At 39.7% G+C, this 144,179-nt stretch overlaps 1 protein-coding gene and 1 long non-coding RNA gene across 4 annotated transcripts; one reads left to right on the top strand and one right to left on the bottom strand.

The window, feature by feature from the left end:
- The first annotated feature begins 919 nt into the window (after nt 1–919).
- Nucleotides 920–119,920, top strand: gabrb4 (gamma-aminobutyric acid type A receptor subunit beta4). 2 transcript variants are annotated; one of them, XM_067422781.1, is made up of 10 exons: nt 922–2,271; nt 4,368–4,462; nt 47,671–47,738; nt 73,664–73,884; nt 96,218–96,300; nt 103,326–103,463; nt 107,177–107,329; nt 109,988–110,244; nt 112,242–112,331; nt 112,613–119,920. In XM_067422781.1, exons 1-10 carry the CDS (start codon nt 2,192–2,194, stop codon nt 112,964–112,966), a joined length of 1,539 nt encoding a protein of 512 aa, XP_067278882.1. In that variant the 5' UTR covers nt 922–2,191; the 3' UTR covers nt 112,967–119,920. The 2 variants fall into 2 exon arrangements, with proteins under 2 accessions (XP_067278883.1, XP_067278882.1); XM_067422782.1 differs by lacking the exon at nt 112,242–112,331 and having other exon boundaries at nt 920–2,271.
- A 19,327-nt stretch (nt 119,921–139,247) lies between these two features.
- Nucleotides 139,248–143,174, bottom strand: LOC137046292 (uncharacterized). Of its 2 annotated transcripts, none has more exons than XR_010898926.1 (4): nt 142,201–143,174; nt 141,447–141,767; nt 141,211–141,287; nt 139,248–141,062 (listed from the first exon to the last, which is right to left on the bottom strand). It is a non-coding gene; the product is annotated as an uncharacterized lncRNA (long non-coding RNA). The 2 variants fall into 2 exon arrangements; XR_010898925.1 differs by having other exon boundaries at nt 139,249–140,926.
- Nucleotides 143,175–144,179: the final 1,005 nt, after the last annotated feature.

Below are 144,179 nucleotides of genomic sequence, written 5' to 3' on the forward strand. Positions count from 1 at the left end.
GTAATAATGTAAAAAAAAAAAAAAACCTGCTGTATGTACTGTACAATTGTTACCAAGGGCTTTGTCCATGGTCCTGATGCCTGAACATGATACTCTCCATGGTCCTGAATTTACTCTTCAGCCATAGCCCTCAGCAAAGGTACACCTGGTGGACCTTTTTTTTTTTTCGAGAAGAAAATCATGAGCTCTCCAGCTGTACATATTTAGTTAGTAGATCTGTAGTAGTTTGGTTTCTGTGACACATGATGAGCACTAGTAAGGTTTAATATTAGCCAATATACCAATACAAGTGACTGCCTTGTCCACTGCCAAGCACACATCTGAATCCCCTACACGTTGCACCCAGTAAACATATGATGTAAAGTCAGGGGGTGTTGCTGATATGGCTTGTAATGCCTCATTAAGCTAATCTTGTAAAGCGCAGCTGAACTGCTGCAGATAGTGCTGATGGCCGTCCATCTCAGCCCTTCACATCAATGTTCCTCGCATTTCAGTGGGGTCCCTCAAAAGAGCCAAATTGGGGTTGAGGATGCCCACATCACCACTGGGGCCCTCCTGTCCAGGAGATGCAACAGAGAAGCTCCTTTAAACGTGTCACCGAAACACCACTGCTCTGCATCACTGCTAGCATGGTTGCCTAGCAACTAGACAGCAGATGCCTGCATCCCTCATCTACTGAGTAAAAATACATGGGGGGGAAAAATCACACCTCTTATCTGTTTGTGCAAATATGCACAATGATTTTTATAATTTCATTTGATCCTTAATCTAGATAAAATGTCGCAACCTGTCAGCGTGCGCAAAGAGTGGCACTGATTTCCAAATCGTATTCGCCCGTCATTATTTAGCCGTTTGTGAGTTTGTGAGTTTTTTTTTTTTTTTTTTTTTTTTTTTTGAGGGTGCGTTGAGCTGAAGAATGTGGAAAAGTGGGGAAAATGCATGAAAATGCGCCGGGATACTCTCGCAGCATTTTAATAGGTTGCAGCGCGCGAGCCGACAAGTACAGACATCATTCCTCCGCGAGACAAGCGCGTGGACAGACTGCCTTTCCTCTTTAGTTCGCTTTCGCTTTTATTTTTTCAACAAACACCGGCATTTTATCCCGCACATTCAAGAAGGACCATGTCGTTTACTCTTCTTTTGAAATCCAAGCGTGTGCGGCGGAGATTTCTGTTCCAGTCTTGATCATTTTTTGCGGTTCCTGGAGGTGTTATTGCAATTGAAGTGTGTCATCATTTGCTCTGAACAAGAGCAGGAACATGCTTGGGGATTCAATCGAGAGATAAGGGGGCTTTTCCAGTAGGCTAGACAAAGCTTGGACATTTGCAAGCGTTATATTGTGGTACATACGGTTTTGTTTTTTCTTTCTTTCGTTTTTTTTCTGCTTCTGCTTCATTTAAGGTTCTACTATGGACTACAAGCTCTGACGTCTGCATCAGTTATTCTCTGCTGCATTTCTTTAAATGTGCATCTTTTCTCCCCAGTGACTTTGAGAGGAATATCTCGACCATCAGCAGTAGGGAATGCAGATTTCATTTTTTTTTTTTTCGCCTCCAACCTTTATAGCTGAGGGGGGAAATAAATAAAAATATCACTTACTGTGGAGCACCCCCCTCTTTGAAGGAGCATCTCTGGAGCCATGGCTTGCCCACAGCTTTGGACCTGGAAATTGCGACGACAGGTGTAGAAGAAGATTGATTCCCTTCCATTTTTTATTTTTTTATTTTCATCATCATATATTTATTTTTTTCTCCATGGTTTGGTTGAAGAAGACTTTCCAGCACTTTCCCAGAAGTCCAGTCGAAGCTGAGAGAGATGTCTGATCTTCTGGTTTTGATCGAGGGGGTCTCTGACCTGCACGGATTTCCATAGCTGAAGAAAAACAGCTTGGACCCATTAAAGATTTATTTTATTTTATTTTATTTATTTTTTATTTATTTATTTGTTTTATTTTTTATTTTATTTCGCGGGGTCATTACAAATGTGTGCATTGGTGCTTTGATCTCACTCATTCATTTGGCCTTTTTCCCCCTCCCATCTCCTTCTGTTGGATTCTTTTGGATTATTATTTTTTCGGGGGGTTGTTTGTTTGCTTTAGTTTTGTTTTGCTTTTTTGTTTGTTTGCTTTTTTCACATCAGTTTGGAGCACAGGCGGTTGGATTACTGAAACTGAATAAACGGATTTGTGGAAATGTTGGGTCCTCAAGAAGACAAAATATGTGGAATTGTTTCTGCTCTGGCGGCTTTGTCCTTTGTCTGCTTTGCACAAAGGTAAGACAATTATAAATATCTGAAATTATAATGTGGAATGAATGAACCCACTTATTGGTCAAATCCCAACAGACACTTAGATTCACTGATAGGCATATAGCATACATAATGGTTCATTTCAAAGGCATTTATTTCATTTTTTTCCCTGAATAAACAGTCGAATTGTGCGTGTGTGTGTGTGTGTGTGTGTGTGTGTGTGTGTGTGTGTGCACTGCTGTCTAAGAGAGAGAGAGAGAGAGAGAGAGAGAGAGAGAGAGAGAGAGAGAGAGAGAGAGAGAGAGAGAGAGAGAGAGAGAGAGAGAGAGAGAGAGAGAGAGAGAGAGAAATCATATGTGTGAGAAACATGCTCGTATCAATTCTGTAGCGCATAGGCCTATGATTGAAAACGAACTATTTTTCTTTAGGAATCTGTCATTTCTTTTGTTTATTTCGATTACAAATTCCACATTAAAAAAATAAATAAATAAAATACATATAAACTTATTATTTTCATCATCATCATCATCATCATCATCTATCTAGTTAAATAGTACATTAATGAATAAATAATTTAATATATTTAAAACTTACATGTTACATAAATAATCTTATTCTACATCTTGGCCCTGCAATTTAACAGTGACTGACATCTCAGTATTCTGGCTTCAATTGAAATCAGGTCATGACAGAGCTGTTTTGAATCGCAAAAAATGTTTAAAAAAAAGCAAAATGTTGTAGCAACCCTCACGGTTTCCCCCCTTTGTATTACAACACCTGTGAACAACGTATTTTTGATGCAATGGTCCACTGAGTGAAATACACATTTACAAATGATCAGTGCTGATCCACCCCCACCCATACCACCATGTCGCTGGCGTTAGAAGAGATCCATCATCTCTTAGCCAATAAGAATAAAAACGACGACGCCTATCAGTCAATAATGGTTAATGGCATGTGTTCACTGGTGATCATTGAGATGCGACGTGGCTTTGAAGCCTCTGAGGCCGAGCATCCTGCATCCATACATCTTTTCTCCATCTCATACTGTGTATCTGGAACACCTGTAAGACAAACGACGAGCCTTATTATATGTCCAATATTGCTGTCTTTACTCATCGCACACGTGATTATTATGATTTTCACTAAATCTCATTGAAATGAACAGTTGCGGCCTTTACATTTTGACGTTTTACTATTTTCATTTCAAGTGTAGTGTTCATGGAGGAGGTATGACATTTTCAAATGCATTAGTTTGAAACCACATAGGCTTTCATGTGCAAATTATCCGTTGTCAAAACACCGATATGCCTCAAAAAAGGAGGTATTGAACCTTTATAGACATTATTTTCAACCTGGGACACCAAATACTTTCAATTTATAATTTGCATGAATAGTTAATTAAATATGTAAATTATTTTTTCCTTCTATTTTAAAGGCAACACTACATTACTTTTGGTAAGCTGTGTAACATGCTATTCTGCATTGAAAACTATTTTTTATGATTAATTATTTAGCATACAGCCTTATACTATTTGAGACTAATTGCTCGAAATGTCTTTCACTTCACACAACTCTTCAATGAAGTATAAAGTCCAAATTGTTAAAAGGTAAACCTAAAATGTACAACATGTTATGCGTCAACTATTTGTTAGGACCCTCAGAGGTCCTAGGATCCCAATTGAAAACCCTTGATGTGTGAACCAGATAAACCCAATCATAACAGTCATCAAAGTTACCTGTTGAACTGACCACCCCTATATAACAATATGATGTTTGAAGGATTTTGTTCGTTTCAGCAAACAGACTTTTTTTTTTTTTAAATACTGTTTAAGATCCAATGGCTCTTTCAGTAACGCTTTACACTCTGGAAAACAATGAATTATTCAATCAAATAGATTTATGTTAATGATTATGTGGTGGTTATATTGATCTAAAAATAAGCCTCTTCGGAGTGGCAGTTAGGCCAAACACTGAAGTAAAAAAAAAAAATCTACAAAGCATCTTTCTGAATGAATACAAAAGGCATTGCTATAAAATAAACACATTTGCTATAAGCTGTATATTTGTTTTTTTCGCTGAATTTTGACAAAAAGCGCTCTCATTTCTCTCTCCTGCAGCACCTCCACCGGAAATACCGGAATATCTGTGGCCAAGACGACAGTGGACAAATTGCTGAAGGGGTATGACATCCGTCTCCGGCCAGACTTCGGAGGTACACATGATCCTTTCTTAGAAACGTATTCTTATACGCTCGCCAGTCAGTCACTATAGAGAAGTCACTCTGGAGTCTAGTGATAAACATCACCATGGGCAAATGCAGTACTGTATCTAGTCATGCTATATTTTCCGCATTGCACATCTGATCATAAATCTCCTGTGTAGGAAGGTTTTCAAAACTTGGTACTGGTTTGTTACTCGCGATCTCGTGTAAAAACTGAATATAAAGTGAGTGTATGAATGCAGATATTTTCAAAAAATTGCTGAAACGTATCTTGGATTAATAGCATCAATTTCAAGGTTAGGCAGAGAAAAACAAGGAGCTATTTGGGATGGAAAGGCACTTTGTACTATTTTTTTCCTGGACCCCTCCTTTCCTATAAAAAGTTGTGTGGGTACAGTTTTCACAAAGGCTGAGCACACAGTTTTAGGTTGCCGCTCATGGTCCATATTTCTGCACACGTCCACATTGTTGAAGGACAACGAGATGCTTTTGGACCACAAAGTCACTGAAAATTTTACTAGAAGTTGGCAAGCATTCTGTTTGTCCCCTGATATTGCAAAGAGATAAATTTGCTAGGGAATGTACTCTTTTCTTATTCTCTCCTTTTCTTTTCTTTTCTTTTCTTTTCTTTTCTTTTCTTTTCTTTTCTTTTCTTTTCTGTTGGTCGGTCGGTCGATCGGTCGATCGGTCGGTCGGTCGGTCGGTCGGTCTGTCTGTCTGTCTGTCTGTCTGTCTTTCTGTCTGTCTGTCTGTCTGTCTATCTATCTATCTATCTATCTATCTATCTTTTCATATCCGATAGATTCCCTCAGCATGAATTCATGTTTTATTTTGATTTGCTGGAAGAGATGACAAGTCCGATATAGTATTCAATGCTGCATTGTCTGATTTGCTGTATTTCAGTACACATTGACCAATTGGACATCATTAACATGTTCTCTATTCTCTTCAAGACCTTTTTTTTTCCCACCACACAAAGAATGTTTTAATCATGTCATCAGCAGTGATGGCCCCTCCACCAAGCACTGATAGCGCTGCACGTTTGTATTGGAGCAGCGTCCGCTCTGATGCAGGCCAGGGAACTGTAGTCTATCACATCCTGATAATTCTATCATCAGTCAGAGCCCAAGTCTCCTGACACAACTGCTGACCAGCTTCAGCTTTGGAGCGTCGTGCATTTTAATTGGACCCAGACCGCAGCTATGCTAGTCAGAGAGAGAGAGAGAGGGAGGGTGAAGAGGGCAGAGAGATGGAGAGAAAGAAAGAGGCCAGTTAGGTTGTCGGGAAACAAGGCTGCCCTAAAAGAGCTTCATCTCTCTGTCCGGCTAGAGGGATAGCCGCGGGGTTTGGTCGTGGTGTATTTGTGTGTGTGCGCACCCCTGAAGTCACACCACAACACACATGAAGGCAAAGCCTGCTTACACATACAAGCATACATGGATTCACACACAAACAGTTTTGCAACAGTTGCGTTGTATTGTACCAAAACAAAAAAAGCCATTTACAAAATATCACCAAGGGAGTTTAATGAACCTCTGAATGTGCTGAAATTGCATTGCACATCTTTTAAATGCATTGTCAATCTTTTGAGTGCAAATGTTTTGCTCTTCCAATTTGCTGACAAAATCAACATCACAAATGCCAAATTTAAAATGCTATTTAGCAGGCTTTATATATATATATTTAGTGATTATAATAGTATAAAAAATAGTATAAAAGTACTGATTATTAAATAGAAAACAAAGTGGTTATACAGTTTGGATATCTACTTATATCACATCTATGTGCCTCAAACAAAACTGGCTATTATTAAAGTGTATATATTTTGCTAATTTAAGTTCATAATTTGATTGTATTATTTTTCAGGGGGTCTGCTAGAATACATTTACTTGATATAGTAAGTTACAACAAATTGCAGTTTTTCCTCTTTGTCACTTTGGTGCATTTCTCATATCACAATTGAAATTGTCAAACACATCATAGTCACTTGTGCACATCATAAAAACAATTTCTCATTGTTTTGAACAAATTGCCAGTGCTTTGATATATTCAAGCAATTGATTATTCACTATTGTCTGCTGTTTCCTACAATGTCGATTTCTTATGTTGTTCATAACTCTTTCCCCAATAGCATTTTTGAAAAAAGCTCCTAAACCAGAGCCAGCATTTTGGATCAATAATAATAATAAAAATTCCTGATTATTTTGATTATTTTGTTGCATGGATATCAGAACATGCAGTATATCAAAATAAAGAATGGAGCCTCTACTTAAAAATTAAAACACTTCTAGCTTAAATAAATACTTTGTCACTTTGTCTCGTTTTAGGAAATCACATTTTTATGTGACTTCTTCTGGATCAGATTCAGAATGATCATCTTAAGCACAAATGGAGTACATCGAGTCTATCAAAACCCGCTAAGGTTGCACAGTCGAATGCTATCTCACAACCAATTTGTCTGTATTTACAACCTCACTTGTATGAATTCGTACGATTTGTCTAAATCAAAGTGACAGGTAGGTTAGGGGCAGAGTTAGGTTAGATTAGGTCAGGTTAGGTCATTCGTATAGAATCACACAAACTTATGATTAAGTTTGATCGCCAAATACTTATGATTTAGCCATATCATAAATTACGTACGAATTGCCATTAGATTGGGTTGCACGGTCCTTTATCTCGTCCTGTGTCGACATTTAATTGAATTTGTTTAGATTTTGATGCCATTTAATGTTGATGATTGTGTTATTTTACATATGCATTTACTTTAATTTTATTCCTAATATTATCAATCTTACTAGTAGAGAAGTTTATAAAGTCATTACTGCTGTGCTGTTTCCAAACATCAAAAGTTGAATCTTTTTTTGGTTAATTTAGCCACTGTATCAAATAAATACCTAGGGTTGCGTTTGTTTTCTTCTAAGAGAGTCGAGAAATAAGCAGATCTAGCATTTCTGTATGCAATCAAGCTCTCTTTCCACAAATTGCGAGAAACCTCCAATTTTGTTTTCTTCCAGCCGTGCTCCATTTTTCTGGATTGCTGTTTTATAAATTAAAATAAGCTGATAACATCACCGTTTTCTCCAGAACGACTGTACAGCCGAATCAAATTTTGTTGCAATATTTAATTTATATTTAATGCAATAGTTTAACACTGTGAAGCTGCAAAAATTGTCATTGTAAAAGTGCTATATAAATAAAGTTGACTTGACTTGGCTTGACTTGCATATGATTTCATTCTTGGTCGGTATTTTGATTTCAGAACATGCGTAATAGCACTCTCTACAATATAACACTGATAACATAAAACGCTGTAAATTGCCGTCAATGGTGGGGAAAGAGTTAATATATTATACTAGTTATTTAAAAGCATCTAGGCATTAGTTCATTGTGCAAGTCATTAAATGCAAAAAATGCTGAAGTAGTTGTCATAATCTGTCGAACATATTTTCTATACATTTATATTCACATGTTTTAAGTGTCCTGAAATTATGAATTGCACAGATAAATCTTGTATTTAACTAATGAAGGGGGGTGTAAAGCATTAGATCAACCAGTTTTCCAAAAAAGCTCAGAGGTGCATCTCATGACCTTTCGGTAGACAGAGAACAACTTCTGATAATAGAAAAACAAGGAAATTAACAGGATCAACAGCCAGGAAAAAGAAGAGTAGTACAAGGATGCTTGGAGGAAGGGTAGAGAGCAAAACAGTGGAGGAGTTAGAAGAGGCCAATGACATACAGTACTGTAGGCACATTCCGATAAAATAAAGGCACAGGCTGGTCAAAGGCGCAGCCAAATGTTGGGAGAACAACCATGTCCTCTGTCATTCAAACATTCGTAGACAGAACACCAACAATACTGTAATGTGTCATGTTACAGTAGCCCACTCACATTTTACAGTTGACAGTAAATATACTTTATACAGATATATGCATACAGATACATACACTTCTTGACTTTTCTGTGTCACAATGACATTGTACTGTAATTTGTTGTCAGACCAACACCAAAAGTGAAACTAGTCTCTTGCTTTCAGTATCCCCCATAAAGAAATGTGCAAATTTGTATTGTTGAAATGAATCTTTGCCATACAGAAAAAGTTCAGCCTTGTGCATTTTCTGTCAGTCGCCAAAGCCATCACCGTAGTTTACATCAGAAAATACTGTCAGAGTATACACTGTTGGATAAAGGATAAGCATTTTGACTTGTTTGTGAACAATTTCACAGACTTATTCTGATGGCACTGATATGTTCATTGACATAAAAACTGAACTATGGAACTATGGATTCGAGCAAGTAACAGGCTTTTGCAGGTAATCTCTTTGGAGAAATGCACTGGTTTACAAATGCTAAGGTTTATTTGAGAAATGAACCAAACCAACTGAGAAAAACTGTGTTTTCTGTGTATATTCCCAGGCTATACATTGTATAGTCTATACATATTATAGTCTGTATAAGTGTAGTCTGAGACTCATTTGGAAAGGTTATCTCCCTTTGGTGTGGACTTTATCACTGGATTTTAATAAAGTTAAAATCAAAATGCATAACAGGTGTCTTTAAAAAAAAATTAAGTAAAGCCAAAACATTCCATTATATTTAAAACACAATTATTAATACCTCAGACTGACATGTATATGTTAGCTCAAGACATCCTATTGTAGCCATTCTCAGCATGTTAGTGTTCATTGTTTCAGCGGCACTAGATGATGAGTCATTTTATTCAGCCTTGCTTTACACTCGAATTTGTTGCCCTTCATGTTAGCATTAAAGTTACTGGCTTTGGCTTTGGCTCCAGATCTTAACAAGTACAGCCCTATGGATGTGGTGTGTGGTCTGAGAAAGAAACTTGTCTGAGCAGAACTCAAATCGGACTCAGTTTAGGATAAAAAAAAAAAAAAAAAACTACTGCTTTGCTGTCTACTGCCTTGTTTCCTTAGGCAATATCCTGACTAAAATGATACTGATTGATTTGAAACTCTTCATAGTTACCTGCTATATATATATATATATATATATATATATATATTTAAATCCAGAGAAATTAGACATTTTAATCAGGACCATGTCCATGGTCACCTATCAATTACATCATACCCACGTTACCCTCGATTTTCGGTTTTATTTTGTAGAAACCATGGAAACACCACAGACGCTGTGAGATATTATGTTTTTTATTAGGCAGTGGAGCAACACTTTGGATACTTTTATTGACAGAAAACAAATAATTTTTATGTAGCTCAACACACTTATTCTTATCTCGTCTTCATAAATTATCAAGCTAGACCTTTGTTTTGAATAAGCAACCTCTAGCGTTGAAAAATGACCTATTGTGGCTTTAAATGGACAGTGGTGGGTGAAGTTAGTGTAAATAGCCTCTGCCAGGAAGATGGGCTATTTATTTATTTAACAGCAAACCTTAGTATATCTCCTTGCGTGATTCATTTAAATACTCTCCTCCCATAAATTTTGCATCTGAAAGGGACACCCCTACAAGTGCATATGCCAGCCACAAAAATAACCCTGTCCATGCCTTTTCAGCGCTAATTTTTCACTGCGTCTTTAGTAAATCCTGACAGCCATTTTGAACGGCAAAAGAGGGTTTGTGCTGGCGTGAGCTGTTAGTAAATCTAGTCTAGAAACATACAATTGTTTCAACCCAGAACAATATTTAATGTATTTCCAAATATTTATTTATTTTGGAAGCGGCCACATAAAAAGTGAGATAATGTACAACCAGTTGGTCGCGAATTAAACTCCTTTTAACAAACTTGCTGCAAATCCTGATTACCCTGCCTTTGTTTTAATTTGCAATTGTGACCAGCTGGCTGTACATGATCTCTTATGTATAACCTGCTAAAGAGTGTAAATGTCCCAGTGGAAATCGAAAATGATCATTTTGCTCCAATCAAATCAAACAGAATTCCCCATTGTCTAGAAGAGGAAGACACAGGATTAATTACAGCCTGTACTGGCCTTATTTATAACCTCAATAATCAGGGCAGCCTCTGAAGGTCTCTGAAGACCTTGAATTTACGAGACTGCTGTTTCTCATTTCAAGTCATCCTCTCTAACAAAAGATACCTTCATGTTCCCAGGTCTGGTTGAGTCCGGATATGTTACCGGGGAATGTTTATGTGCTGCCCATAAAAAACATGCTAAAAGTTTAATCAACAGAATGGAACATGAATACAGTTGCCTAGCTACGCAACATGTCACACCCGAGGCCATAAATCAACTACTTTTTTTTTCTCTCTCTTGCAACAGAAAGTCTTCTTTTTTATTAAGGATAATTATTATTATTAATATTCACACTATGGAAATAAAATGACTCAAAAGCTTTATAGTGACCATGTTAAAAATGTTAAGAATATTAAAATGAAAATAGCTATTTGGAAACTGTAGCTTGCCAACTCATTGTTTACATAATTTAATAGCTACATTGAGGGCAATATCTCTAGTATTTAAATGAACGAACAATCTCAAATAGGTTCACTGCATTCAACTTAAACAGAATAAAATACACCATAAAACATCAAGCATCAGCTTTAAACTAAACATTTCACTATCAAACATCTCAAATGCGCCGAATGAACTATCCAAATAAACCAATTCACTAAAATGTGATCTGCTATATGAGAGAGTTTATGGTAAACCATGCAATGTGAAATAAAACCATGTATTGTTTGTGTTGACCTGCGATTCTAAAAAGAGGTAATAAGTAAGACTTTGTATGTTAACATATTTGTATGTTAAAAATGTAACATTACATTCACATACCAGGGTCACACTTCTCTCTCAACCTTTCATATGTGTGAGCACAAACATAATATTTACCTGTGTGTGTGTGTGTGTGTGTGTGTGTGTGTGTGTGTGTGTGTGTGTGTGTGTGTGTGTGTGTGTGTGTGTGTGTGTGTGTGTGTGTGTGTGTGTGTGTGTGTGTGTGTGTGTGTGTGTGTGTGTGTGTGTGTTTACATTACATAAGTTCATGCTTTTCCGGCACCCCTCCAGACATACATCCACCCACACACACAGGGCATTCTGACAGAACAGGCTCCTTGCTATCTGTCTGTTTCAGAGGATGTCTTGACTGAAATTCCTATCACTATCTGCCTGTATGGAAACATTTTTACAATTATTACAAATTACACTTTTTGAAAGTATACTTAAAAGAATAGTTTATTCTTAAATGAAATATAGTTGATGAGCAAACACTTGACTTCCATAGTATTTTTGATCCTATTATGGGGACCGTCAACTGTTACCGACATTCTTTAAAATAACTTATTTTGTGTTCAGCAGAAGAAATAATCTCATACAGGTTTGGAACAAGTTGAGGGTGAACTATCCTTTTAAGTGTGTTAAGAAACATGGTTGTGAATGTGCATTCTGTTTAAGTACAGTATAAATGGCCATTTATTTCAGTAATATTGTATTATCTGTAAGTGTAGTTTTTATTTAAAAACTTGTAAAGGCGTACTGTGTAAATTGCAGCAGCATCTAGTGGTGATGTTGTGAATATGAACAGCCAATCTCTCACCACTCCCTTTCGAAGCACATAGAGAAGCTATGGTGGCCGACACAGGACAAAGATGTCGTCTGAGACAGCAGATAATAGCTAACACTCTGTAAAGCATTTTGCCCATTTAGGGCTACCGTAGAAACATGGCAGCACAAAATGGCGATTTTACTGTAAGGGGACCCGGGTTTATGTAGATAGAAATGGTTCATTCTAGTGTGATAAAAACATAACGGCTCATTATGTAAGGTCTTTATACACCACTGAAAACATAGTTATGCATATTACATTGCATTTCTGTTAATAGATCCTCATAAATACTAAAGACTGGACATTCAATAAAATTAAGCTTTTTTCCCCATAAGGTAATATTTTACCCAAAAAAAGGTAAAATGTATTTTACCCATACATTTTTTTTTTTTTTTCTTCTAACCAAAAGTGAATTTTACAGAATTGTATACTGGCTATTTTAAGACTTTGAAGCTTCAATGATCCTAAAGCACCATAAAGCAGTCCACATGTTTGTGCTACACTAATGTCTTTATCTGATGAGGAGACCAAAACTGAAGTTATGTCATAAATCTTGCCTTCTACCACAGCTCTCAAATTTAATTTACATCGACGTATATTCAAACACGGTTTGTCTTGTGACTGATGGCAATGTGCCAGTGTTAATATGTGGATATATGATATAAAACCCACATCAAATTACTGTTTTCCACACTATGCTAGATTAGCTCTCTCTTAGTCTCCCTTGTACTAAAGCCTCATATGAAAAAGTGGGGTGTCCTGCTCCCTGAAGAATAAGGCCCGTAGCCTAAGAGAGAGACCACTGAAATGAAACTACGAACTAAAGGCCACTAATTACATTATCTTTAAGAAGCTCACCATTTTACCCAAGATGTAAGTGGCCCCCATGGACTGCAGGAAATCTAATAAAAAGCAGTGGCCTGTAAATTGTAGCAGTAAGTGTTTTTCCTGTGCTGGGTTATCGGCATCTTCTTCAACTTTAGTACTGTGGGCATTGTTTTAAAAGCTTTGTTAGATCAACACTTTGTAAATTACAATGGAATCTCAAGGTGTGGTATGTAGGATTGACAGCTAGTGGTTGTAATAGGTACTGCAGTCCAAATTTAAATTATTGGAGATCGTTGTTTCCCTGCCCTTGCCCCCGCCCCCTCAGACTCGACGCTCACGCGGGTCGCCAGCTTCAGGACACGCAAACTGGAGCAAGTGCAATTGACAATGAAAGCAATACTGTAAGCTGATGAGTTGATTATCTGCATCTTAATATGCTCTCGTTCATAGAGATTATTAGATGGATACAGAGGCTTTTTAGGTTGGGTAGAATCTGCGATCCGGACCCACTTGGTTTGTTGGCTTTTATGGCAACAATACGCTGTGTTTTACGCCAACTGGCAACCTGTGATGTTGCAATACTATTGGGTCAATTGGCAACGTGCATTATCAAACAGACAATACAAAAACAGAGATTCTGACACACAGAACGCACATATAAAAGTACAATAACTGGCTGTAGGATTGTTTTTCTAAAAAAAACAAGTAGGTGTATTTGGCATGTTTCCTACATATCTACAAACATATTATGGTATTTGTATGCTTTAGTATAAACTTACATACAGCACCTTTAAAGAAATACCATGAAACTATATGTGATGTGCTATAGGCTACCTACGTAATAAGCATGTAATAGAAAACATTTCTAAAGCTATCACAATGCAGAGCAAATGGCATTTTTCTTACGACTCCAGTTTCTCCTTAACTAATGCTGAATCATAAGACTTTCAAACAAAAATGATAAAAACATTAATTTAGATCCGATTAATGGGGCATCTTCCGTTAATGTGCTCTTTAATGTGTCAAACTCTAGAAGCAAACCTATAGGGTTCCTAACTCAAGTGTGATATGGCACCACATCTCATGAGTACATTTACATCGCAGGGCCGATATATAATCCAAATGGTTGCCAAGTCTTAGATAAATAGCAGTGCAGAGTAGCCAGAGGGCAGACCATCTCGTTAGCAGTGTGATTTACTGTCCCTGGCCCTAGACAACAGTGTATGTGTGTGTGTGTGTGTGTGTGTGTTTGATGATATGTATTCACTCTGATGGAACGTACAAGCTGACACTTCTCCTTCAAGCTTAATGCATTGCTGTGCATTACATGTGACTGTCACGGACAAGGTGCTTTAGATAAATCTTAACTTGGGAGGATGTATATGTCTGTGCGCTGTCTTAACGCTGACCAATACGTTACCGTGATGTGCCATTTTCTGAGGCACTCAGAGACTTGTCTCAAAAAACAATTTAAAGCTGGGCTGCGATATTTGTGGTTGCTAAGAAATGCAATAATTTCTCTAACTTTTCCATTTACTATCACTCACAGCTGTACAAGCTTAACAAAATGGAGGCTGTAGTGGTAGTCAAACAGAGGTTATTCTGAGGGTGGGGCATTAGGAATGTGTTTCAGCATATTCACAAGGCTCCAAAAAAAAAGGGCAGGAAAATGGACAAATGTGCCTGCTGTGTTTGATTTGGGCATGGAAGGCAGGTTCAATGAGTCACTGGGTAGTAGCAGAGCTCCCCCAACCTTAAGAAGGGGAACCGCTCTGAATTGATTTTGCACAAGATGTGCAAAAGAGAAAACCTAGCCAGCAACTCTCTCCCACCCTTCCAGTTTGAGCCCCTCACCCTGGAGACAGCACTTTACAGTAAATCTGGCTGTCATCGCCTCTGAAATGGGTTTTATGGTCTCAGATCCCGCCGTTAACAAAGCTTGAAATGGTGGCGACACATCCCTAAAGCTGCGAACATGTACCCTTTTCCCTTAAGGGTGAGTCTACTAGGCCTTTGGTTTTGCCTTGTCTTGATATTAAACCAGGCTCGAGTTACCACACAAGGCAAGCTAAATTTTAGTTTGCTAAGACAATTAACACTAGTGTTACTGCTCATTATTAGGGTTAGGAATCTGAATAAACCTTAAAGACGCACTGATTATTGTTTTGGTTTTTGGTATTTTGTTTAGGTTATAAATTACTAAATGTTATATTTTCCATCAGACAAAATTAATATATCTCAGTCAAAATACAATATAGTATTCAGAAGGACATGCGATCCTAAAGGGACAGAGTACCCAAAAGTGAAAAATATGTGATCATTTACTCCCCCTCATGGCATTACTTCAATATTGGCTAATTGAATTATGTCTCTTTCTATGCATATTTTTGTAAAACTCCAAAAACATAGCAACAATTACCTGAAGTTTCAAGCTGAAATGAACACCAGAGACAAGAAAGCACCAACATTTTAATTAATTTCCATTCAAACGGTGATTAAAGCAGCAGACTATCAATTAATAGAACACTTTTACATAGTGCATGATTTTAAAAAAGGATGGTCCCCCTTTTATATTAAGTGGCCTGATCTACTATGTACTTACATAAATAAATGAATAAATAAAAGTATAATGTACTTGTGTTCATATTGTATTGCAATACACTTCTGCTGATATTGAGGTGGGATAGGGGTAAATATGGTAAAGTTAGGGATAGGTGTGGTGGTATGGGTAAGTTCAAGAGTAGGGTTAGGTGTAAGGGAACACCACACTTGTCCCTGACTTTACCCTTAAACTTACCCATACCACCACACCTGTCCCTAACTTTACCCTTAACTTACCCATACCACCACACCTGTCCCTAACTTTACACTTAACTTACCCATACCACCACACCTGACCTTAACTTTACACTTAACTTACCCATACCACCACACCTGACCTTAACTTTACCCTTAAACTACCCATACCACCACACCTGTCCCTAACTTTTTCCATTAAACGTACCCATACCACCACACCTGTCCCTAACTTTACTCTTAAACTTACCCATACCACCACACCTGTCCCTAACTTTACCCTTAAACTTACCCATACCACCACACCTGTCCCTAACTTTACTCTTAAACTTACCCACACCACCACACCTGTCCCTAACTTTTTCCATTAAACGTACCCATACCACCACACCTGTCCCTAACTTTACTCTTAAACTTACCCATACCACCACACCTGTCCCTAATTTTACCCTTAAACTTACCCATACCACCACACCTGACCCTAACTTAACCCTTAAACTTACCCATACCACCACACCTGTCCCTAACTTTACCCTTAAACTTACCCATACCACCACACCTGTCCCTAACTTTACCCTTAAACTTACCCATACCACCACACCTGTCCCTAACTTTACTCTTAAACTTACCCACACCACCACACCTGTCCCTAACTTTACTCTTAAACTTATCCACACCACCACACCTGTCCCTAACTTTACTCTTAAACTTACCCATACCACCACACCTGTCCCTAACTTTACTCTTAAACTTACCCATACCACCACACCTGTCCCTAACTTTACTCTTAAACTTATCCACACCACCACACCTGTCCCTAACTTTACCATTAAACTTACCCACACCACCACACCTGTCCCTAACTTTACCCTTAAACTGACCCACACCACCACACCTGTCCCTAACTTTACTCTTAAACTTACCCACACCACCACACCTGTCCCTAACTTTACCCTTCAACTGACCCATACCACCACACCTGACCCAAACTTTACCCTTAAACTTACCCACACCACCACACCTGTCCCTAACTTAACCCTTAAACTTACCCAAGCCACCACACCTGACCCAAACTCTACCTTTAAACTTACCCAAACCACCACACCTGACCCAAACTCTACCTTTAAACTTACCCAAACCACCACACCTGTCTCTAACTTAACCCTTAAACTGACCCATACCACCACACCTGTCTCTAACTTTACCCTTAAACTTACCCAAACCACCACACCTGTGCCTAGAAACACTATCATCTATGTTTTGGGCAGGGTTAGTTCAATGTAAACTACAAAAAATGTGTACATTATTTTCAAACATTATATAGCATTAACTTGGCACAACTCACTGGACATTGTATCTGCATTTCTGACTTCAAGAGATAGCTGAAAACCAATTTCTTCCTTAAAGGTGCCCTATAATGATTTGAAACATTATGTTAAATTGTTCTCTGATATCTACATAGAGGGTATGTGGCTTATTTAAGGGCAAAATTGTCCACATACAGTTTTACAGGTCCATTTACAACCCTATAAATTGTCCCTAGGATGTAATGCTCTGTTTCTGCCTTATTTGGAAGAGTCATGAATATTAATGTTTAGCTCTGCTCTGATTGGCCTATTTCAGCAGCTCACAGCTCACAGCAGTTCAGTGAAGCGGCTCGTGAATCCTGACCGTCCTGACACAACACAGTCAGACTAAATTACACTTTTAAGCAAAACATCTCAAACGGAGATTGATAAAATGCAGCCTACTTGTTTATTTGGTGTTTTCAGATCATCTGCGCGCGAGAAAGAACTCGCGTTCGTGCGGTTGCCAGATTTCCCTGAGCGCGGCGCGACAGAAGTGTTGCACGGACTAGTGGATCTGCTGCACCTGAGAGCATTGTTTATGGGCGGCGTGCATCTAGTCACGCGCGCACGCACCTTTCCGGGAGCCTGTACAGCCCATACAAGGACCTTCCGCTCTATCGTCGTCAAGCCGACCCATACTCGAAAAAAACTCTCAGAAACTTGTGAGAAACCGGAAGGAGTATTTTTGATACAGAAATACTCCATCAAACGTCCAACTTAGTTTTTGAAACTTTGTCTATGTTTAGGATGGGAATCCAAGTCTTTAACAGTGTAAAAAGCTCATTTTTTACCATATGGATCATTCACTTCTGTATTTTTTCCATTGTTATATTGTGAATACAACAGTTAGCAGAAAAGCATTCAATAAAATTAACATATTATAGAATGAGCAGTGTAAAAAAAAACATTGCTAGATGCATGATCATCTGTTTCATATAAAACTGAACATGCTTTTAGTGCCACTCACTGTCACTTTGAATGTGTCATCAAGCATTGACATGTTTTTCCAATTAAGCCTGGGTTGTATTTCTTTCTTATATGGAACAGAAAAGAAGATATTTTGAGACACATTCTTCAAAGCATCTCCTTTTGTGCTCTACAGAAGAAGAAATAAAGTATTGGAATGACATTCAATTTTGATAAATATCTATTTAACATGCAACCAGCTCCATGTAGAATAAACAAGTTTTTATTAGGCTACTGATTTGACTGAAGTCTTCATCTCTTGCGAGTGTATATTTCAAACATATTCTTCAAATAAATTATTTTTAGGAACAGTTTAATGAGGGAAAAATGAGTGCACTGCACATGAATGATACCTCAATCTTTTTGGATATTATACTTATTTCTTCCTGATGGACAGTAAAGGCCTGTGTATGCAACATTGTTTTCAACTAAAAACAGAACACTTTTAATGCGTTTTTGGCTGTTCATTTAAACATCGTGTGTTTGTGTGTGTGTGTGTGTGTGTGTGTGTGTGTGTGTGTGTGTGTGTGTGTGTGTGTGTGTGTGTGTGTGTGTGTGTGTGTGTGTGTGTGTGTGTGTGTGTTTAGTGGTTAAACAGTGTACATTAATGGTGTGCTGGGCTAACCAGAGCTCTTTTTAAAACATGCTGTGTTCTTATATTTTTATAAGTAGCCTATATGCATTCTTTAGGTAGGATAAAAAACAACCCTGTTTTTATTTGTATGTATTTTCTACACTTCAGACAGGTGTTTGTCCAGATTTGTATATAAATGCAAGATGTCACATTAGGGTATTCAATTTGTTTCGTTTTGTGAAAAAAAAAGAAGAAAAAAAAAGAACATTTGTTCATGGACGTGTGTTGCTTGGAGGATTCAAATGATTTGTCATTGCTTGCACATGAGCACCTATGATGAGGAAAACACTCGGACAGTGTGTGAAATAATATTACAATAAGGGAAAAGTGCCCATAGTTACCAAATTTCCATTATTAGTGTTCAAATATAAGCATCTTTGTGACACTTACCACTACATGTTTTTTCAAGTTGGATCTGGAATTTTTGTATGCTGAGATGTCAGTTCGTTTTGATGCACACAGCATGCATCACATTATGAAACTATTCTTTTTGACATCTTGGAGTGAAAACATAGACTGAACTTGAGGCCACAGGTGATCTGCCTCCCTTAGCTTACACACCTCTTCCTCTGATTCGGCCATCATCTTCCGACTAAACATGCAAATTATAAGCTGTGATGCGTAGCCACCTCTTGCGAAGCAGCCTCTCCAATGTTCTGCGAGACTTGCGAACAATTCATATTAACTTATTTTACAATATATAATTAATTATTACCATTGACAGTAGCGGAGAAATGCCTTCGAATTTATCAAAGTACAAAAAGTAAACTTTTTTTCACAAGAAATGTGCTTGAGTAAGAGTAAAAGTACCCATTTTTAAGGCCCCGTCCACACGGAGACCGTCCACCGTTTAGCTGTATATGTATACATTTTGTACCATATCAGCGTTTCGTCCACATGGATCCGGCTTTTTAGAAGCATGAATCCAATATTTTCTGAAACCGGGTCCCAAAGTGGATAAATCTGAAAACGACCATCTTCCGTTTTCGTGTGTACAGCGAATCCGTATATTTTCTGAAACAGTAATGTCATCACACTACGTCCAGCACGGTGAAAGAGTTAAGGGATACAACTACGGGCACTGGGCATGCGCACATCAATATCGCCTCATTTAATTAACGTATCTGCATTATTGTGAGAGTATGTTTTGGGTTGAGGTAGGTGTAGGCATTAATAAAACACATCTGTTAGGTAGCAAATGTATTTATTGTTATTTTATTGTGAGATTTTGCCTCACCTCCGACCACTGCCATACCCCTTCTAGCCACAACACTTCTTCTCCGTTTTTAGTGTATTTCTGTGGCAGAATTACAGCGCCACACACTGGCCTGGCATGCAAACTACATCGTTTTTATTCGGTTTCGGTAATCTTGTGTGGATGCAGATATTTCTTGAAACGATGGAAAAAAAAGATCGGTTTGTGAAAGCGCTGGCTTCGTGTGGACGGGGCCTAAATATACTCTAAAAGTACAATGTAAAAAAGTTCATAAATATAGGAAGGAAGGAGGCAGGAACTGGCTAACAGTTAACAAAGATTTTAATCAAATAAATAAACAAAACAAAAGTAACATGGGCAGCCCCTCACGGAAAACTCTCCACACACACATCATAAAACAAACAAAACCAAAACATAAAGCCCAGGCCTGGTCCTCTCTTGTCCTTCACTGTGTCGCTCATCGAGGGCAGTCGGCAGCGAGTCCCGTGCCCCCTGCTCCTCCCCATTATGGTGGACGGCAGCAGGCTCCGGCCCACGGCCTTCCAGGACAGCCGCCACCCCACCTCGACCCAGGAGCATGGCAGCGAGCTCTCCGTCCCACAGGTCTTCACTTACTCCAACATCACTGTCTTTCCTCATCCGCGCTGGCCGAACTCCTCAGCACCGTGTTCCCCCTCACACACGAGGGCTCTTCGACAGCACTTCCCTCCTTCCTCCCAGTTTTGGCACCAATGTAACAAAGTTCATAAATATGGCAAGGAAGGAGGCGGGAACCGGCGAACATTCAACAACTTATTAACGAACAATGAATAATAAACCGAGGGCAGCCCCTCACAGACGACTGCCCGCACACACGCACATCATAAAACAAACAAAATCATAACATAAAGTCCAGGCCTGGTCCTCTCTCGTCATTCGCTGGTGTCGCTCGTCCTTATATGCCTCTGAGCTCCCTCATGAGAGGACTCGAGACCGATGGGGCTTGCAGGTGACACTCATTTGCACTCACGCCAAGGTCTTGCTCGCTCCCTCCCATGTCTCTCGCTTGTCCACCTCACCACATAAGGGGCGGCAGTGGCTCAGTGGTTCATGTAGGTTGTCTACAAACCAGAAGGTTGGTGGTTCAATCCCCGGTTCCACCTGACCAAGTGTCGAGGTGTCCATGAGCAAGACACCTAACCCCAGCTGCTCCCGACGAGCTGGATGCTGCCTTACATGGCTGACATCGCCGTCGGTGTATGAATGAGTGAATGTGAGGCAAAATGTAAAGCGCTTTGGATGGCCATAGGGTTGGTTAAAAGCGCTATATAAATGCAGTCCATTTACCATTTGCATACATGTTAACAAAAAAATGTACTCAAGTAAATGTAACAAAATAAATGCATACATGTTAACAAAAAAATTTACTTAAGTAAATGGAACAAAGTAAATGTAATTTGTTACTACCCATCTCTGTTCATGGCCCAAAAAGGCAAACTTTTTAAAGCAGCACTAGGTAACTTTTCAACCTTCATAATATATTTTTTAAGACTCTTGTGATGATAAATCGACTTACAATAGGTTGAATGACACGTCTGTCATAGCCTGATGGGGTCTGTATCGTTTTTAATCGTACTTTTAAACTTCGGGTTTCGGGTAGTAACCCAAGAACAAAAAGAACTACAAAATTCGACAGCTTTACGGCATATACGTCACTTCCACCAACACCCACACTTCCTTAAATTCGGACGTGCGAGCCCAACTTTGTTCGTCGGATAATATAGTCATGTCCGAAGCAGCAGAGACAAAAAAGAAAGAAAAGGTTTTGTCGGAGGAAAGCAGTTAGAGGAAACGAAAAATTGATGGGATTAAAGGCAGGACGAGGATCAACATGTGACCAGCGTTTTCTCGTCGGCGTGAGCTGAAGGAGGCGTGCCCGACAGATGCTGTCCTGCTTGTTACTGTGAGCTACCACTCAAACATTGAACTGAAGTATCATAGATTCTGTAAAACGGTAACCAATAGACTACTATAATGACGCTGACTTGTAAACGTGAGAATCGTGATTATTTGGCGTTTGAAAAAAATAAAACCCATGAAATTATATTCATATGACATGCTGAAACATATGCCACTGACTTTAACGTTACCTGGGATGAAGACATTTCACACGCGACGCCAGAAGAACTCCTATTGCAGTGTTCAGGGGAACTGTTAGTGCTGCACCAACCCGCGGGACGCTTTTATGAAGTTATTTGGCCCGCACCGCACCACTGTATATATTTTTACAACCCGCCGCGCACCCGCGACCAATAAATAGACATACGGGGTCCGCGGGTTATGAGACGACCCACGCATCACTAGTTCAGGGCTACCAGGGTTGTCATGTCAACAAATGCACGCGCGATGGCATCCCCTGTTGTAGGATGACAGATCTTACGGAGGACATTATTTTTTCCAAACTGTAGGGGGACCCCGAGAGCAAAAGTAGCCAAGTGCGGCTTTAAAATGGGTTCCAAAGTGCAAGTTTTGAAAATGACTATTATTGTCTCCTTGTAAACTGTGATATTTTTTTTATCGTTTTCACAGATCTGTGTGAATGGTGATCGTTATGACAGAGCCCACTGGATTTTGTCTTCCACAAATACACTCAATAATGTCTTAACCTCATCGTCGGTCCATCAGTCATAAAATTTCATTATTGGCTCGAATAGCAAACAATTTATACTGCAGGCACCGCAACTGACTTTTAGGTTGAAATAAAATGCTGGGTGAGCTCAACCAATCAGTATGGTCAGTGCCCGAATCCTAACCTCGAAAGTTCCTGAACTTTGAAAAAGTACTACCTTTCAAGCAGGGCTGTTTTGAAGGGGAAATCTTAACCCGGAACATCATTTAGACCCTGTTTTTTGCAGTCAAAATACACAGAGTACCGAACAAAAGTCCCTAATTCCTGGGGAAAGTTTCTGAGGTGGATACATGGCTATATATATTTGGGGATGGGCTCTTTTGAGCCACTAAGCATAAAAATAACGTAGTACAGATAGAAAGGTTGAAACGTCTGATATGTTGAACATTACATCATGTTGCTGCAGTGGTTTCGCTCCCACCTATGGTGTAGGTTGTCATGGACACCAGTGCATTCTCTAAATAGTTTGCACTAACTGTTAACACACCTCCATCTTGCAGACGCTGGCCTTCATGAGGTCAGACTAGAGTCAGATGGCTAGAGAGGCAGTCGTTTTAGATGGAAAGTACTGGAAAGAAGGCTGGGTGGAAGCAGTAACCATTTGGAGCCTGCAAACACGCTGGTGTGATTAGAATATTCAGTGCATCACATGATGAACTGCTTATTTCAGATCTGTTTCGTCCTTTAGTTGATGCTGAGCCAACTGTTCAGTGTTTTTAACTGCGTAATCTTTATTTTAGGTTTCAGACATTTAAATATTTATAAGTTTTATGGTTTGTAATGTACACACTGACGTTAATGGAAGTTGTTTAAGTGACAAAATGCATAGGCCTACACATATTTGAGATTTGGAATATGAGTCACATCAGTCATGCACTTTTGTGGCTTGTCACATGACAAGCTTGGCGTGTTGTTGAGGAAAAATAAGACATTTTAAAATTATTTTCACCTATAAAAACACATTATAGGAGCTCAGTTAGAACTTTTGCATGTGGAAGAGTTAAAAGCATTGGTGGTAGTGGTTGATGAAAGCTCATTAATGTCTGGTATTAATTGTTGTGCTAAATGTCATTCTATATTGTTCTGAACAACTGCTTCTGGTAGGATCAGTAAACTGCAGTGGCCAATCACCTAATATACTGCAAAAAATACTCTTCTTTAGTATTTTAGTTTTGTTTCCTGTCTCAATATATACATATTCTTAAATTAAGATGCATTACTAGATAAGTAAAATGACATAAGATATCCTTGATTTCTGGAAAATAAAATCAGAAGTGTTTGCTTACAACGTTTTTTTTTTTTTTTTTTTTTTGAGGCAGAAATATGATCAGGGCAGTTTTTGTGACAATAACAATATTACTTTTAATTAACCTTATTTATTTATTTAATTAATCCACATTATACCCATGTGGTTCGGTTATATTACAGGAGAAAGTCAGCTCATCCTGAGAAAAGGGATACAAGTAATAAAATGCAGACCACCCAAAAAGTTAAGCTACAGGTTTGATAAACCCGCATGACTCAAAGTGTTCTGAGACCACACTGTGCCTCACAGGGGACACACTCCCATATCCAAGGACAACTGCACACCGCAAAATCTCCCCTAATTGCTGACATCTTTCCCAGCTGGCATAAAGTCTCTTAATTAATAATGAATACACCTACAATGCTTCAGCTAGTTTCCCAATTAATTAACTTGACTCCTGCAAGCAGCCACACGGAGTCTCTCCCATGTGTCGACGCTTAAAAGAAAAGTAGCTTTTTAGGCATGTGTGGGCTGAGCGTGCATCAACGCTGGATGCGAAAGTAGCGCACATTCAGCACAAAAGTGCGGCATTGTCAGAGCTGGGCGATAAATGGACGAGCAGAGCACAAATGATCTCTATCCCGATGAGCAGAGAATGCCTTGTGATTTATGGGGGAAAGAGACGGTCGAAGAGAAAATGCTTGAGGAGGCTGTTCCTTTCGCATTCTCCCGTGATGCAGTCCTTGTGTACTAGAGGAACATGCTCTGTGTGTGTATGTTAGGCAGTTATGCTTGAAAGGAGAATAAAGAATGCCTATTAGCAGGCACATAACCGCAGAAAGCATGCTTCATTGTTCACCTACAAACTGCATGTTTCAGAGCTTTGACAAGACTCGTTGCAGGTGAAGGCGCATCACAATAACGCAAATCCTCTCGGGACCCTCTTCACACCCCCGGTGATGGATAGGGAAGACTAGTCCTTGGGAGTCAGGAGGGATCTGTCAAGGACAGGATACGGCCCTGTGATCCCCTCAGATAAATACACAGTGAAAGACATGTCATTTATCGCAGAGCCTGAGATGGATGCGCCTGGCTCAATGGCCAGGAAGCATGTTTAAAAACCCATTTCATTATTATATCTCAAAAGAGCCTTTGGGAACCATTGACCTTCCGGATGCATTTAGAACAACCGACACACTGATGACACTAAATGAACGCTAGGGTGGCCATCCATCTGGTTTTAGGTCGGACGGTCCAGTTTTGAAATAACATGTCCGGCCTTGAGCCGGATGCTCATTTTGTCCTCTTTTTAACTCTTTCCCTGCCGTTGACGGAATTTTACATCATTTATGAGCCAATGCTTCACCCTCATTGACAGATTTTTCTGGTTTCCCGGTAGGGGGGGGCGCTATTAGGCATATTCTGAAAGAGTACAGAATCTCAAGATCAAAACACGACTTTCTTTTGTTTGTTTGTTTACAAAAAGAGACTATGTTCTTTCTTTTGATATATTGCTTGTTCAGATATTAATACAACAAAATATTCTGGTGGCCATTAAACTTTTGTTAAAAAAATTATCAAAAATGCTGATGAGGAAGGAGTTAAGCCCTATAGTGTCTTATATTCTAACTGAATATAAATAAGGATTAGGAGTTTTTAAGAACGTAGATGCATACATTTAAAAAGCTTTGAAAACTACCCGTATATTGGTAAAACATGCTATTGGAAGTAAATAAAAAGGGATAGTTCACCTAAAAATGAAAAATTACTCCACGATTTACTCACCTGATTTAAGTCACCATTATATATATATATATATATATATATATATATATATATATATATATATATATATATATATATATATATATATATATATATATATATATAACAATGTCCTGGCTAATCCAAGCTTTATAAAGGCAGTAAATGGCATCCCTAAATTTGAACCCCAAAAAAGCACAAGTAATACACATGGCTCTGTGGGGTTATAAAGGCCTTCCAAGGCGAATTGATGTTTTTTTTTGTAAGAAAAATACTCATATTTAAAGCTAGACTATTTAATTTTTCCATCCGTTAGAGGTCGCCAATTCAAAACAAATGTGTAGTTTGATGACATCGAGTTTGAGCACAGAATCTTGGGACATGTGGTCTTCATCTCATGGAAAATAATCGGGCTAGGACTCATGGGCTAGGCAGAAATCATGTTCATGAATGTGTTTATTAACGATACTGTGGTATGAAGCAGAGCAGGACCGAGTGTTTAAGGAGATGAGCAAGGCCACTGGAACAATTGTTACGCAAACACATGGCTTGCGAGCAGTGAACAGCATTATTATGACGGGACACAGTAGCCGGCACTATTTCCGCTTTTCAGGTCATGAGTATGAAGTAACACTCCTCTGTTTATCATATCAGATACATTTAAGTGTGTTTAAAATGATGTTATGAAGTTACTCTGTGCGTTCGCTCAGCGGCTGCTGTGACACTTATTCACACCTCTAAGAGTAAAGCGTTTCTGCCAAATAAATCCAAAAACCGAGGCTAATGCAGATATGACGCATTTGACAGGCGACCCCCGGCTCCTTGGTTAAAACAGCAATTGTCTCAAAATTTACAAATAGTTGGAAACATTTGGGATATTGTAAGAACTCAACTGAACAAAATATATAACACAGGCCTAATGGTTTTTGGATATTTTATCGCAAAAATACTGCTTAGTGCACCTTTAACACGTTATAAAGTAAAATACTACAAGAGGCATTACAGTTTCTTTGTAAGTTGAATACAGAAGGCGGTCCACCAGAAGCTAGATATTTTTACTTTATAAAGTTTTAAATATAGATTACTTTTATAATGCCCCTTACATTTGGATAGGTTTGGAATATTTTTTTCCTGTTTTTATCCTGACTTAACTGAATCCTGCTAAGTGTTGAAAATGGCCATGCATACTGACACTATCTCTGATACCAGCTCGATATGTAGAAACGACTGTAAAGTATTCATATTTACACAAAAAGTGAAACACTGTGGCTGTAAAACTTTACATACATTTTTGAAAAAAAAAAATAAGAGGCCACTTAACATTGAGAAATCCATTTTAAGTGGTCTCTTAATTTTTTTTTTTTTAATTTTTTTTTTTTCCCCACTGAGCAACATTGGCTCAAAGTCATAGAATCATAAACTTAAGCAGATAGCATGCATTGTGCTTTAGTTGGTGAAGGCTACTTTTTGGTCGCTATTACCTTAGCTCTCTTGTCCTGACCAATTCAGCTAATGAACAATTACTACTACTGTTATAATGGCATTATTCACACAGCTGTGTTTTAATAAATACACATTATTTTTATTTATTTTTACATTTAGGATGCAGTTTTTCTATATATCAGAATAAGAATAGTACTGAAGATGTACAGCCAGCTGATGGAGTTCGGCAAGGTGTTTGTTCTTCTTGCTGATGTGTATTTCTGCAAATGTGCCATATGGCTGCTTGCTGAGTTTCCTAAAACTTGCAGAACTGTACACATTTATCTCTTTGTTCTGGCCTGAAGAGCGCTTTAATTCATCAAAGACTGTCAGTGTCACAAAGCTGTTTTGTTAGCCACGGATACACACATTATCCCTCCAGTTTTGTGTTACTATTAATTAACGTACTATTAATAAAAAAAATAATAAAAAATCCCATATACAGCTTGACAAGCAGTGTCACAGCAATGACTTAATAACAGTCCGAATTTTTACATGATGCATAAATTAATTGCCGCTATTTTAAATCCATTTATTGATGCAAGCAACGCTTTCTATGAATAGGGTAAAAAACAGGGTAAAAAATTATTTGATCTGTTTTATTTTTCCACTATTTTTAGCAAGGTTTGTCAACCTGTTACTACAGTATAGATAAACATATAGTTTAAAACCGTGATTTGCTTGATTTGGTTCTACCAATATACATTAAATTACAGGCAAATAAGAAACATAATTAAGCTATCAGGATTGATCTGAAAATGTGGAACAAAAACTTTCACAAGTTATACTATTGCTTGATATTTGATGTGTTGTGATGGGTTTGATGATGTTTAAAGTAAGCTACTTTTATTGTTATGTTGATTTTATGTTATTCTCACAAAAACAAAAACTTGTGAGAAAACACACAATTCTTTACAATGTAAAATATCCAGGTATTGTTTTCGAAGCGCCTGATATTTAAATCTCTTATTATCTAAATTGATCATATTAATCAATTATGATTATCTTTTGATTATTCATTTTGAAACGTTATCATACCGGGTGTCCTGCTTCAATGTTAGTGTTCTTTTTTTAGTGTAGGTGTTTCCTATGACTATTTCAGCATAATAAATAAGTTGTTAGTTCTGACTCACCACATCCAGAGACTTTTTTAAATGTCAGCACTGCGTTAATAGCTACAAATGTCTGTCAGGTAGAGCAACACATAAATATTCTCCTTTCATTCAGGCACATGCGAACACTTCATGTTTTAAACATGTGGCTTAAACATCTATTTATATGTTAGTTCACTCCTCAGTGTTCCATCCATCTCGAATGATTTAACAGAGTCGCCGTATATGTTCCTCATCTGAGAAAGGGACACGATGCCAACGTTTGGCCATTCATGAGAGGAAAAATGAAGCAGATTGAATACAATGTATGAAAAGCGCTGTGTTTCTCGTTGCAATGTTAGAGTGACAAAGCTGCCTTGTTGCTATGGAACCCCTCTGTTGCTAAGCAATGAGTTGATGATTAGAATTTTGAATCAGGAGGAAGAGTGGTATTTTCTTCGCCACTCTGTTTCTCCATGTATGGTGCTGTGCGTGACTGTGTTGATGAAAGGCATGTGGGTCTGTCCTTACTCTAATTCGCAGGCAATTGCCTTTTTCCACCAATGGATTAAGCAAACATTTGCTCATATAAATACTTACAGCATTTGTTGATATTTCCCCAGAACACCCAAAAACAATCAAATTATCAAAAGATAGTGTATATTTCACTATGCACCTAATGCACTGATGTCTTATCTTTAGAATGAAACAGAATTATTCACAGCAAACGCAGGAAGATGAAATAACCCTTGCAGGGACCCATAGCGTCAGTAGAGGGAGCTCTAGGGCGCCTCACATAAACATACGATACGGGACTCCTGACCTGCATGTATGTATTTGTTTAGCGCAAACTGAGACATAGTTATAATATGCTCCGTTATGCCATGAAAGCTCATCAACTTCTAAACTAATTGGGGCAATAAATCCTTGGCAATCCACTGTTATGCTGAAGACTTGCAGCTATGCATCATCCAGATCGACTGCGATGAGTTTCCTTCACCCCCCACAAGTAAGCACTTTCAGCGCTCTCCTAAGGAAAGAGGTTCAACACAAACACTAGGCATTACCGTCATCATTACCTGCAGGAGAGATACATTGCTGTGTCAGGGAAAACCTGCTTAGGGAAAAAGCGGCGGCCCACGAGATTTCAGCCCGGGACGCAGTATCCTTGGCACTTGTGTTCCGTCAGAACTGCAATTTTTGCTGTTTCGACCTGTTTTTTTTTTCTCCTTTTTTTTTGCTGTGTCTGGCTCAAGCTCCATGTGATCTGCCCACAGTTTTGCAAAACAAAGGCACTGGGGGAGCGAAGTGGTCCTCTGAATGGAGCAAGCGTCTCAAGAGATGCCACCTGCCTTACATTTGTCATTTAAATATGTACACAGATGATGGTGCCATCTGCTAGTGCAGTCGGAGAGGGGAAAATGGGTGGAAACACACTACATTCTTGAGGTGGTTGTGGGTTTTGGGAAGGGGGATGAATTCAATGAAAACCGCGAACAAATTCTAAATGTCAGGGTATTCTAAAGGAGCAATGGCGCAAAGAGTCATATTGAACATTTGACAGCTACTAATTAAAATGATGTGCCATTTTGTGCGCTGTGTGTTTCTTTAGAAAAGCAGCATCCTTTGCCTCGTGCAAGAAAGAAAAAAGAAAAAAAAACATGACGAGTGGCCTTGTTTCTCTTCATTGAGCACAAGAATTTGAGGCGTAATTTTGATTTTGACAAAATTTAATTTCCACTTAAAGTGAGGCACTTACAATGAAAGTGAAAGGGGCTTAGTGTTTTAGTATTACATTTACCTGACTTAGACAGTATGCATATACAGTAAAAATGATGTTAGTGTGAAAAAAGGCTTGATTATATTTTCTGTCAAAACTACTATCTAATTGTGTAACAATTATAACACAATTGTGTCATCGCAATGTAATGGCATCAACTTAAACACAGCTAAATGACTGTAAAATATCACTGTTTAAATAGATTTACAGCTCAAATAATGACACGTTTTGACAGAAGAATTAATTCTTCACATACTCACTTCCGATGTAAATGTCATAATGCAGAGTTTAAAGCTGACGTGTGTCATTTCTGCATCACTTGCAAAATCAGTGATTATATTCAAATACATTTCATGAACATTTCTTCTCTTCTGTTGTTGAGACAAACAGATTAATTTATAGTTGCCAGTGCATATTCAAATACACTGAAAAAAAGTGTAAATCCAAGTCAGTTGGATTTAAATTATTTAATTGTGTACATTGGTCCCACATTACTCAGTTGTGTTAAACAACCATAATTAAACATCATGAATGAGTAACTCAATTAAGTAGTTTCAAAGTGAATTTTATATGACTCAGAAAATCAATTTTATATATTAATTGATCCACTTTAATTTCATATACTTTTTAGGGGTGACCCCGAATAATTGAAGATTCTATGCATCGATATCCGGAGCCGGATTCAACCACTGATCTCACAGTCGAATATTCGCGGGTGTTAAGAAACGAGGATCATACCATTTTGGCAATATGGGGGTGCTGATTCAAAATTTAGCTCGCACGTATATAATGTTCACGTCTGGTGTGAGATACATGCTGAACTTTGCGTCCGGTGTGCGACCCACTTTAGGCATAATCAGCTTAAGAATGTGCATGTAAACACACTCAAAGTGTTCATTTCCTCTCTAGGCAGGTTTTGTTTTAGGTTTATTTATCAAAATGTTTGTGTAATGTTCTGTATTTTGATCACGGCTTTAAAATATTATGAGAAAATGTTTTACGAATGTTTATCCACCACATTAACTTTTATTTAAACCTTAATAAGAAAGTCATTGTCAGTTCGTCTGGCAGGCAGTGGTCACTTTATTAAAGTTATTGCTGTATGCACTGTGTAAAGGAAAATGAAAATAGTTTTACCCTCCTGCTGACTAGTGCCGTGCCCTTCCCAACCCATTCACACACACACATAGATGATTCAACTATCAGTCAACTATAGACAGATTAGACAATTCTGACTTGAATGTATAAATCTTTAGTCGGGGACACCCCTAATTCTTATACAGTTACACAACTGAATTATAATACTGCACTAGCTATCAAACTTCTAGCTAACAATAGCACATATTAGCATTTTAAATGCTAAGCATTAAAAGCTCCTTTCAGCAAAGCTTTTATGACATTAGTTGTATTAGTCCACAGCCTAAGCAAATGCTCCACTCTTCTCCACAATGGTAACCCACAATAATTTAAATTGTTCTAATAATTCTGACATAATTTAATATTAAACCACTACCACTGGTGCAACACTTTTATCGATAAAAGTAATACAATTATATATTACCTTTACAATTTTTTTTTTCTTCTTCTATAACCTCTGAGACAATCAGAGAACAGGAGATATGTTAATGGACAAAATAAATGCACACTGGGTTTTTCTTGTGTTTTTCAATGAGATAGTTAGAAGTTCAACCCAGGTGTAAGTCAAATCTTATAGAATATTCCAGGTTCAATTAAATTTAAAATGTGACATGCTGTGGATTACAACAAATTATATGTAATGATATTAATAATTTGTACTCTTTGTCAGTTTGTAAAAACAAGTAAAAAATGTGCTTGCACTAATGCACTTGTCTATGGGACAAGACACTGCAGAGTCCTGCACGGGTCCATTTTTGGAGACCCGCCCCCGCCCGTACCCGCAAGGTTTAGCACCAGATCCGACCCGTGACCCGTGAAAATTTCAAAATTAAATCCGTACCCGCCCAGACCCGTTAATATTTGGCCCGTTACCCGACCCGTGCCCGCGATAAATCACACACGCTAAAACATTCAAATTAAAATGCTTTATTTTTTTATCCTACACCTCTCTCAACATCAACAGCGTCATGAATGGGCTAATGAAACAGGCAAAAGTGCCTTTAAAGACTCATTGTCAACAATTTCATATAGCTACTCCACTCACCAGCTTTACTTTTACTTCATCCATTGCTACTCCTGCAACGCTCGCTCCTTCTGCGCTACGAGAGGCATCAACAAAAGTTTCAATGTCGCAGTGGTGGTGACGTGATGGGTCAAATGGTATATCATTGTTGCGTGTATGTGTAATGGTAATTTGGACATAGAAATTGTAATAGCCTACAATATGTTGGATGGGGGAAGAAGGAGGCGGGAACCAGCGAACATTTAAAAGACTTTAACCAAACAAAACGAAAGTAACGTGAGTAGCCCTTCATGGACATCTCCCATGCGCACACGCATAATAAAACATAAACACAACTCAACGTCAAATCCAGGTCTGGTGATCTCTCGTCCTTATATGCTTCCGAGCTCCCTCAGAGGACTCGAGACCGGTGTGGCTCGCAGGTGACGCTCATTCACAATCACGCCCTGGTCTCTCTCTCTCTTGCTCTCGCGTTCACTTTGCCACAGAAATATTGCACATATTTTTCATCCGCCCATCCGCGCTACTACCCGCCCGCACAGAGTTAATTATCCGCCCGCATCCCCGCCCGTGAATTTTATAAATGTCATAATCCACCCGTTTTAGCCACTTTTATGCGGGTACCCGCGGATACCCGCGGGTACCCGACCCGTTGCAGGACTCTGAGACACTGTACCAGAATAAACAATAATGCACAATGTTACAAAAGTATAAACACAAAACATAAACATTAGGACTTGGTTTCACAGACAGGGTTTAGATTAGGCTTACAACCGGGGCATTTAAGTATTTTTCAAACAATTTCTCAATTATTGTGTGCATCTTGAGACAAAGCAATAGCACTGATATAGTTTAAAAGCAGTTGCTTTCAATTAAAACAGCTAAAGCTTACATTTTAGCCTGGAACTAGGTTTAAGCCTTGTCTGTGAAACTGGGGATGATGTGTTGAGAATTGAGGGGTGATGAATTGAGAAATCAACTTTCCCTTGAGATTTTGATATATAGAAGGTCATGATAATATAAGATTATCCTGTAAGTTTTTAGAGCCGAAAACATCCTTGTTAGTCAAAGAAAAGCTTTTTATAGACACCAGGCACAGAAAACAATCGATTTCAGAACATGCCTCATCCTGACGTCATCGTGTGGCGAAACACCGCCTCTACAGAATAACAAGCATGCCTAATTAAGTAGCCACGGTCACTGACTCATGGAGCTGCTCGGATCTCGCTGACAGCAGCAATAAACATGTCAAAGATAGCAAGATATTGCGCTTTTCCTGGTTGTGGAAGAACACAGTCGCTGCATAAGCTTCCTTCGTATCCTAATATTGGGAATGTTTGGTTGAATTTGTTTTATTTTTTATGAAGTTCCAGCTTCGTTTAAAAAATCCAAAATCATTTAAACAAGTCGCAGATCGATTTGCAGACATATTGAGATTAAAACACAATGCTATGCCTTCTATATTGGATCTGATAGGAATGGTGCAACACACTTATGTGAGTAAAATGTGTTTTTTATATGTAATAGTATTGCATTGTTACAGAACGTTTTAATTGTGTACGTGTCTAACAGAACATACCTTACCATGCTGTCACAGGCTGGAGAATCCCTTATTTGTTGGTTCGTTGCGATTCGTGATCAAACTCAGACATGTATGGGCCAAAGTCCAATGTCCCGGGGCTATGTGTTTTCCAGATTGGCTACCAAAATGTAATCCCATCTGGAAGGGCAGTGAATCTTAAATAATGAAATAATATTCCTTTCTTGAACTTTGCTATTCACTCTCTTGACTTGATATTTGAAGAGTGAGCATGTGTGTGTGTGCGTGCGCAATTTGCGCTTATATCCACAGATCATGCAGGCCAAGTAATAAAAAAATTATATTCTGGGTGGATGAGAAATTTTAAAAGTATTGTGTTTGTTTGATAAAGACATTTACGAGCCCTGTGATCGAGAGAATCAAACCTGGGTGCTGCTTTCAAAACAATCCCTCCCTCATGTGAACTGACAGGGGAGATTAAGCTCATTAAATATGCAAATCTTATCCAATCCTAGCCATGGGGGTTTGCTTCTAAGTCTCCAGTGCGGCACGACTTTCCAAACCCAGCGTTCAGGAGAGAGCCTCAAAGCCAGTGTAGAAAATAGCCTATTACTTATTAGTTATGATGTTTTTGAATGTAAAAAACACACAAACATCATTAGTTGAAACAATAAAAAAGCCAGTTTATGACACCTTTAACACAAGACTAATGTACCTCCCAGTAAAAAGGTAACTGTGAGATATTTAAAAGATTAAAATGAGAATATAACACATTGAGATATAAATTTGCAATGATGAGATATTAAAATGCAGATATAAAAAATTAAGTCCCTGTTATTAGATATTACATTTAAAATTATTTATTTTTAATAAAAAAAAAATATTATTTTATTTTTTTCTCTGAAGCAGAACACACTTCCATATAAAAACTGACTACTACCATTCTCAATGAGCGCGTTTACATGCACATCAGTAAGCTGATAACTCACAAATATCAGCTTATAGAAGTAACCAGTTTTCCCCGTTTACATGCAAACCAGTAAACTGGCAACGGAAGTAACCACGTTTACATGACTTTATTAATAAACCGGGTTATTTCCTTGTAGCGAGGTCAAAAATAATAATGTCTGTATCTGACCTGGAGTATTCCAAATGTTTCGTCAGTTGTGATGTTAAATAAAGCGTGTCAGCGGGAGATTTTCGGCTCATATTATCCCTCGTGCAGTTACAAATGCAGCGTTTTGACTGAACCTCTTCTACTTAAATATATATTAGGGCTACCAATAGATTATTTTTTATCGGTATTAATTGCACATAGTGGCGCACATGAAATGAATCATCCACCATTTTTTTTCTTTAAACATTCATTTTGTCATAATTTGCTTTATCCAAAGTAAACAATCAGATTCAAGGGTGATTCTCACAAAGCTTTATTTTCTGCAAACATTCGAGAATCATTGGAAACTCCAAAATGACACCATATAAAAGGAGTCCATATAATTCTATAATATAATTCATTTATACACACCTAAGCACCCATGAAAAATACAATACATAACAAACGGTTACAGAATTCACAGTGTATAATGTGTGTACAGAGCAACAACATCGAACGAGATTGTTTTTATTTTAAACGAGTCAAGCTCCGATACAGAACAGGACCATATGGAAAACTCCTAAATCAACTGCTTAGACGATTACGTACACGTGACAAATGAAGCATTATCTTTCCTGAGTGTGTGTGGAAATAACACGAATGTACTGTGTGTCTGTGCATGAATGCAGTGTGTGATCAGTGATCTAGAGCTCACGTTGTTTGTGCATTAGACTTTCACGATCTTACTGTACGACTCCGGTACGGCAATCACTGAATGCAAAAGAGCTTGTGTTTTAAAGCAGTGTGAGACTCTGTTCTTTCTTAGCCTGACAAGCCAGACCCACATCAAGATGTTTGGTCTGGAAACTCACCATAGACAGGGCTCAATCCGAGAGGCGGGATAAACGGTTGTCTTTCAAACTCACTCTGCACGCGATAGGATAGCGCTACCACCAACCAGAGCAACGAAGGTGAAGCAGAGCTCGCTGACTGATTAAACATTCGCCGTATCCGGTCGGCTAAACTCCGAACACATCTTCCCTTTTTAAGAATGACTTCAGTGCCGCTCTTTGTTCTTTTCTCAGAGAAAAGCTTAACTCCAAGTCTTCCAGAGTCGCGGTCAGAGCTGATTCGAAAAACCGCCGCCGTTCGCCAGTTTCTGTGTTTACTAGAAGCACGCAAGCGCAACTCGGCCGTCGTCATTATGGCCCCGCCCGCCGACTCTATACACGATGTGATTGGGCCGTCCAGATTCTGTTGTAGTTTTGTTGCAGAAGGCATGGGATAACATTAGTGTTGAAGTTCTCAGAGGAAGTGTATTGACACTATGCCAGATAGATATTTTGCTGTAATTGCTGCAAAAGTTGGACATACCAAATATTAAAAGTGTCATGAACTGGCTTTTTAAATTGTTTTATACTGTTGTCTGAGGTCAACTAATGATGTTCGTGTCGTTTTTTACATTCAAAAAAATCATAACTAATAAGTAATAGGCTATTTTCTACACTGGTTTTGAGGCTCTCTCTAAAACGCTGGGTTTTGATGGGCGTGCAGCACTGGAAAGCCCACGGCTAGAATTGGATAAGATTTGCATATTTAATGATCTTAAGCTCCTCTGTCAGTTCAGGAGAGGAGAGAATGAGTGAGAAGCAACCAGAATGATTATCTCGATCTCAGGGCTCGTAAATGCCTTTATCAAACAAACACAATGTTTTATTTCTCATCGACACACGATTGATTGGACTATTGTTTTTTATATTATATATAGCCCGCAAGATCGGACTATATAAGCACGAACTGCATGCACACACATACACGTTTGGTGCGCGCCGCCCTTCAGATGTCAACGAGAGAGAGAGAGAAAGAATAGCAGAACAAGAACGGACTATAAAGAGATTCATCGGCCTGCCGGGATTTGCGAGCCCTGGCCCATACGTCTCAGTCCAGCGTGCTAAATGTATGCTCTGTTAGACACATATGCATAAGCAAAACGATCTATAACAATGCAATACTATTACATATAAAAACACGTTTTACTCACATGGTGTGTTGCACCACTCCTGTCGGATCCAAATCTAGCATCAACCAGAGATTTGTTTATTTGTGTGTGAAAGCAGCTTCACAGTAATAAAGAGGAAATAACGTTGTTAAAGGTGCAAAATTCATCATGAAACAAATTCAGTTTCAGCTGTTAAGCAGCAATACTGTCATTTTTCAGTGTTTATTCAATTTAGTTAGTGTCAATTTTGCAATTCATCTGTTCAGCTAAGCAAAGTTATGTCCTACTGCTACATTTACTTTACTTAACTTTCTACACTTTATAAATGACCAATAACTTTTGTCATTAGAATGCAAAACCAGTAAACCCACTGACAGTAAAGAGTAGGCAGAAAGTGACATGATGTAACTATATGGATACAGCAGTATAGTCAACTCAACTCAAGTCAAGTCAACTTCATTTGTATAGCACTTTTACAATGACGATTGTTTCAAAGCAGCTTCACAGTGTTAAACAGGACAATATTGCAACTAAATTAGATTCGGCTGTACAGTTGTTCTGGGGAAAATGCTGATGTTATCAGCTTATTTTAATGATGTTTTATTAATAAAGTTTGAGAGGAATACGTTCAAATGATCTATTCAAATTATCATGTCCTTATAAACCAGCTGTCAGCAATCAGCAATTGATCTATCAAATCATTATGTCATTCTAACCAGCTGTCAGCAGTCAGAAATCAACATGCCCACCAATCAGCACAAGTGAAGGACTATATAAATACCCAGTCAACTCACTGATGTTCATTGACAGTTTTTCAGCATCCCTCCACCACCCGTCTTCCTCACACTCACCTGGTTACTTTCCTAAACATAGATATGGGAGGAGTACTCTGAGCTCAGGCCAAATACCGAGTTTGGAGCCCTCTTCTCGGACAGCATGTAAAATACGCACACTACTACGCATACTATTACGCATTCTATTTGCTATCTGATTATTTGTAAGTGTGAACTCTTGAAATGTATCATATAGTGACAATGTTGGCAGATCAGTATTTTAGTTTATACAATTAATTAAAACCTAATATATCATTTTGGGGATTTTTAGTTAAAAAACTTCAACTGAGCAAACCAAACGTAATCTTACTCCAAATGAAATTTTGTCTCCCCTACTTCTGATGGGTTTGTTCAGTAGGGAGGCTGCCACCTGAGTGGTCCCTACTTCTAAGGGTGCGTTCACACTTGTAGTTCGGTTCATTTGGTTAGTTTGGTCCGGACCAAAAAACAAAAACAAACATAATAGTCCTGGTCCGTTTAGCGTTCACACGGGCATTTTTAACAGCGAACCTAAAGTTACCGAACCAAAGGCACAGGGAGACGCTCACAACCTGATTGGTCGGTTTATATGACGTAGGAGCTCGTTTACCGAACATGCAAAACAATGCTGTGTGCGGATTACACGCGCGGGCATTTTATGCGTGTACATATGGCATTATTTTTTACCAGAGAACTCATGAAGAGCTCATGAAATGTTCACAACATTCAAAACAACGCTGTGTGCTGGATTAAACGCGATCATTTTATGCGTGTAACACATATGGCATTATTTTTTACCAGAGAACTCATGAAGAGCTCATGAAATGTTCAAAACAACGCTGTGTGCATGATTAAACGCGATCATTTTATGCGTGTACATGTGGCATTATTTTTACCCGCTGAGAACTTATGAAGAGCTCATAAAATGTTCAAAACATTCAAAACAGCAGCAGGATTTCCTCCGTTGTGCAAAAGAGACGGCCGTTCTGTCGTCTGTACCTGCTAATAATGGGCAACACAGGAACTTTGATGAGAAGAGCCAGGTATGCTTTTTGTGTGTTTTTTCTAGCATTTTCGAAACATGCTCGACAGACCAAATATTGATGAGGCTCTTCCTCGTTGCTCTACGTTTGCCCTCTAACGTTAAAGTTACTCATTTTGGATAACGTACACCGATCTTTCCGCATCGTCAAATCAGCTGCATTATGCGTGGCATCTTGTGACATTATACGTCCGGTTTTTGGTCCGTTTACATGTGTTTGGTCCGTGTTGCGTTCATATATCAATCGAACCGCACCAAAGTTCGTTTGGAAGCGGACCGAGACCCATCTTTTTAGCGGTCTCGGTCCGCTTGTTTGGTGCGCACCAGAGTTCGGGTGGCAGCGTTCACATATGTTCAAATGAACTGCACTAACCGAGCAACCGCACCAGGGTTCGTTTTAATCGAACCAAACATGACAAGTGTGAACGCACCCTAAATCCCACCACCCTCACCTAATCCTAATCTTACCCTCATAGTTAAATGTAGGGGAGTCATAATCTCATGGGGAAATCAGATTTTGATACCACACCAAAACTTTCTGGAAGCACAAGTGTTCATAAGAAAGATGGTTAGCATTCACAGTACTTCCTAATGATCAGAGTAGTAGGAGAGCAGGCCAAAACACATTTTCACTGTAAGAGCCTTGGACACAGGTAAGTGGTTTTATTTTGAGCTGCGGCATGGAAGCTCAGGGAGAGCATATCCGGGGCACCTTTCTCCAATGTTCCTAGTTTCATGGAATCCTGGGTTAAAAAATACGTAGCGGCAGGAGCGTGCGGGAGATTTCAGGCTTTGCTGTTTACAACTAGCCAATGAATGTACTTTGACATCTCCTGGGAAAATTCTTGCTGGTTGCCTTCACAAAGCGCACAGGAAAATGGCTCCATTTTTTCCTTTGCTCCACGAGCATCTCTCTCTTTTACTCTCTCTCTTTTTCTCTCGCTCTTATGTTTTTATGAGGTGGGGTGAGAGAGTAACGGAACTGCAGGCATTTAAGGAGTGAGGCGGAATGCCATGCAAACATGTCAGCAGTGAAAAGATGGGGGTGAAAAGTACCACTGCACAAAAAAGATGTAGAGGATACACAGAGAGATAGAAGACTGCACTCTCAGTCAAGTGCTCAGTTAGTAAATATTTCAAAACTGCGGTCAAAAGAATGATGTTTTTTTTTTCTTTTTAGTGGGTCTGGTTGGCGTCTTAGAGATATTTTAAGACAGCACAGAAGATGGATGACAAACAAAAGAAATGTCAGAAGATACAGTGTAAAAAAAATCTTAAAGGGACAGATTAAGGGACAGTAAACGTACGATAGCATGAATGTACGATAGCAGAGCAAAATTGAAGTCATAATGAATTGACGTACAAATAGACATTTTTGGTGAACTGATTTCCTTATGAATCCGGCATTCCGTTTCTCTCTAGAACTTTGTCAAGGATGTCTTTGTGTTGGGATGTTATTGTACATGATTCATTGATGCATTTTGGTCAAAAAGGGAAAAAATAAAAAGGTTTCTTTTTTGGAGTAATAACTTGCTCTCTCTGAAATGAATTTTCTTTTCTGCTGATTTTGACACTTTCTTTGTTCATCTGGACTTTTGGATAATGTTAACCAGTCGCTGATTCTCATTTAGGAGTTTCTTGGCCCTCATAGCTAAGGATACTAACTGTCCCACCTGGAATGTTCTGCACATAACCACACCTCTAACACTTTCCCTATCAGGTTCTTTTTTTCCCCTTTTTTTTTTTTTTTGCCAGCCACTGCCAGTGTATTTGATAATGTTCACAAAAGTTGCATGGCTCCCAGGGTATTTAGTTGTATAAATATCTGCAATATATCAAAAGAAAGACAAGAGCCTTTGCTTTAAAAAAGAAAATCAAAGAGGGAAAAAAAAACGTTTTTGTCAAGGACTAGAACCAGATCGGATTCAGAACAATGATCAAAACTTAGATGGAGCAGATCGAGTCACAATCCCATAGCTCGTCCAGGGTGGACATTTTATTCAGTGACATCAGGCAGTTTTGATTTATATGCTGTTTAAAGGGTCATGAAAACTTCCTGTTTCAGCAGCAGTCAGTTCTCAATACAGTTCTGACAAATGCTATAAAAGTGGGCGTGGTTTAGTGGCAGAGTGGAGGGGGGTGAGGTGAGACTGACAGCGCATCAATGGCTTTTTCTGATTCAGACAGTTTTATTTCACTGTCATTAAAAGCATCGAAGCTTCCCACAAATGCATGCTGCAAATTTACCATTAACCTGTTAACCTGAATCCCAACTTTTGAAAAAATCCTAAGAAATACATACTCAGACAAAAAATACAGTTTGAATCCTTTGCACTAAAAGCATAATTATGGTCACAATATATAAGTCATCGCCATACTATAGAACGAGAAAACGTCTCAGCCTATGACGTTGACGTTGTCATCATAGCTATCAAAATCCAGTGTTTTGTATTTTGCGTACGTGAGTTTTTGTTGTAGATGTCTATAAAAAAATTAATAAAATAAAATAAAAAAATTGTGTACTGTGGTAATTAATTGAGATTTCTTACAGCTCTTACAGGTTGTTGGCCTTGTCTGTTTCGTTGCTTCTATTGCTCTCCCCTTTTTTTGTAAGTCGCTTTGGATAAAAGCATCTGCTAAATGATTAAATGTAAATGACATGACGACAAATTTAAACCAGGAAGTTTATCCCACATTCAAAACTAAACAGATGGTAACATTGACTTCCGTGATGTTCAACACACATCTTCTTTTTCTTTCGGCTGTTCCCTTCAGGGGTCGCCACAGCGAATCATCTGCCTCCATCTAGTCATATCCTCTGTATCCTCTTCTCTCAGACCTTTACTACATCCATAAACCTCCTCTTTGGTCTTCCTCTCGACCTCCTGTCTGGCAGCTCTAACCTCAGCATCCTTTAACCAATATATTCACTCTCCCTCCTCTGAACATGTCCAAACCATCTCAACCTGGCCTCTCTAACTTTGTCTCCAAAACATCTCACATGTGCTGTCCCTCTGATGTACTCATTCCTGATCCTTTCCATCCTTGTCACTCCCAAAGAGAACCTCAACATCCTCAGCTCTGCTACCTCTAGCTCTTCCTCCTGTCTTTTCCTCAGTGCAACTGTCTCCAAACCATACAACATCGCTGGTCTCACTACTGTCCTGTACACCTTTCCTTTCATACTTGCTGGTACACTTTTATCACACAACAGACCTGACACTTTTCTCCACCCATTCTAACCTGCCTGCACATGCTTCTTCACCTCTTTTCCACACTCCCCATTGCTCTGGACTGTTGACCCTAAGTACTTAAAATCCTGCACCTTCTTTACCTCTTCTCCCTGTAACCTCACTATTCCACTTGGTTCTCTTTCATTCACACACATGTATTCTGTCTTGCTGTGACTAAACTTAACTCTTCTTCTCTCCAGAGCAAACCTCCACCTCTCTAAACTTTCCTCCACCTGCTCCCTGCTCTCACTACAGATCACAATGTCATCCGCAAACATCATAGTCCATGGAAATTCCTGTCTGACCTCATCTGTCAGCCTGTCCATCACCACTGAAAACAAGAAGGGGCTCAGAGCGATCCTTGATGAAGTCCCACCTTCACCGTGAAGTCCTCTGTCTCATCTATGGCACACCTTACCATTGTCCTACTGCTCTCATATGTGTCCTGTACCACTCTAACATACTTCTCTGCCACTCCAGACCTCCTCATACAATACCACAGCTCCTCTCTTGGCACTCTGTCATATGCTTTCTCTAAATCTACAAAGACACAATGCAGCTCTTTCTGGCCCTCTCTGTACTTCTCCATTAACATTCTCAAAGCAAATATTGCATCTGTAGTGCTCTTTCTTGGCATGAAACCATACCGGTGTTCACAAATATCCACTTCTCCCCTTAGCCTTGCTTCCACTACTCTTTCCCACAACTTCATTGTATGGCTCATCAGCTTAATACCTCTGTAGTTTCCACAACTCTGCACATCTCCCTTCTTCTTAAAAATCAGCACCAAAAAACTTCTCCTCCATTCCTCAGGCATCCTCTCACTCTCTAAAACCTTGTTGACCTACTTAAAAACTTTACTGCAATTTCTCCTAGACACTTACATACCTCCAATGGTATGTCATCAGGACCAACTGCCTTTCCTCTCTTTATCCTCTCCAAAGCTCTCCGAACTTCACCCTTGCTAATACTTTCTACTTCCTGGTCAACAATATTAGCCTCTACAACTCTTCTCTCCCTGTCATTTTCCTCTTTCATCAGTTCCTCAAAGTACTCCTTCCATCTTTCCCTCACCCTCCTGTCACCTGTCAAAACATTTCCATCTCTATCTTTAATCACTCTAACCTGCTGCACATCCTTTCCATCTCTATCCCTCTGCCTTGCCAACCGATACACATCCCTCTCACATTCCTTACTATCTAACCTTGCATACATGTCCTCATACGCTTTCTGTTTGGCCTTTGTCACCTCTATCTTAACCTCAAGCTGCATCACCCTATATTCCTGTCTACTTTGCTCCGTCCTCTCACTGTCCCACTTCTTCCTAGCTAACCTCTTCCTCTGGAAACTCTCTTGGACTTTCTCATTCCACCACCAAGTCTCCTTGTCTTCTTTCCTCCTTCCAGATGACACACCTAGCACCTTCCTATCAGTCTCCCTGATCACTTTGGCTGTAGTAGTCCAATCATCTGGAAGCCCTTTTTGACCACCTAAAGCTTGCCTCAACTCCTCCCTGAAAACCACACAGCACTCTTCCTTTTCCAACTTCCACTACTTTGTCTTCTGCTCTGCCTTTACTTGTTCATCTTTTTCACCACCAGAATAATCTTACACACCACCATCCTATGCTGTCTAGCTAGACTCTCACCTACCACTACTTTACAATCACTAATTTCCATCAGATTACAGCATCTGCATAAGATATAGTCCACTTGTGTGCTCCTGCCACCACTCTTATATGTCACCCTGTTTTCCTGCCTCTTCTGAAAGTACATGTTCACCACAGCCATCTCCATAATTTTAGCAAAGTCTACCAACCTCTGTCCTTCTGGGTTCCTTTCCTGAAGACCAAACGTGCCCATCACTTCCTCATCCCCCTCATCCCCATTATTCCCCATCCCCAACGTGTCCATTCAAATCTGCCCCTATCACTACCCTCTCACCCCTGGGAACAGTCTGCATCACATTTACATTTACATTTATGCATTTGGCAGACGCTTTTATCCTTAGCGACTTACATTGCATTCAAGGTACACATTTTTACATCTTGCTCTCCCCGGGAATTGAACCCATGACCTTTGTGTTGCTAGCGCAATGCTCTACTGTTTGAGCTATAGGAAACCCTATATCTTCCTTTGGAGCTCCTTCCATTGGAGAGCATCACTTCCTCCAACTCGCTCCAGATTATGTCTTTCCCATCTTGCTTACAACCTACTTGTGGAGCATAGGCACTAACAACATTCAACATCACACCTTCAATATCCAGCTTTAGACTCATCAACTTATCTGACACTCTCTTTAACTCCAGAACATTCTTCACAAACTCCTGCTTCAGGATCACTCCAACTCCATTTTTCTTCCTGTCCACACCATTATAAAACAGTTTAAACCCTGCACAAATGCTTCTAGCATTGCTCCCTTTCCACCTGGTCTCCTGGACACACAAGAATATCAACTTTCCTCCTCTCCATCATGTCTACCAGTTCTCTGCCTTTACCTGTCATTGTACCAACATTCAAAGTCCCTACTTTCAGTCCTAAACTCCTGCCTTTTGTCTTCTCTCTCTGCCTATGGACAAGCCTTCCTCCTCTAACACACTTTCCTCCTCTCCTTCTTTGACACATACTTCTGCTTAAATCACTGAACATTTTGTTTAGGGTTTCATGATCCTTAAATCATTTTATATTACATGATTACATATAATATTGCTTGTTTCTGCTTCTTCTCATATGTTTTGATAAGGAGATTCAGTACCCTTTTAAGAACATGTATAATAGTGCACCCTACTGTATAACAGTGAAAAAACAGAAGGCAGGTAAATTCCTTCAATGGCGGGGAAGCGTTTTCTCACAAATAACTGACATTTTATTCAATGTTAAATTTGTAGAAAGAGTAAAAGGATTAATTCACTTCAGAATTAAAATGTCCTTTGGTCTCAAAGCAAACTTTGAAGTATGCGTACTCACATTCTGGAGACAAAGGGAATTGTCAACAGAGATGGTGAGGTCGTGAACTGAAGTTAGATTGTAGAAAATAAATGTGAGAATAACAATTATATGAATTATTAATTTTCACTCCATTTCATACGCTATATCCACATTATCATGAAGATTAAATCCAACAGTGTTATTTGTGCTTATTGTTTTAGGCTATATACATCTAGTAAAATCCAAACGTAATTTAAAATATATAAAAATTAAAAATAAAATTATAATCAGTGCTGCCTTACAGTCACATTGTCCACAACTGGAGCGCAGGAGGAGATGTCGCAACTACATGTGATAAAGAATAGCATGATATACCCTTTTATTAACTGCAGAACACAGTATAAAAACTAAATATTTTCTTTAATGGAGGCTACATATATCATAAAATGTCAAAGTCTGCAAATACAGTCATGAAGCACAATCACTACTCATCACTGGTCCTAACTATTATGGTGTTCATTACAAGAGGAAGCATGAGTTCACTGTAACATTTTCGTCTTAAATATTCACCCACAAATTAATTCAGTGATAAATAAATCAAAAATTAAGAAAATAAAACTTGAGAAGTATTTTATACAATTTTGTTTTTATTGATATTTTGATATATTTATTCTACAACATAATAAGGATATTGAATTATTTTCAGCAATGTAATGTGTAAGGCACAAATGGCATTTATAGGCCGTATCTAATATTTTTCAATGTCTTTCCTTTGACAGTGTTAAACATGGTGTCATGTGGATGGGACTATGTATGCAAATGATATGCAGATGAGGTCATGCATAATAAAACTAGGCGTTTTTAGCTCCATATATGGTGATTTTGGGGAGGGGGGGTAGACAGGGTGGAGAAGCACATATGCACAATCTGCTGCTGGCTGTGATTTATAAAGGGATTTTTGTGCAGGTTCTGGTGTACACATGGTTTTATAAATCAGAATTTTTTGTGCGTAAGCAAAATCTGGCTTTTGTGCTTACATACAATTTAACATTGAAATCTACGGAATGTTTTATAAATGAGGCCCCTGATAATTTATTCACTCCCATGTCATCCATGACTTTCTTTCTTCAGTCAAAAAGCAAGGGTTTTGAGGGTTTTGAAGGTCTAAATTTAAGTTTTAGTGCCGCTTCAATGGACCTTCCACGATCCCAGCTGAGGAATAAGGGTCTTATCTAGTGAAACAGTCTGTCATTTTCTAGAAAAGATAAAAATGTATATACTTTTAACCACATTGGAAAGGTCATGTGTGATGTTTCCTTTTTGCTGTGTAATCCAGGTTTCAAATAGGTAGGGTAGAGCAGAAAATTCCGCAATTTTTCTCCTCAAATTTCAAAATTGTCCGACATCATTATTTTACCTTTTTTCGGTAAATGTTGGCTGCGTAAACACTGGAGCGGTACTTCCACCTAAGTCACACGTGACCTTTCAACATGATTACGTAATGCATGGACGCTAGTTCCAAAACAAGCATTTGTAGTTAAAACTTTTTTAAATGACTGATCGTTTCACTAGATAAGACCTTTATTCCTTGACTGGGATCATTTAAAGCCCTTTGAAGCTGCATTGAAACTGCAGTTTGGACCCATCCGTTTGTTTTCCATTGAAGTCCACAAAAAAATCTCATTCAACTGAAGAAAGAAATACATAAACATCTTGGATGATACAGGGTGAGTAAATGATCAGGACATTTTTATTCTGAAGTGAACTTCTCCTTTAAGAAATGTTGCCATGCACTGCAAAGGCAGCCATTTTAGAGTGTCATTGTGTAAATGTGTTTCTCTGAAAATCTTACCTATCACAGTACTATGGCTGAAACAGCATATATATATATGTTTGCTGTCTGAAACTGAGACATTTATGAGGAAAACAACTTGCGGAAACATTTGCAGCATTTGCAAGTAAGAATGCCTGAATAAAGCCTGTATCCAATAGCCAATAAAAGGAAATACATGGAAATGGTCTAAATTGGGATATGGGGTACATTCAGTTAAATTATTTACCAAGTATTGCATTTTCCTCAATGGTGAGGCGTTAGTCAGATCATGACACTTTGCTGGTTTGGAAATAATTTACAATCAGTACAATATGAATATTAAAATTAACTTTAGGCTTCATTTTTTCATCACCACGCAGTCAACAAAAACAGGTATTGTCAGGTATTACAACTGACAGAAAAAAGCTAAACCATAAATGATATCACATTTTAATGATATAATATCTTCATTCATACTCAGCTGTGCATAATAATACTTTCCTTTCAACCAATCAACTCAAAATCTAGTTATTATCATAAAATTAGTTTTGAACCATTTCCAAGTAAATATGAAAACGCATACCAACTTGCACAGTCAGGATTAGACTTTCCTTTAATTAAGACAATTAAGTAGCTTTTATAAACGTGCCTTAGATAAAAAATAAATAAATAAATAAAAATAAAAATAGAATAATAATAACAATAATAAAACACATTACTGGTGTTTACATGAGATAAAACAATGACACTGACATAGTTTAAGATTTTTTGGTGCAAGGTGATTTCAGTTTTGAATAGACAGCTCAAACATGCATTTTAGTCTGGGACTACAGGCGTAAGCCTTGTCTGCACAATAATATATATATATATATATATATATATATATATATATATATATATATATATATATATATATATATATATATATATATATATATATATATATATATATATATATATATATCCACAGTCTGTTCACTGACCATCTGATGCATATTGCAAAGGTTTGTTTGTTTTTATTTTGTGGATTGATTTGTTGGAAGCACTTAGCAGCAACTCTTTGTCTATGAAAAAGTCTCAATTTTGACATTTAGATATTTGTTTTTGTTCCTCAAATAGGCATGTGTATTCAAATAATATAGATTAACGACTGATGATGTTGTGGTGCAATGATTTAACTGAAATTTTTCTTTGTCTTTTTTTTCTGTAGGTCCTCCAGTCATCGTGGGAATGAGTATAAATATTGCCAGTATTGACTCCATTTCAGAAGTCAACATGGTTAGTAGAACAATAATTTGGCATTATTTTTATTGTTACAGTTGCTGATTGTTGTTAAACTCTCAAAAAGCTGAACATCATGAACTGATGAGTAATATCTTAATTAGCATTGATAATCAGTATGGCTATTGTGATGTTCCCAGCCTGTGTTTCTTTATCTTGTGTAAACGTACTCGGTGACTCGCGTAACCTCGGTTCCCTGAGAATAACGGGAATGAGTATTGCGTCATGTTTTTAAAGACGCTATGGGAAGATTCCTTTTCCTCAAAATATTGAAGCCTTTATTTTAAAACAGTGCAGCTGCACAACCAACACAGAGCAGAGCTATAAACACGCTGATTGGTTGGGCTGAGAGAACTACGCAAACTTAAGGTGAGGTGCCATGCGCCAACCAATAGGGATACCCTGTGAACTAAGCCTGCCAAAATGGGCAGAGCTACTGGCTACAAAAGCGGCCCATTTCGCCATAGGAATCAGGTTAATTAGACCTGAATGTAAAGCTTAACAGAATGGCCGTCTACACAATAGTTGTTCCCGTTTTTCTCAGCGAAACCTAGGTTACGTGAGTAACTGAGTACCTTTCCTTTCAAATAAATGGTGGGGATGGCAAGGACCCACCGGCCGCTGACAAATGTCATCAATTCTTTACGCCACTGGACCAAGCCCATGAAGAGGGGATGCCTCTTGTGGACTGAGCTCTGAAGCCTATGGGGCATTGAAGTCCCATAGAGGCGTAGGCAAAATAGAAAGCATCTACTATCTAGCGTGATAATCTTTCTTTTGTGACCAGAAGCCTTTTGGTGCAGCCAACGAAGCATATAAAGAGCTGTTCTGACTGTCTGGCAGAACGCTCTATGTAGACTAGAGAGCCCTGACAGGGCAGAGAAGGTTTAGTTCTCTGTCGTCTTCCGAGGTTGGAAGGGCAGACAGTAAAATGACCTGGGCTCTTAACGGCATTAAGAGCACCATAGGCATATAGCCATGTCTTGGTTTGAGAATAACATTAGAGTCATTAGGCCCAAACTCATGGCAGGAAGCATTCACAGAGAGTGCTTGAAAGTCACCCTCTCACTTCACCGATGCTAGGGTTAGTAGGAGTGAGGTCTTAAGCAAAAGTTGCTTTTAATTTAGCCGACTACAGTGGCTCGAATGGGGGACCCCTAGGACCATGGAAAGGTCCGATATGGGTTTAGAGGGAGGACCAGGTGGGTTCTGCATCCTTGACCCCTTGAGGAAGTGTGCAAATAAGTTTTGGCCTATGCTGCTATGGCCACAGAAGCATGGACAGCTGCTATGGCCACCACATATTCTTTGAGCGTGGAGTGGGTAAGACTTGCATTCAGTAGCTTTTGTAAAACCGAAAGTACCAGTGGTACTTTGCATAAATAGGGGTATTGGCTCCAAGCTAATCACAAGCTGGTGAACACATAGACCATTCATTCCAGGGCAAGCCAGGCTCTCATTTGACAAGAGTTGAGAACTTTTCTCTGGTTATTCACTGGCTGGGGGCCAGTATAATATTGGATAAGTTGAGCCCAAGGCTTTCTAGATAGCTGAGAAGCCAGGATCTGTGAGTTTATAACTCGGTCTCTGACTGGGCCATAATGAGCGTTGTCGAGGTAATTCAGAATGCACATTCCCCACTGTCTCAGGGGGGAGAGAGCCACATTCTTGCATTGTGTAAGTGAATGAGGTGCCAGTGACAGCCCAAATGGCAGGACTGTGTACTGATAAGCCACCGCTTTAAATAGTGAGCCAGGCTCTCATTTGAGCAGAGTCGAGAACTGTTCCCAGAGAAGCAATCTGCTGGCTTGGGGAACAGTGCATTCTTGGATAAGCTGATCATGAGCCCAAGGCATTCTAGACTGCTAAGGAGCCAGGATTTTTGAGTTTCTAGCTCGGCCTCCGACTGGGCCAAAATGTGAGCCACACTGGGAATCCCCCCTGGGAAATCCCTTCACTGCAGGGAGACTGAGTCGCGTGGGAATAAACTGGTGCGAGATCACTTAGGCCTAATCCCATTTCTACCCATTAGCCATTCACTATCCCCTACCCCTTAGTTTTGCATGTTCACGTGAAGGTGTAAGGGTGTCTCATTTCTTGTTTGGCTGGAGTGGTAAGGGGTTAGGGGAATGACCAGATAGCCTTTCAAACAAAGATTTTTCAGGACCACACTTTGAACAAAGGAGTATGAGGAACTTCCCTGCATACACGACTACTGTGCTGCTAGAATGCATGTAGTGATGTTGCCACTCGGGATTGATCACTGATGTGTTGCCTGACTGCCAATTTCTCCATAGTTTGCTAAATGTGCTACTTGAGTGATGTGAACACAAATGAATAATATAGTTCAAAGAAATATCTGGTCATCCTTCATAAAGCAGTTGATATTACGCATTATCACGTCTGTAAACCGCAAACTCTTGCGTAACTTAGGCAACAACTGACTCATTCGTGTTATATGGAAAAGAGCTCTGTTAGTGCACAGTAGAAAACAAAACCATATCCGTACCATACAGGCCAGCTCAAATCGGCACAGGAAGTTTGGTCCAATGGAAAAGTGGATTCACCAGTCTTTTATGTTCTGTACAATTCTGTATCATCTTAGGAAACTTGAAGACTCATACGTTTTTGTTTTTGTTTTTTTTTACTGAAAATGAGTGCCGTTTTATTAAGTCCAAATAAAGCTCAAAACAAAGTCAGTGAGTGAGTCATTTGTTAAATGTGCCCGTGCCTGATTTCTGTTAGATATAGCCTACGCATTTCACTTCTTCATACTGGTTATATGTTACAGGACACTAATAAAAGAAACAAGGTATGATGACGTGTAATGGTGTAGTAGTGGCGTCCCATTTCTTAGGGTAATACTTTTGCCACTTTGTTACAAGGGGCAATGGTAAGGGGTAAGCAGGTGGGCAGAGGTAGGCGAAGATGTATAAAATAAATTGGTATTGGGCCTTAGCCCTGTGATCCACTGGTTCTTCGAAACAAGGCTCACACTCTCGTAGTGAGACTCACTCTTCAATGAATGCGGCTTGTGGGGGCAGAGCCCGGAGATAAGCTTAGAGATGCAACAAATGTGGGGAAAATATGCTCACAGTTCACAGTTCAGAAGACACAGTTTAGAAGACACAATTCGCCTGCGGTAAAAAATAGAATTGGGATTGGGCCTTAGTCCCATGTTACACCATGAGAATCAATCATCAATGAGCGTGACTTATGGGGATGGAGCTCTATGAGTCTACTTGGTCTACGAGTCTCAACTGATTGTCACAAGGGAGAGCGTCATGGTCAGCACTGTACATGTCTGACTGCAGTGCAGCATTGTGCTCACTCTTGCAGTGTGAGCCACACTGGAAATCTCCTCGTTTCAGGGAGAGTAACTCATGCAGGGATTAAACTGGCTTGAGCTCACTTAGTCCCAATTCACTCAACTTTGCAGCTCACTCTTCATTCATCTCATGCTTGAAGGAAAGAAAACAGCAGAGGAATGCAGAAGCTGTTCGTGAACACAGTGAGATTCGTAGTGAGACTCAATCTTCAATGAAAGCAGCTTGTGGGGGCAGAGCCTGAAGATAAGCTCAACAAACATGGTGGAAATATGCTCTTTTAGAGAAATAAGCTCTGTTAGACTTACCTGGCACTGCAGGGGAGAACCATCATTATCAGATGCAGTGTCAGCATAAGACACAATTCGCCCGTAGTAAAAAATAGAATTGGGAATGGGACCTTAGTCCTGTGATCCACCAGTTTTTCGATACAAGACTTGCACTCTCGTAGTGAGAGTCAATCATCAATGAACACGATTTATGGGGGTGGAGCTCTATGAGTCTACTTGGTCTATGATTCTGAACTAATAGCCACAGGGCAGAGCTCTATCAGTCTACTTGGTCTACAAGTCTCAACTGATAATCACAGGGCAGAGCGTCATAGTCAGTGCTGTACATGTCTGAGAGCAGTCAGCGTTGTGCTCGCTCTTGCAGTGTGAGCCGCACTGGAAATATCCTTGCTTCATGGAGAATGAATCATGCAGGGATTAAATCGGCGTGAGCTCACTTAGTCCCAATTCACTCAACTTTGCAACTCACTGTTTCTTCATCTCATGATTGAGGGAAAGAGAACAACGGTGGAGTGCAGATGCTGCTTGTGAACATAGTGAGATGAGATGCGTGCTCTCGTAGTGAGACTCATCTTCAATCAACACGGCCTGGGGATGCAAAGCCTAGAGATAAACTCAGAGATATGACATTTTGAAACAAACGTGGTGAAAATATGTTTTTTAGAAAAATAATCTTGGTTAGACTTACCTGGCTCTGCAGGGGAGGACTGTCATTATTAGCTGCAGAGTGTCAGCGGAAGACGCAATTCGCCCGTAGTAATCGACGGATGGCCGCAGGGAACGGCATTGAGTCAGATCGCGCTGAGCAGGAACCTGCCGACAGCATTCCGCTGCTGGGCTCAATTGATGGCGAGAAGTCCTCTGAGCAAGAAATCAGTAAAGATGTTGAGTCTTCGCTGAAGGAGAACAAATCTGATTCCTTTGGGGAAAGGGATGCTTTTATAGACAGTAGCTCCGCCCATTTCACGGGCAGCGGGAGATGCCCCTATTGATACGAGCACGCTGCCAAGGCATATGTTTGTGCAGTTCTCGCAGCCCAATCAGTGTGCTTATAGCTCTGCTCTATGTTGGTTGTGCAGCTCCACTGTTTTTAAAAATAAAGGCTTCAATATTTCGAGAAAAAAATGTTTACCTATAGTGCCTTTAAACACACGATGCAATACAAGTTACCGTTTTTGAAACTGTTACTTCCTATTTTACATCATGTTTTGTAGTCTTTTGTAGTTTTTCTTGATTGTTCTTCCCCAGGTGTGTCTTATATTGTTAAGCTTGTTTGCCCCTGTGTATTTAAACCCCTGTATTCCCAGAGTTCTTTATCAGGGGTTGTCCAAAATGGATGTACGTTTGGTGCTAATCATTCTGTTATCTGTTTCTGGGTTCTCTGATATCTGTGGCATTTTATTTTTAACACAGGAAACACGTGGGTTTAAATACATATAAGGACAAACAAATGGGGCAAACAAGCTTAACAAGTTAACAAGACACACCTGGGGCCTATACCATGAAGCCGGTTTAGCTGGCTAGCCAGATATGTTTAAGCTTAGTTTGTGCCAATCCTGGGTTTTAGGAGTGGTTTGGCTTTTCGCAGTGTTAATCACCATAGTAACTTACGGTCCACGGCTAACCTGCTCCAGGGCAGGTTATGTTCTGGATACGAGATTGAAACTCAAACTGAAATTGGACCAATCAGCTGTGAGTAAAGTTACACACCTCTAATGCAGTAAAGCCACTCCCCTTGTTTCTGCTCCAAATTAAAGGTCACTTCATGGAAAATGATTTTTAAAGAGTAAAATGTCTGGCTTTTAACCATGCTTATTTATAATAATATTAATTTTGAATGATTTAGATATAATTTATGTAATTATTATACTCTTAATCAATTACACATTTATAATTTTAGTAAATTAATAATTAATAGGCACTTTGTTAAAATTAATATTAATAGCCTATATAGTCATACAAATAAGCTTTAAAATCAATAAACAAAGCTATTAAAAACGTTCAATTCTCTCTATATATCAACTAAACTATCTGCATATCTTTTACTTGCATTGACGTATAATATTTTTTCTTTTAGTTGTCCTCTCTCATAAACAGCTATTTTCTTTTTGCTGTGTAAATTTGCTGTGTAAATTAAATGTAATTTTCTTCTTGCTGTGTAAATTAAATGTACATTCTTAATATATTTCAATCATGTAATATTCTGCAGAATAACGAGATGAATCTTGCTGCTTCTCTCGTGAGAAGTGAATCTCGGTGATCCACAGTGTGTGATTGGCTGTTCACTGCTGATGTCACCTGAACTCAGGATTAAAGCCTGAGTTGACAGAGAAAACGTCTCAGGTTACGTATGTAACCCTAGTTCCCTGAGGGAACGAGACGCTGCGTCGAAACGCTGTGAGAACGCCTCTGCGTTAATGCGTCGTGAAGCGCCTGTAGAACCATTCCATCGGAAAAAAGATCGATCGTCGGCGTGATGACGTCATCGACCGGAAGCTATAAAACGTCCGTGAAAACAAACAGGAACTAACTTCTGATAAAGCCTGAAGTAAGTGATCACGGACACGCCGGGAGTATGGCAGAGCGACGCAGCGTCTCGTTCCCTCAGGGAACTAGGGTTACATACGTAACCTGAGACGTTCCCTTTCGGGGAACTCGAGCTGCGTCGAAACGCTGTGAGAACGCTTATACCCACATCGCCATAGGACCAAGTGTCTCGTATGTGTGAAACCGAAGCGCACACGGTTACGAGAGAACCTGTGCCCCTACTGTAGATGCCAGGTCTAGCTCGTAGAACCTGACGAAGGTAGAAGGAGACGACCATCCGGCCGCGTTACATATATCATGGAGGGAAGCCCCCGACAAAAGTGCTTTAGAAGCAGCCATACCCCTGGTAGAATGTGCCCGGACAGCCAAAGGAGATGGCTGCCCGGCAGCTTCATAAGCAAGTGAAATGGCCTCGGCCACCCACTTGCTCATCCTCTGCTTGGATACAGGAGCCCCCTTCTTAGGGGGTCCGAAGCAAACAAACAATTGTTCAGTTTTTCTCCACAGGGCAGCTCTGTGGACATAAGTATCCAGTGCCCTCACCGGACACAGCAGATTTAATCTTTCCTGGTCTGACGTCAAGAATGGAGGAGGACAGAAGGCTTGTAGAGTGATGGGGCCCCGTGGGCTCGTAGGAACCTTGGGGACATAACCCGGCCTGGGATGCAGAAATGCTTTCACCATCCCAGGCGCGAACTCTAGACATGAGGGCCCTACTGACAGGGACTGAATATCTCCTATCCTTTTAAGGGATGAAATGGCCAAAAGGAAAATAGTTTTCAGGGTGAGGAACTTATCCGAAACCTCCTCCAAAGGTTCGAACGGAGGTCCGGACAAGCCCCTCAAAACAATGGCCAAGTCCCATGCCGGGACCCTCGAGTGCATAACTGGCCTCAACCTTAATGTGCCACGAAGGAAGCGTGTAATTAGAGGGTGTCTTCCCAAAGACACTCCACTGCAAGGGACGTGGACAGCGCCCAAGGCCGCCACGTACACCTTAAGTGTGGAGGGGGTCAACCCTGCAGAGAACCTTTCCTGCAGGAACTCCAGCACTGTACCAACCGGGCAGTTAACTGGATCCCACTGGCGTTCTCTGCACCAAGCTGAGAAAAGTCTCCATTTCAAAGCGTACAGCTTCCTCGTGGACGGAGCTCTGGAGTGTAGGATGGTCTCTACGACCTCGGCCGAGAGACCCTCCTCTATGAGCCTAGCCCCCTCAGAGGCCAGGCCCACAGTTTCCACATCTCCGGGCGTGGGTGCAGGAATCTCCCGCCCGCCTGAGAGAGTAGATCCCTCCTGGTCGGAATCTCCATCGGAGAGCCTTCCAGGAGAGATATCAGGTCCGAAAACCACACTCGGGTCGGCCAGTTCGGGGCCACTAGGAGTACCTGGGCCCCGTCCCGGCGTACCCTCTCCAGAACTCCTGGAAGCAGAACAATCGGGGGGAAGGCGTACAGAGGCAGCCTCGGCCACTCCTGTACCATGGCATCCAGCCCCAGCGGAGCCGGGTGGGTCAGAGAAAACCACCGCGGGCAGTGAGAGTTCTCCGCCGAAGCGAACAGGTCTATCTCTGCTTTCCCATAAACCTTCCATAGGAGCTCCACCACCTCTGGGTGGAGTCTCCATTCCCCGGGCCTCGGCCCCTGTCTCGACAGGTTGTCTGCTTCCTGGTTTAGGGCCCCCGGGATATATACTGCCTTGATTGACAGCAATTTCCCTTGGGCCCACAGGAGGATCCGATGTGCCAATTTGTCCAACGGACGAGACCTCAGACCCCCCTGGTGATTTATATAGGCCACCACGGACGTGTTGTCTGTTCTGACTAGTACGTGGTGGCCCCTGAGGTCGGGCAGGAACTGTTTCAATGCAAGAAACACTGCGAGCATCTCTAGCCGATTTATGTGCCAGTGCCGCTGATGTTCCTGCCATAGACCCTGGGATGAGCGACCACTCATGGTCGCCCCCCAGCCCGTGAGGGAGGCGTCTGTCGTTAGCGTTACGCGACGAACATGAGCCCCCAACACGGGACCCTGAGATAAAAACCCCGGGTTTTTCCACATGACCAGAGCACGTAGGCATCGCCGCGTGACTTTGATCGTGCGGAGCGGATTTCCCCTCGGGGAGAACCCTTGTGTTTTGAGCCACCACTGCAGTGGCCTCATGTACAGTAGGCCAAGAGGTATCACGTTGGACGCTGCTGCCATGAGACCTAACAGTTTCTGGAACTGTTTCACAGTGACGGCTCGGCCTAGCTTCTGTTCTTTGGCGGCTGCCAGGATCGACGCTATGCGTGTTGGCGATAATTGCGCCCGCATAATTATCGAGTCCCAGTTCACACCTAGAAAAGTGGTTCTCTGAGCCGGAGAAAGCACACTCTTCTTGGCGTTCAGCCTCAACCCCAGCTTCGACATATGGGCGAGAACAGCATCTCGATGCTGAACCGCCATCTGCTCTGTATTCGCTAGAATCAGCCAGTCGTCGATGTAGTTCAGTATGCGGATGCCCTGAAGACGCAGCGGCGCCAGAGCTGCATCCACACACTTGGTGAACGTGCGGGGTGACAGTGCTAGACCGAAGGGAAGTACACGATATTGGTATGCCTCTCCCCCGAAGGCAAACCTCAGGAACTTCCTGTGATGTGGACGGATGGAGACATGAAAATACGCATCTTTGAGGTCTATGGTGACAAACCAATCCTCCGATCTGACCTGCGCTACAATCTGTCTGAGTGTAAGCATCTTGAATTTGAGCTTGGCCACCGAGCGATTCAATAGCCGCAGATCTAATATCGGGCGTAAGCCCCCATCCTTCTTCGGCACGATGAAGTAACGGCTGTAAAAGCCAGACTCCCTGCTGGGAGGGGAAACCCTCTCTATAGCCCCTTTTTGCAGGAGTGTCTCTACTTCCTGTGCCATTACCAGAGCCTGCTCCGGGCCCACCACTGTAGGTAGGACACCGCAGAAAGGAGGTGGCCGACTTCTGAATTGAATGGCATACCCCTTTTCTACTATCTGCAGGACCCACTGAGATATATTTGATAGACGTTTCCATTCGTCTAGAAAATCTACTAAGGGAACCAGCCTCTCGAGGCTGGCCTCTGGTGTATTTTGAGCAACAAGCACAGTGCCCTGAAGCGGCGGACCGGCAGGGAACAACTGACTTGACTGCTCGGGGACCCCCCGAAGGGGGTGCGGACCACCCTCGGGTGGCCCGCGGAGACCGACTGCGCCCCGGCATTGCGGCAGGGTTGGCAGCGCGGCCCCCCGAGGGTGCCGTAGGGAAACGGGTACCGTAGGCAGGGGTAAGCACCGTTTCCCCACGGGGGGAACCACCCTCAGCGTCCTGACGCTTCTGGCGTCAGGAACGCTTCGACGAAGCCTTCTTGGCGATCAGGACTGTCCGCAGATCAGCCCTGCCCCTCGAAGGCTTCGTCTGAGAGCGCCGCCCCTGGTCCCCGCGCTGAGGGGGAGCCCGAGCGGCGACGCTCTGCTTTTGTTGTGCCCTGTGAGCTGAGCTCGTACTCGGCTTGGGCTGCCTGATGTCAGCGGCAGCCCCAGGGACCTGGACTCGGAGAGGGAGAAACTGCTTCAGCGCCGCAGCTTGTTTCTTTGACTCCTGGAACCTCTCGGTGACAGTGTGTACTGCGTCACCGAAGAGGCCACCAGGAGACAGCGGCGCGTCGAGCAGAAAGCTCTTCTCCCTCTCTTTGATTTCGGTGGGGTTGAGCCATAAATGTCTCTCCGTAGCCACCAATGCTGCCATCGAGCGGCCAACACATCTGGCCGTCTCTTTGGTGGCCCGGAGAGTTATATCAGCTGCTGTTCTAAGCTCATTTATGACATCACCCCCCACTTCATCGCGTCCATCTAGGTCCCTAAGCAGGTCAGCCTGATAAGCCTGCATAATTGCCATGGTGTGAAGGCATGCAGCAGCCTGACCTGCCGCCGAGTACGCTTTGCCCACCAGCGCCGACGTTGTTTTCAATGGTCTGGTGGGCAAAGTCGGGGCCTTTAGGGACGATGCCGAGGAAGGCGAGAGATGGCTCGCAAGCGTCTCTTCTACCTTTGGCATCGCCCCATAACCGTAGTGTTTCAGCCCAATGATGTTACTATAGACCGTAGTCTGAGGGCTGAACACACGGTAAGATGCCGGTCTCCTCCATGATGTTGCCACCTCGGTGTGCAAATCATGAAAGAATGGCAGGCCCCGCCGCTGAGGTTCTGAAGCGCGAGCGGGCAGGAATCTTTCGTCTAATTTACTAGAACGTCTTTTTCCTGCCTCAGATCTTTCTACGGGCCAGTCGATGTTTAATCTGGCCACGGCTCGCGTTAGAACCTCAACGAGCTCATCACTCGCAGGGGACTGAAGTGGCGAATCTTCAGTCGCGATGCTCTCAACGTCCACCTCCTCGGAGCTGGATAGTTGGAGCACCGGCGGCTCTCTCGGGGGGGAAGAAACCGCAATGCGTGCTTCCAAGCCCCGAGAAGAACCGCTGGATGGAGCGGGTGAGGGCAGAGATAAGGCAGCGCCCGTCTCAAACCCCTCCGCAACATCCAATTGTGAACCCCACGACTGCAGCCTCCGCTCTGCCTCGGCAGCAGCGGGACCAGAGCCGCGGGGAACACGAGCCGAGGCACCCTCCTCGAAGAGTGCCCGGCGGGAGCGCAGCGTTCTCAGTGGCATACGCTCACAGTGCTCGCAAGCAGCCCCCTCGAGGGCTGCCTGGGCATGCTGCGCTCCCAAGCAGGCAACACAAAGAGAGTGTGTATCCCCACTCGTGATGTAGCGTGGGCAGGGATGAACACACCTCTTAAAGTTACTGCTTTCGCTCGCCATTTCTCTATCTATTTTATTTTCTCTTTTTTGTGAAATATATATGGAATATTTAACAAAGGGTGGAAAAACTCTTTCAATAGACAGACAAAAACACCAAATAGACAGACAGGTTCACACAGATCGCTTACTGAAGGCACAGAAGCTAGTTCCTGTTTGTTTTCACGGACGTTTTATAGCTTCCGGTCGATGACGTCATCACGCCGACGATCGATCTTTTTTCCGATGGAATGGTTCTACAGGCGCTTCACGACGCATTAACGCAGAGGCGTTCTCACAGCGTTTCGACGCAGCTCGAGTTCCCCGAAAGGGAACTGATGATCAGCATCATGGGACCAACAAAGCCTGAACAGATTGGTTTGGTTTTGTCAAATCAAAACTAATCCTGTAACCCTGAGTTTGTTAATCTACCGTTATGGTGCAGGCCCCTGGTGAAGACTAATCAAAGAACTAATAAAGAAAAACAATCCAAACCATGATGTAATACAGGAAGTAACATAACTTCACACAAGATAAGGAAACACAGACTAGGATCATGACAGTTATAATTTTTATTTAGTGCTTTACTCTTTATTCACAATAATGTTAATGATCTTAATTTCTTATGACATGTATATTAGGAAAAGCATCAAAATGGAGATAATTTGATTTGGAAAAACTAAACCTTTTTCTTGCATTTTCCTGTTTTTATACAGTATATATTTCTAGTATATAGTGTATATTTTGTAATAATTGACGTTTAACATCCTAAGTTTGCCTTTTATGAATAATTTAGCTGAGAAACACACCATGTTTAAAGGCCATTCTATTGAGTCTCCATGGTGTTCAGTAAGGAAATTATCAGTATGCATGATTATGTATAACTGCGGTCATGACCAATTATGTTGCACTAGTAGACCTTTTGGCTTTGGACCATCACCTCAAGTTAAACACCACCCTGGAGCCCTTAAAAAGCAGTTTACTTAAAGAGCAGTCGTCTAAATTTCTGCTGACAACTCCCTATACATACTTACTGTAGAGACCCCATGCAGACTTACTGCATTCATCATTTCTTCATGCAGAGTCAGGGACTTTGGTTTTATTAGTGCCTTGGCTTCAATGACTGCGGCCTGAATCCATAAAGTACCCCAGAGAAGAAGAGCTGCACCTGGATCGTTTTTTCTCAGGTTACTGTCGGATAATAATGGTTGGACAGCAAGAAAATATGATACTAGATTAGATTTCATATTCAGAAATTTGAGAATACTCCTAGAAAAAAACTTGGTCCTAAGCAGAGTTTTTCCTGCTTATCCACAGACCTCTTTTTACATTGTACTTTTGAGTCTGAGCCATGATAAGTTTTAACTTTGGTAACCATACTACACTGAAAAACTTAATTAGCTAAAATCATTTATCATAAAAAAAATAATATATAAAAAACATGGTTTAAACCTGTTTTGTTCAGTTTGGGTAAAAGCAAATAACTCGCCATAAAAATTCCTTGACATCATTGTGTTAATGTGTAGAACACATTACTGGCTATGGAAATTATTGTATGTTATTTATTTATTTTTTTGATATTACATTACAAAAAAAGAAAAAAAGAAAAGAAAAAAAGATTAAACGATAATGCGTGTTTTAAAGACATCACAATAAACATTAAGTTGTAAAATTTTTTTTAAAAAAAAGTAATAAACAAAACAAAACAAAAAGTATGTCACATTATGTCATAATTTCATGTCATTTTTTATATCTAAACTTACATAAAAACTCCTATGATACATTGCCCTATTAAGGTATAAAAAAAAGCCAGAGTCATCAATATTTCTAATTTATGATGATGATGATTACATTTACATTTACATTTAATCATTTAGCAGACGCTTTTATCCAAAGCGACTTACAAAAAGGGTAGAGCAATAGAAGCAACGAGACAAACAAGGCCAACAACCTGTAAGAGCTGTAAGAAATCTCAATTAATTAGCACAGTACACAATTTTTTTTTTATTATTATTATTTTTTTTTTATAGCCAGCTACAACAAATACTCACGTACGGAAAATACAGAACACTGGATTTTGATAGCTATGATAACAACCCATTAGGACTAAGGCTGATGCCCCAACTGTTGTCGTTAATGCGGATTCAGTGGCCCAATGGGTTGGTTTTGTATGGCATTCTAGCTAAACGCGCAGCAATAGCCATCGACAGCAAAAACTCACGTACGCAAAATACAGAACACTGGATTTTGGTAGCTATGATAACTATGTAACATACCCGCCTGAAGGCACAAATCCGGATGAGAGACGTAGATATGATCAGTAAGTGCTAATCTGTATTGGTCAAGTGCAATAGGAAAAGTGCAATTGGAAAAGATGTGTCTTAAGATGTTTTTTAAAAATGGCTACAGACTCGGCAGCACGAATTGAGATCGGCAGGTCATTCCACCAGGTGGGAACGGTCCAGGAGAATGTCCGTGAGAGCGATTTCATGCCTCTTTGGGATGGAACCACGAGGCGCCGCTCATTCGCAGAACGCAAGCTTCTGGAGGGTGTGTAAGTCTGAACAAGTGAGTTTAGGTATATTGGTGCAGAACCAGTGGTTGTTTTGTAGGCGAGAACTAGAGCCTTGAATTTGATGCGAGCAGCCATTGGCAACCAGTGCAGTTTGATGAAGAGAGGCGTAACATGCGTTCTCTTCGGCTCATTAAAGACCACTCTCGCCGCTGCATTCTGGATCAGCTGCAAGGGTTTGATAGTGCATGCTGGAAGCCCAGCCAGAAGAGCATTACAATAGTCCAGTCTGGAGAGAACAAGAGCTTGAACCAGGAGTTGTGCAGCCTGTTCTGATAGGAAGGGTCTAATCTTTCTAATGTTGTATAAAGCAAATCTGCAGGACCGGGCTGTTGCAGTAATGTGGTCAGTGAAGTTTAACTGGTCATCAATCACAACTCCAAGGTTCCTGGCTGTCCTTGTGGAGTTATGGTCGATGAACCAAGCTGAATGGAGAAATTTTGATGAAGTGCTGGGTTGGTTGAGAAAACAAGTAATTCTGTCTTTGCAAGATTGAGTTTAAGATGATGCTCTTTCATCCAGTCAGAAATGTCTGTCAGACAGGCAGCGATACGAACACTGACTGTAGGATCATCTGGTTGAAATGGGAAGTAGAGTTGAGTGTCATCAGCATAGCAGTGATAGGAAAAGCCATGTTTCTGAATGACGGAACCTAATGATGACATGTAGATGGAGAAAAGAAGTGGTCCAAGGACTGAGCCCTGGGGAACCCCAGTAGCTAGATGATGTGACTTAGACACTACACCTCTCCATGACACCCTGTAGGACCTACCAGAGAGGTAAGACCTGAACCACTGGAGGGCAGTTCCTGAGATACCCATCGTCTTAAGTGTTGACAGGAGGATCTGGTGGTTAACTGTGTCAAAAGCAGCAGACAGATCCAGCAGAATGAGCACTGAGGATTTGGAAGCTGCTTTTGCCAGTCTCAATGCCTCAGTTACCGAGAGCAAGGCAGTCTCAGTCGAATGGCCGCTTTTGAAGCCGGATTGGTTGTTGTCTAGGAGGTTGTCCCTTTCAAGAAACATAGAGAGTTGATTGAACACAACTCGCTCAAGGGTCTTTTCAATGAATGGCAGAAGGGATACCGGTCGGTAGTTTTCTAAAAGTGCTGGATTCAGAGAGGGTTTCTTAAGCAGTGGGGTTACCCGAGCCTGCTTAAATGCTGTGGGAAATGTTCCCGTGTGAAGAGAAGTGTTGACAATGTGAGTGAGTGCAGGAGTGATTGAAGAAAAAATGGCCTGAAGGAGGTGAGTGGGTATAGGATCAAGTGGACAGGTAGTAGGGTGATTTGAAAGGATGAGTTTAGAAATATCTGCCTCGGAGAGCGGAGAGAAGGATGGAAGTGTGTTCGTGTTAGTTGTTGAGATGTGCTTGTCAGTTTGTGATGAGGAGAACTGTTTGCTGATGAGGGATGTTTTGTTTGTGAAAAATGATGCAAAGTCATCAGCTGTAAGAGTTGATGAAGGAGGGGGAGGAGGAGGACAAAGGAGAGAGGAGAATGTTTTAAAGAGTTTGCGAGAGTCAGAGCATTTGTTGATTTTGTTGTGGTAGTGTGTTGTTTTAGCAGTGGAGACATTTGTAGAGAAAGAAGAGAGAAGAGACTGATACAAGGTAAGGTCAGTATAGTTTTTAGATTTCCGCCATTTCCTCTCTGCCGCCCTGAGTCCAGAGCGATGTTCACGGAGAACATCAGACAGCCAGGGGGCAGATGGGGTGGGGCGGGCTGGTCTGGATGAAAGGGGGCAAAAACTGTCTAAGGAGGATGTTAGAGTGGAGCAAAGTGTGTCGGTAGCACTGTTAGTGTCCAGTGCTGAGAACTGAGCAGGTGGAGGGAGTGAAGATGAAACCATAGTGGATAGGCGAGAGGGAGAGAGTGAGCGTAGATTACGCCGAAAGGTAATCTGTGTAGGAGTATGTGTTGTATCAGGAGTCAGTATGAAGTTTAGAGTGATGAGAAAGTGGTCTGAGGTGTGTAATGGAGTAACTAAAGTGTTGTCCGTGGAGCAGTTGCGTGTGTATACGAGGTCTAATTGGTTACCTGATCTGTGAGTAGCCGTAGTAGATACTAACTTAAGGTCAAATGAAGTCAGTAGAGTGCTGAAGTCTGCAGCTAGGTGTTTATCAAGATGGATGTTGAAGTCACCAAGCAGAATCAGTGGAGTGCCATCCTCAGGGAAGCTAGAAATTAACACATCCAGCTCCTCCACAAAGTTACCGAGGTGACCTGGAGGACGACCACTACCACATGGATTTTAACAGGGTGAGTAATAGTGATTGAGTGCGATTCAAATGAACTGGCCGGTAGAGATGGTAATGGATCAAATTTCCAATCATTTGAGATAAGCAAACCAGTACCCCCACCCCTCCCAATAGGCCGAGGAGTGTGTGAAAAAGTTAAATTGGTTGAAAGGGCTGCAGGAGTGGCAGTGTCCTCTGGTTTGATCCAGGTCTCAGTTAGGGCCATGAGGCTGAGCTGAGAATGAGTCCCAATAGATGAAATGAAGTCTGCATTGTTTACAGCAGACTGACAATTCCAGAGACCAATTGGAATAGAGAGTAAAGTAGCAGAGGATGTTAGGATATAGCGCAAATTATTAGGATTGCGGCGTCTCGTGCGTACAGAGCGTGAATTACGAGTGCTAGTAATTATAGTTGAGATTTGAAAGCACATGGTGAATACAGATCAGAGAAAAGGCCAGATCGTAATTAGAAAAGAACCGAACACAAATAATGAAAGGAAGATGATACTCAAGTGCCTTGTCGGGGTCCTTGCTCGCGAGGAGTTGCACAGGGAAGAGTTGAAGTCTTTACACTCGTCGGTCTTCACACAAGGAGGGCTTCACACTGCCGCTGCCGCGGACTATCACGCTATTTATACTCACTTGAGTATCGTTATTGAAAGCAGCTGGGAACGCCCCCAACAAACTCACTCCCAACGTGGCAATGACCAAACAAATGCTAACTCAACAAATGCTAACTCCCACACACACCGCAAGAATACACCAAAACTACTAATACACACCACTGCACCACACAGACACACTTATCCAACAACAAATGAACAAACAATCAAAAATGAGAAAAGTTACAAACACTTACACAGTAGTTGTCTATCAGTCAATCAATGCTTCACCTCTAGCCTCATGATGATGATGATGATGATGCAAAAATTATAATAATGATATGCAAAATATCCTGCATGCATGACATGTCAAAGGGTCTTAAAATGTAAGCATTTACATTTCTTGTTTTTACACTGCTGAACTGTCTCATTTTCAAGCTTATAGGGCTGGTCAACTCTGGCTTGAGGGCCAGTGTCCTACAGAGTTTAGCTCTAATTCTAATCAAACACACATGCCTATAATTTTCAAGTAAATCTGAAGGACTTTTTGTTTGATTGGGGTTGGAGCTAAACTCTTCAGGGTGATATATTTCCATGAACAGGGTTGGCTACCCCTGTTCTACCCTGCAAGAAAAAAATCTAGCTGAAAATACAAAGATGTAGTCAACTAAATATAATATCAGTTTAAGTTTAATGTGAATATTAACATTTGTGCCTTTTTAACTCAAAGTACATAGTCAGTATTGTGGATTAACCCTTTTTCTTAACTTTACCTGGCAATGTATCTCAGAGGATACAGATAACCTATATGCCGCCTACAAGTATTGTGCACATTACCTGTTTATTAAGTACTATTTTGGCTTGTGTCTAAGCAGCCAATGAGATTGCTTAGTTAATATTTTAAATAGTCTGGATCAGTGTTTACTGTAAGTTGGTCCTGCAGTGTGGTATCAGAGTTTCTCTAAAAAACCCTCCACCTCTTCCAGCTCCACCTGTCTAGATCTGCTACAGGATCACAAGTGCACACATCTTCGGGTCTATATCTATCTATCGAAAGTAGCAAATCCATTCAAATATATATGATTAGGTCTTTTTAAATTGATAATATTTCTACTTTTTTTGAATGCACATTTTTGTATTTGGGAAAATAATTATTTTATATTAATATTAAATATAATTCGAACCAAACCAAAATATGTGAAAATCTAATAAATTGGGCTGTAACAAATAAGAGTATTCTTTTACATTGTTGCAAAGTATACCTTTTTTCAATGTAGCAGCAGCTGTTTACCACTGTAGCTACAAAACAAAACAAGTTACTGAACTACACTGCAGAAAAAAAGGGACACTGCAGAAAACACATCAATGGGGAGAAATATCATGCTTGATATCTATACTAATGGACTAGGTAACATGTTATGAATGAAAGGATGCCACATCGTTTTATGGAAATGAAAATGACCAACCTACAGAGGACTGAATTCAAAGAAAATCCAAGTGAAAACATTATGCAGCAGGCTAATCCATTTTACTGAAATTTCATTGCAACAACTCAAAATGGTACTCAGTAATTTCTTTGGCCCCCACATGCTTGTATGCATGCCTGACAACATCAGGACACGCTCCTAATGAGACAACGGATGTGTCCTGGGGTATTTTCTCGATGATCTGGACCAGGGCATCACTGAGCTCCTGGACAGTCTGAGATGGAACCTAGCACATTTGGATGGACAGGAACACAGTGTCACAGAGCTGTTCATTTGGATTTAGGTCAGGTGAGCATGATGGCCATTCAATGGTATCAATTCATTCATCCTCCAGGAACTGCTTGCATACTCTTGCCACTGACAATGCCAAAGCCCAGGGCACCAGTGGCTGACCTGCCAATTATGGTGTTCAATGGCAAATGCTAATCAAGCTCCACAGTGCGGTGAGCACAGGGCCCACTGGGGTTAGTTTTGCGCTCAGGCCACCCTTATGGAGTCTGTTTCTGGTTGTTTGGTTAGAGACATTCACACCAGTGGCCTGCTGGAGGTCATTTTGTAGTGCTCTGGTAGTGCTCATCCTGTTACTTCTTGCACAAAGGAGCAGATCAGGTCCTGCTGATGGGCTAAGGACTTTCTATGGCCCTTTCCAGCTAGAGTAGCTGTCTGTCTCCTGGAATCTTCTTCATGCTCTTGAGACTGTTCTGGGAGACACAGTAAACCTTCTAACAATGGCACGTATTAATGTGTCATCCTGGAGGAGTTGGACTGTCTGTGCTACCTCTGTAGGGTCCAGGTATCACCTCATGCTACCAGTAGTGACAGTCAGAAAAGATGAGTTGGGGAAAACAAATATTAGTTGCCTCCGCCTGTAAAACCATTCCTGTTTTGGGGGTCTTTTCATTGTTGCCCATCTAGTTCACCTGTTGTTTGTTTCATTAACACCAAAGCAGCTGAAACTGATTAACAACCCTCTCTGCTACTTAAAGGCTTCAACATACTCCACAAGAATAGAGAAAAAAGTTCTCGCTCCCAGGGCTGCAAGAACAAAATGACGTCAGTTTCCCTGGTTTGGGAGTTCTCGCAGCTTGTTCTCGACACATCAACTGAGCAGAATTATTTTCTTGTGGGTGTCCGAGAACTATTGTGTGACTGGTCAGACATTTAAAGTGGGCGTGGTTAATATGGAGAAACGCATATGATTGGCACCTGCTTTTCTTGTGAAGTATGGAATGTACTGGCCAGAACAAACTTTTTTCGTGTTCTTGCCACCTCGAGAAAACAAACAAATGTATTTGTTCTTGGAGAGTATGTTCCAGGCTTAACCGACCAGATCAATATCCCGGAAGTTTAACTGACTTGATGTAATTCTCTGATTAAAAAGTGTTCATTTAAGTTTTTTGAGCAGTGTATTTGTCCCTCTGGATTTACCACCAAAATTGTATACAGTCCACTGATGCGAAAATTGAAGTCGCTATCCGAAGGTACAAGCAGTAATGAGAAATTATTATATAAAGTGTGACTAAGTGAAAGTAAATTATACATCATCCATAGTATATTTTTCTTACATACTGTTGCAATTATTAGGAGGGAAACCCAATGGCACATCAACTCTATGGCCTTTTGTGCAGTTCACAACCTTAAGACCCTCTGTGTAAATTAGATAGGTGAACTTATGGCACTTCTGGGGGCTTCAGTTCCCAGAGGCCCCTGAGGCGTGCTGTATTCATCATCAGAGAGGGCCCATCTACAGTCATCACAAGCAGCAGTCTTCACCTGACTAAAATAAACCCAGCCTAGCAGATGTGTGAACAGAAGACACTGTGCTCAGAATATATTAGCTTCTTGGTTTTCAGTAACAATTTCACATTTTTGTCTAAGAAAATGTTGTGACTAAACAGTTCTTTCAAAGAGATACTTTGAAGAGTATTGAGCAAGTTCATTTTACAGCTCTGACATTTCTCACTGTCCAGTTTTGCCTCTAAAAAAACGGTTGATGAGACATTCAAAAGGGATTTGAAAATTGGCTACTTGTTAAATGTTTAATTCACTGTTTCTAGGAAGTCCATATAACTCGTAATTATATAACTCGTGTTTGAGTGATTTTATTGCATATACATTGTTTTTTTTTTCCTTCAGGTAATATTTTTTTAGTGCAAGTAAATCCAAATCAAGAGAAATAGATGCCTTCTCCGATGATTTAATGAAAATGCTTATGACACCACAAGAACATGTGACAACAACCAATGTGCAGTGAGACCTTTAACAAATAATGAAAAAAAACCAGATAAAAAAAAAAAAAAAAGATTTCAATACAAATAATTGGTAATGTCAACTTACTCAAGTAGTGGGATCTCACTTGGGAGCCCAGTCACCATCAAATGGTAACTAAACAAGCCAATGGATATTGGCGAGTGAAATTTTCATGACAAGACCCTCCCCCAATATAAGGATATCTCCATATGGAAGTTCTCTGCAGCAGATCTTGAGTATTGGGCCTGGCATCTGACTGCTGAAGGATGCTTGGAGGAACTCCATCCAGGTTTTGCCAGGCAGGGCACTCACCTGTAGAGCAAATTGGGTGCTAGGCATACATGGGACATAGCGGCACAAGGGCTGGGTCTGCTTCATGCAGGGCAGCGCTTGCAAGTTCAACACCTAGTCCTGAAAAGGAATGGTGGGAACTTTGGACACTTACTCGGGCTGGGGTTTTAGGATTATGCGAGAGTCAGTCGGTCCAAATTTCAGGCATGTAGTCAGGAGCGCTGTCTTGAAAGATGTTATCTTCAACTTAACTGACTGCAGTGACTCAAAGGGAACTCAGTAGGGCTGTAAGAATTAGTAAGATTCTCCATTCTCCTGGGAGTGTGAGCTGTCATTATAGTACATTTAATACATGATTGAGCTTGTCCAGAATGTAAATGGAACAGAGTGACCTGAGCCGATGCTGACTACAGAGGAGGAGATGGCACCATGATGGTTGATGTATGCTGCCATTGCTATGTTGTTTGCCCAGACCAGCACGTGCTTGATGAGCAATACTGATAGCAAGTAATTTAAGGCAGTTAAAGACCTTAAGACAGTCAATATAATTTCCAGGAGCCTGAGGCTCTATGCTCATTGCATACAGTGCCCCATCCAATTTTAGAGGCATTTGGTGCCATGTGTTCCCCAGGTAAGCAGCACACACGCACATGGCCATCCACTTGATGTAAAAGAAAATGGGATTCATCAGACCAGGCCATCTTCTTCCATCGCTCTGTGGTCTAGTTCTGATGCCCACTGTTGGCTCTTTTTGCACGTGACAGGGTTCAGCATGGGCACCCTGACTGGTATGCAGCAAGGCAGCCACATATGTAACAAACTGTGATGCACTGTGTGTTCTGACACCTTTCAATCAGAACCAGCATTAACTTCTTGAGCAATTTGAGCTACAGTAGCTCCGCTGTTTGATCAGACCACAAAGGCCAGCCTTCACTCCCTACTTGCATCAGTAAGCCTTGGCCACCCATGACCCTTTTGCCGATTTACCACTGTTCCTTTGACCACTTTTGATAGATACTAACCACTGCAGACAGAGAACACCCCCAAGAGCAGCAGTTTTGGAGATGCTCTAACGAATGGCGTCTAGATATCACAATTTTGTCCTTGTCAAACTCGATCAAATCCTTACGCTTGACCCTTTCAAATCAACTTTGAGGACAAAAATTTAACATTTAAATTCCTAAATTGCTGCCTAATATATCCCTCCCACTAACAGGTGCCATGGTGAAGAAGTAATCAGTGTTATTTACTTCACTACTTCACATAATGTTATGCTTGATCAATATATATTTGGCCTCCAAACTATAATTTTTATTTTATTTTATTGATAACAAGTTTGTCTATTGGATGGTTTGTTTCACTTCCCTTTCCCTGGACATTCAGAAATGTAGAGAAAGGTCCTGTGCTTAATCTGAGAGGTAAAGGGACGAAAAGGTTAAAAACGTAAAAAAAATATATTTTTAACATAAGCACGGATTAATTATTCATAATAACATCTATACAAGTGACGTAATGGAGTTCATAGGAATTAAGGAGGCGGGAATCCGCAAACACTGTGATTGGGGGGGGGGCAATCACGGAGGCCGCGGCACCTGGGGAGGTGACAGAGAGGTGAGAAAAACTGAGGCGGGAGCACGAAGAGTGACAGAACAAGAAAGGGGAGAGAGGAAAAAAAATGTTGGTCCGGTTTCCCTGACACACTGCCATTCGACCTACATCCATTCGCGCTGCCCGACCTCCTCAGCACCACTATCCTCCTCAAGAAGCGAGGGCTCTTCGACAGCGTGTCCCTCCTTCCTCCCAGGTTTCATCAGCAATATAACAGAGTTTGTAGATGGGAAGGAAGGAGGCGGGAACCGGCGAACATTTAAATACTTTTAATTCAAAATAAATAAACAAAACAAAAGTACCATGGGCAGCCCCTCACGGACGACTGCCCACACACACATCATAAAACATAAACATAACATAACATAAATCCAGGCCTGGTTCTCTCTCCTCCTTTACTGGTGTCGCTCGCCTTATATGTCTCTGAGCTCCCTCATCAGAGGATTTGACACTGGTGTGGCTCGCAAGTGATGCTCATTCGCAATCACATCCCCGGCTTCACTCCCTCCGCCCATGTCTTCCGTATGTCCACCTCGCCACATATGTATTAAGAAAATATATAGGATTTCCATTCCATAATCATGTTAACCTTGGTTCCCTTAGAAGTAGAATATGACACTGGGTCTTGATATTGATGGTAAGGGGAATGCCATCAGTGTGACTAGTGTCTTAGGCATGTGAAAACAAAAACGGGGAACCAAGTTTACTGTCGTATCCCAAGATGTTCCCTTTCGAAAGTGGCATTTTGACACTGTGTCTTAATATTCACAATATGGGGAACCAAAATCCACTATGCCATGCTGAAGGAATTCCTGCCTCACTACTCCGTGAATATGCATAGTGGGCTTAGCATACATTGACTACTGATCACCCAGCTGAAGTCAGAAGCATTTCAACCCCTTGGGCACATCCCATGTGACTCATATAGTGGCACTTTAAGCCAATACTCCCTGATAATGGGAAAGATCCCTGACCTTCTATGCTCTACAGCAAGGATAGTCCTGGCTATTGCACCTTACCCCCTCCCTTGCAGGACAGGCCTCAGCCCTATATGGCCTCGAGAGCGGAGCACTAAGGGAAATAATCCCAACATAGCCTCAGCTATGTCAGGCATATCTCAGCACTATCTCAGACAAGGTTCTTAGGTACCTTAGGTAGCAGCCTACTGCAGGGGAGCTTCATTTTAACGACCCTAGAGTGATTAGAAGAGAATAGCTCAAACAATAAATGGAGTAAAAGCACTTCTCCAGGACTCACTATAGTTGATGGATAAACTATTGAATACTACAATGATATGTAGGGATGCCATTTGTGGGCCACCTCTACTAATAATTTTGTAACACTGATTATCCCTATATAAGTGTCCACCAAAGGGGAGCATTTATCCCTTCTTCAAGACTCAACAACAGTTGAGGAGGGAAGTAAACAACCCTTGTTTGCACTGTTCTACCAGAAGGTGTACTTGAGAAGCCTGGACTCGCATTCATCCAAAGGGGAACATACATCACTACTTCAAAACCCAACAATAGTTGGGAAGGGAGGTAAACAAAGTAGAGGGAATTTTTACTGTCCTACATACCTCTGTTCACCCTGTATCAACCCTAAGAGGGTAACCTTCAGCCCTCACTGATATCCAGGCAGACTCATTTGATAACATCTGCCTTTACCCACCTGTGACCCCATGATTGAGGCTGCTGCACTACCTCAGCAGACACCGTGAGATACAAAAACCTAACTTTCATCCCAAAAGAAAAAAAGTCAAATGAGGGGAGCTCCTTCACCACGACTCATCACTGTGAGCGCATTCAGTTTCCTTGAGTGCTGAATGCATTCGCTCTATTGGCATAGCTCACAAGCACCTCTTTAACTGGGGAATCTTTACATATACTGTAGCTCTCCCCATATATTCATCCATCATCTTGACACCTCAATGTAGAAATATAGAAGGATTATAGAAAGGAATATAAAACTCACAAACGTATATGCAGCACAGCATAGTAGGACAACTGCCTCAACCCACAAGTCACAAAATCCTGTCAGACTCCTCCCTATGCTCCACCTACAATCTACCTCCCAATCAATCTCATCTTGACACCTCAGCAGCCGGTGGACCTGAACCACGAGGTGCAGACGCTCAACTCTAGACGCTCAAGCATGGGTGGAGCTTCTCACAGCTAAAACATTACAATGAATGCATTCAGATCGAATGCTAGATTCTTATATTTCCAAAGAGAAAGAAGCAATAGCAGAGGTTCTTATGGCAAATGCACTGCTATTAGTACCTCCAACTCTCTCAAGAGCTGACCGTGTTACAGTGAAAGTGCTAGATTTGTACTCCACAGTAGAAAATCAAACAAGAACAGGGCGTCTTACCACAAATGCAAAATACGGAGTGCATCAAGCTCCCACAAGAGTCAAACGCACCAATACCAGTCACGCTGATAGCGTTCCTCATAGCGACAATACCAAGACGCAGCGTCAAACGTTCATTTCAAAAGACATTTTACTTGTGCATTTTACTATGTCAACACATCAAAATAAGTATTTTGTAAAAATGTATTTAAAAATGTTATCAATTAATTGTATTCCCTCTTTACTTCAGAAATGGTCTTAAATATGTCCTGGGTGTGATCGTTTTATAAAGCATACACACTTCCATTATATACTCATTTTAAATCAGATAATAATGGGTCCTTTTGCTTTCAAATGTAATGGAAAACTAATTTGTATCATATTTATGGAAAGTGCCTTGCAGCATTATTTATTTGAAAAGGACTTTGGCACACACACACACAAACACACACACACACGTGTGTGTGTGTGTGTGTGTGTGTGTGTGTGTGTGTGTGTGTGTGTGTGTGTGTGTGTGTGTGTGTGTGTGTGTGTGTGTGTGTGTGTGTGTCTGTGTGTTTGTGTCTGTGTGTGTGTAAGTATGTGTGCCAAAGCCCATTCCAACTAAATTAATATTTATTTAATTGACTCCTGGTACATTAATGACATAAGACGTAGGCCCTACATCTGTTCAGCATGCTTTTATAAGATAGATAATGAATTAACAATAAACACTACATTATTCTCTTGTTATATACATTATTACATATTGCTGTATGTCATGATGTCAAACAGTCTCATCATAGAAAGAAGGCTTTGCCATGTGGATGAATAGGAAATCAAACACTTTACATCTTTGCTGACCATTTCCTTAAATCATCTAGCACAATTAAATGTAGGCTTATTACAGTGGAGTAGTTTCTGTGCAGAATGCTGTATCATTAGAGATGCCAGTCCCGTTTTCAGTTAGCATTGAAGCAGCGATGAGTCATATCAGTGGATCTTAAGAGTGTCCTCCTTAGCCAGTCGTATTTACCCTACATCCAAAAGTCACTGCTAAAATGGACCTAATCTCATCAAATCACCATATTTTTGCTGCTTAATTAATATCAGTGTTGGTACACATCTTAACACATCTTATAATCTTTGCATTACCATCTCATTCAATATAAATTTTGTTCGCCATCCTACATATTATTACAATGCTGTCAAAAAAGAGAAAACAATATTAAGACTTAAGATTTCTTATTTATTATCCTAATATTAATTTGAAACATAATACTCAGTTATCTTGTAAAATATATTGATTGAATTACAATGCCGTTACATTCACATTATCATGGGTAAAGTGCTACATTTACTAAAGTGACATAAAAACTAGTAAATTAGACTAAAATCAATAACACGATGAAATGTTGAAAACATTTAAAGAACATTTTCTTTGAGAAAAAAAGACTAATAATAATGATGATGATGATGATGATGATGATGATGATGATGATGATGATGATGATATACTAACCCCTTAATTCACAATCTCAAACTCTTTGTCTGTGCTCTTTGCAGGATTACACCATCACCATGTATTTCCAACAGAGCTGGAGGGACAAACGGTTGGCCTACGCTGAGATGGCTTTAAATCTCACTTTGGACAACCGTGTGGCTGATCAGTTATGGCTCCCAGATACATACTTCCTGAATGACAAGAAGTCTTTCCTGCACGGTGTGACGGTGAAGAACCGAATGATTCGGCTCCACCCAGATGGCACTGTTCTTTATGGACTGAGGTAAAAGTCACTGTACCTGCTACATATGTTTGCTGTGCTGTATAATGTCAGAAATTACCCTTAGCACACATTACTAGTGTTGTGGTAAACATTTAATTCTTGACAATTACATGTCACAGTACTGAAGTAAAGTCACATTTCTCAGTTCACACACACTTTAAAATGATTGTAATCGACTGAAAGTAATGAATAGGTTTCATTCACTCAGTCCAAGCTCAATAATTCTTAAAGCTTATTCACAGTAATTTAGCCTGAAATTTGCAGCCATTTTGTGCAACATCATTCTTGAATTTATTGTTGCGATCAGTATCAAAGTTCTTAGTATAATTTTAATTATAGATCAAACTTCATGTCACACTTGCTATCACAGTTAGGAAGCAAGGTTAGCTATGAGAAAGCTTCTATTCAGGGTGTGTGAAATATATCTGTTAATGGTTCACAGCACTGACAGGCCATGCAAGGTGCTAATGATATTGGGTGGAAAGTGTGATCACATGAAGAAACTTTGCCTTTTTGAGTTACAGTACCACTTAAAATTTTGCAATTGATACTCCTTTTGGGCAAAGTATGGTGGTTGTTTACTCTCAGAAAACATAAAACTGCATAAGCTATAACAAATTCGTCACAACTGTTTCTTGAAACCATAACATGGGTGCAACTCCGTCGAACCATGTTAGTTCATCAAAAAATATGTTAATGGAATGATGTTAATGAAGTCACACACAGATGGCTAATTAAGAAAATGTTGCCATTAATGTAAGATTTTTATAATACATTTTAGACATGTGCCGATTTTCGATAATGCGATTTATCACGATAATGAATACGCACGATATTGTTATCGTGGGCACTTTAAAATATCGTAAATAATAATTTATTAACAATTTATAATTTTTTTATAATGCACTCAAGAATACTTTGCCCATCAACCGTATAAATGCTCAACACCGCTGTATTCTGCGTCAAAGGGACACGCGCTCAGATGTAAACAAGCCCAACGTGCGTTTGCACGACTGAACCGGTGAAGGAGACGCGCTGCTGAAGTGCCGCTCAGTGACAGCAGAGGGCGCTGATGAACTGCAGAATGCAGCCGGTTACCCCGGAAACCAGCAAACAAACAAAAAACGTGTGTAGTTTTTAAAACAGCCATTCGTTTTTGTAATCTCAATGTTGTTCATCACAGCACCAAATACTTAATACTTAAAGACTTAATAGGCTATTTATTTTCAAATTTAAACATTTTTATGTTTTAATCTGGACTACAACCCTAATAATTAGAACTGTTCTGATTATTTGTTATTGTTCAGTAAAACTGAGACATACGACTTCATTAGTTAACATGTTAATTCATTATTACCAAACTGACAATGAAAAATACTTATAAAGAATTAATCATTCTATGTTAATTTCTTAGTTACTTTTAAATAACATTAAAATCAAAATCAAAATAACTTTTAATGGACCTAAGATAAAACTAACAATGATCAGTATTTCTTAACTAACATTACCAAAAACATTATACTTTCTGTACCAAATGTAGCTATAGCTCAATCTTAGTTAATGCATTAAATAATGAGACCTTATTGTAATTTGTAAGCCTACCTGTTGTTCTTTCTAGCCTAATTCTTTTGCACTTTAATCTGTTTGAAAATTGTACTTTTACAGCTCTGAAAAATATCAAGAGACCACATAACATTGATTTCTCAATGAGGCGTCTCTTAATTTTTTCCCCAGAGCTGTATATATTTTTGGTGCATTATTGTATTTAAACATTCAGTTATTTTTGTTCTTACAAAAATAGTTCTTAAAGCTGTTATGCTATGGCAACACTTTTTTTTGCAACTTATTTCAATATCGTGATAATATCGTATATCGTGATAAAACTTCATCAATTAATCGCAACATGAAAAATTGATATCGGCACATGCCTAATACATTTACATGAAACAACAACAGCGAATACCAACAAAACAGACATTTGATGCAATTTGACTCACCGCCTGTGATTTCGACTTATGACCGGGAACAAACAAACACACTTGCAGAACTGTATCCACTGTTTCCTTAACGTGGGATATTTGGGAAGCTGAACAAGGTTATTTTCCCCTCACAACCAAACACAACATCTTTAGTGACATTATTGATTTCATGGTCTAAAGACTAAATGACAGCGCTGCCGGCGGCTTTCGTAACTTGAACTTAAGCTCATGATGAACGTGCTCCTCCTCTCGCTCTGGTTGATGTGCACACACGCACATCTGAGAGAAGTGCCTATACAAACAATTGCCTTTATAACACCATACAGGGCCATACTCAAAAAACAACAACAACAGCAACAACAACAAAAACTTTACGAATAGTGAAGTGGAGAGTGTATTTGGCACACACATTTGGCACAGTCATACATCCAACTCCTTTTTTTCAGTCCAACTCTTTAACAGTGTAAATAAGTCAGAATATTTACCCCCCTTACATATACATTGTTATTTGAAATCTGACAGCTTAATAGGAAAACATACTATATTGTGCTTTTAGCTATAAAGCTTCTTCTTAGTAACTTGTAATTCACTAACGACAAGTTTTAACTACAGTGAATTATGAGCTGCAGCCACAGCTGTAAAATAGTTTCAACACTAAAAATAGTATGTAATATAGTAATATAGTATGTGCATAAATATATGCACATTTCTTTTAATTTTATGTATTATTTTATATATGTTTTTATTATTTAATGATTGCTGCCTAGTGTTTTAGAATGGTGTGTCTACACTGATGTGACCATTGCTTCACCAGCTTGAGGTTGTCTATGCTATACACATCAAAGCATGGTTGGATGTGTAGCACAAGCACACGTAAAACTGTCGCCTACTCTTCCACCATGCCGCAGCCAATGAAGATTTTAATTTGTTCTGTTTGATCATATTCTGCTGCTCACGTCCAGTGTAGACGTTTTCTCTGAACTTTTCAGCTAGATGGAACACAATGGAACAAACTGAGGCAGGTTTAGAAGTTTTGAGTATTGTCACCTCAACAAACAGTCTTAAAAATGCATTACTTACAGTGCACACTGCAAAACGTGATGCAATTGCCAAAAGCGGTAGTGGTCCCTATATATATTAGGTGGCCTTAATTACTATGTACTTAAATAAAAAAAATAAGTACAATGTACTTATTATGTTCATATTGTATTACAAAACACTTTTGCTGATATTGAGGTGGGATACAGGTAAAGTTAAGGGTCAAGTTAGGGACAGGTTTGGTGGTATGGGTCAGTTTAAGGTTAAAGTTAGGGACAGGTTTGGTGGTATGGGTCAGTTTAAGGGTAAAGTTAGGGACAGGTGTGGTGGTATGGGTAAGTTTAAAGGTAAAGTTAGGGACAGGTGTGGTGGTGTGGGTAAGTTTAAGGGTAAAGTTAGGGACAGGTGTGGTGGTGTGGGTCAGTTTAAGGGTAACATTAGGGTCAGGTGTGGTGGTGTGGGTAAGTTTAAGGGTAAAGTTAGGGACAGGTGTGGTGGTGTGGGTCAGTTTAAGGGTAACATTAGGGACAGGTGTGGTGGTATGGGTACTTTAAGGGTAAAGTTAGGGACAGGTGTGGTGGTATGGGTCAGTTTAAGGGTTAAGTTAGGGTCAGGTGTGGTGGTGTGGGTCAGTTTAAGGGTAAAGTTAGGGACAGGTGTGGTGGTGTGGGTAAGTTTAAGGGTAACGTTAGGGTCAGGTGTGGTGGTATGGGTAAGTTTAAGGGTAAAGTTAGGGACAGGTGTGGTGGTATGGGTAGTTTAAGGGTAAAGTTAGGGACAGGTGTGGTGTATGGGTAAGTTTAAGGGTAAAGTTAGGGTCAGGTGTGGTGGTATAGGTACTTTAAGGGTAAAGTTAGGGACAGGTGTGGTGGTGTGGGTAGTTTAAGGGCAGGGTTAGTTGTAAGGAAAGTGTCAACAGTGTCATTATAAATGTAACTACAGAAATTATTTAAATATGTAATTGCATGTATTTTTTAATGCAAGTACAATGTATGTGTATAATATGTGATGATTAAATGATTAATTAAAATGTAAGTACATAGTAATTTAAACCACCTAATATAAATTGAGTTTGCGGTAGCAGTGATGGATAAATATCAAATTTTTACACAAAAGATTAAACATATACAAACTGTTGTCTCACATGTCATCCTCTTTTGGACAAACAAAGGCATGAGATTAAAAACATAACCACATCTCCTTCCTCAGTCTGCAATGCATTAAACCAGAGCTGCTCCGGCAAGGCAGAGAGTATGCTCTGGAGCTCCACTCAATCAAACTTTCAATAATGAAAGATGACAAACGGTTTTCTCTTTCAAGAGCCTCTGGCACAGGTGGAATCGAGGAATAAGCAGTGAGGCCACAGGTCAGGAGCTTTTTTTCCCCAAGAGGGTCTCTCAAACCTGCACTGCTTTGAAGAATTTAAATAAGGTGAACTACAGCTTGGTTGTTTGCAGTATTGATACGTCCACTCTTTATAATGTCTTAAGATGGACCTTTGCTGGCTTTAAATTATTCATGAGTCAGGGCTGTTGTTAATGTTTAATTATCATATCATGCCCTGTCGTGTCTAAAAAGGTATCCCGAATTAATGGGCCTTAGTCAGCTTTAGTACAGCTACAGTATGTATGCAAAACATCCTCCATATGACCCACAAATGCATAGATTTATAAATATGCAGAGGTTTGTGCTTTATGGGGATTTGGAGGGGAATGGTAATGCTCATTTTGACGGGTTTTAAGCATTGTGTTGAAATCAAAGACATTTTATAGAATGTTAAAACTGAGCGTCTATGGTATAACTGACTGTTTACTCTACATTTCAAAGAAAGCATGTTGGAAAAATGAGGAAGAAAAGAGTGATATTAAATATAGATCACAAACAAGCAGCATCTTTTATTGCATATGGTCAACTAAAAATAGTGCAAGTATTATATAGAAACATTCCATTATACACTGGATTCCTACTGAAACAAAGCCTAATGCTAAATCACTGAAGTAACCCTTTAATGTTTACTCATGGATACATGTGTAATTGTATTATGTGTGTGTGTTCTATGAATGAAAACATGGTTAAACCTGTGAACTAAGGGCATTTTCTTTTTTGTTCAACATTTTGAGAAATTTGTCTTTGTTTTGAGAACAGAAGGAATGGTTTGGGAAACTGTAAATAAAGCACATTTATGGGTGTTGTATGCTGCTTAGCCACATATAGAATGTTCGAAATGTTCTGGAGCTAAAAACAAATCCAACCCTGCATGTTAATTATAGGATGCTCACAGTAAAATGTAGAAGGCAGTGTAATAGCTATGTTACTATGTTACACCCATGCTACATAACCTAATTTAACTCCACTGACATTTGTATGGAGTGTTCACTTCTAGCGTCGTGTAAGGTTATAAACACTCAACCAGACACTTTATAAGGTACACCTTGCTGATAAAGGGTTGCACCCCATTTTCCCTTCAGAACTGCCATAGATTCATCAAGGTGCTGGAAACAGTCTTTAGATATTTTGTTCCATATTGACATGACCGCAGATAATCTTTCCACCACATTCCAAAGGTGCTCTATTGGATTGAGATCTGATGACTGTGTAGGCCATTTGAGTACAGTGAATTACATGTCATGTTCAAGAAACCAGTTTGAGATTATTTGAGCTTTGTGACATGGCATGTTATCCTGTTGAAAGTAGCCATCAGAAGATGGGTAAACTGTAATCGTGAGATGGACATGGTCAGCAACAATACTCAGGTCTGCTGTGGCATGTAAATGAGGCATAATTGTTACTAAAGAACCCAAAATGTTCCAAGAAAATATCCCACCATTACATCACCACCAGCCTAAACCGTTGATACTTTATTTCAGCTTGAACCAGTCTGGCCATTCTCCTCTAGCTTCAACAAGACATTTTCTCCCACAGAACTGCTGCTCACAGGATATTTTCTCTTTTTTTCAGACAATTCTCTGTAAACCCTAGAGATGGCTGTGTGAGAAAATCCCAGTAGATCAGCAGTTTCTGAAATACTCAGACCAGCCCGTCTGGCACCAACAACCGTGACACATTCAAAGTCACTTAGATTACCTTTCATCCCTATTCTGATGCTTCAGCAGATCGTTTTGACACTAAATGCAATGAGCTGCAGCAATGTGATTGGATGATTAGATATTTGCATTAATAGATGTATCTAAGATGTACCTGAGCAGATGCACTTATTAAAGTGGCTGGTGTGTGTATAACACAGCAAGAGATGGAAGGGTTATTTTAGAAACGTATGACTAAATTACTAATTACTTGCTTTATGGTAACCAAATACAAATATTAAATTATAAAAGTAATGCAATCTGATTACTTCTCAATTAACTCTAGGCCATATGTGACCAATCACGGTAAAGTAGTGACACAAGTCGGTTCTGGGGGATTTTGAGTTATTCACAGAAAGTGTGATTCTGAAATTCTCCAAGCTTTCCAACGATGTGTAACACATGGAAATCTGATAGTATTTGGAGAAGTTGTAGCCATTTAAATGTAGGCATTTAAAAAAGTTTAAATGAGAGAAAATGGCCTTTAAAGATTGTGCCGTTCTCAACCTTCCTCACCTGCTGGGAGTGACAATAGGGCTAATTTACATCTCTTTTAGATAAGCCATACCCCCTGTAAAGCTCCCCCTGTAAAGCTGTGACTAGTAACGTCAGACGCAACAGGAAAAATCGGACCGCATAATAATAAAGGATAGCAGATGCTAGCATTACCATCTAAAAGCCCATTATAGTAATTATTTACTATAAGTATTTGAAATAAGTAGTTCGGGCACACTTTCTGTTTGCCGGGGTCTAATTTGTGGATGTGCTGTGTGTCTGTTTGACGGGGCTAAAGACAGAGAAATGGGTAAAATCTGTAACTGTGGCTATAGTTTAGGGGTAAGGCCCATGTCATCAAATTCTGACGCAAATCAAGCAGAGGTTCGAATCTGCCTTTTGCCACACTCTAACAGAAATACACTTATTGTTAAACCCATGTGAGATCCTTTATTTCCACTTTTCTAATATTTTCTCAATTCCTATTAAAAATAAATGTCTTTCCGATCTGATATGTGATGGAAAAAGGGAGTAGAGAGAGTGTGGCAAAAGGCGGATTCAAACCTCTGATCGATTTGTGTCAAAACTTGATGACATGTGCCCTACCCCTACACTATAGCCATGGTCTTTATCCCCGTCAAATGTTACTATCGCTATATCCTCTGATATCTTATGGTCCAACTCGTCTAACACCAGCCCGATACATTCTTCCTCTTCTTCATCTTCGCTCAGTTGAAGATTAGGGATGTTTATTAGTCTTATTATGCCGCTTTCATCGTCGCTCAGATAGTCTCTAGAGCCGGCCAGAGCGCTGCATAAATAATTAGCCATGGGTCCCTTGGAGGGCGGGGCATAACAAAAGCCAGTATGGAAATACACACAGACAAAACAAGGGGATTTCAACCTAAAAATGTATGCTTTTAAATATACCAATACTGGTATCTCAAACACGGAGAGGCTTCTTCGTGATTTCAACTAACAGATTCTCTAAAAAAGGGAAAATCACATATTTTGCAAAGAAAAAAAAAGTTCCTTTCTCATTTTGCTCGAAAGTAGAGCTGCAGACTTGTGTCCCTGGTTTCCGTGACGGGTCACATATATGCAAATAAAGAGAGAAAAAGAGAGAAAAACTAAAGAAAATGTATATCAACAAGATTGAGTTTTACCATAAATGTCTGTTCTATGAAAAACAAAACAATGTTAAAGGGATAGGTCACTTTAAAAATGAAAATGATCCCATGATTACGCACCTGATTTAAGCCATCCTACGTGTATATTACTTTTGTTTTTTTTTCAGCCAAATTTTATCAGTGTAATAAAAAAAAATGCCCTGGCTCTTCCAAGCTTTATAATGGTAATGAATGGCTGATTGGTGTTTTGAAGTACATAAAAGTGCTAGCCTGATGTTGTCATACGCAGATTTTAGTCTGCCTGATGTTGTCATACTCAGATTCTAGTCAGAATATGAGTCTGATACTGCTCCATTGGGCTCTGATTATGGGGCGTTTCAACCGAACCCGGAAAGAAAATGCACTTTGCATTTAAGTTACATTCAAGCTACAATTTTGAAAAAGTAGTTAGCTACACTACAAGTTACGATCAAAAAGTAGCTAGCTACATTGAAACAATTTTTTTATTTGTTTATTTTTTTTACAATGACAAATAACTTTGAATAATAATGAATAATGTTATACTATTTGGGGTTTCAAGCAATATAATGCAATGTAATTGATTTCAAAGAGTATAGTTTGAATTCAGGTTGATTGGGACACTTTTTTCCCCAGTCATTTCAAAGGCAAAAACTGTGAGAAATTTTACCAACACTAAAACATAACCTGAAACTGTTAGATAATGTCTAAGTTAATAAAAACATTTGTATTCTGCCTTTCAGCTGATAAAAAATATTTTGTTCTTTAGTCCCAGAAAACACCATTACATCACAATGTAACATAACATGTCTTTATTTTTCATGTAATTTAAATTCAACTTCACTGAGCCCAAAGGCAGCAGGCATCATGTAGATAAACTATTTTTGAAAGAGTTCTGACCAAGCCCAACTAAAACCCAACAAAATAAATAATGAACAAATAAAATATAAATCAACATGAAATTAGTTTTAATTGACAGTTTTATATATTCATTTATTTTATATATTAACAATATAACTAATTTACCGAATGATCCAGTAGTTTTCTTAACAGATTTTTTTATTTATATGATAATTAAAAACTAACAGACTGATGGAAATATGGGACATTTTATCAATATGCAACATGCGGGACATGGGGTGAAAATGCTGTAGCCTACGGTACACGCAAAGCAGGACGGGTGGTCACCCTAAGGATTAGTCTAAAATGCAGGTTAAACTCACAGCACATGCAGTGATGGAGTGCAGCATTATGAACAGAACCGCTGTGAATATCATGAGCTGCTCGCGTGAACGGTGCAGGCGCTTTGCTTGCATATTTATTTTCATTTCGAATGGTTTCGTTTAAATGTATACATTTCAAGCTTTCTATAGCCTACACATGATATACCTCATGTCTGTAAGCAAGTAGCCTGCAGAGTTTTGGTTTATTTACAATGTTGTTTTACCGCTGAGCAGCTCGTTCAGGAGCGAAGCGAGTCTGCATAGAGCGGATTATTGAGCTGAGCGTCCGTCACAACACTCAGCTTCGCTCCTTACAGGCTCGTTCTCGTTGGCCGTCAGATTCAGAACCCAAAAACGGAATGTAGCTTTTGTTCGCGCTACTCCACTAGTTGCTGTATAATGTAGTTAGGTTCTGAAAAAGCTACACTGTTTTAAAAGCAACTGAGCTACTGACACGCTACTGAAAAATGTAGTTAAGCTAGTAGTGTCGCTACTTGTAGCTCGCTACTGCCCAACACTGCGTATAGTTGTCAACAGAACTCAAATGCACGCACGCTGGAAGAAGTAGAACAAGAAGATGAGTGTAAACAATCTTTGCCGGTATTGTAAAAAGAATTTCAGGATACACAATGTACTTACCAACACAATCATCATTTTGGGGAGAAATGGTGAAAGTAAATGAATATACGAACAATTTCTCTGTTTAAGATTAGAAAAGATTCAACCCAGCGCTCTTTGGTGACATGGATGATTGAGGCTGAGTAAATGATGGTCTAGTTTTCTTTTTGGGTAAACAAACCCTTTAATTCGATATTCACTTTAGACATTCTGCTAACTTGGCAACTACATGTCAACTAACTCTCTCTAGGAAGATACTGATCTGCCAACATTGTCGCTATATGATAAATTCAAATAAGCTGATAACATCACCGTTTTCTCCAGAATGAATGTAAAACAAAAACTGTAAAATTTTGTTGCAATATTGAAGAATTTTATAAAAAATTTAAAACAGTGTCAAGGTTGAGATATAAAAAGTGTGTGACGCCATGCTCCAGCTATATTATGGCAGAAGACTTGCACCCATTGTGTGTTATGTGAATGGGAGAGGAGCATGCTAGTTTAGTTCTCGAGAGGGCTGACTTGCAGCATTGCGAGAGAATCACAGTTCGCAAGCTCCGATACCGCTTGATCCATTTCTTGGGGGATGAATGCCGAGGACTTGAACCCCGTGACTTGGGTCCCACTGCTGCCATTCTTGAAGCTCGAAATAACTCCTTCACACAGAGACAGCAACGTGGTTATTAGATTTGCAATCGTGCTTTTCATTACTCTTGTTCCTTTTACACACTCGATGTTTAGTGATTTAAGAGTTTATTTATTTAATTGTGCTATGCTGGCTAACCTGTTACCTATCCAGCAAACATGAGTAAATGAGTCTGCTCAGTATTTTTTTTCTATTATTTATTAGAATTCGTTATTCATTTTCAAATCATTATCTGTGCCTTTCCGAATAAAGTTTTCGGCTTCAGGCACATCTCGAATGGCGATGTTGGAATTAAAATTCCCATAGCATCAACGTCATGACACAGTGTCGAGTTCCACATAAAAGTAAACATTTTAGGTTATGCATGTAACTCAGTTCCCTGCGGGGAACAAGGCATTGTGTCACATTGCACACCCAAGCTATGCCTGTGCATCTTCAGATAAATTGAATCTGTTGACGCATATGCTACCATCTATTTATGGACATTTTATTTTAATTCCCTTTTCCCTCAGTTCTGCATCCTGTTTTACAGGTTTGCAGTTCAGTTTCTCAAAGTTCAAAACAGAATGTAGTCATGTTTTTGTATCCTGATTACATAATGGCCCAGGTTCAAAATGTACTTTTTTTCAAGTGAATTGAGAAAAACAGCCATTAATATTTCTTACCAGCCAGCATCTGTACTGTGTATTATTTTTATTTTTTTTATTCATACAGTGCAATATTTTTGTCCTTATCAAAATATTATTTTTCTTGCACATTAGTGACAGACAGAGCAGGTCATTTGTCACTCCCAACATCATAGACGAGATGAGTCAGTCTCCATCTTTCAGCAAAATGGCAGCTGTCACGAAAATGCACAGACAACATGATTTTGCTCCTATTATATTCATTTTGGTGGCTTAACACAAGGCAGATTTCACATATGCCTTGTCACCCGTAGTTCTAGAGGAAGACTTACACTGTGTCCTAACCAGTGCAATGTGATAGGATTGTAGTGAATTTGCTTTATCTGTCCACAGACAAAATCATTCACAAATCACAGCCAATCAGAAGATCATGTGGGTGGGCTGTTTATGCAAACGCACTGACATCTTGTGCGTAATTGCCCTACCTAAATTACAAAAAAGGTAACAATTTATATTGATGTTCCTGTCAACTTATTCTACTTACCCGGACCCGAACCCTAACACCTAACCCAATATACAGTCTACTGCAGTCTTGTAATCCTTCACTGAGAGTGGAGTAAGTTGATATGTACAGTCAAACCCCAACATTTTCAGACACCTTCAATATTTTCTCACATTACCACATTTTATTTGCTATAGTTTAGAAAATAGTAATACAATATGACAAGAACTCAGAGTTAAACTGTGTCAATGACTAATTCATCTTGAGATAATGTCAGATAATATTAGCCGCTTTTCCACCGTCGGGCCAAACAGTTCGTAGAATGGTAAGGAATAGTTCCAGTTGTCTTTCCACTTGAGCCTAGTAAGCAAAGCATGATTACAAACCTCTCTCGATCCAGAATTATCAGTGCTGTTAGTTATCCATCATCCAGGTACTTTTTGCATACTGTTTTTCAATACTATAAATTCAGACATATTACTCTGTTGACGTACAGTTTTTTGTGTATTAAATAGTAGAAACGTTTTCGATTTCGGACGCACACTCTCAGAAAAAAAGTTACAGTGGAGGTACAATTTTGTTCCTTGGGGAACAAAATGTATAACTGTTTAAATGTTTAAAGGTACACAATTGGTCCTCAATTATACCACTGTATTTATCAGTTCGGTCCTAGAGAGTCGCTGTCCTGCAGAGTTTGGTTCCAACCCTGAAAGATATCTTTAGAAGCTCTTATTGATTATTAAATGAAGTTTAGATCTTGATGTTTTATTGAAAATGTTTGGTCACCATTATATGGAAATCAGTGTTTCCTTTAGTTGGCCAGTTTGACTCTTGAATTTTTATGAGAGTTTGTGGTCTCTGTTTGTGGCCAACTCAGTATCTCCAGAGACCTTTTAATGAATGAATATAAAAAGTATATATATATATATATATATATATATATATATATATATATATATATATATATATATATATATATATATATATATATATATAAAGTTTTAAAGTACAAGTGTCAATTTATTTTTGCTGAGGAATGTGGATAGAAAAATAAATAAAAATAATATTAATAATATATATATATATATATATATATATATATATATATATATATATATATATATATATATATATATTATATATATAAAAATTTTTTTTTTTTTTTTTTTTTTTTGCTGACTGTTTTTTTAATAAATCAATCAACTTTATTTATATAGCGCTTTTACAATCACGATTGTGTCAAAGCAGCTTCACAGTGTCAAACAGGGTAATATTGCGACAAAATTAGATTTGGCTGTACAGCCGTACTGGAGAAAACAGTGATGTTATCAGCTTATTTTAATTTATCATATAGCGACAATGTTGGCAGATCAGTATTATAGTTTATAGAATTAAATAAGACCTAATTCATATATTTTATTTGTATAATAAGTTGAATAACTTTAATCATATTTTTAGTGTCCCCAACTGAGCAAGCCAAGCCAAAGGCGACAGTGGCAAGGAACCAAAACTCCATCGGGGCATGATGGAGAAAAATAAACCTTGGGAGAAACCAGACTCAGTCGGGGTGCCAGTTCTCCTCTGGCCTATTAACACACCGTGTAAGATTATTATTCTGGCAACCTTACAGGTCGGAAATCATATTAGATCGGATTATTCAAAATTTTCAGGGTATCACGGAAGAGACAGATTTATTTAGGATGGGGCGTCAATTACACAAGAGTATGAATACATGAAAGATCGGAATTATTGCGCCGAAGACGGGTTTTGAGCATGTCGTGCCAGTGAGGCAAATTCGGAGGAGACACCATTTGACACGGCTCAGCAGACACTCCAGGATGCGTTGGTCATGTCCAGGCAGGTCCACCATCCGATCCGGACAGGGCCCAGATCCGGGATAAACCTCGGGATAAACAGAGAGACTAACATTAGCGTAGATGTCACTCTTTTTATGATGTAACGAGTACATCAGGTGTTATGGGAAGTGTTCCCGGTTCCGGCTGACCTAGTTAATGCAGCCTAACAATCAGTCAATTGAATTGAATAATGAAAGTTAAAAATGTTCTATGTGTATGCCATAGTAAAGAGATGTGTTTTTAGTCTAGATTTAAACTGACAGAGTGTGTCTGCTTCCCGAACAATGCTAGGAAGACTATTCCACAATTTAGGAGCTAAATAGGAAAATGATCGACCGCCTGCAGTTGATTTAGATATTCTAGGTATTATCAACTGGCCAGAGTTTTGAGACCGCAATCGACGTGATGGGGTATAATGCGTTAAGAGCTCGCTTAAGTACCGGGGAGCTAAACTATTTAGTGCTTTGTAAGTAATAAGCAAGATTTTAAAATGTATGCGATGTTTAATAGGGAGCCAGTGCAGTGTTGACAGAACTGGACTAATATGATCATACTTCCTGGTTCTAGTAAGAACTCTAGCTGCTGCATTTTGGACTAGCTGGAGTTTGTTTATTAAGCGAGCAGGGCAACCACCCAGTAGAGCATTACAATAATCTAGCCTTGAGCTCATGAACGCATGTACTAACTGTTCAGCATTTTGCATTGAAAGCATGTGCCGTAATTTAGATATATTTTTAAGATGATAGAATGCGGTTTTACAGATGCTAGAAACGTGGCTTTCAAATGAAAGATTGGTATCAAAGAGCACACCCAGGTTCCTCACTGACGACGAGGGCTTGACAGAGCACTCATCAAGTGTTAGACAGTATTCTCGGTTACTACTTGTGGAGCTTTTCTGTCCAATAATTAAAAATTCAGTTTTATTTGAATTAAGTTGCAGAAAATTACTATTCATCCAATTTTTTATATCAGCTATGCATTCTGTTAATCTTGTGAATTGGTAGGTTTCATCCGGGCGTGAGGAAATATAGAGCTGAGTATCGTCAGCATAACAATGAAAACTAACGTCATGTTTCCTAATGATATCTCCCAGTGGTAGCATATACAGGGTGAAAAGCAACGGTCCTAAATGCAACTCATTTACAACAACTGTTTAGTGAACACAATTTTTAAGATCCAAACTAGACAAACCGTTTTTTATTTTTTATTTTACCTTGACACTCATGGTTATTTCATGGGAAAGGGCTGAATAAAGATTCTTCTTTTGTGGGCTATGGTAGAAAGAATATCATATATTTTGGAACAGTGAGTAAATAATTTTTCATTTTTGTGCAAATTATTACTTGACAGTAAATGCTGAGGGTGCTGGGAGATGCATTTATGATCAGCAACTGCAAGCTAACTTACATTTTGTCAACGTACCAAAAAGCAGCTGTGCAAAGTGTAGAGAAATGCTTCATGTTTTGAAGCATTGTCAATTTGTTCCGCATAGCTGTTTAAATCTAGCCAGTTCTTGCAGTGTGTTGTTGGTGTGCTCTGAACTTTGTGTACTTAGTGATTTAGTGCATTGTGTGTACACAGACTAGTAGGATTAGGAAACAGAAGATTTCTGTCAAATTGTAATTTATTGCTTTATTATTATTATTATTATTATTATTATTATTATTATTATTATTATTATTATTATTATTATTATTATACATGCATTAGGATTATAGTGTACAGGTTAAAAAGGGATATTACATTTTAAAAGTGGACCTAACCAGGATAAAGATTTACCTTGTGAATTATTGTAAATGCAATATTTGTTTGTGTTTTGAAACTGATGGACGAGTCTGAATAATTTTGTCAGGAAATCTATAATGTTTTTATTGAACTTGTTTTGAACTCAGAACATCCTTTATTCATGTAAAGTTAAAAAAAAAAATAAAAAAACAGGGTGTCATAAGTTGCTCAGTGTTTACATCAAGCATAATATAATAATTGTGGCAGGTTTATATTTGCCATATGGTGACTCAATGCCACCAAAATTACCGTTTTAATATTATTAATAATATTATTTTGGAAAATGTATAATGGCTGACACTACAGGGCTGGGTTGCCTGATTTCAGAAATATATTTAAGCCCAAAACCAACAACAACTAGCCAAATTGTTCCCCATATCTAATCACAATTAGATTCCCATAAAGGCCTGGAGCGTTCATGAAAGGGGACTAGAGCATTCAGGTTTCCAAAGGGACTCAATGGCACCATAAAAGTATTATAAATGTTGTACGTATGATATCTACCTTATTTATTAGTACATAACATTTACAGGTACCAAAACATAATTTTTTGTTCATATGGATAGATAGTAAAATGTACAGTAAGGACATATTGAATATCTAAAAAGTTATTTACATCTTTATACAATGTTTACAGATCTTGTTTACAAAAGCGAACAGAAGAGTGAGGCAGGCAGGCATTCATATAGCAATTTACAATGTATTACTATACACCCAAAGCACTTTACAATCATATCAGAGGGTCTTTCCTCAAAGTGATATAGCAATTTAAAGAATAGGTATTATTAAAATGCCAATTTGCCAAGGGCAAACCGAGGGAATTTTGTCCTAAACACTGGGATTACACCCCTACTCTTTGAGATATTCATGGAATTTTTAAAGACCACATAGAGTCCAGACCTCGGTTTAATGTCTCATATAGTGTATTGTTTGGACCCACACAGATCACAGGGTGAGCACCCCCTTCTGGCCTCACTAACACCTCTTCCAGCAGCATCCTACCAGTTGTAACAGGTGGTCTCCTAACCAGATAATGACCATGCTCAACGCTGCTTAGGTGCTGTAGCCTACAGGTGATATGGCTATGGTGCACTTACTGCTGCTGCTGATCTATCCATTCAGTCATGTCCGACTCTTGGCGACACTATGGACGGATATTATATATACTGTACTGTCGAGCACTGCTTCTTTCAGCTGTTTAATGTTTATATTGGTGTCTGTTTTGATGATGACAAGCCAGTGAGTTATTTGCCATCCCCTTCTTAACATTACTGATTTCTCTAGCGAGTTTGCATGCACAATGACCAAATAAGAGAGCAGTCTATTTATTTCAGATTTAAGTAACATCCCTGATTTTGTGATCCTGTACATCTTTATATGTTTTCCTAGCTGTCCCTGGTAATTGTAACATGTTCTACATTTAAATGCATCGATTCTCCTTCTATTGCCCTTTCATAATGTAAAACTCTTGCAATCGTACACCATTATGGGAAACATTATGGTTCTGATTAATCTACATTTGATAGTTTGAGTGATGTTTTTGCTCTTCCAGATCTTATTCATACCAACCGTTGCGCTTAATTTCAGGGGTGTTTTTTTTCCGTCTCAGTCAATTTTTGATCCGAGGAAGATAAAATCCTGAACTGATTTAATTTCTTTATCATTGATTTTAAACTTCATTTTAAACTTCTCCGCTAGCTGTTGTTTTCATAATCTTTGCTTTGTTAAGTCACATTTTTTAACTTTCTTTCTTGATTATCAAAATTAAATGTATCAGGTCTTCTTTTCTTTCAGCCAGCAAGGCTGTGTCTTTTGCATATCTCAAATGCACTTATTATACCCACTAATGAGCACTTTTCATTGACCTGAGACATGCAGACACCATGAAAGATGTGAGTCATATCTGATAGCTTTTCTAACTTGTACAGTTTTAAAGGCTGGTTTGGACTTTAATACAGCAAAAATACCATTCTATGCTCATTGAAAATACATGCCAAAAAATACACAAAAAAAGAAGAAAAAAAGGTAGCTATACATAATATTCACAAGAGTTTCCAGTTAAAATGAACACTAGAGGCAGTAAAGAGGCAACATCTTATTAATTACAGGGGCTTACTGTTAAATAAACACATATTGCTCTGTAGCTCACCGGTTAAGTATTGCACCTGCAGTGCGTTGTTGCTCGGGTACTACTTCTGTGTAAGGCAAGCTATGGTAAAAGATGTATATTTCTAGACTAACATTCATCTGTTTCAAATGAAACTGAGCACACTTTTAGCTCCACTCGCTAGACATTTCACTTTGAAAGTGTCACATAAGTTGCAAGAACCAATTTTTATATAATTTTGCAGTAATTACTAGTTGCAAAATATTGCAAAGTAACTCCAGTAAACAAGGTACATTCAAAAGTGTTGAGTAGGAAGATAAAACTCTCTCACAAGAAAGATAAAACACTGTACAGACTATTCTTTAAAGTATGTACAATATATTGCAAAAAAGGAGAGATATATAGCCTACTTAATACTGTGATCTTTGATATATATTGGAGGTGGGCGTAGATATTTTTTTTTAAATCTTGGAATTAATCAAGATTAATCTAGATTAAAATGTCTCCTCTGAATTCTGCCGGCATTCAGAAAGTGTGTGGTACCCAAATAATAAGTACGTTTTTATGGAGCACTTGGTTCCAATCTGAATTAAAATACTCCATAAAACACCTCAATTGGAATAAAAATGCCCAAACCAAATTAAATTGTAATTGGGGTGGGATAAACCTTTTATTGAACTGATCAGACGAAAAAATTCACCATGTAAACAACCTGACCCGATTACTTTTGAGTGAGTGTCCTTATGTGATGTGATATACAGCGCACGCCTCCACTACTGAAGAGCGTGTGCCGCGCTTACACAAAAGGAAAAACTTATGATTACAGGGGCTTTCTATTATGATTACAGGGGCTTTTTATGATTTTTGAGATGATTATTACACTTTACAACAAAAAAATAGCTTTTATAAAACCTCATAAGTCCTGGTGGCTGTTGAGAGTTGTGATGGCAACCAGTAACTGATTCTAGCTGCTGGTGAGGACAGCGTTGACATTTCTGGTGATGCAGCATTTCACAAAATGAATCCGACTGAAAGTCAGCACATGTAAACCACAGATAACGTCTCATGTAAACAGTCAACTGAGTCTTTCAATCGGAATGACAAAAAAAGTGAGTGTTTAGGTGGTACTCGAGACTGGAAGAACTCCTACAGTAAACTAATTCTGCATTGCACAAGATGGAAAAAACTTTAGTCTTGTCGAGGTTTCCATTGGGAAGCTTCTTAAAAATACATTTTCCCTGAAGCAAACCCGGCGGCTGCATAACTGCATCCATGTTAGCATGTCACTATGGAATGTCAAAGTAACATTCCATACGTCACGTTTGATGTGGTGGTAACTTCACAGTAGGCATACACAGGTTCGAAGACTTATTCTCACCCCCTACAGTGCAATCCGGCTAGGTATACATCTGCACTAAGATAGCAAAGTGATAGCAAGTGAAAGTAATTATAGCTTGCGTAGTATAGACCCAGCTCCCAACCCAACTTTGAGAATAGATTAACGGCGATATTTTTTTTGTCACCCGATAAGAGTCTCATGTTGTTGCAACACGTTAATGCCGATAACGACCCACTACCAATAGTGACATGTAGAATATATATATATTAGCATATTGTGATAAAGTTCATTATTTTCCATAATGTAATGTTACAAATTAAACTTTCATATATTTTAGATTCATTGCATACCAACTAAAATATTTCAGGTATTTTATTGTTTTAATACTGATGATTTTGGCATACAGCTCATGAAAACCCAAAAAATTAGCATATCATGAAAAGGTTCTCTAAACAAGCTATTAACCTAATCATCTGAATGAACTAATTAACTCTAAACACCTGCAAAAGATTCCTGAGGCTTTTAAAGGGGGGGTGAAATGCTGTTTCATGCATACTGAGCTTTTTACACTGTTAAAGACTTGGATTCCCATCCTAAACATAGACAAAGTTTCAAAAACTAATGTTGGACGTTTGATGGAGTATTTCTGTGTCAAAAATACTCCTTCCGGTTTCTCACAAGTTTCGGCGAGTTTTTTTCGAGTATGGGTCTACTTGACGTTAATAAGAGCGGAAGGTCCTTGTATGGGCCATACGGGCTCTTCTCCCGGTAGGGTGCGCGCGCGCGTGACTAGAGCACGGCGTAAACAGTCTCTCAGATGCAGATCCAGTCGTCCGTGAACACTTATGTGGCGCCGCGCTTCTCTTTATTCCTATGGGTAACGTCGAGCGACTTCAACGCTTCAGCACAGCATTCCGGGAAGGCAGCGCTGCATTTGAACCGATTTGAACTCAGAAAGGACGGGAAGCTTCACAACATCGTTTCAGTTGCGTCTCAAAATGGATTTACACGCCACTGCTGTCAGGACTTTACCAAATCATACCAAAGAAGTGTGTTTTTGACGGAGCAGTCCCAGCGATAAAGCTTCGGTCCTGCTTTGGAAGCAGCCGGTGAGTTAACTTAAACTGCTTCAAATGTCTCTGCTTTTGGCTACGGACGCATGAGTAAACATCAGTAAACGACACGATTGCGTGCTTCGTCATTCAAATGCGCTAACGGTTACTCCATTGTTGTTCTCTGTATAACGTTACAGTATTCTGACGTGCAAAACCGTTTTGCTTGCTACTTCTAAGGTCTAGATTACAATAGTCCATAAACCGAATCATGTCCTCATAAACTGCGAGTAAACACACAGAAATGTGGAGAGGCCATTAAATACAGTAACTTACATACCACAGAGACGGACGTCCTGATGTTGCCGTTTCTCCTGTTCAATTTATTTCTCCCTCAGATTTGATTCTAAATCATTATCTGTATTAGCTGAGATAGCGATGGGTTTGTCCACGCTTGAGGACGTCACCACTTTGCACGCTTGTCATTCTTTAGCTCCGCCCACACGATACGCCTCCAGGCGCTCGGTTTTTTTCCGGAAAGACTCGGTACAGCCTATATTTCTTTTATAAATACACTCTAAAAATGCTGGGTTAAAAACAACCCAAGTTGGGTTGAAACTGCACCGACCCAACAATTGGGTTGTTTTAACCCAATGGTTGAGTTGTTTTAACCCAGTGGTTGGGTTAAATGTTGCTTAAGACAACCCAATTGCTGGGTAAGAACAACTTAACCATTGGGTTAAAACAACCCAATTGTTGGGTCGGTGCAGTTTCAACCCAACTTGGGTTGTTTTTAACCCAGCATTTTTTAGAGTGTATGATAAAACTAAAGACTTTTCGGAGATATGAAGGATGCAATACTACTCTATTGGTACTCAAGATTGACATGAGATTGACTGAAACTGAGTGTTTCACCCCCCCTTTAAAAACTCTCAGCCTGGTTCATTACTCAAAAATGCAATCATGGGTAAGACTGCCGACCTGACTGCTGTCCAGAAGGCCATCATTGACACCCTCAAGCGAGAGGGTAAGACACAGAAAGAAATTTCTGAACGAATAGGCTGTTCCCAGAGTGCTGTATCAAGGCACCTCAGTGGGAATCTGTGGAAGGAAAAAGTGTGGCAAAAAACGATGCACGAGAAGAGGTGACCAGACCCTGAGGAAGATTGTGGAGAAGGACCGATTCCAGACCTTGGGGGACCTGCGGAAGCAGTGGACTGAGTCTGGAGTAGAAACATCCAGAGCCAGCGTGCACAGGCGTGTGCAGGAAATGGGCTACAGGTGCCACATTCCCCAGGTCAAGACACTTTTGGGCTACAGAGAAACAGCACTGGACTGTTGCTCAGTGGTCCAAAGTACTTTTTTCGGATGAAAGCAAATTTTGCATGTCATTCGGAAATCAAGGTGCCAGAGTCTGGAGGAAGACTGGGGAGAAGGAAATGCCAAAATGCCTGAAGTCCAGTGTCATGTACCCACAGTCAGTGATGGTCTGGGGTGCCATGTCAGCTGCTGGTGTTGGTCCACTGTGTTTTATCAAGGGCAGGGTCAATGCAGATAGCTATCAGGAGTTTTGGAGCACTTCATGCTTCCATCTGCTGAAAAGCTTTATGGAGATGAAGATTTCATTTTTCAGCACGACCTGGCACCTGCTCACAGTGCTAACCACTGGTAAATGGTTTACTGACCATGGTATTACTGTGCTCAGTTGGCCTGCCAACTCTCCTGACCTGAACACCATAGAGAATCTGTGGGATATTGTGAAGAGAAAGTTGAGAGATGCAAGACCCAACACTCTGTATGAGCTTAAGGCCGCTATCGAAGCATCCTGGGCCTCCATAACACCTCAGCAGTGCCACAGGCTGATCGCCTCCATGCCACGCCTCATTGAAGCAGTCATTTCTGCAAAAAGAATCCCAACCAAGTATTGAGTGCATAACTGAACATAATTATTTGAAGGTTGACTTTTTTGTATTAAAAACACTTTTCTTTTATTGGTCGGATGAAATATGCTAATTTTTTGAGATGCCAAAATCATCAGTATTAAAACAATAAAAGACCTGAAATATTTCAGTTGGTGTTCAATGAATCTAAAATATATGAAAGTTTAATTTTTATCATTACATTCTGGAAAATAATGAACTTTATCCCAATATGCTAATTTTTTGAGAAGGACCTGTATATAGTCCCAAAAACAATACATTGACATTTAAAACAAACAAATTGCATCATTTTGCTTTAAACTATACCCTATATATCCCATGTAAACAAAGGTTAATAGTTTTTATAGGTGCCTCTATTGGTGACGCAGTGATACACACACAGTAACTGGTAGCTATTACTACTTTTGTGTATTTTAACAAAGCTCAAACACTGTAATTGCAAATCAGAATCCAGGACCAGAACCATCCATTTTATTATGTTTTTTTTTTTCCGACACAATCTTAGTCATTCATATTTTTTACAGAATCTCGATCTTAAGCTCTATTTCATAACATACAGCATGACTCTTTCTTTTCTTTTTTAATAACTTTCCTTTATCATATTTTTACAGGACATTAGAGTATTAAAATCACGCAATATATCTTAAGTTGCATCCAAGTGAAGAAAAACAAAACAAAACAACATTTGCCTACCAATGATTGCATTTCCCCCTTTTTTCTTTTCTCTTAGAATAAGAGAATAGATGGCAAATATTTCTCATGACTCAGATATTCACATGGCACAGTCAAGGCTAAGCTATGATTTCCTAAAGGTTACCAAGGTAACGGTGTCTCTCATTCTCTCTATTCTTTTTTCTATCTTCCTTTTCCTATTTTTCTTGCTGTCCTTTTTCCAGAATAACCACTACAGCAGCCTGTATGATGGATCTGAGACGGTACCCCCTCGATGAACAGAACTGTACCCTGGAAATTGAAAGCTGTAAGTTAAAGGAAATGTGAACACACACACACATAGACTTAGTAAATGCATTTTTTTAAATGCAATACTAGCATACTACACCTGAGAGAAGATAGTTTATTGTGTTCTACATGTGACCTTTATTTATTTATATAGTGCTGTATATACAATACAGGGACCCACTTTATATTAGGTGTACATAAATGTTTTACATTGTACTTACATTTACAAAATGACTTGCATATAATTACATATGTAACCCTCATTCCATGAAGGAGGGAACGGAGACATACATCGGAACTGACCAACGAATTGGGATCTGATTTAAGAGACCAATCTACTTTGATTGTGTTAAAAACAAGCCAATGGAGATCCACACATTCCTCGCTCTGCTCCGCAGCGCGGGTATAAATAAGGAAGTGGAATGGTAGATCACCGCTTTTTTTCTGCTGAGGAGCCGACTAGTGACTCGGCTTCCTAGCAGAAGCACAGCACCTGGCATCGGGACATACGTCTCCGATCCCTCCTTCAGGGAACGAGGGTTACATACGTAACCGAGATGTTCCCTTTCAGTCAATCACGCTCGACGTACGTCGAAACTGACCGACGAATTGGGATCCCTACAAAAACGGCAGGAGGCTGGCCCTTCCAGCGTCCTGCTTGAGCGCACTGGACCGTCTTAGATGGTATGGAAGTCAGGGCTCCAAGCAGGGAGGTCAGTCACTGCTGTTTCTGCAAGACCCACTCAGTGTGACTATTGGATAATGCTGGAAAAGCATGCCTGTCTCGGGAGATGGTACGCTGCTGAGCCACGTCCTTCAGGGAAGGCTTGGTGGCGGAATAAACATAAGGACTAACCTAGCATGGTAGTGCAACATTCTGGGGTGGTTTCAACCTGGTTCCAGGGGGGAAAGAACACGCCCAGAGATAACAGAGCAGGCTCTGTCAAGGAAAAGACACAGGCTAGCCGAGTATGGTAGCTGGTACCGTGGAAGAATACACATATAGGGTTGCCGTGAGGGAACTGCTACATATGGAACCCAGCCTACACACACGTCCCACAAGCATACGGGTGCAGGCCTTGTGTCAGACGGCCACAGCGTCTGACACCGCAGGGGTGACGGATGAACTTGACAGTGTTAGTTGTTTCTGGGGAACACAACTGGAGACAATAGACGCACGTATCCAGCCCAGAGGGCGGAAGTGGCGTTGCAAGCTGACACTTAGAATAGGCACTTAGCGCTACTGGCCACTGGGGGTGAGAATGCAGGAAGATACCGGCTCTGCACAGAGGCTATAGAATCTAGCGAATATGTTAGGTGTCACTCAGCCCACAGCTCTACATATCTGTAGGTCTGTTAGCGAGGCGCCTTGAGCCAGCGCCCAGGAAGAAGCCACACTCCTTCCTGGTGCTTGCAACCCGAACAAGCAAGGTACGTCTTGGGACTGATAAGCCAAGATGATAGCATCCACTATCCAGTGGGCTAACCTCTGCTTGAAGATATCCTTTCCCTTTTGCTGTCCTCCGTAACAGGCAAAGAGTTGCTCTGCAACAATAGGGCGCAACTAACAAGACCTGCTCCTCGTCCTCCCTGACTGCACAGGGTCTGTGCAAGAAGGCTCTCTGGGGGAAACGCATACATGCATAGGTCCCGGGGCCTACACTTGGGAGTGGCCATGTATGAGTATATTTATGCATGTATATATATTTGAGCATATATTATCTTTTTTTATAATTTCTTAAAAACTCACCACATGCTAGCATAAAAACTTTTTCCGTTATATGGAAGTTTTTGCGAAATTGACATTGGGCATATTTTCACATCGCAATTTCAATTTGCGCAATTTGAAGGGTAATAAAAATGCAGCTAGAGATAACAGGGAAATTATGCATGTTGGCTGTTATTCAGCTGAAGTCAGTTCAGTGTTAATTAAGTTTTGTTTTAAAGACAATTAATAAATTATTTATTTTATTCTATAAAATAGTTCTCCAAAAAATGATGCCATCATCCAGCTCAGTTCAGTTATCATACAGTGCCAGTAAAGGCAGATCAATAATACTGTTGAAAATTAAATGTCCCCAACTAAGCAAGCCAGAGGCAACAGTGGAAAGGAAGCCGAACTACATCAGGTGTCAGATTGGAGGAGAGAAAAAAAAAACTTAGATGTAACCAGGCTCAGTTGGAAGGACAAGTTTCCTCTGGCAAACAAACAAACACGGCTATCAGGCGGCATCACGAGTCAGAATTTAGATCGGGATCGATAGCATTCAAATATTTATCCAGTTCCTTTTGCTTGAAGATCAATTCATCACACCGATATGGAGGATCTATACTGATAGCTGTCATGTTGACAAGGTCTTCACAGGGGATTGTCAAGTTGCCTAGGTCTCTGATGACATTCAGGGCTGGGTTTTGGTTGTGTCTATGTTCAGGTCCATCATCTGATCTGGATATAGACCAGATCCGGCTGACTACGGTAACCTCGGAATAAGGATGAGACAGACTAATTTGATATTAGCACCCTTCTTCAAATGATGTAACAAATACACCGGGAAAGAGTTCCCGGTTCTGGTTGACCTAATTTATGCAGCCTAACAATCATTTATCTGATGTGATTAATAGAAATGTATGTATTATATGCATGCCAGGTTAAAGATATTTGTTTAGATTTAGATTTAAAATGACAGTGTGTGTCTGCTTCCCGAACAATGCAAGGGAGACTGTTCCAGAGTTTAGGTGCTAAATAGGAAAAGGATTGACCGCTTGCAGTTGATTTTTTTAAATGATATTCTAGGTATTACCATCTGGCCATACTGAACTTGTGAACGGTGTGATATCTCTTAATTTACTGCTACAAACTGATAAGGGTCAGATAAGTAAGATTTAAACCATGCCAATACAATTCCACCAATGCAATTTTCGAGTCAAAAAGATTGAACAAGTTTTGACAATTTTTACATAGACAAATCTCCTATAGCAAAGACTGAATGGAATTGTTCCTCAGTGGGTCTATATCATGATGTATGATACTGTAGTAAATGATTGCATGGTTCAAATTTGATTTCTAATGGTATCATTAGAATATACTAATGGTATCATATAGAATATACATATCTTGCAAGTACAGAAATTCATAAAGTCATCACTGCTGTCTCTGCCAGTAGTGGAGGAAGTACTGAATCTCAGTACTTAAGTAAAAGTACAAGTAACCAGAAATATATTTACTTTGGTATAAGTAGAAGTACTACAACGACAACCCTTACTTAAGTAAAAATTAAAGCGTACCTGATTTTAAATGTACTTTAAGTATTAAAAGTAAAAGTACTTGCATAAAAATGTATTATTTTAAAGTCTAATTCGAATAATTAAAAAGAAGAAAACAGTATGAGCGGTGGCATTTTAATTTAGTTAGTTTTGGGTTAATGTAATTGTTCTGACCATCTGTTGCCTAGTTTACATTCTGACTTACAATTCTGGTTACCTGCAAAGTTAAATGTCATTTTTCTGAAGCAACATTCTCATCAGCTTTGATGTATTTAAATCTTCATATTTATGATATTTTTACCTTTATAAAGGACATTTTCCCCTAATCTTATTAAATATAGGCTTTGCTTCAGCTTTCCCTTTATATTCTTAATTCTTAAATTAGAATAGGATACAATAGGGCTGTTACCAATCAAATTAAATAATTAACACTGAAACATTACAACTGCACTAAATAATGCTATGAGATTGTTTTAACTAAAAAAAGTTAACCAAACCACCAGTAGATGGCGGCAGGTGAATCCTTATGAGAGAGTCATTGAGTCGATTCGTTCAAACGGCGGATTCGTTCATAAATGAGGCAGTGGTTTATGAATAGGGCATTGAATCTTTGATTCAGTAACGCACTGTTGCTGTGCAATACGTTATGGTTCGGATGTGGAAATCTGATCTTGGAAATATTTTCTCTGCTGAAATAGAACAAAAGCAATAAAGCAATCAGTAAAATGTAAGTGACTTGATGTTAATTAATTGTTTATGGAACTGTCAAATGAAATCAGTGTCACATTTTCTGTCGTGATGGTATTCAGGAAAACTACACTCGTTGGTCGTGTCATGTGATGCTTTTTTAACTGTTATAAAATATAAAAACTAAACATTTTGAATTTTTAATATAGTATGTTACTGAGTTTCTTTGTGTGAGCGGGGCTGATTTGTTTCCATTTCTCCTTGAGAGGCTGCGCGAGACTCAACAGCGCAACCGCCAATTCATTAGCCTATAACGTACATTATATATTATTATTCGGGCAAGCCTTAATCTCGAGCCCTGAAACTGATCAGAAAATGTAACGAAACGTTGTAGAAATGTAGTGGAGTAGAAAGTATAATAATTGTTGCAAAATGTAACGAAGTAAAAGTAGAAAGTATGCACTATTTGTTTTACTTAAGTAAAGTACAGATACGTGAAAAATGTACTTAAGTAAAGTAACGAAGTATTTGTACTTCGTTACATTCCACCATTGGTCTCTGCGTATGTTAAAAGCACTTGAATGTTTTAGAGGATATAGTATGCCAAACAAGGAAATCCGGTACCAGAAGATGGTGTCGTCTTTTTTAAAAAATTTTTATTTAAACAAACTGTCAGAAAAGAGTTTTGTAGATATCCTAAGATTTGAAATATAACATGGTAAGGTGTCTTTTTAGCTGCATTGCGTTTATAAACAGCAACAAGATCAATTTCCTATTTTTTGTTTTTCATAAAATTTTAAATGGAAATACTTTTCTAAAAACTTTAAAATACATTTAAGCTTTATAACTATATTTTGTTATAAGATTATTTCATTCTGACTGGAGGACGACAAACTTCCAACTGACTTCTTTCAATTGAGAGTACAATTATGGTTGTAATGTCAAGACTGGTAAAGCTTTATGATAACTTTAATTAATAAAGCATTAAAGCAAAACATTTGTTAAAAGCATTTGTAGATTTTATAAAGTGCATGATCGTAGTATATGAAAAGAAATGTACTTTAACTAATGATCTGTTAATCATTATGTAATGTTCAATAAGTTAATTCGTAAACATTTGCAAGCATATTATCTCATATTTGTAGCAATTGATTATATATATATATATATATATATATATATATATATATATATTTATATATATATATATATATATATATATATATATATATATATATATATATATATATATATATATATATATATATATATATATATATATATATATATAAACTAATGATTGCTTAGCATTTGTTAATGAATTATGAATGAAAGTTATTATAAAGTGTTACCTTTTTTCTCCCAAAAGGGTTAACAGGTTAAAAGAACAAATTTGTGGAAATTAATCATACTAGTATGATAATCTAATCTTCAAAAGTAACATGTCCCCCTTGACTACACAAATGCCAACTCTTACTCACATTATGAGCACATTACCTTGTAGAAATCGTGACCGTGGCCAACAGCAGTTTGAACTTGTCCAGCTCATCAATTTCACTTTTACTTCTTATCTCTGTCACACTTCACAGATACCTAATGTAAGCAAACATAATCATTATGCCCATTTAGAGCAATCATCCATATCTGCCGTCCTGCCCACTCTGTCTTTGGGTGTCAGTAGTGATAAATGCTCTTAGAGGGGTTTGACACTGAGAGCTCATGGCACAATTGACAGACGTAGGTAAGATTGAAAGTGTTTGCTGGTTTATCAATGAGGTGCCCTGCACTATCGATCAGTCAGTCGTACCAGGATGTGGTGCCCTGTCCATCACGGGTACATCAGTGGAGCCCAGACAAATAGCTAGGGTCATGTTTGAACGATTACACCATGTACATTGTTTCATGCTTAGTGTTTATCACTTGTGCAGATCAATGGGTCAGATGCTACCTGCTGAGGCATGAGCATTTTTTTAGATTTGCTTGTATCAACATTTTCTGTACTTTGGAAAAAAAGTGTTTGCTCTTCCAATAACTGAATGCCTTTGGTGTCACTAACCGCACTGTTGGCCTTATTCATGAAACATGAGAACAAATTTCTTTGATAATCATTCATAAAACAATGAACTATTCCCTACATACATTACCAACTACTATAAACTACCAACAATTTTCTACACATTTTTTTTTACAGTTAATATAAAAAGTGTTTGTCAATGCATAAATTGTTTGTAAAACCATTCTTATATAAATATACTAATTTAATACAAAAATACTTATTTTCACATGAATTCCTGTATTCAATGCCTAAATGTTGTGCTTAGCAGAACACATTTCAATTTATAATTGTTTTTTTTTTTCTTATGATAATGAGCTTCCACATTACAGTATTATATAATAGTGATTGGAATAGCAGAGACAGAGAATTTTTATATTTATTGTATTTCATTTTTATTTTAGAAACATTCACTATTTCACAAAATTATCTCTCCTCATTAGTTGTTTCCATCCAAAGTTGTGAATTCCACATGCACAAAACTAAAATATTGCATACATCATTTGCAAATAAAGCACTGTTTTCAGCGAGACGAAGGGAACAACATCGTAACTAGCGCCAAATATCACTAAGAAAAACGTAAGTTGCTACAGCAGGAGAAGACAATGTGGGTCTGATTTTTCATATACAGTAAATTACTTGTGCCTCAGAGTGCGCAGACAAAACACAATAATGATATCCCAAAATATGCATAAAAATAGGTGGATGGAGAAAGCTAATGTGACAGCTTGTCATGCAGGAAAAAGGAAGCACACTAAACACTCATTAAACACAAATGTGTGATGAAACTGAACACGACAATACATTAGATAGTGAACAGCAGAACCATTTACTTTTGCAATTAAAACAGAAATCACATTTTGTCACCACTGATCAAGCAAATAACCTAATTTGTTCTGCACCTTCCGGTTGGTTGTGCAGTATAACTTCACAAAACAACATGTTTGGTAGATGTATTATTGTTGTTGTTCCGTGCAGTGGTTGTATCTATAAATTATATACTATGTAAACATTCATTACACTGTCTACCACCTCTACAGATGGGTATACCACGGATGACATCGTGTTCTTCTGGCAAGGAGGGGACAATGCTGTGACAGGTGTAGACAAACTGGAATTGCCTCAGTTCTCCATTGTGGAGCTACGTCTTGTGTCCAGGGAAGTGAGGTTTACCACAGGTATGGACGATACACTTAAAGGGGGGATGAATTGAGAACACAAATTTCCCTTGATATTTTGATATATAAAAGGTCATGGTATTACAAGAATATCCTCTAAGTTGCAGAGCTGAAAACTTCCTTGTTAGTCAAAGAAAATATTTTATAGACACCAGGCTCAGCAAACGGTCTGTGCTTCATACTTACGCCACTGCGCGACGAAATACCACCTATACAGTATCTACAGCGCGTCTAATCCAGTAGCCTCACCCACCTACTCATGAAGGGCTCGTGCTAGCTGGTCAACAACAATAAACATGCCGGGAAGATTAAGATATTGCGCTATTCCTGGTTGTGGAAGAACACAGTTGCTGCATAAGCTTCCTTCTGATCCTAATATTAAGAATGAGTGGTTGAACTTTATTTTTGATGAAGTTCCAGCTCACATGGGGAAGACATATAAACATCAGTTCACTGCGGAATCGTTTGTAAACAAATCTCTGGTCAATGCTGGAATTGGATTCGACAGGAATGGTGCAACACACCGATGTGGGTAAAACGTGTTTTTATATGTGATAGTATTGCATTGTTGTAGATCGTTTTGCTTATGTGTACGTGTCTAACAGAGCATACATTTAGTATGCTGGACTCAGACACGTACGGGCCAGGGCTCGCAAAGTCCGGCAGGCCGATGAATCTCATTATATTCCATTCTTGCTCCGCTATTCTCTCTCTCAAGTTGACATCTGAAGGTACATGTATGTGTGTACGTGCGGTTTGCGCTTATATCGTCCGATCTTGTGGGCTATGTGTAATATAAAAATAATAGTCCAATCAATCGTGGGTTGATGAAAAACAAATAAATCATTGTGTTTGTTTGATAAAGACGTTTACGAGCCATGTGATCGAGAAAATTTTTCCGGTTGCCGCTTCTCCCTCACTCTCTCCTCTCTCATGTGAACTGGACTGAGCAAAAATGCAGTGAATAAGATATACAGTACTAAAGACTTAATTGGCGTCGGGTGCCACTTGTAATAACAATATTCAAATGTTATATAAAGACTGATGACGCCCTGGAGCCACTGAGGCTGACCCCTCCCCTAACACTATCATAACTACTGATGATGAACTGGAGCCACTGAGTCTGATCCCTCCCCTAACATTATCATAACTACTGATGATGAACTGGAGCCACTGAGTCTGACCCCTCCCCTAACACTATCATAACTGTCGATGATGCACTATAGCCACTGATTCTGACCCCTCCTCTAACACTATCATAACTACTGATGACACACTAGAGCCACTGAGTCTGGCCCCTCCCCTAACACTATCATAACTTCTGATGATGCACTGGAGCCACTGAGGCTGGCCCCTCCCCTAACACTATCATAACTACTGATGACACACTAGAGCCACTGAGTCTGGCCCCTCCCCTAACACTATCATAACTACTGATGATGCACTGGAGCCACTGAGGCTGGCCCCTCCCCTAACACTATCATAACTACTGATGACGCACTAGAGCCACTGAGTCTGGCCCCTCCCCTTACACTATCATAACTACTGATGATGCACTAGAGCCACTGAGTCTGGCCCCTCCCCTAACACTATCATAACTACTGATGATGCACTGGAGCCACTGAGGCTGGCCCCTCCTCTAACACTATCATAACTACTGATGACGCACTAGAGCCACTGAGTCTGGCCCCTCCCCTAACACTATCATAACTACTGATGATGCACTGGAGCCACTGAGGCTGGCCCCTCCTCTAACACTATCATAACTACTGATGACACACTAAAGCCACTGAGTCTGGCCCCTCCCCTAACACTATCATAACTACTGCTGACGCACTGGAGCCACTGAGTCTGGCCCCTCCCCTAACACTATCATAACTACTGATGACGCACTGGAGCCACTGAATCTGGCCCCTCCCCTAACACTATCATAACTACTGATGATGAACTGGAGCCATGAGGCTGGCCCCTTCCCTAACACTATCATAACCACTGATGATGAACTGGAGCCATGAGGCTGGCCCCTCCTCTAACACCATCATAACTACTGATGATGAACTGGAGCCATGAGGCTGGCCCCTCCTCTAACACCATCATAACTCCTGATGATGAACTGGAGCCATGAGGCTGGCCCCTCCCCTAACACCATCATAACTACTGATGATGAGCTGGAGCCATGAGGCTGGCCCCTCCTCTAACACCATCATAACTACTTATAACGAACTGGAGCCACTGAGGCTGGCCCCTCCCCTAACACTAAAGACTTAATTGGCGTCGGGTGCCACTTGTAATAACAATATTCAAATACTGTTGATGATGCACTGGAGCCACTGAGCATGGCCCCGCCCCTAACACTATAATAACTACAGCATATTTGCATCAGTTTGCACGCCTAATCGTGCAAATACTGTTAGTTACTACAGCCCACAATTGGCTAGCTAGTTATGCCTTCGTAACGTAAATGCATATTACCTGGAAGAGCCACATTGATGGAGAGCCAAGGATCACCACCAATGCTGCTGTGATAAATTTACATAGGATAGTTTCAGAATGAGGCCGAACTGACTCTGCATCTGGTGCCACATTTGGCCCTACGTGTCCACCAAGGAATTTTGTCTTGTGTGCTTACGGCAGCTTTCCCACTAGTGGATGTGATTTTGGCACTGTGAGCGGACATGCCCATAGTGTTTGAGAGCAGAGAATGAACTATTTTATTTACTTTTTTTTATAATTCAAATTTGGCTGTGTGGTTAATTATACATTTTTCTGTGGTGTGACAAACTCAGAACACATATTTAATTGTGATTTTACAAGGACTTTAATTTACAGGTTATTTCTCTGTCTCTTTGATACAATTGCAGCAAAAAATTAAAATAATAATAATAATAATAATAATAATAATAATAATAATAATAATAATAATAATAATAATAATAATAAAAACTTCCAAAGGAATTTGTGCCATTGCATCTTTATTCAAAAATGTTCACTTAAGCCCAAATGCAGAGACGTTGGAACCGCAAGGAATTAACTAGAATATATCTTTCCCATCAATAAATAGTCATTGTGACAATTTAAATAATCAGTATATTGTATACTAAATATATTTTATATAGTGATTATATACTGATTATTTCATATAGTATATTAAATAATCAGTATAATGATATATAACAAATCAGTGAATCATACCATAGCTTATGTTTAGCATGCTTAGTTTTTAAACAGGCACATGCAAGCCAATCTGGGAAAGGCTGCTTGAAACATGCTGTTAACAGTTTTCTTAAACTGCAAACTAGATTTTACACATTAATGGGACAAGCTCTTCAGTTACATTTTTGTCTAAATTATTTCCCTCAAATTCCCTGTATTAAATGGCTAAATGGAAAAAAAAGACACTGCAGGTTTTGTGACAATTCTCAAAGGGATGTAGACGTTGCCTGCTGAGAAGGGGGTTTCAGAAAAATCTGCCATGTTTGCGACTTTCTGCCATGTTTAATTGGAATGGAACTAGTCCCTGGGAAGGAATTCATTGCTTTGGGGAAATTAAATGCTCCATCTGAACAAATGGGAAAATGACTATCTGTTGTCAAAGTGCAGACTTTGACAATTGCAAATTGTGGATCTATTTTTCCTGTGTTTGCTCTTTGTGTTTCCACTTACATGTTGACATCTCTTGTTTTGGCTTCTGCTATATACTTGTGTCTCCCCAGGTTCATACCCTCGGCTGTCGTTGAGTTTCCGCATCAAAAGAAACATTGGCTATTTTATCCTGCAGACTTACATGCCCTCCATCTTGATCACAATCTTGTCCTGGGTCTCCTTCTGGATTAACTATGATGCCTCTGCTGCTCGTGTGGCCCTGGGTAACCTTCAGCTTTTGTTAAAAAAAGCATCCTGTCTTTACAGGATGTAAATCCCATAGTATTTTTCTTTGTGTATAAAATTATATCAATAATTTTGAATGCCTTTCTACTCCAAATATACTTGTATACAGCATCTTGTCAACCATGAGTTAAAGTAGTTACCCTTTCACATGGGTTCCCCAATGCAATAAACTTCAGCAAAAAACTTTGACTACATCTGCCACAAAATATATTTAGTCTCATGGGTAGTATCATATATACCGATCAGGCATAACATTGAATGGTGAAGTGAATAACACTGATTATCTCTTCATCACAGCACCTGTTAGTGGGTACTCACCTAAAGGATTATGAGGAACACCTGTTCAATTTCTCATTAATGCAATTATCTAATCAACCAATCGCATTTAGGGGTGCGTTCCTCGTCAAGACAATCTCCTGAACTCCAAACTGAATTTTAGAATGGGAAAGAAAGGTGATTTAAGCTATTTTGAGCGTGGCATTGTTGTTGGTGCCAGAGGGGCCGGTCTGACTATTTCACAATCTGCTCAGTAACTGGGATTTTCATGCACAAATATTTCTAGGGTTTACAAAGAATGGTGTGAAAAGGGAAAAACATATCAGTATGCAGCAGTCCTGTGGGCAAAAAAGCCTTGTTGATGCTAGAGGTCAGAGGAGAATGTGCCAACTGATTCAAGCTGAAAGAAGAGCAACTTTGACTGAAATAACCACTCGTTACAACCGAGGTATGCAGCAAAGCATTTGTAAAGCCACAACATGCACAACCTTGAGGCGGATGGGCTACAACAGCAGAGGACCCCACCGGGTACCATTCATCTCCACTACAAATAGGAAAAAGAGACTACAATTTTGGACAGAATTGGACAGTTGAAGACCGGAAAAATGTTGCCTTGTCTGATGAGTCTCGATTTCAAGAGTCAGAATTTGGCATAATAAGAATGAGAAGATGGATCCATGGTGCCTTTTTACCACTGTGCAGGCTGCTGCTGTTGGTGGTGGTGTAATGGTTGGGGGATGTTTTTTTAGCACACTTTAGGCCACTTGGTGCCAATTGGGCATCGTTTAAATGCCACGGCCTACCTAAGCATTGTTTCTGACCATGTCCAACCCTTTGTGACCACCATGTACCCATCCTCTGATGGCTGCTTCCAGCAGGATAATGCACCTTCTCACAAAGCTTGAATCATTTCAAATTGGTTTCTTGGACATGACAATGAGTTCACTGTACAAAAATAGCCCCCACAATCACCAGATCTCAACCCAATAGTGCATCTTTGGGATGTGGTTGAACGGGAGCATCGTGCCCTGGATGTGCATCCCACAAATCTCCATTAACTGCAAGATGTTATCCTATCAATATGGGCCAACATTTCTAAAGAATGCTTTCAGCACCTAGTTGAATCAATGCCACATAGAATGAAGGCAGCTCTGAAGGCGAAAGGGGGTAAAACACAGTATTAGTATGGTGTTCCTAATAATCCTTTAGGTGAGTGTATTAGGCAACAAGCGAACATTTTGTCCTCAAAGTTGATGTGTTAGAAGCAGGAAAAATAGCAAGCTTAAGGATTTGAGCAAGTTTGACATGGGCCAAATTGTGACTGATAGACAAATGGTTCAGAGCACAGTGTACAGTATCTATCAAAAGTGGTCCAAGGAAGAGGGTTTTGGGTGGCTAAGGCTCATATATGTACGTGGGGGTCCGGGCTGTTTTGACAGAAAAAGGGGGACCAACACAATATTAGGGAGGTAGTCATAATGTTATGCCTGACCAGTGTATGGGTGATGCTTTTACAGAAATTAAAACAAGATTCATAGACTGATCTTATATGTTTGTTGATAAAGTATTTCAAAAATGAGAGAACTGTCTGTTAACGTTTTTAATCTCACATTTTGATGCACTATTGTTTTAGTGTTAGGTACTGGATTATGCTTTTCAGGACATAATGCTTTGTGAAACTCTATTTTTCATGTTAAATTTGTTGTTGGCTTATAAAAAAAAAAAAAAAATGCTGTTTCTCATGATTAAAGCGTAGCCACTTTGCATTATAGAAGAAACCATAACAATAGACTGCCATGTCTTATAATTATGTAAAAATGTGTTTTCTAAAAAATAGGGCACCACTTTATTTTAGGGTCCAATTCTCACTATTAACTAATTATTTAGCATGGCATGCTAATAGAGATTGGCATGGGAATGTGCTTTTGCAATTTACATTCACAGACTCTGAGCATGTAATACATGAAATAACCCCGTAGCAAATCTATACAAGTGGATCTAGGGAAGTTGGAGGATTTCTGAAAGTGTGTTGAAGACTGCTAACATCAACACTACCTGTTTTTGAATGTTAAGCCGCAGCTCAACAGCAACCAATCAGCTGCGCTAGGAGATGATATGATCGCTACCAATAAGTTTCAGTCTATAAAGTATTATTCAGTCAATAAACCTTTCAGTCTGCAGCATCTAGAGTTTCATGCCAGAACTATGTATTTAATATTTAGATAATAAATAATTGGACCCTAATCTAAAGTGTGATAAAAAAAAGTAGGGCCAAAATGTTCATGGTCTATTGAAGTCCTTACGCAAGTCATGTGAACGTGACACTGTTTATTTAAATAACTAACATTGCTTCCTTGCAGGTGTAACTACGGTGCTCACTATGACAACCATTAACACCCACCTGAGGGAGACCCTCCCAAAGATCCCCTATGTGAAAGCCATTGATGTCTACCTCATGGGCTGCTTCGTCTTTGTTTTCCTGGCCCTGCTTGAATATGCCTTTGTAAACTATGTGTTCTTTGGACGGGGACCCCAGCAGCAGAAAAAGATCAACGAAAAGCTGAACAAAGCCAACAACGAGCGTCCCCGCTATGAGGAGAAGCGTCTGAGGGAACCGGTATGCAGGATCTCCCATAAACTATTTATAATGGTGGCACCTTTTATTTTTCTGCTAATTAAAACCTAATTTAATTTAATTTAACCTAAATTTATTTATTACACATTGGCAATGTTCATGCATGTCTAAATCAATACAGATTCACTTATTTTGTAATATGAACAAATTTACTCATCAACATAACTATTGCCTGAATGCATCGCTTCACATCAAAACGAACATTCAGTAGCCCATTAACCATCACTTTGCTTCACATAAGTGACGTATTTCATTTGATTGAAGCTGCATTTCATTATTAAGAGAGGTTCCTCTTGCTCGAAAAGTTACAAATTACATTGTCATTATGTTATCAGATTGTAGTCTGCTTTATTGCTGCAGGCTTCTCTTTCAATCAAAGTATAGAGATAGACCGATTCATTTGTCCACACTGCAAAAAATGCTCTTCTTACTTAGTAATTTTGTCTTGTTTCTAGTCTAAATAGCTAAAAGTTCTTAAATAAAGATGCATTTACTAGATAAGCAAAATTACATAAGATATTTTTCCTTGTTTTCTTAAAGGGATACTTCACAGCTTTTTCATATTAAACTATGTTATTCCCTTAACTAATGGGTCCTGCACACTGTGCGATTTTTCAAAATCCTTTGCGAATGTCCCTTGTCAGACTGTACGAACATGATCCCCGTGTCACACTGTAAGATCTCAGTTGTCATTAATGTCAGACTGCACGATAGTTTAGGCGCGCTAAAAACGGACGCGCGCAAGAAATCTCACCCGGAGCTTTATATCATCAATGAATGACGCGTTCAGTGACAGTGAGCTGCATTACACGCGGGACTGAATACTGGCTACAAATAAATTTCTAGCTCTCGTTTTGGTCATAGTTTGTCTTGAAAAACCGAGATATTTGACTGTTGTCGTAGGAGAAGTCACACTGCAGGATTCTGTGCCAAATCTTCTGACACTGCCAGAATTTCGTCTGAGGTAAAATTTGATCGCAGAGCTCATTAATCGGCGGCCGGTGAACATGTCAAACTAACGACCAAAGACGTCAGATTTTAGCCTAGGATCTGAGGAATCTTTTAGGATTTCCTAAATTTGTCTCAGACGGCCAAATCGTGGCCAAAATCGCACAGTGTGCACCCGGCTTAAGACGAGCTGATACATACCTCTCTCGGCTGAGTGCATGCATTTAATCACTCTGACGCGCGGTGATGATCTGATAGCATTTAGCTTAGCCCACTAAGCTCAGTTCATTCACTATGATACCAAAAAGAGATCAAGTTAGAAGCCACCAAACACCTCCACGTTTCCCCTATTTAAATACAGTTACATGAATAGTTGAACGATCAAGTATGGTAACACAAAATAAAACGTGCCGCTTTTCTAAGCGGATTAAAAAGGAGAACTATAATGTATGGTCGAATAGTACTTCTGAGAGTAGTTCGACTAGTAAAAGTTCAAGCCTGAAAAATCCTCCCTCACATCAAACCAGCTCTCCGTTTAAGATTTGAACATTTCAACCTAAGCGCCTTTGATGACGTGGATGATTACGGTACTGTTGATCATCTGTCCATCATCGTCTAAAGCCCGCCCTGACAATTTGATTGGTGTGAACAGTTTCTGTTCGGGCATAATTTTTCCTCTATGGATCAAGTCCAGACCGAACTGCCCGAGCTCAAATATTGTGGGTGGGGCTGAGTTCAGCTGGCATCCAGGCTACTGGAAACAAGAAAAAAAAACTAAATAAGAAGAGCAGTTTTTGCAGGGCACCACCAAAATGTGTCAGCCATTTTCATACTTAACAACTGTGTAGTATGAACAACTTAGTAAAATAGAGTTTAACTGAATTAAGGCATTTGTGTCTGTGTCTTTTATGCAGGCTCTTTTAACCCTCATATATATGCATGTTTGTATTCTTCGAACAATTGTTGCTTGATTGTCAGTTTATACGGGCGTTTTAATGTTCTCTTCATTTTTTTTTCTTTTGCATCGCAAGGACTCCATTTCAGCGCCGTTTCAAAGCAACACCCTCAGGTCATATACACAGCGAAGAAATCTGTATTTCGAGGAACAAAGAAAAGTCGGGGTACATGCATTTAGAAATCATATCAGCTGAAACAGTGGAGACTTAGAATGAGAATATTGTCATTAACTACTGTGTGTGTTTGTGTGTGTCAGCCATTGCATTTTGAATGAAATCTTGTAAAGCTTTCTAATCTTCCCAAGTTAAGTTTTTTATGACTGGGACCACATCCTCATTGCATCCGCATGAAAGGCTGAACAGAAGTAAATTCTATTTGAGACAGTTTAGGGCTATCCATTTCTGTCGTCGCTAATGACCACCCCTCTGTTTTGTATTGCCTCAAGGTGGATGCTTACGGAAACATTCTTCTCACCACCTTGGAGATGAACAATGAGGTGATGCCCTCCGATGTAGGCAGCAGCGTCAGTGACTCACGGAACTCCGTCATGTCCTTTGACAGCTCTGGAGTGCAGTTCCGCAAGCCCATGGCTTCGCGGGATGGGTTCAGCCACCACTCGTTGGACCGCAGCGCCATGCGCAGTCGTGCCAACTGCCGGCTAAGGAGGCGTTCGTCCAAGCTGAAGCTCAAAATCCCCAACTTGACGGATGTTAGCACCATTGACAAGTGGTCCCGTGTCATTTTTCCTATCACTTTTGGATTCTTCAACCTTATCTATTGGTTGTATTATGTGAATTGATATGCGTTCCCCTAGGAAACATGGGCCATATTTTGAGAGCACATTAAATTGGCTTTGATACAATTGGAAAATATGTGTACACATATAAAGTTGATACATATGTATATGCATATTTCTATATATTATATTTCTATATACACATGCGTGTGTAAAATCTAAAGGACTTTTCTGGTGTAAAAAAAATCGTATTATATAGAATGACTTGAATGTTTAAGAATAATACAAGAGAAACATTTCAAGTATTTGAATTTCTTTTCCTTCTGAAACAAATGACAAATAACAAACATCAGTCCCTTGTTTGAGGGTACGGAAATAAAGAGTGCATGATATTTTCGCTAAAAGAAAAGATTGCAAGAGAAAAGGGACACATCTGAACGTCTCATCGGCTTTTTATTGATACTGTAATCAGCCTCTCGCAACCGCAGCTCATGAAATCAGAAGTGGGTTGTGCATTTCGGAGAGAGTCAACTGAGCAGGACCCCAGACCCGATCCACTGCTTTCCCCATCCTCACGGAATTGTCCGTTTCTACTGTACAGCAACCTCTTTTGCAATTATGTGTCATTCCTTGATTTTGCAAGTGACAAGCATTCTCTTTATCGGACCTCAGCTCTGGTCAATGGTTTACACTGGACGGCCATCTTGAGTTAAACCAGTGCATCCTGCCCAGTGTCAGTACATTTCATTTCCTCTCTTCCCTTTTTTTGCAGATTCTCTTTTCTTTCATTTTTGGGCTATAATCATATTTTTGGAGGGCGACACCTAAACATGTTCTAGAGGTAGTTCATCAATAGAATTCATTCATCAAGAATTTATGAAAATGAAGAAAAAAAGAAAGAGTACATTCATTCATTCAGTAGCCTTATTGCCATGGTCAGGTAGTATCTGTGTTCTTTCTTTACTCTTGTTCCTAGTGCATTTCATCTGTTCTATTGATACAGTATTCATGAACATCTTGTGGAGCTTTGTGTTGTTTGGAATGGAGGGAAACCCTCAGTTAGATGTAACGTTTCTTTAGAACTTGGATTTGAAGTTAGTCCATCAACTATGTGAAAAATGTACAAAATAAGGAAAGAAAAGATTATTGTGTATTCAACAGGGGATGTGACCATGTTTTTATCTGTTTCATGTTTAAGTCAACCACTCTTTCCATAGTGTGACCTGATATTGTATACATTCAGTCATTGTAGTGATCCATCCCAAGAATGATATACACTGATGTTTTTAGTTTCTCTAAAATGTGCCTGTCTGAAACCTGAAGGATGTGTCCTCAGTTCATCAATCAGTGAAAGAGGGCCAGGTGACCCTTGATCTTTAACCTTTCACTTTAAGCACTGCAGACCCACCCACAGCTCTGACGTTTTGCATCTTGGGATTGAATCTCAAAGATGAATGACATCAGCATAATCAGGAAAAAAAATGCTTCTGAGTCTTTTCAGGGCAAAGTGACATGTACGATAAAAGCCATGAACTGAAGTGACAACCAAAAAGGCCTATAACCCATTTCTCTTTTTACCATTTACCTCTGATTCACCCACCACCCCTTCTTTTGGGCTTTGCCTCATTATGATTTACCTCAGCTTCATTGACACTTAGGTCACCAGATCTTTCTCTATCTCCAGGTGACCACAAACTCAAATCCATAAATCAATTCATCTACCACCCATACTCATTCAAGTCTTATTTATGGTAGTTTCTAGATGTCTCAATGCTCAGAGTAGATCGATAAGAAGATGCATAAAAGCAAAGTTGGATCAGTTCTTGAAAATGTGGATGAGAACTGAATGGCTGTGCAAGGGGACATTTAAAAGTGAAGAGGGTCCGGTGGTGCCTTGGGAACACGAAAGCCCCAGACTTGCTTGAGTTCCTTGAGGAGGATATTCTGAGCAGGCCTCAGACCTTAGAGCTCAACAGAGTCCCTTGGTTCTCGACCCTCACACCAGACCTCTTAACTGTCTTATAGGTTTGAACCAACAACTAAAGCATCAACAGATCACTCATTCCATGGAGAAACAATGGAATAAGGGGAAACTAAAGGGATAGAAGGCTGTACCTCAAGGTACTTGTGAGGTCCTATGTTACATGTTTGAGGGATTTCCACTTATTGTGTTATTATTTGTTATTGTGAGCACGACCATAACACCTGTGCAAGGGAGCCAGTACTCTCAAGTGCAAAGCGAGACATGCACAGTTGCATGCACAGTGTAGCAATTAAGTTAAGCGCAAATCTGCACTAAAAGGGGATGGAGGTCAGAGTGCTTCTCATGAGTAACCTTAGTTACTATGAGTGTTATGGGGGTGCCTTGGCCAATTACAACTCCCAGTTGGCATTCAAGATGCTGCAATGCTTTTGCCAATAAAGGTTCAAAGGCAGAGTATTTAGTTACTGATTTGGCATCATTAGTATACACATTTAATCTATACTGTTTAGATATCAGAATTTAAAATGTAGACCAGACCTTTTAAGCTACAACATCAGTCAACCGTTACTAGTGCAGTCTTGTAGACAAGTTTAGCGATAAGATGAAAATGCCAAATTCACCATTAGCCAACATGTCTCTTATTGTATTCAAGGGAACCAGATCAGTTAGTAGGAGTTTTTTTTTTTTTTTTTTTGTCTTTTTTTCTGAGTCTTGAAAATAGAGTTTGCTTTGCCTTTGACCCATTGGAAAAGGTGGGATATACATTGTTTAATTTAAGCACCAACCAATATTAACTGGTAGGACTGCACAATTAAAATGATGTTGATATATTTTTGTATTAGATATTACAGCTCTAAGTTATCAATCAGTGTTAATAGGCGCTCTAATTTTTCCCTTTGAGCGACTAATAATAGAGCAAAAAAATATATAATGCATACAGTATATCATAATCTGTAGTTAGGTATTTTATTCATGAGGATAATTAGAAATTATTAGCAGTAGTTAGTACAATGCATATAAGTTAGTGCCCATAGCTTCATTACATTCTAGTAGACTTGCTGGCACTATGCAGTCTTTCTCACTAATGGTCAGTTTATTGTTCCACAGGGTAACCTGAATCAATATTGGTCCATGCGTCCTGACCAATCACGATAGGCAAGGGTTGAATTTTTCAATAGAGAGGGGATTAGCAACATGCTAATGCAGCCATACTGTGCCACTGAGACATGCTGGATGTTGAATTTGTTCAAGTGGATATTGTGTTGATCATCAACATGTTCTTGTAGCACCAGCACTCTGTTTATTCACAGTGAGCTTACAACTAGAACAGATTTTTGGAAAGATCCTGGTTTGTGGGCATTTGTCCCTGCAAGATTTGCCTTAACAAGATCACTAAGCATTTTCATGAAATATTTCTGAGCAATACAATGCAAATACAACAAAGTTCACAAGAGAGTGATTCTCTTTCAACTCAATTCAAGCCTTAAACATGGTTACAGAGCATTATAATTTGATCACTGGACATTTGGGGTACGATTCAGTTATCCATTCTAGATCCGTAAAGGATAATATAGTGACAGATTAGTTCCCTCGAATGCGTCACCCAGGTACTTTGGCTATGTTTCCACTGCTTAACCCCAGAACCACAAAAATGTATAACCAAATATTCCCAGGTGTAGGATTACATTGTCTTTCCATTTGTCAGACCTCAGAGTAAAATAAATAAAAGAAGGTCATTGTGGCTTTGTTCGTCAAAATCTTTATTTCTCAATTTTCTTCACATTTATATCAAACATTATTCATAATTTAGCACAATTTCAACTTTATTTTCTGTAATTGTATCTTTATTTGTCATTTCTATATCTAAAAAATTGTGATATTATTTAATGTAGTCTAACTGGTAAATCTCAGAGTTGTGACTTTAAATGTGACACTTGACCACAACATAAGGGTACATTTGTATGTATATTGATGTATGGTTGCTAGGATAGGACAATATTTGGCCGAGATTCAACTATTTAAAAATCTGAAATCTGAGAGTGCAAATAAATATGAATATTAAGAAAATCGCCATTACATTTGTCCAAATAAAGTCCTTACCAATGCATATTACAAATCCAGGTTTTATCCAGGATATTAGTTTTTGGGTTTTGTGAGTGGAAACATGGCTATTGCAGAAGTTTGCATCGGAATCTGATAAACTATTTGGGAACCTTTGATTTTGTTCAGCGGATTAGATGGCAAGTAGCTGAACAAAATATACTTAGAAAATGGACACAGACTAATAGCTAATTTATTTAGAATTAGCCTGCTTGACCAGTTTGCTAAGTCTGCAACTTACTGCTGTATAAACACACTGATAGCTGTATTGGAAAATATATAACGGCACAAGATGCTGATCCGGAACTACATTCTTAGATATTAGGGTAACTATACACTCTCACATACACAGTTTCACTGTCTGAGGGAGTTGGTGCATGCAACAAATCATTCTAGCATTTTAGCTTTTTATTTGAAAGTTTATTGTTTCACCATAGTGCTAGGATAGATTAACTGTTTTTAAAAACCAATTTGCCAGTTTACAAGGGTCATTTGGCCAAAATACTCAGATAAATGTAGCAGCGCTAGTTTAGAGAGGGTAATGGTAGTTGTTTCATGGCAGTCCATGTTCAATTTGCTTTTTTTAAATTAAAATCAGTTAGGTTTTGTAATCTTAATTTTTAAAAATCACATGCAGACTGAAGCTGCGTGTTTAGCTATTTTTATTCTTACAACTTTTGGTGTGTTTTTTTATTTTTATGTTTATTTATTTTTATATGAATTGATCTTGAAGGTTAGTGAATCTGTTATCAGTCTATCGAGGAATGTGTCAGATGGGTTTAAATCTGTGACAGAAATTGCTGCTAATTACCTCTTTTAGCTAGTGATGAGCAAAACAGGGTTCAGTTGGGACCATTTTAAGATATATGTATAATTTATAGCATTTGGCCATTATTTGCCACCTTAAAACTGTGTTTGAAAAGAAATGGGCCCTTCATGTCTATATTTGTAACACACTCTCTGAAGAATAGTGGCTCAGACATTGATACACTGTTGTAACACACAAAAACGGCAGACTCCATCTATTGAGATGGACTCTATTTAGGAAATAATGGAAATGTAGGACAACCAAGAGGTTTTCGATCAGAATTGTGTATAAAGGTAGCATACTCTTGAGCATGGATGGGAATTGTTGGCCTTTTTTGGAGAATGTGACTCATCGTCGTACAAAAGTAAGATTTTTTCAGTGTAATCTGATATCTGGTTAGGGGACAGGGGGACACATTTTCCTTTTGCCTTGCACTTTGCTTCAGTTTTAGACAAATATATTGTCTGTTATTGTTTTTTGTTCTTTTTTAAAAGAGCTTTGCACAACTATTGGGCGAGGGGGACTTGATGCTAATGTGTTCTGATGACAATGGAGGACATAATTATCTACGCACTTCACACAAATCTCCCCATATGTTCATTTCCACATTTTCACACCATTAACATAACTCAACAAATCATCGAATAGTTTTTACTCGAGTACATTGTTTTTGTCTTTTGCTACATCCACCCATGAAGCAGGAGAAAAGGAAGTACAAAAACTGTTGAACTGATTTTAATGTGAATTTTTCTTGCCTCTTGTGTATATGTGTAATTACATGTGAATTGTATTGTAAATATGATATCTTTCACTTATATTTCTTAATGCATGAACAAAACAGGGCAGTTGGTAATAACAGCTAGCCTCAATGCTACTGGCATGGACAGCTTTTGCAGCACCGGCATAACTTCTGCAAACGAAACCTATCTCTGAAAAAAAAAAGAAAAAGAAGAGGAGAAAAACTCACAAAAAGATACCGGTTTTGTTTTGCATGTCTTACGTTTTTGGAAAGGTTTATTTTCATAATTTCTTTTCTATTCTGAAATTGGCGATTCATATCACCCTCACCTACAAGAAAATGAAGCTTTTTGCTTCTTCTTGTACACAGAGATCGAACCAAACACTGTAAATCTTAAATTAAATATAGAAAATAAAAAACAAAAATGCTATCTATATTAGAAAAGGAGAATTATGGAGAAAATTATTCATGGCATTCATCATTTAAAAAAAGTATGCGAAGAATATGCACATTTTCATCCTCACTTGCTTTTTTTATATATATCACATAGAGTTGAGAGTAGATAGACACACCTATAAAGCCATTAGTTCAAAGTAGACTAGACCTGCTTACATCTTGTTGAACAAAACAGCAAGTTAAAGTCTCATGCCATGAGAATGCACGACTGGCAAAGCAAATTCTCTGAGTTTGTTAAAATGTATGGGCCAGTAACTTTACTGTGCTGTTTTTCTTTGCACCAGGATAGTGTTACCGATAATGCAAATTATGACACATAAACACAGCACACACAAGTAAAGTACCAACCTGAAGTGAAAACCATCAGAAAAAGAACTACAAATTGGCAAATTTCTAGGGCAACCACTTCATACCTAATTTGAGAGTTCAGTCGCTATTTAGTACTGTTTCGTTTCATTTCTAGTTGCCTGTATTTGTTGTATTCTTTAAATGAATGGTTAACTCTTATTGTTGATGTTTTCTCATAGAAAGGAATATATTTCTACTTTACATCCTGCCCTGAAAGTAAAATGCATTCTGTTTTTTGTGTTGTACTGGTTTTGTTCTCATTAAGCTCTTGGTTTGATTCTGTTGAACTATTGAGGTGTGATGAATTTTGATGATCCATTTGGGGGTATGATTTGTCTTCATGAAATCAACATTTGTAAAGTAAAAGGTTGTATTTTCTTCTTTACTTTTTTTCCCTTTTCTTTCTTTTCTTTTTGTCAGTGCCAATTAATGTAATGGTGTCGGTCAGCTTTTCTAGGTGTTTGAGCAAAATGTGTTTTTTACTAATACAAGATGTTACAGTATGTGGTACAAAAAAGGGTTATAAGTAACCAACTGACTTTTTACAAATAAAGGCTTATACAGTAAAGAACGACAACGCAGAAGTCTTTTCATTTGCCATTTGTGGACTAACAGTTGCATTTCTTTTATTTTGGCTGATGGTTTAAACTTATTAGTCCCCAAATGGTAAATCACAAATGTTTTTAGAACATGATGCAAGTAGACAATTCAACAAAAGTGCTGCTGCTCTTTACATTGTGCATTACCATTTTCATTTAGGTATTTATTTTTTAAAGGGCTGCAGATAGATAGATAGATAGATAGATAGATAGATAGATAGATAGATAGATAGATAGATAGATAGATAGATAGATAGATAGATAGATATCACTGAAATAGTTAGATAATGCTTGTTTATGCTTTGTTAACAACTTAAAGATTTAGTTCAGACAAAAATGAAAATTCTGTCACTAATTACTCACCCTCAAGTCATTCCAAACCCGTAAGACCTTTGTTCATCTTCAGAACACAAATGAAGATATTTTTGATGAAATCCAAGAGCTCTCTGACCCCTCCATAGACAGCAACACAATGACCCCTTTCAAGGCCCATGTCTGTATTTTCAGTTAACGTTGTCTCTTAGCGTCCTACGAAGACTCTAAATTCTAGGCCTGTTGTCTGAACTATATCTAAGGAGGTTGCTTGAGTTAACATGATTATTGAGGGACTGATTAATTAATTCAGGAGATAATGCCTAACCTTGCTCCAGTAGATGTAGCGCACCTCTAATACCATAATTTTTAAATGAGCCTCAGCCTACATTAAGTAGTTATTTTAGTGACTGTTGCTGTTTGACTTACAATATGTTAGGCTATCGTAGATGGTCTATTTCCCTGTTATCTAACTAAAAAAGGCTATGATCGTTTACTGTTGCTCGGTCCGGGTTGGATCAGATGGCACAGACGTGAGCTTCTGACGGTCAAAAGGATAGCGTGCTGTAGACTAGCGCTACTCCGCTAACCTTAGTCCTTCACTCAAACTAAACTTGCGGTGATGATGAAACCTGTGTGGTACACGCATCAATAATCCATCAGCCTATAACTATGTTTTGCTTTTCCTGTTTCTTTCATTGACATTCGATCAGGAGCCTACATGACACTAGAAGTTCGGTCTCTTCCTACTTTTACTTCAGGCAGTGACTGGCAATGAGTTCGATCTTTAAAAGAGATCTAAAGTTTACTAATATTAGTCTCGAATTTCCCCAGCTGAAGATAATTATGCTCTGCTATGATTTTGGTAGATGGACCGTTTTGAGAATACTTCTCTGTAGCGCCTCTTTTGACGACGTCCACTCGCTTTAGCCTCCTCACCCACAGGTTTTGCTGGATATATTTACTTTTTTCTGAAGGAAATCAATACAATCCTACACCTTTTGCTGTATATCTGACGGCGTAACCCCAAACACAACACGTTTTCATCATAGTTTCAACTTTAATCAACAACAATGTTCTTAACTATGTAACCGTTTACAGTAGCCGGCTGGATCTCTTCAGTTTGTCAATAGAAGCCGCTCGCGTTCTGCCACCCGGAAGTATCCTGGTGCCCATTGTTTAAAAACATTCTGAAATGGTCTATAAAAGAAGCATATCTTCAGATATAGTTGAAATTGCATTTATCAGGACTCATGACATCTTTTAAATATAACCAAATTGCAAACTCAAATCTCATGTCGGTCTCAAATGCATTTGTACTCGGTCTTGTCTCGGTCTCGGACTTAGAGGACTCAGGCTTTTATCTCAAGACCAGTCAAGACCTGCAAGGATATCACTAAACTGCCAGTGCATTTCTGATTTAACATCATTCATGTGATTTGATACAAACTTGCTGCTTAAAATGCAATCAAAACTTCTTTGTAACGTGATTTATTTTGTTACTGTGCTGCCGGGTTCAAAAGCAATGCAGCATTGTCTCAAAAATGCCCAAAATGTATATAAATGGGCAAAAAATTCAGAGATTTAGTTTTTTATATACGTATACAGCAATATCACAAGAGCAAGAGTGATGATATTTAATTGAATGGTATTTATTTGTACAAACATTCAATAAACAAGTTAGTATTAAATGACAAATTTTAAACTGTCTTTGCTAATTTGTTTGCTAAATGAATCAGCTGCTTTGAACAAATCAGTTGAATAAACGATTCTGTGAATGTTAAATTATGTTAATGTTTTAAGGTTAAATTAATCTTAACATTATTTATATATGTGTATTTGTACCATTTTAGATACAACTTCTGTGCCATTAATTTTATTGTTAGTTATTTGATTGGTAACAGCGCTATATTGGTAAGACTCGGTGCAGAAACGATCGATGTGCTGCTGCAGGCGCACCGCTCCTGGAAAGCACTGCCGGACCGCATCCGTGTGTAGTGAGAAAGCTGAAATCCGTTAACATTGGGACATATAACAGGCGAGCTATTCGTGATCAAACTATTTACGTTGCAGATCTAAGCAGTTCATATGAGTCATTTATTGGACTTCACAATAATAGAAAGATGTGTTTTATTGCTATTATCTCATAACATTTGAAGCGCCGCTAATGTAAATCGGTAGAGGAACATTTGATATTTTATGCATTGGGAATTTGGGATACACTAGCTGCCTGCTGGGGTGGCAGTGGTCTTTCTTTTAGGGTTGCAGTTTAAACCCTGGTAGATCCGCCCCTGTCACTGTCATATTGTCTTACATTTTCATTCGACATGTTGAGGTGACGATGTACTGGGTGTCCGATGTGACTCGATTCGGGTGTGTGACAACGATGCTCAACGTACGCATAGGCCTACCTATATCGATCAAAAAAACATAAACAAAAAAAAAGGATAACGCAAAAGAGAATTATCTCGGGGGCCCCCTGGTGTTCGGGGCCCTGGGCTGCAGCCCATGTTGCCCATTAGGTTAACGCGGTCCTGCCAACAAGATTTAAAAGCTGCTGAACTGGCAGGTAAAACTTATTTTGAATTGCAGCTTTTGACGTGGTAGCCAGGGGACCAAAGTTTTGATGGAGCTCTGAAATCTTTGATTTTAGAAAAATATATATATATATATATTCGCGGTACCGCTGCCATAGTTTGACCAAACTGCCCTCCACAATCATTCCCTTTACATAGACACCATAATGTTTGTCAGCTGATGTACCTTTGGATAATATAATTAAAAAGCTAACAACCATCAGTGTATAATGATACTTTTATTATTTGCATGAAAACACTTCAGTTAGTAGAATTATATTGGTATAGACTGAGATGTAATGAAACATTGGTGGCCAATGTCAGAAAGAACTTTTAATAGTGATAAAGTGGTCCAGACCAACCTTACGAATTAAAGACTTCGAGAAGGCATACTTAACTAAGAACGTTTTGGGAAACACACATTAACATTAAGGTATAGCTTAAGGTATAACTTAAGAATGACATAGCGATAAGAAGGATTTGGAAAATGCAGCTCAGAAAGGTAATAAAGACATAGAATTAGTCCATGTGACTCCAGTGGTTCAACCTTAATTGTATGAAGTGACGAAAATACTTTTTGTGCACCAAAAAATAAATAAAAATAAAGACTTTATTAAATTTAATTTTGTTCTCTTCTGTGACGCTCTCCTACGTGATTCTCATAAGCACCACAATGCATGGATGTGATGATCGGACCATAGTGAGCCGCCATTCTTCCGTAGAACTCGAAAGTGCGGCACTGTGTGAATATCCTAACAATATGAATAGCATAAGAGAGTGACACGGAAGAGAAGACATTGTTGAATATAGTCATTATTTTTGTTTGTTCTTTGCTCACAATTCATGTTGTTTCATAAATTTAAGGTTCAACTACTGTAGTCACATGGTCTCTTTTACAGATCTTTTTACAACCTTTCTGGGCCTTGAAAGGGGTCATTGTGTTGCTGTCTATGGAGGGGTCAGAGAGCTCTCGGATTTCATCAAAAATATCTTCATTTGTGTTCTGAAGATTAACAAAGTTCTTACAGTTTTAGAACAACATGTAATCAATGACAGAAATGTCATTTTTGGGTGAACTGACCCCTTAGTTCTCACTTTAGATGATGTCATGGAAAATAGTCAAATTAAAATGTATTAAGTGTTTTAAATCAGCCTTAATCTGATATTAATTGCTTTAGTATACTATGTGTTCCATAAATGTTTACAAATACATTAAGCATATAATCCCTTAACCCTAGCAAGCTAAACATAACCACTTTTTTAAAAACAGATTAAAAAAATTACTTAGTGCTGTCAATATGCCAATACTGTATGGTTTTGTGTATTTGCCAATATGAGTAATTGTACATTTTGTAGAAAATTGAGATCTTGGTTTAAAAACATCCGTTAGGGTTAAGGGAGAGAATACATTTTATACAGTATAAAAATCATCTCGGTTACGTATGTAACCCTCATTCCCTGAGGAGGGAACGGAGACGTAACGTCAGTGACTGACGAATGGGGGTTTCGCCTAGAAGCCAATCATCTTCGAGATCTTAGAAAGCGCCCAATGGCAGTGCCAATGCCATGGGCATGCGAAATTTGCATGCGTAACTCCGCCTACCCACCTGGGTATATAAGGAAGTAGCTGGCATGAATCGCATTATGTTACCTGCTGAGGAGCCAAGACTGAACTCTCGGCCGTTCCAGCGGTACAGCGGAAGTGGCAGCGGGACGTTACGTCTCCGTTCCCTCCTCAGGGAACGAGGGTTACATACGTAACCGAGACGTTCCCTTTCGTTCAGTCACTCCGACGTAACGCCAGTGACTGACGAATGGGGGTCCCAATGCAATAACGCCACTCAGCTGTCTTCCAGTGCCCTGCGCAAGCGTGAGAACCCTGATGCCAGTTAGGACGGTCAAAGGCCTCTACTTAACGCAGGAATACCAAGGTACACTGGGAGGCATATTCCAGGAGGAGATATGCGCCAAGATGCCTACCCGTAGGGAGGACTTAGGAATACACGTATGACCCCGGGGGGCTGCATACAGAAGATCACTGGGGTACCAGCCGCAGGTGGATTTTTAACCCCAGGGGGTGGCAAGGTTGCCAAGGGAATACACCAGCTCAGGGAGGCTTACGGTGGAAATACACATGTGGGGGTCGCCGGAGGGGAACCATGCACATGGAGCACCTGGCCGGACACGAGTGTCTGGGCTAAGGGCAGACTTACTGGCGTCGGCGTCGTCAGTGCTGGAGGAGCTCAGGGCTCTCGGGGAACTCACCTGAGAAGAATATCGCACGTATCCAGTCCGTGGAGTGGAATGGCGAGCAAGCGAAGACACCTGAGCCAATCCATTACCGGCCACTTGTAGAGGCGAGTATATAGTCGGATACAGGCTCCACTCGGAGGTTATAAAACCTGGGGAATGTGTTTGGTGTCGCCCAGCCTGCAGCTCTGCAGATGTCTGTCAGCGGAGCGCCATGTGCTAAAGCCCAAGAGGAGGCCACACTCCAGGTGGAATGGGCCTTGACCCCAAGGGGACATGGGCGTCCCTGCTGCTGGTAAGCCAAAACAATGGTGTCCACTATCCAGTGAGACAGCCTTTGCTTTGAGAGAGCCTTCCCTTTCAGCTTCCCACCATCACAGACAAAGAGCTGGTCTGAGGTCCTGAACACTGCGTCCTGTCTACGTAAGCGCGAAGGGCGCGTACTGGACAGAGCAATGCCAAGGCTGGGTCTGCCTCCTCCAAAGGCAGCGCTTGCAGGTTCACCACCTGATCTCTGAATGGAGTGGTGGGAACCTTGGGCACATATCCAGGCCGGGGTCTCAGGATCACGTGAGAGTCAGCCGGCCCGAATTCCAGGCACGCTTCGTCAACCGAAAATGCCTGCAGGTCCCCTACCCTCTTGATGGAGGCCAATGCGGTCAGGAGCACTGTCTTCATAGACAAGAACTTAACATCTACTGACCGCAAAGGCTCGAATGGGGCCCTCTGCAGAGCACTTAGAACTACTGAGAGGTCCCAAGAGGGTACGAGAGGAGCACGAGGAGGATGTAGTCTCCTCGCACCCCTAAGGAACCTGATGACCAGGTCGTGCTTACTTACCGTTTTCCCGTCCAAGAGGTCATGGTAGGCGGCAATAGCGGCCACATAAACCTTCAGGGTGGATGGAGACAGCCTTCGATCCAACCCTTCCTGGAGGAAAGAGAGCACAGACCCGATCGGGCACTTCCAGGGGTCTTCTTGGCGAGAAGAGCACCAATTGACGAAGAGGTTCCACTTCAACGCATAGGCCCGTCTCGTGGACTCGGCCCGAGCGGAAGTGATGGTAGCCACCACCGGAGGTGGTAGGGTACTCAAACCTGCCGCGTCCCGTCCAGGAGCCACGCATGGAGGTTCCAAAGATCGGGACGCGGGTGCCACAGGGTGCCCCGTCTCTGAGAGAGTAGATCCTGTCTCAGAGGAATCGGCCAGGGAGGGGCTGTCGCAAGGAGAACTAGTTCTGGGAACCAGGTCCGGCCGTGCCAGTACGGGGCAACCAAGATGACCTGCTCCTTGTCCTCCCTGACCTTGCACAGAACACGTGCAAGAAGGCTCACTGGGGGAAACGCATACTTGCGTAGGCCCTGCGGCCAGCTGTGCGCCAGTGCGTCCGTGCCGAGCGTGCCCTCGGTCAGGGAAAAGTACAGGCTGCAATGGGACGAGTCGTGGGAGGCAACAGATCTACCTGTGCGTCCCCGAACTGATCCCAGACCAGCTGGACCGACTGGGGATGGAGTCTCCACTCCCCAGGGATAGGCTGAACCCGTGAGAGCTCGTAGGCTGCACGGTTCAGGATCCCCGGGATATGGACAGCACGAAGGGACCTCAGGCGCTTCTGACTCCATAAGACGAGATGGCGGGCGAGTTGAGACATGCGGCGGGAGCGTAGACCGCCCTGGTGGTTGATGTACGCTACAACGGCCGTGTTGTCTGATCTGACCAGAACGTGTTGGCCCTTCAACAACGCTAGGAAGCGGTGCAAGGCGAACCAAACTGCCAGCAACTCGAGGCAATTGATATGCAGGCGGCTCTGGCTCTCTGACCAAGAGCCGGCGGCTGCATGTCCATTGCACATGGCACCCCAACCCGTGGTGGATGCATCTGTTGACACAACAACATGCCGGGAAACTCATTCTAAGGGCACACCTGCCCGTAGAAAGCTGAGGTTCGACCACTGGGTGAGTGTCTGTCTGCAGGCCTGAGTCACTGGGACCCGGAGCGTGCCAGACTGCCATGCCCATCTCGGGACTCGATCGCGAAGCCAGTGCTGAAGCGGTCTCATATGAAGCAATCCGAGCGGCGTCACCGCGGCTGCAGATGCCATATGCCCCAGGAGCCTCTGAAATAGTATCAGTGGAACCGCACTCTTGCTCTCTATCTGCCTGAGGCAAGTCAGCAGTGACTGCGTGCACAAGCCGGTAAGCTGCGAGCACATGGTTACCGAGTCGATCTCCAAACCGAGAAAAGAGATCCTCTGCACTGGGCAGAGTTTGCTCTTCTCCCAGTTGACCCGAAGGCCCAAACGAGCTAAGTGGTGGAGAACCAGGTCTCTGTGTTCACACACCCGGTCCCGAGAGTGGCCCAGTATGAGCCAGTCATCGAGATAGTTCAGGATGCGAACCCCTTGTTGCCTGAGTGGCGCAAGGGCTGCCTCAACAATCTTCGTGAAGACGCGAGGGGACAGAGCTAGCCTGAATGGTAGTACGGCATACTGATATGCCCGCCCTTCGAACGCAAACCGTAGGAACGGTCTGTGTCGCGGAAGGATGGACACATGGAAGTACACGTCCTTCAGGTCGATCGCTGCAAACCAATCGCATGGACGAACGCATTCGAAAAGGCGTTTCGCAGTCAACATCCTGAACGGAAGCCCGTACAGGGATCGGTTCAGGACGCGAAGGTCCAGGATCGGTCGTAACCCACCGGATTTCTTCGGTACAATGAAGTAAGGGCTGTTGAAGCCGGACTTCATCTCGGCTGGAGGGACGAGCTCGACCGCACCCTTCGCCAGTAGTGTCGCGATCTCCGCACGCATGACTGGGGCATTGGACCCCACCATGGTGTATCGGACACCCGGGAACGGGGAGGAGCTCGCGCGAACTGAATCGCGTAGCCGAGCCGGATGGTCCGTGCTACCCAGCGGGACAGTCCAGGCAGCTGTAGCCACGCTCCCAGGGAGTGTACCAAAGGGGTCACGCGGAGCACCGGCGTACCCTCGGTGGGGCAGCGAGGCAGCGTTACCGGCCAGGACTCGGGTGGCGTAGCGGCCCGGTGTCGGGGCGGCGGTAACAGCTGCGCCCTGACAGAGGAGACCAGTGAAGGACTCGCGTTCCACTGGGGTCTGCTCTGAGAGGGGGCTGGCGACAGAGAGGGACGAGAGCGGCGTGGCCCTGGGGCGGCGCACACTGCCGTCACCGGTCTCTGGGTGCTCAGGGATGGGTTAATCAGTTCTTTCTTGCAAAGGTTGCTGCTGACCCATGGGCCAGCAGCTGGACAAAGGATTCTCCCCCGGCCCTCCACCGGGGGAAGGGGCGGACCTGCCACCGTCCCATGAAAGAAAGCCCATCCCAGAGCTGTCCGCATCCGGAGCGCCGCTGGCCTTATTTTCAGCAGGCTGCGGGGCTGGCGCAGACTGGGACGGCTTCCTGCAGCGTGCCTTGTGGCGTGGCCAGGGTGAAGGCTGCTGCTGTGGCCACGCGGGAGGGGGTCGCAGGAAGTCGCCCTGGCAGCGAGGGCCGCCGGGGCAGATGGCCTCAGTCTGCCTCTGGGGACAGCCAAGAACTGTTGGGCGCAGTCCCTGACCGTGCCGCCGATAAGGCCGGCCTGGGATATGGGCGAGCTGAGGAGGCGGGCTCACTCAGCCATCCCACATCGACCAAGTAAGGCCAGTTGTCTTTCCCGGACCACAGCTGTGGACATCTCCTGACCCAGGGGGCGTGTGGTCACCAATGCCGCGCTGGGCGGGATCGGTGGCGGCACGCCTTTCTCGAGGCAGTGTTACCGGCCCGGACTCGGGTGGCATAGCGGCCCGGTGTCGAGGCACTGGTAACGACTGCGCCCTGAACAGAGGAGACCAGGGAAGGACTCGCGTTCCACTGGGGTCTGCTCTGCGAGGGGGCTCGTAAGCCCTGGATCAGCTCTGTCCTCTTGCATACGCATCGGGGCGGCAGCTTACCCCATAGCACTGCTGGACTACGCCACCGAAGTAGACGAGCCAGCAGGCTTGGGAGGGCGCTTAGGATAGCCTCACCGCGTCAAGACAAAGCACTCAGTGGACACCGTAGTGCGCAACAGAGCACCTGACTGAGGGAGAGGGACCCCAGTGTACCCTTAGGCCGCGAGCCCTCGAGGGCAGAGAAGGCGGAGGAGGCCACCAAACGGTCGCGGGAAGACCCGGAGATCTCCCGGACCGCGTGCACTCCTCATGCATCTCAGGAGCAAAATGGCATTGGGGGCGGGGCCCGCAGCTGTCGGGTGCCACCTCCAAGAACCAATCGCCCAACCGCGAGCACTCGTGGCTGCCCGAGATAACATGGCTGTCAACTCTAGGTCAGATTCTACAGTGCTACCACACCCGGAGGCGGAGCATAGCCGAATCGTCATCCCCAAAGGACTCTAGCCCACCTTGAGATACGGCAATCGACCTCTCGCCGCTATCTGGAGTATGAACGAAAAGAACGGGGCGTCAGCAGACGGTCCCGCTGCTTCAGTCCAACACTCACTGGAAGCGATGTGCAAGAGGGCGGGAGTGGCCCGAGGAATGATCGTCGGGGTTCTTAATACCACAGCACCGCCCTCAGGTCACCCTGGCCACCAGCCAAAGTACCACCTCTCTCGGAGATGGTAGATCGGGGTGTGGCAGAGGGGACTCTCTCTCTTTACAGAGATCATTGAGTCTCGACCACAACATCGCGATGGTCATGTTCCCACAGAGGGAACACAGCACATCCACAAACACTGTCCGAACGTGCTGGGCCCAAACACGTCGAGCAGTGAATGCGTCCCAAAGACAGCAACAGATATCGACCGCACCCGGAAGTGCGCGGGCAACCCGTCTTGAAAAAGACGTGCCACACGCAAGCTCTTTTTGTGAGAGGAAGCTCTGCAGAGTGCCGAAGCGCCCAGGGAAAACACACACAGCTGTTGCAGATCACTGCACAGATCAGCAGGCAGGCAATGTGAGATCGCTGGAACGCGCCGTTACACCAACACCCTGGAGAACCGCTCGTCTCGAAGACTGAAGAGAGGACTTCAGAATTCAGGTTTGCCGGAGTGAAGAGATGCTCTTGGCTCCGAAGCAGAAACATAATGCGATTCATGCCAGCTACTTCCTTATATACCCAGGTGGATAGGCGGAGTTACGCATGCAAATTTCGCATGCCTATGGCATTGGCACTGCCATTGGGCGCTTTCTAAGATCTCGAAGATGATTGGCTTCTAGGCGAAACCCCCATTCGTCAGTCACTGACGTTACGTCGGAGTGACTGAACGAAAGGGAACTGTATTTCTATGGAAAGTCCCCATAAAACAAGGAACTGTGTGTGTATTGTGTGTGTGTGTGTGTGTGTGTGTGTGTGTGTGTGTGTGTGTGTGTGTCCTGGTAATCCCTACGTTATGGGGACAAAATGTCCCCACAAAGATGGCAATATCCGAAATCCTTGTCCTTGTGGGGACATTTTTAGGTCCCCATGAGGAAAACATCTTATAAATCACACAGAAGGAGTTTTTTTGATTAAGTAAAAATGCAGAATGTTTCCTGTGATGGGTAGGTTTAGGAGCAGGGGCAGTGTAAGGGGATAGGATGTACAGTTTGTACAGTATGAAATCCATTACGCCTATGGAAAGTCCCCATAAAACATGGAATCACGACGTGTGTGTGTGTGTGTGTGTGTGTGTGTGTGTGTGTGTGTGTGTGTGTGTGTGTGTGTGTGTGTGTGTGTGTGTGTGTGTGTGTGTGTGCGTGCGTGCGTGTGTGTGTGCTTAATGTATTTGTAAACATTTTAAGGAACACTAAATATGATTGTAATTTATGTCCAATAAAGCACTTAATTAATTACATTTTCCATGAGCTAATCTAAAGTGAGAACTATTTACTCCTCGTAACCAACTCAGTTTCTTTACTACTTTAAAATTTAAAATACTGTACATCATTTATATAGTTAATAATTTGTTAACAAAGGGAAACAAACATTATCTAGCTATTTTTTGTGAGCTAATTACACAATAATAATTGAGTTAATTACAGTGACAATGAATAAATAACTCGTTTTGTATAGCCTTTTAATATATTACCAATGTAGAGACTAAAATGTATTAACTATGAATAAACTATAAACTAATAGTTTATTAATGATTTGTAAGTAAGTGTTACCACAAAATTAGCATTCCTTAAAACTGATGTTTCATTCTGTTATTCTTTTACACAATATATTTCTAGAACAAAACACAAGTTGTTTTAAAGAGTTTTTGAATCCAGTGTTCCAGTGTAATAGGTTTTCAAAATGTGCAGGCCTCATTTAAAATGAATGAAAAATACAACAGCTCATGAAGGTTAAGCACCTCTTTCACTGTCCGTTTGTTGTAAGTTTCAGGCACTCTTTTATTCATGGACAATGCCAGTTGACAGTAGTGAATCTCTGAAACAGTATAAGTGCCAGTACGATTTCACCTCAAAAACACTGACTACTGTGCATGCAGAGGTTTTGGAATCCCACAAAGGACATTTGCCATTCTGCCCCTGAGCAGAACATGGTTTCTCCTAGCCTTGTGTATTCTTAAGGCAGGTTGTACACTTGACCGATGTGCAAAGCACAACGCTATCCCGAAAGAATGCAGTCAAGAAACTACGATACCTACACTTTCTCAAGATTTTCTCATTGTTCCTTACATGTAACTACCTTCTTTTCATGCCCTTAATGCATTAAAGGGAGGGGGGGGGGGGGGGGGGGGTTCAAGACAGAGCAAAAGAAAGATCCTATATAGAATCTTGAGGGAAATATAGAGGAGTTGTTTTTTGCGCTCCATCTAAACTTTGAAAATGTTCCCAGTGGAGGAGAGGCACTTATGGGGCTGGGAGTACAGAGATCTGTTGGGAAGATGGAAGCAGAGCACTGAACTAGATCAGCGAAATGTGCTGGCCATTTCCTTGTTCTATTGTCAGCACTCCATAAAAAAACATCAAATATTGAGAGGGTGCATTAACATGGGCCAGAAATTGATGGCTGCTCCAGTGAGGGGTAAAAAAATCAGATGAAAACAGTCAAAGAGGTGGAAGATGCCATCTTGGCTCTACTGCTGGTTTCTGTGAGCTGTGGACAATTTTCTCCATCTTGAAAAGCAGAGGTTTGTCAGGTTTGGTATGTGAAAACAAGTAGAGGTACTGTTTTATTATTATTAGTAGTAGCAGTATTAATATTGATGGATGTTTGATAAATAAACAATATTTACATTTTGTGTCTTTTCAATGTAATGTAAAAATGAATGTACTATTCACAACACGGAATGGAATTGAAATGGAATTGTTGTTTTCAAACACATATTCCCTTAATGGTTTCCCTGTCTTCCAGTGCTCTGGCAAACTTTTAAATCTCATGAATCAGAATGTAATTATTGCAGGAATATTGCCACAGGCATGTTTTTCCTAATAAGCCTGGGTTGATTTAAAGATATATTCTCTGAATACATATCTTAAAGTCAGCATGAATGGCGTCTGGAATGAATGTAAGACGGGAATGGATTTCCTCGTTGGGAAGTGACTGGATTGTGGGAAGTTGTAGGCAGATCTGAATGCCAGTTTGCAGTCGGTTGTTGAGGATATTTAGTCCCACCCTCCACCGAGACGTGTCATGAAGAGAACAGGTGTCGTTTTCAACCCAGGCTCATTGGAATTACGTGACTCTGCCTACATTTTTGCAACACCTGAAATATGTACCTCCAGGTACGTTTACCTGCACTTTTTGGGTGAAACGTCCACCAGAGGCGCTAAGTGGTAATATTTTTTTCTCCATTCCTAGACTGTCTGACATTAAATGGCGTATGTCAGACTGATGTATGCCATTCTGGTGTGCTATCATGACACATAATGGCTTTTTAGCGTGTTTATCAACGCCGTTACATTCTATCCCCCCTACACTGCCCCTACCCCTAAACCTAGCCATCACACACACACACACACACACACACACACACACACACACACACACACACACACACACACACACACACACACACACACACACACACACAGCCCCTAACCCATCACAGGAAACATTCTGCATTTAAAAAAAAAAAAAATTATAAATCCATTTACCTTGTGGACACACACACATATTCAGACACATTTTGAACGCGTAACTCAATCCCTTCCCTAAACCTACACATTTGTGTATTATAAAAAACAAAACAGGATATAACAGGCAGATACGACTGCATGCATAATTTAATAATTTCCACAGAAAGTACAAATACTACAAGTGTTCCGAGGCCAAACGATTGGTTTGTGTGAAGAAAAAGTAACGTCGAGTCTATCCCCAAAGATTAATAATACATTTCAAATATTGCCGCCGGAAGAAACGTCAGGTCAGCTTTGACAGCATTGGCTGTCGTGTGTCTCATGACCAATTGCGTCATTACGTCAGCTTTGATTGTAAAACGCCATTGGCTCTCGTGTGTCTCGTGACTGTTCGCGTCATTCTATACTTGCCCTGTGTTCTGTTTGCAAAATAGCGCAATCATCATTTCAACGATTAAAACATTAAAATCAACTCTCAAGAGATCAAATCTGTTCTTCACATGAAGATATTGCATGACTTCAGAAGACTTGGAATGCAACATGAGTTAATACTGTTATACTATTTTTGGTCCGTTTTTGCAATAAATACATGTGACTGTACATTTATTTGCCTGTTACGTGTTTTATATTGTTGAGAGTTGGTAGGTTTAGGGTAGGAGTGGAGTTAGTTGCTCCAAAATATAAAATTAGGCTATAAATATTCATTCTGTGAGATCAGGTTGCCGCTTCTATGTTTACTCAAAATCATGATGTCATGTTGCACATCTGGAATTGAGAAAAAATATTACGACTTAGCACCTCCGGTGGACGTTTCACCCCAAAAGTGTAGGTAAATGTACCTGGAGGTACATAATTCGGGTGTTGCAAAAATGTAGGCAGAGTCACGTATTTCCAATGAGCCTGGGTTAGTCATTTTAAAAGGAAGGAAAGGAAAGACTATGAATGTATAAAAAAAAGTGGAGTACAGAAAATTAATTTAGAGTATATTGCAATATTAATATTATATTGCCAAAAAAATTTGATATGAACAGTCACTTGAACATTTTCAATTGGAGACCTGAATTTTTTTTACAGTGTGTGTGTGTGTGTGTGTGTGTGTGACCTGGTAATCCCTACGTTATGGGGACAAAATGTCCCCACAAAGATGGCAATATCCGAAATCCTTGTCCTTGTGGGGACATTTTTAGGTCCCCATGAGGAAAACATCTTATAAGTCACACATAGGGAGTTTTTTTGAGAAAGTAAAAATGCAGAATGTTTCCTGTGATGGGTAGGTTTAGGGGCAGGGGCAGTGTAGGGGGATAGGATGTCCAGTTTGTACAGTATGAAATCCATTACGCCTATGGAAAGTCCCCATAAAACATGGAAACACGACGTGTGTGTGTGTGTGTGTGTGTATGTGTGTGTGTGTGTGTGTGTGTGTGTGTGTGTGTGTGTGTGTGTGTGTGTGTGTGTGTGTGTGTGTGTGTGTGTGTGTGTGTGTGTGTGTGTGTGTGTTTTTTTACATATACCTTCTGTGGAGGCCTCAGAAGCAAAAAATGTTTGTTCATTCATTGCATTTGGTCCGAATGTCCTACCTGCCTGTCAACTTACATATATTTGATAACTCCGCACACCCTGCTCGTGCAGACCTCACACGTCATCAGCGAGATTTGTAAGGCTATGCAGGGTCGTAGGCAATCACAGAGCGCCGCAGGCTGTGCACTCTCATGTGTTTCTGAGGAAGCGTGGCTTTGGAGAGTGCTCTGATGTGAGAGGGGGATCTCATGCTTTCAAAGCTAGCTTGCTATTGCTAGCCTCTTCGAAATTGCCTACTCTACTGTTGTTGGGTTTTTTTTTAAAGGATTTTCAGATATTGGTGATGGAAAACAAGAGAAGTAGGAGTAGTGGGTTTTGTCAATGACTAACAAACATGTTCTGTTTTATACAATTGTGAATTTTTTTGCATTTAATTTGATTTTGTGTATTGTTATTTAATTCTGCATTTGGTCATCTGTTCAATAAATATCTGTTTTGGTGGCATTGAAAACCCCATATCCATCAAGTACTAGCATTTTGGTGACAAACAATTAATGGAAAAGCATTCGGTATATATATATATATATATATATATATATATATATATATATATATATATATATATATATATCATAATGTTGTGTCTTTACCATTTTGAAGTCAAGTAATGGTGTCTGTTCAAAATTTAAAAGAGAGGATGAAGATTTACTTTGGGCAGTATGACAAAAAATTATGTGCCTTTGAGGTTGTCCCACATATCTCCAATGCACACATTACACGCATGCATAAATGCGCGCACACACACACACACACACACACACACACACACACGCACACGCACACGTGCACGCACTCACACGCACACACACAGACACACACACACTGAAGTCAGGGATGAATAGATGCGTTTGATAAAATATTAAGACATGGTGCTCTTTTATCTATAGCATGACCATTGATGCACAAGTGAATCCATTTCCCTCTTTCTGTCTGTCTACCTCCACTTCCTCCCACACATTGCTCATTTTATTTTCAATTCACAAGTGATCCTCCAAAAATCTCTGCCAATCGCTTCATGTGAAACATAATTGCACTAAAGGAGACTGATGATTCCTAGTAATTCCATGGCAATTTCATTGTGTCATTCAAACAATCATGCATCCCCTTGTGGGTTGCATGCAGGCAGACAGATGCCTTTGCTTTTATTTGACAAAGGATCCGAAAAAGGAATCAGTAGATTTGTAGTGCAGTTTTAACAGTAACACTGGCACAAATCTCCATTAAAAACACTGATTTTAATATTTTTTGTTTTATACATTGCTCTGGCATGTCACCAACAGCATAAGGAGAGCGAATATGGCTGGAATATAATCACAGCTAACGTCTAGGCTGGTTTCTCTGGAGAACAGGGGATGTGAGCCATTTTGTTGACTGAGGCACACACGTCTTTGTCATCACTTGGCTCCAGCTCCCTGCAGCTCTAGCTGCAGATGGTTGACTGTGTTTTTTTAACCAACACCACCCTCTATTGGCAAGATCATACTGCAACTCATTTGAATGTTTCTTACCAGTCCAGCAGGCATTGAGACAAAAATACATAATACATCCACTTTCCAACACATCGATTGGATGATTAAGAGTGCTAACTGTACAATCTAAAGAAAGATCAAATGGAGTGTTTAATGTAGTCCTATGCGCAAGATGCACATATGATTTACCCACCCAAAAATAACACTGCAATGGCTCTAGTAAATTCTTCTGGTTAATTAACTGACTACATCAGAGCATGTTGCAGGTTTGTAATTTTGGTCACAGTAAGAGAGCACCACTCTGGCAAATAGTTTTCTTCTCTATGTTGATTTATTTTGTGTTTAAACAGGGAGTTTGAAGGGCTTTGCTTTTGAACAATTATTTGAGACTTGTTTGAGGCAGCCGGTATGGCAAGAGAATATTCACTCGCTTGCTTTCTAAAAAAAATTGTATGTGTCCCTGAATGCTGATCAGTCAATACACTTCAATTTGCTGGAGAATGAACACTGTTAATGAGCTGCTAATTTGTTTTATGCTGCATAGGCTAATAGGCATGAAATAAAACCATACAAGTCAAAATTTTCTTTCATGGGGAATGAAAGGTCTGTGACGTGAGAACATTTTTAGAACAATATGCAAGGTGTGTTTTAGAGGGGCTTGCACTGAGCGCATTTGGAGTTAGAAAATGGAACCGCTACGTTCTTGTGCTTGTTTGGTAACTTGTGAGCATGTTGCTCTACCTACGGTAGCCCAGTAGTGCAGCTGTACTAAATGAACCACAACACAACGTAACCGCCCTAACACAACGGAATTAAACCACAACACAACGAAATCGCCACAACACAACAGAAACGAGCCACAACACAACGAATTCGCCACAACACAACAGAAACGAGCCACAACACAACGGAATTACCATAACACAACGGAAATGCTCCCAACCATGAGGGGGCTCTCGGAATGCAATAAAGTTAGTTTCCTTTGCCATTGCTCTATAGATTGACCAGTCTTACAAAGATATAAACACTACAATCAGTTTTAAGTGTGTAACCATATCGACATGAAACTGAAACATCAATTCAAAATCACCTACAGGCCTTATTGCTGCATATTTATACTCGAAAACGCTTTTACACGCTGTCACGGTGCTTGATGCCCAAGGGAACATCTATCAATTCTACCATACAGTTGAAACTGTAATTTGTATGAATTAAAATTACTTTTAACATTTAAAAACAGACATGTTAAAATTCCACAGCTTTGTTGTATTCTAAAAAACTGACTCAATGCATAACATGGAATTTGAACATTTAAACAAAACAAAACAAAAACGTAGTTTTAATTCATAAAATTATACGTTTCAACCACTTGGTGGAATTGGCAGACGTTCCCTTGGGCATTAAGCCCTGTGATCGCGAGTAAAAACATTCACGAGTATACATATGCAGCTATAATGCATGTAGGTGATTTTGAATTGATATTTCATGTTGATATACAATGGTTACACACTTTAAACGGATTGTAATGTTTGTAAGACTGGCCAATCTAGGGCAATGGCAAGGGAAACTAACTTTATTGCACTCCGAGAGCCCCCTTGTGGTCGGGAGCATTTCCGTTGTGTTATGGTCATTTTGTTGTGTTGTGGCTTGTTTCGGTTGTGTTGTGGCAAATTCGTTGTGTTGTGGCTCGTTTCCATTGTGTTGTGGCGATTTTGTTGTGTTGTGGTTTAATTCCGTTGTGTTATGGCGATTCCGCTGTGTTGTGGCAATTTCGTTGTGTTATGGTTTAATTTAGTACAGCTGCACTACTGGGTCACCATATCTACCTTCTACAGCATTTATCCCAATTGTAGTGATTTTTACTTTTGTCCACCCAAGGACACTAAGTAAGAGAGTGATTGGTACTCACGTCACCGCTGACGTTGTGAATTTGGATCACACGTCACTTAAGGTGTGGTTATGAGTACATCAGATGACCACCTTCCCCCCTCTTAGTTTGGGACACTAGTCAAGGCCTTTTACCTTGGCTGTATGAGAACACTCCGCACAGGAGGCTGCCCACCCTTGTGAAAAAAAAGTGCACTTTAGTGTACTTTTATAAAGTGTACTTATTACACAGATAATATACTTATACTAAATACACTTAATTGTGCAATTAAATGCAATGTTTTCGGTGTACTTAACACACATTATATGTAATTGATTTCAAATTTATCACATATTAAGTTGAAATAAAATACAATAAGTTGCAATTAAGAGTGATTTTTTGGAACAACTTAAGTGGTACTTAAATACAACTTTATATGTACTTTCATAATCGCTTCTAGTGTATTAAAATTGTAATTAAAGTGCACTGCTCAATGTACTGACAAGCAATTAATGTGAACTAAAACATACTTTAATGTCAGCTAAATATACGCTTAAGTGTGAATTAAATGCAATGTTTTCGGTGTACTTAACACACATTATATGTAATTAATTTCAAATTTATCACATATTAAGTTGAAATAAAATACAATAAGTTGCAATTAAGAGTGATTTTTTGGAACAACTTAAGTGGTACTTAAATACAACTTTATATGTACTTTCATAATCACTTCTAGTGTATTAAAATTGTAATTAAAGTGCACTGCTCAATGTACTGACAAGCAATTAATGTGAACTAAAACATACTTTAATGTCAGCTAAATATACACTTAAGTGTGAATTAAATGCAATGTTTTCGGTGTACTTAACACACATTATATGTAATTGATTTCAAATTTATCACATATTAAGTTGAAATAAAATACAATAAGTTGCAATTAAGAGTGATTTTTTGGAACAACTTAAGTGGTACTTAAATACAACTTTATATGTACTTTCATAATCACTTCTAGTGTATTGAAATTGTAATTAAAGTGCACTGCTCAATGTACTGACATCCATTCTACTGTCAAAACAAGCAATTAATATGAACTAAAATATACCTTAACGTAATTTACATGTACACTCTAATATAATGAAATACATTCATAATTACATTTTTCAAATAATACAGCTGCAATTTCGTATAATAAACACATCCAAATTTAAATCCTCTACATTTATTGACAAAACAATCTGTAAAACAAATATACAAAAAAAAACGTTTTTTTGATGCCCAAGAAAAACCCAAAAAACTATTTACACAAACACAAGAACATATGTATTCTGTCAATTTTATCATTAAATTCAAGTGATGCCATATTGATGCTCTTTAATGTGACATGACAGATCACTGTAAAGACATCAGTTCAAGCAGCAACGCGGCACGAGTGAATGTGATCACCTTGTCATAGTCAAAGAATTAACATGAATTAACATCAGAAGGTATGTTAAGGATACATTACAACTTACTAAAATGTATCACATTGTGTAATCGTTCAGTGTTTCAACAGCAGAAAGATGTCGATAAAACACGAGAGAGATGAACTCTTTCACTAAATGTATGCATTATATTAGCCTATATATTCATCATATTCTACTTAACCTGAAAACCTGAAAAAAATCTAACCTATAATTAGATTTATAAGTTAATGCATGAGAAGTTTACACGTTTGCATACAATGCAAGTGCAAGTAAGGCCTCCCTATATAGTCTACACTATACAGCATTCTTTGTCGTTTGATTAAACAAGAAACAACAAGGCAATTATATATTACATTCTGAATCAAATTATAATCTTTGTGTGCCCTTTGTTAGAGTTAAGCTTGGTAAAACGTCCTTCAAATATGTCGCAGCCTCAGATTGGAATTTGCTCCAGACTGAGTTGAAGCTAAAAGATCTGGTGACATTTAGTCATTTTAAAATTTTACTTCATCATTTTGAGAGTAAATTAATGGTGTGTAATTTTTTTTGACTGGTTGTATGTTTTATGTTTTTTATGTGACTTTTTATGTATAACTGTACATGCAAACAGAGCTGCCCATCTTGGCCAGGACAGGACATTTTAATCTCAGTGAGTTTTTCTCCTGGTTAAATAAAGGTAATAATAATAATAATTAGTAGAGATATTTTTTATATTATATTTTTAATTCTTTAAGAAACCTTTAGTTTAGGACAATTCCATTTTGTTCAGTAAACCAATAAAAAAAAAATAAAAAAAAAATAGCATTTTTATATTTAGTGTTACTCCCCGAACTGTCAGCTTTGTGTACTGTTACACCCCTATTATTAATGCAATCTTAAAATCAAAAGTTGTATATATGTTAATTATTTAATGCATTTTTAACTTGCATGAACAATGACTATAAATTTAATTAACTAGCTTTGAACTATAATTTATTAAGCAAGGTCAACAACTATTAATAAACACTGTAAAAAATTAAATTAAATAAATAAATAAAAAGAAATCACCGTTAGATCATGTCGGCCAATACATTAAATAACGTTAACAAATTAGATCTTATTGTAAAGTGTTACTAAACTTATAAGCTCTTAAACCTTTACTAGCACCAAAATTAGGACCAAAAGGTTTATTCTAAAATCTTAGTCCAGCATTACAGTGAAAGAAAAAAAAAAGAAAGAAAAAAAAACTGAAGAACTCCAAAGGCACACAAAATTGTTTGTCACCAACTATTTTCAAGTTGTTTGGAAAGTGCTGTTTATGTTAATGTCCCAGAAGCTCTCCAGCAGTAGGAAACTGGCGCACCATCTCTCCACAGTAGATGTGAATGGACATGTTCCAAAGAGGCAGGAAAGCAAAAAATATATACCTTGAGGAAAGAAAAAGAAAACGCAAAGAAAAAACGTGTTTATAAAACAGATCTATCCATTATTATAATTGGCTCAATTAAATTAAAACGATAGATGTACAGTTGTGCTCCAAAGTTTATATTCACACAGCAGTATCTGTATGAAAAAAAGAAGAAAAAAAAAGAAATCATAAAAATGAGCATGTTGTCTCTTTTTTATCTAGTACTGCCCTGATGAAGCAGTTTATTCTGCACGGTGTGTGTAAGCTTTTGACCACAACTGCATCCCCTATGTGATGAATTACCTCAGTCGTCAGGGTAGAATGATTGGAGAGGTTCCTTCACGTATCCCACTGAGCACATCATCTTCACTGACACTGGACTTTAAAAAGAGAGAACATTTTAATAATGGTTTTTATTCCTACTTTACAGGGAATTAAACATAACTTAAATATAGATAAATAAATAACCCAAGACCAGTGTAAATTGAGAAAAGTATTCTTGCATTTTTCCTCATCTTGCCTTGCAAGTTTCAGCTCACCTCGCACCATCCATGAAGGATGTTCTTGTATTTACCACGCCTGGCACAGCAATGCTGCGGCTCCATTCCTTTGGGTGTGTGGCCTGTAAAATATATAATGATTAGGGGATCTGTAAATGCACAAGTGGGAATGTATTACTTACAAATGGACAAGATACAAAGCATTTAAAAGCGAAAGACTTGATAGCAATGTTTTAGCTTGTGTGATCAGTGTCATGGCTGGGCATAAATTCATAATTAACATTAACTTGACCTCATCAAGATGGCTCTGTGATTCCACACAGCTTGCACTGGATCTCCAATAACAAATCTGTATTGATCCTACAAAATAAAAAATAAAATAAGATAAGCACAAAATATTAAAAACACAAATAGTACTTTAACATCTTACTCTCCAAATGCAAAAAGAAAAGAACATATTAAAATCATTATTTCATTACTGGTTGTTATAAGTTAATATATGGAATAAATGTATATAACGTTAAATGTCTTCTGTCCATTTAAAAAGTAGGAGTTCGATTAAAATATTGTATTTACAGCAGGCAGATTCATTGAACATGCCCACACCGGCGATCATATTCCGATTTAAGAAATAATTATAATGCAATCTTAGATACATGATAGGAAACATGATTAATTCACCTCCCGAGTCCCCTATCTGCGATTAAACTATAAATAACTACACCTTAATAGAGAGCTACCATGTTACGGTGAAAATGTAAAATCAAGAGAGCTTATATCAAGATATACTTACTTGACTCGTTATTTGTAGCATATCACGTCTCATCTGTAATGATCCAAACGGTTCGCTCCTCTGTTGTCTGTTGTCCTTCAGCTTCATTTTCCTTACGCATCGCGATGACGCAATCATGGCAGACCGCGCATTTTTCAAAATCATGACGTAGTATGTTTGGCGCATGCGCATTGAAATATTAAGTATAAATATAAAATAAGATATTTCGTGCATTAAATGTTGATTATAAATGACGTATTAATTATCCATTTCTGTTCAGGTTGTTCTAACACTGTGTAGTTGGACTGTATTTCAGAGAACTTGACTCATTCACCTAACTAAAAGTCAATCATGTTTACAGTGAGTCTGATTAAAATTAAATGTAGCCTATTTTAACTGAATTTTAATGCAAATTAATTTGGTTTAGATTTGTTCAACTTTTTCTTGCAATTAATGCAATTAAATGTGTGTTTAATCGCCATACAACAACATTATATTGAAAGTAGGTTATTCTACACAGATGTAAAGTAGCCTACAGTACATTAGACAACTCCTCTCATAAAGATTGACAATGTTAAATTATGTAGAAAACTGACACTTGTAGTTGAGTTCATAGGAGCTAGTTATAACATTTCAACAGTATGTTGTACTGGAGTGTAAGCGAGTGAAATTTTGAAGAAAAATAAATTAACCAATGTAAATTTGGACAACTCATTTTTTAAAAAAAATCATTTATTTTCCATGTGCTTTGTCATTAGTAAAATAAGTGCACTTTATGAAACAAACTCATAATTAAAATGGTTTAAGTAAATTTAGGTGTGGACATTATTACAAGGTGCATTTTTAAAAAGTGCACTTAAGTGTGTTTATAAATATTGTCATACAAGTGTACTTTCTTTAAGTGAAAATTAACTAGATATTATTACAAAGTGCACTTATTAAAAGTGCACTAAAGTGTGTTTATAAATATTGTCATACAAGTGTACTTTCTTTAAGTAAAAATTAACTAGATATTATTACAAAGTGCACTTATTAAAAGTGCACTAAAGTGTGTTTATAAATATTGTCATGAAAGTGTACTTTTTTAAAGTACAAATTAATTATATATTATTACAAAGTGCACTTATTAAAAGTGCACTTAAGTGTGTTTATAAATATTGTCATACAAGTGTACTTTCTTTAAGTGAAAATTAACTAGATATTATTACAAAGTGCACTTATTAAAAGTGCACTAAAGTGTGTTTATAAATATTGTCATGAAAGTGTACTTTTTTAAAGTACAAATTAATTATATATTATTACAAAGTGCACTTATTATAAGTGTACTAAAGTGTGTTTATAAATATTGTCATGAAAGTGTACTTTTTTAAAGTACAAATTAATTAGATATTATTATAAAGTGCACTTATTAAAAGTGTACTAAAGTGTGTTTATAAATATTGTCATGAAAGTGTACTTTTTAAAGTACAAATTAATTAGATATTATTACAAAGTGCACTTACTATAAGTGTACTAAAGTGTGTTTATAAATATTGTCATGAAAGTGTACTTTTTAAAGTACAAATTAATTAGATATTATTTTAAAGTGCACTTATTAAAAGTGCACTAAAGTGTGTTTATAAATATCGTCATGAAAGTGTACTTTGTTAAAGTACAAATTAATTAGATATTATTACAAAGTACACTTATTATAAGTACACTAAAGTGTGTTTATAAATATTGTCATGAAAGTGTACTTTTTAAAAATACAAATTAATTCGATATTATTACAAAGTGAATTTTAAAAAAGTGTACTTAAGTGTGTTTAGAAATATTGTCATTAAAGTGTATTCTCTTTAAGTACACTTAAGTGGCACTTAATTTTAATTATATCATATTATCTACAAGTGCAGTTTTAAAAAAATATACTTTAAATATATTAAGTGCACAAAAAATACACTTTCAATACAATTAAGCACACTTCTTTTTCACAAGGGCAGTCATTTATAATGAATGTAAAG

This window comes from Pseudorasbora parva, chromosome 18 (assembly GCF_024679245.1).
Source record: "Pseudorasbora parva isolate DD20220531a chromosome 18, ASM2467924v1, whole genome shotgun sequence".
Classification (NCBI taxonomy): Eukaryota; Metazoa; Chordata; class Actinopteri; order Cypriniformes; family Gobionidae; genus Pseudorasbora; species Pseudorasbora parva.

What these genes read in the sequence shown, in the direction of transcription:
- gabrb4 (XM_067422781.1), top strand. Translation starts at nt 2,192, where the DNA reads ATGTTGGGTCCTCAAGAAGACAAAATATGTGGAATTGTTTCTGCTCTG. An exon ending in CCATTTCAGAAGTCAACATG is followed by an intron (nt 47,739 to 73,663) that starts GTTAGTAGAACA and finishes TGCTCTTTGCAG; the next exon opens with GATTACACCATCACCATGTA. An exon ending in TGCTGCTCGTGTGGCCCTGG is followed by an intron (nt 107,330 to 109,987) that starts GTAACCTTCAGC and finishes GCTTCCTTGCAG; the next exon opens with GTGTAACTACGGTGCTCACT.